The 121478-nt window shown below is 34.0% G+C and overlaps 9 protein-coding genes and 1 pseudogene across 9 annotated transcripts; 3 read left to right on the top strand and 7 right to left on the bottom strand.

Annotated features, from left to right (window-relative positions):
- Window positions 1–15030: 15030 nt before the first annotated feature.
- LOC123658889 lies at window positions 15031–21087 on the bottom strand. Its single transcript, XM_045594180.1, has 3 exons — window positions 19043–21087; window positions 18658–18805; window positions 15031–15123 (listed from the first exon to the last, which is right to left on the bottom strand). Exons 1-3 carry the CDS (start codon window positions 21085–21087, stop codon window positions 15031–15033), a joined length of 2286 nt encoding a protein of 761 aa, XP_045450136.1.
- Window positions 21088–21331: 244 nt separating this feature from the next.
- LOC123658890 lies at window positions 21332–22852 on the bottom strand. Its single transcript, XM_045594181.1, has one exon. It carries the CDS (start codon window positions 22850–22852, stop codon window positions 21332–21334), a length of 1521 nt encoding a protein of 506 aa, XP_045450137.1.
- Window positions 22853–22869: 17 nt separating this feature from the next.
- LOC123658891 lies at window positions 22870–25225 on the bottom strand (annotated as a pseudogene).
- Window positions 25226–36796: 11571 nt separating this feature from the next.
- LOC123659043 (geranylgeranyl transferase type-1 subunit beta) lies at window positions 36797–55441 on the bottom strand. The gene is made up of 5 exons (XM_045594316.1): window positions 55085–55441; window positions 52470–52597; window positions 45417–45590; window positions 44434–44597; window positions 36797–37869 (listed from the first exon to the last, which is right to left on the bottom strand). The coding sequence occupies exons 1-5, from the start codon at window positions 55189–55191 to the stop codon at window positions 37387–37389; spliced, it is 1056 nt and encodes a 351-aa protein (XP_045450272.1). The 5' UTR covers window positions 55192–55441; the 3' UTR covers window positions 36797–37386.
- Window positions 55442–58733: 3292 nt separating this feature from the next.
- Window positions 58734–62523, top strand: LOC123659302 (40S ribosomal protein S6). The gene is made up of 6 exons (XM_045594549.1): window positions 58734–58826; window positions 59184–59388; window positions 59559–59704; window positions 60770–60940; window positions 61649–61795; window positions 62406–62523. Exons 1-6 carry the CDS (start codon window positions 58821–58823, stop codon window positions 62490–62492), a joined length of 762 nt encoding a protein of 253 aa, XP_045450505.1. The 5' UTR covers window positions 58734–58820; the 3' UTR covers window positions 62493–62523.
- A 2945-nt stretch (window positions 62524–65468) lies between these two features.
- On the bottom strand, window positions 65469–74068 carry LOC123658892. The gene is made up of 6 exons (XM_045594182.1): window positions 73256–74068; window positions 71762–73176; window positions 70205–71613; window positions 69127–69327; window positions 68682–68765; window positions 65469–65714 (listed from the first exon to the last, which is right to left on the bottom strand). The coding sequence occupies exons 1-6, from the start codon at window positions 74062–74064 to the stop codon at window positions 65571–65573; spliced, it is 4062 nt and encodes a 1353-aa protein (XP_045450138.1). The 5' UTR covers window positions 74065–74068; the 3' UTR covers window positions 65469–65570.
- Window positions 74069–78492: 4424 nt separating this feature from the next.
- LOC123658844 (ubiquitin-like modifier-activating enzyme ATG7) lies at window positions 78493–90831 on the top strand. Its single transcript, XM_045594139.1, has 11 exons — window positions 78493–78695; window positions 79919–80114; window positions 82571–83023; window positions 83537–83643; window positions 84218–84362; window positions 85031–85189; window positions 85763–85951; window positions 87861–88013; window positions 88744–88859; window positions 90003–90288; window positions 90526–90831. The coding sequence occupies exons 1-11, from the start codon at window positions 78493–78495 to the stop codon at window positions 90565–90567; spliced, it is 2049 nt and encodes a 682-aa protein (XP_045450095.1). The 3' UTR covers window positions 90568–90831.
- Window positions 90832–91653: 822 nt separating this feature from the next.
- Window positions 91654–105323, bottom strand: LOC123658853 (39S ribosomal protein L2, mitochondrial). The gene is made up of 6 exons (XM_045594146.1): window positions 105005–105323; window positions 104809–104921; window positions 93865–94000; window positions 93622–93702; window positions 92365–92496; window positions 91654–91901 (listed from the first exon to the last, which is right to left on the bottom strand). Exons 1-6 carry the CDS (start codon window positions 105228–105230, stop codon window positions 91696–91698), a joined length of 894 nt encoding a protein of 297 aa, XP_045450102.1. The 5' UTR covers window positions 105231–105323; the 3' UTR covers window positions 91654–91695.
- Window positions 105324–105571: 248 nt separating this feature from the next.
- LOC123658971 (protein pygopus) lies at window positions 105572–110141 on the top strand. The gene is made up of 3 exons (XM_045594260.1): window positions 105572–105829; window positions 106067–107561; window positions 109272–110141. The coding sequence occupies exons 2-3, from the start codon at window positions 106213–106215 to the stop codon at window positions 109390–109392; spliced, it is 1470 nt and encodes a 489-aa protein (XP_045450216.1). The 5' UTR covers window positions 105572–105829; window positions 106067–106212; the 3' UTR covers window positions 109393–110141.
- Window positions 110142–116952: 6811 nt separating this feature from the next.
- Window positions 116953–119009, bottom strand: LOC123658807 (putative uncharacterized protein DDB_G0289263). Its single transcript, XM_045594107.1, has 2 exons — window positions 118503–119009; window positions 116953–117567 (listed from the first exon to the last, which is right to left on the bottom strand). The coding sequence occupies exons 1-2, from the start codon at window positions 119007–119009 to the stop codon at window positions 116953–116955; spliced, it is 1122 nt and encodes a 373-aa protein (XP_045450063.1).
- Window positions 119010–121478: the final 2469 nt, after the last annotated feature.

Here is a 121478-nt window from a genome sequence, read left to right on the forward strand (position 1 = left end):
CCTCGTAAGCAGAGGTCATTAAGAAAGCCTTTAAAGTGCCCGTAAAATCTTGACGTGAACTAAGATGGCCTAATGATATAACCAAAGATCGTTAAAAGGGAAAATCTTAACCTTAAAAATGAAAAATATTTTTTATATTTCTCGCGAATACAGTCCAATTATAATAAAATAAATTTTATACCGTAAAATTAATTGTATATTGCTTACCAGTTTAATTTTTTACCGCCTCTATTAAGGCTCTAATCAAATAAAATTAATATCGCAAAAACGGTTGCGTAAAAACGAAAATGAATGGATCTGAGTTCTAATAAAAAAATAACAATAGCTCACTTATTAAGCGTTTTTATATAACAATATTTTTAATTTTCATAATTATAAATATTTGTCTACATAAAAAAAAAAGTTTAAATAACAACAGAACATTTGCATAAAAATGTATTAAAATGTTAATATTCTTGCCCTCGATAAACAGACAAGCGTGTAAGTCTCCAAAATTTATTTTCGAAAAAGACCAGAATAAAATGTTGGCAACAGCAATATTTTACGTCTGGAACCTTTTAAATCGTAAACATCGGCGGCAGCCTCGTTGCGAGTTGCAAGAAAAACCAACTTGCGGTTAGGGTAAGTAATGAAGTTTTAAGATTTATGTTTTTAGAAAGTGCTTCCCGCGGATTCGAGCCATTTTCGCAGAAACTCTGCCTTTTTGAGCTCTGCTAGACATTTTGTGGTTACCTTTTTGCTCATTTGTACCTTGTTTCGCTCATATACGGCAGCGATACGGCTTCATTAATTTCGTTGACTTTAATAAAGGTTGTGATTAAGGGAGCTTATTTAACTGACTAAGTTTTTATGAGTATCCTAATAATTACTACATAGGTAGCCTTGCTAAAGTTAACTATATACAGGGTACATTTGTAAATAATAATATCATTTAAATAGACTAGCTGTAATAGAAAAATTATAAACAAATTTATAAACATTCAGGATACTACTAAGTTTGGCATAAAATATTCTTTGATGCATCTATTTATATGATTAATACGCTAAGGTTAAGATGTTTACCTCCCTTTTTAGAAAAGAAGTCACAATCACACCACATAAACTATATCATTTTATAGATAATTGCTTGCTCTACCGGCATCCACAACTAAAAAAATTAAACTATTTAGGAAGGTTAGGTATACTTTAAGAAGAAGGGGGGCTATTTTTTCCTTAAATCAACGTGGGTGAAACCGCGGGGACCAGCTAGTTTCATCATCGTCATCATTATTTCAGCCTATCACAGTCATAGGCCTATCATATATATCACATATATATATATATATATATATCATAGACATAGGCCGCCACAAGTTCACGCCAAAAGTGGCGTGAACTCATGTGTTTTGCTATGCTATACTGTCTTAGTCATCAGTTTTTCGGCTGCCGGAGGCCATTTTGCTTGCTGCATAGAGAACTATAGGCTCTATATAAACGCCACTATATATAATATTGCTATGCTTTGCGTATAGTGATCCTTTAGTTTATAGTTATATAATATGCGTGTACACTCATATATTTATTTGGTTTAAATACAATAAAATTACAGCGGATTAAGTTCCTATCTTTCTCCATAATGAGACAAATGGCCTTTGTCCATCAGATGTGTTTAGTAACTTTTTGACGTAAATAAATATATATAATATAATATAATAATATACATTTTTTTATTTCAATACAAGTACGAAACCCAAACAATTTTTTTGTTAACAATGAAAAAATTTGTGAATGAAAAAGACGTATAAATTGTTGTTTTTATTTATAATGTATGTCGAACTCAATGCATTATATTAATCGAATTAGGTTGTTTTGACGAAACTAAGGCAGAAGTATTAACTAGATTTACTCTATTCCGCAATAATCAGCATTAAACTAGGGTTGTGTTAGTAAAATAAAAGTAAATACTGATATGATCGGAGTAAAATAGAATAAACAATTACTCTGTAACCTAGTCAATATTTATATTTTATATTTCCTTCAAGGTATTAAGTAAACATAATCCGACAAACTTTAAAATAGGAAGGAAATGACAAAAAAAAATTTTCTCTATGCGTTAGAGCAGGGATGCACAGACCGCGGCCCGCGGGCCGCATGCGGCCCGCCGGTCGAATACTGGTGGCCCGCCGACAGTAAAAATAAAACTCTCGTACATTCGATAAAAGTAATTTGAATCTCGCGCGCGCGCTCTTAAGTGTGCTTATCGGTGCGCCGTGCATTGTTAGAGCAAGCGAGATAGCAATAGTCCCGAATTTCGCTGATTGCTCGCGTAGGTAGATACACGAAGCTTCCAGAGTCGGTTTCGAGATTTCTCCAGACAGTTTTCGACTCTATACGCGCGGTATAAAAGCCACGCTAACCGCAGCGACCGACAGTTCTGTTTTAATTTGAGTGAAGTGTCAATAGTTCTAGTGTAGATTTTAATTTTTAACTCGACTAGCCGGTGTACAATTGTGTTGTGAAATCGTAAGTAAAACTCTGTTATTAATAAGTGTTTCCCTACCTATTTAATCAATTATTTTTGGTAATTTAAAAAAGGATGGGTAATTTAAGTAGATACTGTAATTGTTTTTAGGTGCTGTGTTAATCCTAGCCAGGATTAGAACGCAACATGGACAAGCCAGCACCTAGTAAAAAACGTAAGGTTAAAGATGAAAATCGGCAGTTTCAAGAAATTTGGACTGAGAAATACTTTTTTGTATGGTCGCATAACAAAGTCGTTTGTTTAATTTGCAAAAATTCTGTTGCGATTGCAAAGGAATATAATGTAAAAAGGCACTATGAAACGCAGCATCCTACTTTTACCAAGTTTACAGGCGAATTAAGAAAGCAAAAAATGTTATCTTTAAAACGGGAGCTTATTGGTCAGCAAGCTAGGTTTACAAAACCCATTCAAGATTCAGAAACAGCTACAGAAGTTAGTTATGAAATTTCTCGAATGATAGCAAAGCGAAGTCGCCCCTTCAATGATGGGGATTTTGTAAAAGAATGCATAGAAATTGCCGCTAAGAAAATGTGCCCAGAAGCAGCAAAAAAGTTTGAGAAAATTCAACTGAATCGTATGACTATCCAAAGACGAATTATGTCTTTGTCAGATAATATTGCGGAACAATTAAATGAAAAAACTAAGATCATTGAATTTTTTTCATTAGCAGTCGACGAATCCACTGATATTAGTTCCTGTGGAACTAACTCTAAACTCAACTTCTCCTATTCATACGAGGTGTTACTCAAGATTTTGAAGTCTTAGAAGAGTTATTAGGAATGTGTTCATTGAAAGGTCAAACCAGAGGAGTTGATATACTCAATGTACTTTTGGATGAGTGTTCAAAAACTAATTTGGAATTATCAAAATTATCGGGAGTTGCGACTGACAGTGCTCCTTCGATGATTGGTGTCAATTCTGGGCTAGTTACTTTGCTGAAAAAGCATCTGCAAGAAAAAAACATAAACGCTGAAGATCTCATGCAGTTTCACTGCATTATACACCAAGAATCTGTTCTAAAAAAATTGAATTTCAAAATGTCATGAAAGTGGTAGTTTCGACTGTAAATTTCATAAAATCACGAGGACTCAATCACAGGCAATTCAAACAATTCCTTGATGATATCGAAAACGAATATGGAGATTTACTGTATTATACAGAAGTAAGGTGGCTAAGTCGTGGATTGACACTGGAACGATTTCTAAATTTAATAGAAGAAATTGGAATATTTCTGGCGGAAAAGCAAAGGGATGTCCCGGAACTTAAAAATCCTGATTGGTTGTGTGATTTGGCTTTTTTAGTTGACATTACAAATCATTTGAATGTCTTGAACACACGGCTTCAAGGCAAAAATCAACTGATATCCCAGCTCTACGCTCATGTATCATCCTTTCAATGCAAGCTGACACTTTTCAGATCGCAATTGAATTCTGGAAATTACAATCATTTTCCGAATTATAAGAAAATGGCTGAAAAATTCAACAAAACTGCGATTAATTTCAGTTATGTAGAAAAGCTAGATATTTTGATTCAATCTTTACAAGACAGATTTTCGGAGTTTAAAAAAGTGAAACCTCTGTTGGACATATTCAGCAATCCTTTCACGATTTCAGTTGAAAATGCGCCAGAGTCAATGCAGTTAGAAATTATCGACATTCAAAACGACCAAGATTTACGCAACAAATTCAACGAAGGAGACTTGCTGAACTTTTACCGCTGCATTGATAAAAATACGTACAAAGAGTTGCGCATAAACGCTCTGAAATGTGCCAGCTTATTTGGTTCTACCTATATATGTGAACAAACCTTTTCAATACTAAATAATAATAAAACAAAAAATCGAAACCGCCTTGCAAATGAAAGTTTGGAAGCAGTTTTACGTGTTGCTACAAGTAAATTTGAGCCAAATATAAAAAAAAAATTGTAAGCACTATGCAGTGCCACGCTTCAAATTAATAAATTCTTTTTCAATTTTAATACATATTTATCAATTCTTTATTGTCTTTAATTACCTATACTTCTGGCGGCCCGCCATCAGTTCATAATTTGCCCGAGTGGCCCTTAGTCTTAATAAGTCTGTGCATCCCTGCATTAAAGGTTGCCATTGCCCACCCCACCCACGGAGTCGTAGCTGACATTCGCGAATATTCATTATATAAATCCCATTTTACGAAATTCGATTGGGAGGAAATAATTGACTAAATTTGTACTTGGCTCCCGAACCATTGTAAGCCAGTATTTTTATTAGAATTCTCACAATCGATGGTCGATGTACGGGAGTAGAAACGGGGCGTAAAATGTCTCAATGGACTCCAGACTTTCTACTGTTATAAATTGAAACGTGTTGCCGCATCTCGACGAGGTATTTCCTTTTGGAGGTATGAGATCTACTCCGGTATTTCTACTGTAAACACAAAAACGCGCAGACTTGTATTTATGCACGCTTTATATAATATTAAAAAAACGATACGTTTTCTACATTCTTACGTCACATCTTGAACTACACGAGAGTGACAACCGATAAGATCTCACTCACTGATACGACTAGGGCAAATGCCGGCACGTTGGTAAAACTACTTACAAAGTCATTACTAATGTGTGCGCTAAAGGAAACGAAATTAAGCAATCTCAGGGTAGCGCGTAGTACGTGAATAGCAAGGTATTTCTCTTTAATTTTTTTATAGTGCACCGTTAATTATCGCGTATAGTAGGTACATACGATGGTACGAGTGACTTATTGGACAATCTGTTCATAGCCGCCGTTTTAGCAAAATAAGATAGTTAAGACTCATATCTGATGTATCCCCCATTTTTTATGATGATTTTGATTGCGATGAAAACTCAAAACTCAATAGCTGGGGTAGCTGTATCTTATTTATGTATAATACTTTAGGCACACTTTAAAATTCAAAATCAAAATCAAAATCAAAAACAGCTTTATTCAAATAAGCTCCAAGAGCACTTTCGAGTCGTCATTTTACTAATTAAAACTTTAAAAATCAATTATTATATTTGTAGAAGTAAAGCTACCGCCGATTCGGAATGTAGATTCTGCTGATGATAAAGTAAATATAGATAACATAACACTGCTTGAAAAACGTTGCGAAAAGACTTAAGAACTTAAGCCTATTAAATATATAATTCCTATTTGACTACTATTGTCTTGAGGCACAGATAACAGCGGTTTTTTTCCGTAATTTTCGTTGCCATTATAATTATTTTTGGAATCATCATAACGAAAAGTAAAAAATATCTACTTAATATGAATTTTGATGTCACTTTGAAAAAGTTTTAACAACCCTTGCATTTTTTTACAATTGGCGCAACGGTCACAGCCATGGATTGTACCTACCAGTTGCGCTGGCGGTTGCAGGTTCGATCCTCGCACCTGACAAACATTTTATTTGCCATACAGGTGTTTGCCGTGGTCTGGGTGTTTGTGCAGTCTTTGTGGGTCTCCCCACTGTGCTTCGGAGAGCACGTTAAGCCGTCGGTCCCGGTTGTTATCATGTACGCCTGATAACGATCGTTACTCATAGTAGGGAATATATCCGCCAATCCGCATTGGAGCAGCGTGGTGGATTAAGCTCTGATCCTTCTCCTACATGGGGAAAGAGGCCTATGCCCAGTAGTGGGATATTACAGGCTGAAGCGTTGCAATTTTTTGACACAAGTTCCCAATTAGTCTGACGGGATTGTACGCTTAATATTTTTTATAAAATAAAATATAATAATATAAAAAGATCACGAAAGTAACCTAACCAGATAAACAAATATATAAAATCTTTTATCTTTGTGAATATAATGTGGTCTGTCGATGTCCGAAAATAAAATATAATTTGCATTCTTGTATATTATTAACCGCTTTGGGACTATAAAACAGGCCCTATATCTTACATTTTTGTCATCAAAAAAATCTTCGGTAGGGGTTCTTCGTTTTAACTCGTAAAAATATTTTGTATCCTTCAAGTGCTTTTTTTAGGATAATTAGTAACTAATACAATTGATAGATTTATAATTAGTTGCCTTCGTTTTAGGCACCTCTTCAAAGTTTATTTTAACCTAGCGACTATTTGTACGTTTTATTGTAGGTACTTGTTGATGTATTTGAAGCAGGTTTTCTTTTTTTGTTCACGAAAAAACACAGTATTCTTCAAAAATAAAACTATTGTTTATTTAATATATTGAAAAGTCATAACCCTAACAAAGTGATGGAGACACGTCAGATACGTTATCTCCGAACTGATTTATAGTTCGTTGATTGTAATCGCGACATATGAATGGGACCTAATCAAGCCATTGTGTAAATCGTATCCCCTTGATAATAAGCTTTGTTATGGTACAAATTACCGTTATTAATTCCATTACACGCGATCCCGTTGTAATTACTACAAGCTATTGTTCTTGGAAGAATAATGTACTATGGTTCAAATTGACGTCTGAAATAAATTATGATTAGGCATCCGTAATTAGCGACTTCCCATCTACATACAAAGCTGGATCGCTTTGTTTTATTTATACGTACTAAACCAGTATACCTCAGGACCTGAAGTCAAAAGTGTTTGAGCAATGTGTGTTGCCAGTGATGATATACGACGCTGTGGCGTGATCTTTTACCGTTAACCTTTCCCATAGGCTTAAGGTCGGTCAGCGAGCGATGGAGAGAGCTATCGTTGGTATATCTGTTATGTGTTTATTAAATTAAACATCCTTAGTGTCTTCAAGAGATTTATTAGTTTTAATTAAACTTACATTAGGTACGAGCTTAATCCTACAGTCAGTGCTCACTCTGTAGTTCTCCCGAAGTCTCTAGATTAATGTCATACCACAAACTATAAACTGTAGACAATATTTAACCATCGACTAACATGTATATAACATCCTTCCCTTTTACATTATTTACTTGAGATTAATTTATAATGAACTACACTGACTTTTGTACTTACTATAGGAACATTAAAGTTTACAATTCAAGTTACTTTGCAAGCCAAGTAATTACTTACAAACATATTCACATTATCACATATGAACCAAACTATAACTATATATAATATAATATAACAAAAGTTATTATAAAAACAATTATTTATTAATGTTAGCTTTATATAAACAAGGTATGAAGACTTATTTTATTTTGTTTTTAGTTACAATTAGTTATATGAAGATACAAACTTATTAAATTATCAGTATTCATGTACTTATGAATTAAACAAAATCTTTAAGATAACTTGGTCTTTTAATCAATCTACCTGATCTTGATGTTTTACTACCATATGTATCATTATTATAATTTACTTGTCCTGAAGAACCATTATAGTTCTCTCTAGGTATTACATTATTTTGTATGTTCCGTTCTTGAATCATATGTCTTTCTACTTCTTGTCTTTCACTCTCTTCACAGTTTCCTTGATCTTCTACCCTGCTCTTGTCATAATACTTTCCTCCTTTAATTAACATTCTCCTATTCCTAGTTAAAATATTTCCTGATTCATTCCTTACTTGATATGATCTAGGACCACTTCCTTTACCTAACAATATACCACTCTCATGAGGTTTCTTGCAATTCTCGTCCTGTATTTTAACAATTTCTCCTTCTCTTAATTCTGGTAAATTTCTACTTCCTCTATTATAGTACTTTTTCTGAATTTCCTGTTTATTTAAAAGTTCTTGTCTATATTTATCCTTTCTATCCTGATTTAAATCTAATTTTGGCAAAATTGTTTTAATATTTCTATTGAATAACAATTCTGAGGGTGATTTTCCATCTGTGTTTACAGGAGTGTTTCTATACATTAACAAACCTAAGTAAATATCTTTCTTATCATAAATTAGCTTTTTTAACAATTTTTTAACAGTCTGTATATATCTTTCAGCTAATCCATTCCCTTGGTGATGTTTTGGACTTATTACCTTATGTTTAAAATTCCATTCTTTAGAAAAAAATTTAAATTCAAAGCTAAAAAAAAAAAATTGTGTTCCCGCATCTGCGTAAACTATATCTGGAATACCATGTCTTGCTAGGATTTCTTTAATATTGTCAATAGTACTTGTTGCATATAAATTATTTAATGGTTGTATTTCCACGTACTTGCTATATGCATCGACAAGCAATATGTATGGTTTAGAATATAGAAAAAATATGTCTATAGATAAAATTTCCCATGGTCTTTGTGGAATTTCCTTCTCAATCATAGATTCTTTCTTATTAGCATTCTGAAAACTTTTACAAGTGTCACAATTTTGTATCAAATCTTCTATTTCTTTATTCATATTTGGCCAAAATACAGTATTTCTTGCTAACATCTTGCTCTTTTCTATGCCTAAGTGTGCATAATGTATGTTTTCTAATACTTCCTTTCTTTTTGACTGTGGTATTACTATATTCCTACCTTTTACAATTAATCCTCTAATATTACTCAACTCATCTCGGTAACTATAAAAAATTTTAGCTTTACTATCTATAAGTGACTTATTTTCTGGCCATCCTTCCATTATATATTTATTTACTGCCATTAATTCCTCATCTTTTGCTGTTTCTAACATTAATTCTTCAAGTTTTTTATCTGATATTCTATAACTTTCCATAATCATGGCTACATGTGTTTCTACTTTTAAATCTGAATTTTCTTCTGTTTCTAATAAATGTGATCTACTCAAATGATCTGCTACCAAAAGTTCTTTACCTGGTTTATAATTTAACTCAAATGAATATGGTTGTAAAGCCATTCTCATCTTTTGCAATCTAGCTGGACATCTATTTAATGGTTTAGAAAAAATTGATACTAGTGGCCTATGATCTGTCTCTACTTTAAATTGATTTCCATACAAATACTGATGAAACTTGGTTATTCCATATAAAATTGCTAAACATTCTTTCTCAATCTGACTGTATTGTATTTCTGTTTCTGTCATTGCTCTCGAACCATAAGCTATAGGCTTTCCTTCTTGTGAAATAACTGCACCTAATCCTGCTTTAGAAGCATCTACACTTAGTACTATCTGTTTATTCATATCAAAATAACTCAAAACTGGTGGCTCAATTAATAATTTTTTCAAAGTCTTATAAGCTTTATCTTGTTCTTTTGACCACAAAAAAGGTACATCTTTTTTAATCAATTGCCTCAATGGTGCTGTTATCTCAGACACATTGGGAATAAATCTTGCCACATAATTAATCATTCCTAAAAATCTTAATATTTCTTTCTGAGTCTTCGGTTCTTTCATCTCTACTATAGCTTTTATTCTGTTCTGATCTATCTTAATTCCTTCTGTTGTTAAGACATGTCCTAGGTATCTAACTTCTTTCTTTTTAAAATTACACTTCTTCCTATTAAATTTTATATTATATTCCTGTGCTTTCTTAAGTACCTGTTCTAATATTCTGTCATGATCTGCTTCTGTTTTCGCGTGAATTAAAATATCATCCATATATAACTCTACTCCATCAATATCTTTAAATATTTCACTAAATATTCTGTGAAAAACTTCTGGACTTGAAGCTAAACCAAAAGGTAATCTATTAAAATAAAATCTTCTAAATGGGGTATTAAATGTTGTTAAATTTTTACTATTATTTGTTAATTTTATCATCCAAAATCCTTTATTCGCATCTAAGGTACTAAAATAATTACTTCCCTTTAACTTGGCTATTATTTCATCAACATTAGGTATCATCATTTGTTCTCTTTTAATCTGAGTATTTAAATATTGTGGATCTAAACAAATTCTCATTGTCCCACCTGGTTTAGTTGTCATAATTAATGAACTTACAAAATCTGTAGGACCTTCTGCCTTACTTATTATTCCTATTTTTTCTAATTTATTTAATTCTTCCTTTAATTTATCTTTCAATTTAAATGGTATATGCCTGTTTCTTTCAATTTTTCCTTGCCAACCTTCTTTTAACTGAATATCATATTCATAATCTTTTATTTCACCTATCCCCTTGAAAACATCTTTATATTTCTCTAATAGTTCTAACTTTTCTGTCTGAACACTGCTAATATTCTTATTATTTGTTCTCTGAATTAATTTAAATTTTATTAAAGTAGGCAAACCTAAAATAGGTATATAATTACCTTTACAAACCTGGAATTCTATTTTCTGAATCTGATCATTTATTTTTACTGATAATTTAATCTTTCCCAAAGTTTCTATTTTCTCATTACTATAACTAGTCAATTTACAATTAGATTTTTCAAATTTACTTATACCTAACCAGTAACAATCATTTGCGGATATTACATTGCATTGAGCACCTGAATCTAATTTAAATTTTAAATTTCTATTCAATTCGGTGAAATATACATACTCATACCAGTTTCTTTCTAAATTTACATTACTAATATTAATTATATACATATGACTCGACTCACTATCGCTGGACTCGCTTTCTTGAATAGCTTTTACAGCGTCTCTTGCTCTGCATTTTCTCGCAAAGTGGTTCATCTTCCCGCATTTCATACACTTCTTTCCATATGCTGGGCATCTTCTTTCACTGTGATGAAATCCGCATCTCGAACAGTCAAACTTCTTCTCAGCTCGCTGTCCTTCTTGTTTCTTATTCTTCTCTGAATATCTATTTTCTGTATTTCTCTGTTCTAGTCTGTGTCTTGAATCTCGGTCTGTTCTGGTATGTCTTCTCTTATCTGTTGGGTTTCTTGTTTCCCTTTCCGACACTGTTCCTTTTTCATTCTTCTTTCTTATACTCTGTACTGCACTCGTCCCTGGTTCGTTTGAAATTTTCTTAATTTGTTCCTCTGCTAGTTCTGCTGCTTTACATATCTGGATTGCTTTACTCAATGTCAGGTCACTTTCTCTTAGTAGTCTATCTTTCAATCTTTTATCTAAAATTCCTGTTACTATTCTGTCTTTTAACATTCTATCCAAAAGATTTCCAAATTCACATTCTGTGCTTAACTTTTTTATGTCAGTAAAAAAACTATCAAAAGTTTCACCTTCTTTCTGGTTTCTTGTGAAAAACAAATGTGAATTAACGCTTTCGTTTTTTCTCGGGATAAAATACTCGTTGAATTTAGTTATCACTTTTTCATAATTATTGGCCTCATCTTTAGCAAAGTCGAAAGTAGCATGAATGTCTTGAGCTTCCTCACCCATGCAGTGTAATAATAGTGCCGTCTGGACCTCACTGGATTCACTATTAGCACCTGACGCTAATCTGTATATTTCAAATCTCTGGATAAATTTTTTGTATTCTTCCATCGACAGGTTTTTTAAGCCCGTAGGGGGTTTTAATCCCTTTATTCCATTAGATTTTATTATTTCTTTTTGTGCAGACTCCGCCATTTTGTTCTTATCATGTACGTCGTAGAACTCAATATAGTATTCAATTATAATTTTATTTCACGAACCTGTTTCTGTTTTTTAATTTCGCAGCGCCATGTTATGTGTTTATTAAATTAAACATCCTTAGTGTCTTCAAGAGATTTATTAGTTTTAATTAAACTTACATTAGGTACGAGCTTAATCCTACAGTCAGTGCTCACTCTGTAGTTCTCCCGAAGTCTGTAGATTAATGTCATACCACAAACTATAAACTGTAGACAATATTTAACCATCGACTAACATGTATATAACAATATCTCTACGTGACAGAATCCGAAATTATGAAATCCGTAGACGAATGAAAGTCACCGACATAGCCCTCAAAATATACAAGCTAAAGTGCCAATTGACAAGACCTCTAACAGCAGCAAGCACACAGTTTAGTTAGTTAGGTAAACGATATTAAAAAAATTTAAAAGAGACTGAATAGGTACGAAAGCCGCGTTATCTTTGTTGTCGTAATAAAATAATTCGTATACCATTTTGTCCTTAACAAAAATGAATGTACATTAACCTATACCACGATTGTATTGGATTCCAATGTAATTTCAGATGTTGTTCGAAACAATATGTTCTTGTTTTCCTAATTTATTGCCACCATTTCAAACTCGCTAACAAGGGATAATCGTATTCTGTGTACCAAATACAGTCAGAAAAAAACAAATTGACTTTAAATGTCTAAAGATTGATAAAAAAATGTTTTTTTCATTTTTTTTGTCCTATGAATATCTATCGCTACAAAAATACCATCGTAGCGATGGAGTGCTTTAAAAATTAAATTAATTTTCGTTTATTTCAAATTACTCAGACTCATAATGGCGAATAGATCACAACTAAAAGGTCACCATTATGCATTAGGTACGACTCTCTCTTATTGAGTTCGTGCCCTAGTAAAAGTGTGTGCGCTAAGACATACAAATACATATACATATAAATGGTCGCAGTCAGTGTATGCACCGCCAAAGCGACGCCGCGTTGGCGCAACGGTTACAGCTATGGATTGTACCTGTTGCGTCGGCGGTTGTGGGTTCGATCCCCACACATGACAAACATTTGTATTGGCCATACAGGCATTTGCCGTAGTCTGGGTGTTTGTGCAGTCCTTGTGGGTCTCCCCACCATGCCTCGGAGAGCACGTTAAGCCGTCGGTCCCGGTTGTTATCATGTACACCTGATAGCGATCGTTACTCATAGTAGGGAATATATCTGCCTATCCGTATTGTAGCAGCGTGGTGGATTAAGCTCTGATCCTTATCCTACATGGAGAAAGAGGCCTATGCCCAATGGATATTGACAGGCTGAGGCTGAAGCGAGTCAGCTTATATACGTGCTGTTGGAGTAAGAGCTTCTATCAGAGCAAAGGAGTTAAACTAAAGTATATATTTTCAAGTATCTGTATATTATCTACATTACTTCACTCACTAAGCCTGTTTTTTGACATTAGATCTCACTATCACATCCAGCTAACCGGGAAAAGATCTCGGCTAGAGATAAGTCCACCTTTAGTAATAAAATTTGAATACTGTTTAAAAATTTTACGTGCAATAAAGAATATACTACCTAAACTTGTAATCAAACATATATTTGTGCCCCCTTACTGTTAATAGGAATTCAACCAAAGTGCCAAAGAAATATAAAAAAACAACCACTTGAAAGAAGAATTTAGTTGCAAAGAAAACAAAGCTCAAATATTAAAAAAAAAATTCCTCTTCTGCAGCAACGACATTAAATATAATTGAAACTAGAAACGATATTCATACCTAGTCATTATAATTTCGAACGCTGAAATGCTTAAAGATGGGTTTGGTTATACTAATAAGGAAGGCTAATTATGATAAGTAGCCTTTTAAATAAAGACAACTTACCTAATGAACATAAAAAACAAACAAAAACTTCTTTTCAAAATTTAAGAGAGGATCCTATTTAAAATGACTATCGAATTTTACTCGCAATTTTTTTTTGCCGTTCTCAAATCTAAGTATATTGTATTATTTCTTAAAAATTTGTTAATTGCATTCTAAATTCAAATAAAGTTTAAACCCAAATCCAAAATCTCTGAATGCTAGTTCAAGTATCTTAAAATTAACATATTAAGGTACACTTTGAACTTCACAAGAGGATAGTACGAATAAATTGGTCTTGTTGATGTTAACTATTACAAACGCACATTCTAAGATTACAGGTAGGTAACTAAGTAAACACACTAATGATAATATTTTGAAAATGTCTTCATATGGTCGTATTGTTAATATCTTTAACAATTTTGAAATTTTCATTCACATGAGACTTCAGCGATGGGAAATTCTACCTAACAGACAGCGCATATAAATATAAATAATATAAAAAATAAAAAATTATAAGGCTTTAATTTATTTTAACTTTGTAATTACATCAGGAATAATCTGATACTCACATATACTTACTTCGTGTGTATTGACACGTTGCTCTAATCACTATCCTGTATTTATATATATATAAAACACCGTCTTTCTACCGCTCGTATCACGCGCTAAAGAAAAATATGTAGCTCAGAGTAAAACAACAGAATACTTGTAGTAATTTATTTTAAAGTTAAAGCTAACCGCACCGTCTTTTCTACCGCTCGTATCACTCGCTCAAGTCAGTATGGCCACTTCCTTTTACCATACCTCACTCGCTCATACTTACACTCTCTCTCTCTTTCACTCACGCTTACTTTCCGTTTCCCACATTTGGGGGCTCGTCCGGGATATATATATATATATATATATATAATCATATATAGATATATAGATATATATATATATATATATATATATATATATATATATATAATTCTCGTGTCACAATGTTAGTTACCATACTCCTCCGAAACGGCTTTTTTGAAATTTTGTGTGCATATCAGGTGGATGGTGGCCTATTCTCAAATTAGCTAACATCTATTTTTCAAACCCTTAAGTTACAAGGGGGGGAGGATTAAGGGGGTAATAATATTTATGGCAAAACAACGTTTACTAGCTAGTTTTTTTATAAAACTTGTTAACTAATAAAATTCTATAAAGTGTGCAAATACCGTCAATATCTTTCTGAAGATCTTGTCTATAAAAACAATCTCTATCTTTACACAACTAAGCAGCATTTAAAATCTTACAGGTACCTCATACCGTGTAAACAGATCTACATAATTATGTCTCAAATCTATCAATAGAACTGTTCATAAATTCCGTTTCTGCTACCCCATCTATTAATTTTATAGTTTCAATCTTGAATTCAAAGAACTGCAAGTAAAATGGGAGTAGAAATATAACTATGACTATTTATGAACTTATCGAAATATTTTACAAGCCGCAAGCGTAAATTTAAGAACTTTCAGCTAAGTTCGTAAATGAATGGTTCAATTAGTTTATAACTTAAGCTAAGTTCCATAACTGTACCCAAGACATAGTCAGTAAGTTAATAGATGTTAAAATTTATACTATGTTACGAGTGAAAATCCGCAGAGCGGACAAAATGAGCACTACTCGGGCGGAATCTGTTTTACATAATGTTAGGGTTAAATCCTCAGAGATCGTTTTTCTTGCTCTCAACATTTCCCATGGTTAATTTATCTATGTTATGTTTTTACATTACAGTTTGAGCATATATGTTAACATACATTCTCGTATAACATGTAGAATTAGAAGGAATATTCCTGCTTTATTATTTATTTATTTTTAAATCCTCACAAGCACCTACATAGTGAAGTAAATTGTTGGACACGAATTGTTGGACGTTAGACACTTTGAGAATGTTAAATGCTTACATATTTGCACTCTTGTAAAAAGGATCTCTAACCTCTCCTCATAATCTCTACCTGTTTGTCTGTGTTAAGATAACATCAAACGGAAAAATAACGTGTCACTACCGTCCATTACTAATAGTATAAAACTATTTCATTCCCAATTCCCGCGCTTTTACGTTAATATTAGGTAAAGAAAGGTTACGAAATAATCAATTTTTAATATTCTAATATAGCTAAACATTTTGCTCCATTTAACGTAATAATACATAGCTACTTGTTGCAATTTTTATACCTCAACTTTCTTGTTTTAAGTTGTTAAATGACATTCTAACTCAATATATTCGATTATTTTTATTTTTTTATAATTAAAATCTACCTACACCAGGAATTCTATTTACGGAATTCCCTTACACATCCTTAAGCGTCATTAGATTAACTACAGTGTTTTTATATGTTCTAGGGTTACCAGCGTTAAAATTGTATCCCAGATTAATAATTAGTACAAAGAAAAACTAGCAAAGTCCTATTACTTTTTAACCGACTTCCAAAAAAGGAGGAGGTTCTCAATTCGACTGTATTTTTTTTTTTTTTTTTTTATGTATGTTACATCAGAACTTTTGACTGGGTGGAGCGATTTCGACAAATTTTCTTTTAATCGAAAGGTGGTGTGTGCCAATTGGTCCCATTTAAATTTATTTGAGATCTAACAACTACTTTTCGAGCTATATCTAATAATGCGTTTTTACTTGACGCTTTTTTCGTCGACCTACGTTGTATTATACCACATAACTTTCTACTGGATGTACCGATTTTGATAATTCTTTTTTGTTGGAAAGAAGATATCCCAAGTTTAGTACCATGATAAGGAAACCAGGATCTGATGATGGGATCCCAGAGAAATTGATGGAAATTCTTGAAAATCCGCAATAACTTTTTACTGGGTGTACCGATTTTAATAATTTTTAATTTAATCGAAAGCTGATGTTTGTCATGTGGTCACATATAAATTTTATTGAAAACTGATAATTACTTTTTGAGTAATCTTTGATAACGCGCAGTTACTTGACTATTTTTTCGTCGATCTACGTTGTATTACTCGTCGATGTAATTGAAGTCGGTTTTTTTTTCGTTTGCGAGCAAACACAATTATTATTGATACAAAAGATAAAGGGACTTGTGAAATAAAATATCCTACATTATTTTTTTTTATTTTTTTTTTATCACGCTTTTTATTACTCGAAATCACATTATATAACATTAATTTTGTGTCAAATAATTGTACACTCTAAGTTGTAGACTAAAGTTAAACTCATATCTTAATACTCAAAGCTTAAGTAATTATCTGTCCCGTTTGGTATATAAAAAGTCTTTATCTATAATTAACAATCGAATGTGGACGAATCCCAAGTTGTCAGCCAGTATAATGGACGGATTTTATCAGTGCTACCAAACTGTCGTAAATGAATAGGTATATAGGAAAACTTCCGTATTTGTGTATTTACATTTACAATTATAATTACTTTTATGTTTCATTTGAGTCTCATAGATATAATCTAAGAATTAATTCTTACTTGTCTACAATCAACAGTATGTATGATTAAATTTTACAAATATTAAATTTTATTACCTAGTAGTATACACTATTTTCAATATTACTATTTTACCTGCATAATGTGTTATTTATATGCCTCGCGAACGCAGACATGTGTCCTCGTAGTTTTAGCTGTGTAAGTAAAATACTTTTTATTATTATTTCTTTTATTCAATATAATTTCTTATGATTACATTTTTAAATATATTTATAAAAAAGACAAATAAAAATATTTAAAAATATAAAAATAGTAGTCCTCCGGTGGCAGGTTGAGGCCCAGGCCACCGGTAGTTAGGGTTCCAGGCTGAGGAACCTCCTCACAATGCGGGCCGTTTCAAGCAACACTGCCCTTTGAATCCGACCCTTGATCCAACAGTCAAGTGAGAGTTTCTTAAGGTGTTGGTCGAAACTCTTTGCTAATAGACCATTAACCGATACAACAATAGGAACAATTATTGTTGAGTCTACATTCCACATGCCGGTAATCTCGTGGGCAAGGTCTAAATATTTACTTAATTTTTCTTTTTCGGCCTTTACGAGATTATCGTCATGTGGAACTGTAATGTCAACAATAATTGCTCGGCGCGCTGATCGGTCTACTAGCACTATATCAGGTTTATTGGCTGCAATAAACCTGTCAGTGACAATAGATCGATCCCAGTAGAGCAATGCACGACCATTCTCAAGAAATGGCATTGGGCTATACCTATAATAAGGCAACTCATTTTCAACGAGGCCGTATCGAATAGCAAGTTGTTGGTGTATAATCCTGGCTACTTGGTTATGTCTGTGCAAGTACTCACCGTTAGCAAGATGACTACAACCGGAAACAACATGTCTAATGGATTCTCCAGGCTTATGGCAAGCCCGGCATATGTCTGGAGTTCCGTCTTTCATGATATGTTTCCGGTAGTTATTCGTCTTAATAACTTCGTCCATAATTGCACAGACAAAACCTTCGGTTTCTCCGAAGAGGTTCCCGTGTTGTAACCAGGATATAGAGCTGGGCTGGTCTACATCTGGGTCTGTCAGAACTTTGTAGAACCGGCCATGTAATTCCTTACTCTTCCATACGGCCACGCGGTCAACGGTACGCATTACTATAGGCTTACGCCATTTCTCTTTGCTTAAGGACAGCGGAGTAAAGCCCCTATCAACTGCAACAACGTCCATGTGCATATCGCTCTTCATATTTAAAAAGTAATTTCTGAGATTATACACCTCACGATTGTGGAGATTTTTAGCGTTTAAAAAGCCACGACCCCCACATTTTCGTGGGATGTATAATCTCATCACAGACGATCGAGGATGGTGTATTCGGTACGTTGTTAACAGTTTACGGACTTGGCGGTCAAGGGTATCTAATTCCGTTTGAGTCCATCTCAAAATGCCAAAGGTATAGACGATTAAGGGCATAACCCAACTGTTAAAGGCACGCACCTTGTTACCGCCCGAAAGAAAGCTATTGAGAACTTTCTTCAGCCGGCCAAAGAATCGTTCCTTTACCAGTTGTTTCATGGCTCCGTCATCAATGCCCAATGCCTCTGACATTCCGAGATATTTATAGGTTTCACCTTCGTTGAGAGATCTAAAAGACAAAGAGTTGTTAAGTTTTAAATTTTGTGATGATACAGTTCTACCTCTTTCTACATGGATGACAGCGCATTTATCCACACCAAACTCCATTCTTATACAAGTGCTAAAGGTTTCTGTTATTTTTAACAACTTGTATAAGTCTGGTAGTTTGGATGCGAAAAGCTTCAAATCATCCATATAAAGTAGGTGAGAGATTGCTTTGCTTCCTCTACGAAGGTGAAAGCCCAACCTTGAATCCTCTAATAAAGTGCTTAAAGGGTTCAAGGCTAGACAAAACCACAATGGACTCAAACTATCACCTTGAAAAATACCCCGCATAATCCTTATCGGTTCAGTCGATCCTGAAACATCAACCGCACCCGGATGACGTAAAAAAGTGTTCCACTGTCTCATACACGTACTCAGAAAAGAGCACAAAGCAGCATCAATTTTGTATAGCTCCATTACTTTCATAAGCCATGTATGAGGCACTGAATCATACGCTTTCTTGTAGTCAATCCAAGCGGCAGCCAGATTTTTCCGGTTTCGACGTACCTGTTGGCATATGGTCATGTCTATGAGGAGAAGTTCCTTGGTACCGCGACTACCAGACTTACATCCGTTCTGAGTCGTAGCCAAAATATTATTTGTAGTAATATGTTTTGTAATTTTTGTGACGAGAACAGATGTAAGTAGCTTATAGATGGTTGGTAAGCAAGTTATAGGGCGGTAGTTTTTAGGATCAGCGGTACATCCCGATTTGTATAACAGGAATGTGGTACCAGTCGTCATAAATTTTGGTAAAGTATTAGTTGAAATTGCATTTTGAAATTGTGATGCCAGGATGGGGTGCGAACTATGAAACCATTTAAGCCAAAAGTTATGCAATCCGTCCAGTCCAGGACATTTCCAATTCGACGTTGAACGGATTGCATAACTTATATCTTCTGGATTTATTTTAATTTGTTCCATTTGTGGAAGTGAGCTGCACCTCCTCCTGACAACATCCATCCAATCACTCTCAATGTGGTCAATGGGGTTCGACCAAATATTTCGCCAAAAATTATTTATCGATTCTCGGGTCGGTAAATTACCATTGACCACATTAGTAGTGCACTGTTCCCAATTCCTGTATACCTTTCGTTGGTCGCTTTGAAATATGCTATTTTGATGATATCGATCCCTGCGTTTTTTATACCTCTTAATGCGTTTTGCCCATGCACAGAGTTTTTGCTTCAGAAAATCTATGCGGTCTGAGACTGATGTTATGTACTCGTTGGATCTTATATTTGTACCCGCAAAAGCCTGGTGTACAAACCGCATGATTTTTGGACGCCTATTACCTGCCCTGAAACATGTTAATTTGGCTATTAGTGTTCTGGTTAAATTTATTCGTTTTTCAATTCTGGCCTGCCAAGCTGGAGCTGTATGGGATGGTAAAGTAATTTTATTTGATTTAAACTTCACATTAGCTACATTACAAACAGCTGCAGCTCCACAGTACAGAAGTGAGTGAGTATCGGATAAATTTTGAGTGCTGTCTAAATATTGTTGTAAAATTTTATCCATAACACCTACTAAAGCCAAATTACGTCTATGAATAGGCAAACGAGGTAGCTGTGGCCTAATATTTGGTGGCAAGGATCTATATTTCAAAATAGCATCCTCCAAAGCTCTCCTCATAGGCTCATTATCCTGTTCGTTTACCGACAAATCAACACTGTTAGGAGATATATGATTTATATTAAAATTTATTACCTCTCTTTGCTCTTTTTGTGATGTTTGTATATCACGAATGTGACTAACAGTATTAAGTTGTGGTAAATTTGTACGCAGCCGCTCAAGTACTGATTCATCCAGGAGGTGACAACGCTGAATGGCTCGTACTTGATCCGATAGTCGTTGTGCGGTTACGGTGACGGTTGGTTCAAGCGCCTGAAACAGAGACAACATCGTTGAACGATACGCAGTGAGGTTAATTCCCCCACCTGTCGCCTCATAGTACGCTCGCATGACACTCTCATTCATTTTTTGAGTCCATCTCATGCGGCGCACAACACCACCGGCAGCGGGATTTCTTGTGGGAGCGCATTGTCCCTGAACCTCCAAGCAAGCTGGTGGCGGGCGTATGACTCGTCGACGGTTAGATGGTCTCGTAGATGAGTCAGCATCGTTAGCATCCGATTCCGCGGTGGACGGCGGTGTTTGATATTCGTCATCTGTCGTTGACTGTGTTTCGGAGCTCGATGGAACCTTTGGTCTTTTTTGTTCGCGTCGTCCTCTGGCTTTATTCATTTTATCTTCTTGGTATTAGTCATTTTTGTGATATTTTAATTGTATTATCATATTTAAATACATTTTAAAATAATAAATTTAATGACAAGATAAAAAAGCGTCATTTCAGTTGACAGCTGCCAGGTTTTTTATTATTATTATTATTATTATTATTATTATAGGTATTTTTTTTTCTCAGCCTTTGGCTGGTTTTTCTGCATTTACGGGTCAAAACCAAGTAAATGCAGCGTGTGGTGTGTTAAAATTATGTGTTGTGTGGGATTTCGTGTTCGTCAATTTGCAAGAACTTTCTTACGATTCGGCATGTATTTAAAATGGCGGCTTTTTGTAAGGTGATATAAAGAGTTTCGTTTAATTCTAGTAGTTTAAGACTATGTAACAGATGGTTTGGGATAACACCTGTCGTGGAAAGAGCTATTGGGATTATGTATACTTTATTTTGGTTCCAAATTCTAGCTACTTCCTCCTTTAGTTCAGTATATTTGTTGATTTTTCCAGAAATTGTTTTTTGTAGGTTATGAGTGTTGGGAACAGCAATATCTATCAGATAGGTTATTTTATTTAATTTATCTTGGAGCGTTATATCCGGTCTATTGTAGTGGATGGTTCTGTCTGTAAGTATTGCGCGATCAAAATAGAGCTTATGTGTGTCGTTTTCTAAGACTGTTTGTGGCTTATATTTGTAATAAGGTGTGTTTGTGTTCTGTATGAGTTTGTGTTTTAGTGCTAACTTTTGGTGAATAATGTTGACTACTTGGTTATGTCTATGTGTGTAATCTGTTTGTGTAAGTGTTGTACATGCCCCGGTAATGTGTTGGATGGTCTCTGGTTGAACGTGGCATTTGCGGCATTTATCGTTTGGTATTGAGGAGTCTTTGATTATGAATTTTCTGTAGTTTTTAGTGTTGACTATTTGATCCTGTATCGCTATTATAAATCCTTCGGTCTCTGGAAATAGGTTTCCTATTTTAAGCCATTTGTTTGAGGCTGCGGTGTTTATGTGGGGTTGTTCTAGATCGTGAGGATGGCGGCCGTGTAATACTTTTCGTTTCCAGCTATCTAGTTTTTGTGTTTGAAGATCGTTACTTTCGGTATTTAGAGAGCTTATGTCTTCGTGTAAGTTTAGTGGAGTATAGTTAAAATCATTTTGAACTATGGCTTTATGTATTTCGCTAGTCTGTGATTTTAAGAGAAAAAAAGCTTTTAAATTGCCGACTTGTTTTTGACAGAGATGATTCAAATCAATAAGGCCCCTTCCTCCATATTCTCTTTTGATAGTAAGTCTTTCTATTGCAGATTTTGGGTGTAGATTATTGTGTTTAGTGAGTGTGGTGCGTATCGTGCGCTCTATTTGTTCTATGTCTGTTTTTGTCCATTTTATTATACCAAATGAGTATGTAAGAATTGGGATAGCGTATGTATTTATAGACTTAATGAGATGTTTGCCTGTTAGTTTAGTTTTACAAAGAGCATTAATTCGTTTTTTAAATTCTATTGTTAAAGTGTTTTTGATTTCTGTGTGATCTAATCCTTTAAGTTGTTTATATCCTAAGTATTTATACAAATCGGTGGGTTCCATGGCTGTAATTATATCGGTATCATTAACTACATAATGGCCTGGCCGTATCTTGCCTCGTTTAATGTGAAGTGTTCTACATTTATCCAAACCAAATTCCATATTAATATCTTTGCTAAATTGTGCTGTAGTATCTATTAATTTTTGCATTTCCATTTCTGTTTTTCCATATAACTTAATATCATCCATATATATGAGATGAGAGACTATTGTATCTTGTTTATCGTATTTGAGGCAATATCCGGCCCGACAACCACGCAGCAAATATGACAGGGGGTTTAAGGCAAGGCAAAACCACAAAGGACTCAAGGAATCGCCTTGATAGATCCCCTTTCTAATGATTATTTCTCTAGTTGTGATGTTAGTTCGATTCGCGGTCAGGTAAAGTGTGGTTTTCCATCTGGACATAATATCACGTAAAAAGTTTATTATTTTCGGGTTTATTTTGTATATTTGTAATATTTTAATCAGCCAAGAATGTGGGATACTGTCGAAAGCTTTTTTATAATCTATATATGTGCAATGTAGGTTTCTATTTTTTGAAGTCGCATGTTTGTGAATAGTAGAATCAATTATTAGCTGTTCCTTACATCCCATGTGGCCTCGCCTGCATCCTTTTTGTTCTTCCGCTATTATATTATATTGTTCAACATGTTTATTGATTTTTGTTGTTATTGCTGATGTTAAGATTTTGTATATAGTTGGTAGGCATGTAATAGGTCGGTATTGTGAAGGTTGTGGAGAAATCTGTGATTTAGGGAGCATATAGGTTATTCCAGTGGCAATGAAATCTGGAATTTTTTGTTTACCAATAATGATATCTGTAAAATTTTTAGCAATGATCTTATGTAAAGAAAATAATTTTTTGAACCAAAAGTTATGAATTTTATCTATTCCTGGTGATTTCCAGTTATGCAATCTAGCTGTAATGTTATTTATTTCTGTCTCAGTTATTTCTGTGAATTCCATTTCTTCAATTGAATTCCATTTATTTTCTTCTTCGGTTATCCAATCGGCTTTATCATTGTGATGTACTTGTTGTTCCCAGATGTCTGACCAAAAAGTTTCCAGTTGTTTTTGTGTGGGCATAATAGGACTGTTTACTGTATCTGTGTCTATTTTTGGTTTGTGTAAGTTTCTGTAGAAAGTTTTTTCATTTGTGCTAAACATTGTGTTATCGTTTTTCCTTTGCTGTGCCTTTTTGTATCTTTTAAGTCTATGAACTTTTAGTGCTAACTTTTGTTTTAAAGTGTCTAAGAACTCTTCCGGTTTTGTATTCCTATTTTCGTGTTTAGTGTGTGTGTTTCTTGTTTCAAATATTCTTTTGACATGCTTAATGATTTTACGAGATCTATTGTTATTTATGTACTGTGTGACTCGCCCACAGTCTGCTCTGAGTTTTTCTATGTCCTTTTCTAATCTTATTTGCCATGGTGGTTTATTACAGTCTTTGGGCCTTGTGCTTCTAATATTTTCTGTGACCTTATAGTTAAGTTCTTCGGAGATAACTAAGGCTACGCAATACACTATTGTATGTATGTCGGTTAGTTTTGTGTCGTCGGAAATAAATTGGAACAGAATATCTTGATTAAACATATTGACTAGCTGAAATAGGTGAGAACTGTATCTAAGTTTAGGTAATTTTGGTCGGACTCGTGGGTCCATTCCTGAATATTGTGTTAGTGCTGTCCTGAATTTGTCACAGATTTCTTCTATTTGAGTGTTCGTTCCTAGGTTATGGTCTAATACCGTATCAATGTCGTTATCCATCATTATAGTAACAAATTCAGTCTGTGTTGACATGTGTGATGTCTGAGTGTTATTAGAAAATGTGCATGTTGACTGAGTATTATATGTGAATATGTTTGATGGCGAAGTGTGCCTTGTGTTGGGTTTTGGGTGAGTAGAAGAACATTGAATATCATCGTTTGTTGATACATTACTATTAATATAGATTTGATTTTCATTTTCCGTTTCTAGTTGTGACTTTATTTCTTCTTTAATTATATTTAAAGTTTCCTGATTTAAAAGGTTGTTTTTTACTATTGCTCTTCTTTGATCTGCGATTCTCTGTTCTGTGACGTTTAATTCCGGATATTTTCGTAAAAAAAGTTCGTGCAATTGTTTTCTGTAGGTGGTTAGGTCAGTCTCTAATCTAGTGATGTAGTAGTAGGTGCGCATGATAAATAGGTTTACTTCTTTACTCCATTTCATGCGCACTCTCGGTTTACCGGCTTTGGTGGACGTGGGTAAAAAGGCACTTGCCTCCCGCGCAACATCCAAGGTCGGTGTGGGTGAATCTCTATTTGAAAGGGGTGAGGAGGGAATTGATGGTGTATATGAGATGGTACTTGGACTATAGGGTTCTGTTGAAGTTGTCCTTTCAGTCAGTCTGTCAGCATCGGCTGTAGCATTTTCGGATGACCCGGTGGGAGCCCGCCTGTTCAGCTCCTCACCGCTGGCGGTTCGCATGCTGAAACACCCAGCGCCAGCTCCAGGTGTGCCCCGGCGATTGCCCCCGGGAAGCGGCCCTTTACGTTTCTTCATTGATCGTGTCTCCATATTGAACGGGTTGTCGGGACCGTTGGTTGGAAAGGTGTGTCTAGGTGTTGGTGTCTTTGTAAGGTATTTGTGCCTGCTACTTCAACGAGGTAGGGTATGGTCAAGATGTTAATGACAATTTGTTCAAGCCTTCCTTAAGCCCCCCCACCACGGCAAGGTGGTCCCTTGGGGGGGTTATTATTATTATTATTATTATTATTATTATTATTATTATTATTATTATTATTACTTTGAACATTTTAAGAATAACTTATAATGGCCTATGAGTATGAGTAAGGTGGCTAGAGCTCTTGCAAAATGTCGTGTCAGGTTCTGGTTGTAAGCCTACAGGCTACGGTAATCGCTTACCATTAGGTAGGCCATACGCTTGTTTGCTGCCCTGGTCGTATAAAAAAATTAAAAAATTATCAATTCTGTACCTAATTTTTAAGAGAAAGAGTAACTAATTTCTATTTAAGAGGCTCCCCCTTCTCAATGACCTTGAGCATTTAGACTTTGCCACACCCCACCCACCCGCACTTCACCTGATCAGTATTACGCAAAGGTTATTAAACTCGGCCATCTACCGGCTCTAGCTTGTACTACTTAGGACATGCGATTGATCCGTTTCCTAGAGCAAGAGCTTGCGTACAAGTTGTGATCATCCATAATTATTATTTAATTTTCTTCTTGTCGTGTCGATCATTTAGGCTATAAAATTATATTAAATAGTAGTTGTTACTTGTTGTTCAGTTCGCAGTTATAAAATAAATAAATTTCTAAAATAAAAGTAGCCTAAGTTACTCCTTACTATATCAGCTATCTGCCAGTGAAAGTTCCGTCAGAGTCGGTCTAGCCGTTTCAGAGATTAGGCGGAACAAACAGACATACAGACAGACAAAAATTGTCAAAATGCTATTTTTGTGTATGTATCGTCTATACATCCATATGAATTTAGTAAAAAGCGGTTATTTTAATATTAAAAGCAGCCGCTCTAATTTTATTTGTATAGATATACTAAATTTATATTTTATTCTATTATCGGCTCGGTGAAGATCGACTTTAGGTTCGGATCTTAGACCACAAGCTAAGCAGCTTTACATTTACACAGCTCAAAATTAATAATTTAAATTACTTTTTTATTTGAAGTAAATACAGTTGCAAAATTCAACAGTAAGTCTGTCTACCTGTTACATTTTGATGCCTATCTTGGATTAAAAAAAGTAAATAGATTTGCGCGTAAGCAAGAGCAGCGTGCGATGACGAGCGACACAAGTTCCCCGTACAAAGGCCTCTGGCCGTCTGCCGCGGGCCGCCTGTCGCCCGGCAAATAACCAAAAATTATATTTTTACGATTTTCTAATAAAATACTGCACTTAATAAAAAACCCTTCTGTAGAAATATTAAGTACAGGATTCTTAATTAATAAAAAAAATATTCACTATTGTAAGTAGTAAAATTAGAAAGCCTATACGATTTTTGTACGCGAAAGGAGGTCCAGGTAAACAATTATTTCTCTTTATTTAGAGAATTTTATACAATTATCTTACAGTCACATTAATAAACTGAATCCGAGTTACAACATATATTTATTTGATATTTTTAACGTAACTTTAACGTATACTTTATAGCACATGAAAACGGCCGAATTTGTCTGGGATCCCCTTAAGTCTTTCCATTCATTTTCCCAAACTTTTTCACTAATGTTATTACTTTATTTATTTTAGAATATTCAATATAATAAACATTTATTTTACAAAAAGTTGGTGCGTACATGCTTTCATACTGTAGTTATATAACGATTGAAACTGTACGTATAGATTTTTGAGTTAAATAAGCAGGCGTAAGTAGGTGCCTACTATTGTGTTAGGATGGGTGGAAAGAGACAAAAAATAATATCTTGTTTTTTACACCTTGGAAACATCAGATTGAGATACCTATATCGGCACATAATGAAACTTATTAAAATTTAAAAAAACGAGTGTGCTTTAGACCACACGACTGAAGTAAAACTTACGAAACGTAACTCTCTCTCTCTCTTTCTATATTCACTAACTTACATCTCTCTCTCTACTTCCTTTCACCTCGCCCGATCACACTGTTCGTAACGCTCTCGTCACGCATTCACCAGCTTACTCCCCAAGTCAAGCGTATGTAAAGCAGTTTTACTTCCAAAACTATTTCAAGCTTTCAATAACCGTTCTTTTTTTTGTAATAAAAGTCATCAAAATACGTCAGCTTACGATCTAAAAGCCATTATTAATATTTTAAATTAGAAAACCATGAATTCGCAAACATTTGCGTAACCGGTTCGATAGCTGAAGCTTGCTCGAACCTGACAGCTTGCAAAATACATTTTATCAGTAAGCCCATGCTATCAGCTGCCACCGCAAATACGCACAAATAAGTAATTTACAATTCTGATCCGCGAAACGAGCTCACCTATTCATCATTAAGATTTATAGTCCTTTTATCTAGCCGATCTGTTTTCTTGTTTAATTAATGAAAAGAAGATCTAACCATGAAATTCTGAATGGCCCATTGTTTACATCAGATTCCTTGTTCTACTTAGTTTTAATCGAACATTAGCTACTTAATGAAAAACTGACGTACACTTTGTTGATACAGTTATTTTATTTTTATAGTTCAAAAAAGGACTATGCCAATTGTTTTTAAGAAATATTTTTAAATTGTCAAGCAGTGACGTAGCGAAAGTTATCATGCACCGGGCGCTACTCACAAAGGAGCGCCGAATGGTCCGCAAAATAAAAAAAAGTCGTGGACATATTGTATGGTTTTCGAATTAAGCTCGCCACGTCACTGTTGCTAAGAATATTCATTTCTCCTTATTTTTGAAAAAAATCGCAGGTAAGTGTTGGCCGAAACAAGTTTCTCTATAAAATTGGGAGTATCTTATTTTTCTTAATACAAAATACTAAGTTTTCTATAATACCAAATAAATCAACAAAAAATATATAAAACAAAAATAAGTTAATAAAATTATTGCGGAAAAGAACCATTATTTAAAATTCACAAGTTTGACAGTTCTCTTAATGACCAAATATGATATTTCTTTTTCTTTGTGTTCGTTATTGTCAAGCATTGATTTTTTTAACCGACTTCAAAAAAAGGAGGAGGTTCTCAATTTGACTGTATTTTTTTTTTTTTATGTATGTTACATCAGAACTTTTGATCGTGTGGACCGATTTCGACAAATTTTATTTTAATCGAAAGATGGTGTGTGCCAATTGGTCCCATTTAAATTTATTTGAGATCTAACAACTACTTTTCGAGCTATATCTAATAATGCATTTTTACTTGACGCTTTTTTCGTCGACCTACGTTGTATTATACCGCATAACTTTCTGCTGGATGTACCGATTTTGATAATTCTTTTTTTGTTGGAAAGGAGATATCCCAAATTTAGTACCATGATAAGGAAACCAGGATCTGATGATGGAATCCTAGAGAAATCGAGGGAAACTCTTGAAAATCCGCAATAACTTTTTACTGGGTGTACCGATTTTGATAATTCTTTTTTTGTTGGAAAGAAGATATCCCTAGTTTAGTACCGTGATAAGGAAACCAGGATTTGATGATGAGATCCCAGAGAAATCGAGGGAACTTCTTGGAAATCCGCAATAACTTTTTACTGGGTGTACCGATTTTGATAATTTTTAATTTAATCGATAGCTGATGTTTGTCATGTGGTCACGTATAAATTTTTTTGAGATCTGATAACTACTTTTTGAGTAATCTTTGATAACGCGTAGTTACTTGACTATTTTTGCGTCGATCTACGTTGTATTACTCGTCGATGTAATCGAAGTCGGTTTTTTTTTTTGTTTGCGAGCAAACACAATTATTATAAATCAACTAGCTGACTCGGCAAACGTTGTCTTGCCGTTAAACGTTATTTAAAAATAGAGGTTGGTGGTAGAAGGGTAAAAATTTAGGGTTTCATATATTCTTCAACGCTAAATTATAATAAAATAAAAAATAAATAATTTATCTAAAAATTAAAAAAAAATTAGGGGTGAACTACCCTTAACATTTAGGGGGATGAAAAATAGATTTTGTTCGATATACACACAAAATTTCATGAGAATCGGTCAAGCCGTTTCGGAGGTGTTTAACTACAAACACCGCGACACGAGAATTTTATATATAAGATGATATCAGGGCAAGGTTTTGTAAACCAGACAATTAAAAAATAACATTATTAAACGTATTATGGTATGAATTTCGCCGGGTCAACTAGTTATGAATAAAAACAACATTTTCATTGATATTTTGTTCGTCAAATCATTACTTTATTTATGTACGAGTAAAACGATTATTCCAAACGACACGTTTACCTTATGTCACCTGATGCACTAACGATTGCGGTTTCGATCCTAGGTTCGATCGCTGTTCGCCGCACGTTACAAAATATGTTTAGGCCATGCATATGTTTATCATAGTCTGGCTGTTTGTGACTGTGTTATGTTTCTCGACTCTACTCATGCAGGATTTATACTCCATTGAAGACCACTGAGTGTAAAGCGTTTATCAAAGTATTTTATGAAAATAATAATTTATTTATGAAATTTTCATTTTCAAAAACCTATAATACGAATTACCTACGATAGCAAGACACTAAGTGAAAAATAAATCAAATTAAAACGCTGTTTTATCTTGCGAACTGTAAAACACGTAAATTTTAAACAAGAAAAAAAACCGGATACCACGGAAACGGGATATCCTATTTACCTATACCTGTAGCAATATGAAATATACCTATAGTTTACAACCTCTTCTTGTATGTACTTAACAAATATATAGAAATATTGTTTATTTGTCATGGAAAAATTTCGTAATTTAGTCTAATTCGACGTTCGTATATCGAGCATATTTCGAAAGTTAACAAAACCGAATTTAAGATTCAATAACTTAAAATAGTCTTCTGAAGACTCGACGAATTCCAACCACCAGAGCAGGCTGGGTTTCGAAATGGCTACAGCACCGTGGACCACATCCATACTGTTCGGCAGATTATCCAAAAGACGGAAGAATATAATCAACCGCTGTGTATGGCATTTGTGGACTACGAGAAAGCCTTCGACTCCGTCGAGACCTGGGCTGTCCTGGACTCTCTGCAGAGATGTCATGTCGACTGGCGATATATCGAGGTACTAAAATCTATGTACGACGCGGCGACGATGACCGTTCATGTCAATGACCAAAGAACAAGACCTATTTCCCTCCGGCGCGGGGTAAGACAGGGGGATGTAATATCACCGAAACTGTTTACCACTGCGCTAGAGGATGTTTTTAAGACCTTGGATTGGGGGGAACGGGGCATCAACGTCAACGGTGAATTCATCTCTCACCTTCGTTTCGCCGACGATATTGTCATCTTTGCGGAGACGCTGGATGAGTTAGGCCAAATGCTGGCCGGCCTAAACGAGTCCTCCCGACGTGTCGGTCTCTGTATGAACTTGGATAAGACGAAAGTTATGTTTAACAACCAAGTCATACCGATACCGGTATCGGTCGATGGTACCCTTCTCGAAGTTGTTCAGGATTATATTTACCTAGGCCATACTATCCAACTAGGCCGCAACAACTTCGAGAAGGAGGCCGATAGGAGGATTCGGTTGGGCTGGGCGGCGTTTGGCAGACTCCGTCGAGTCTTCACTTCGAAGATTCCGCAATGCTTGAAGACAAAAGTTTTCGAGCAATGCGTCCTGCCTGTGTTAACATACGGAGCCGAGACGTGGACACTGACCAAAGGACTGGTCCACAAGTTTAAAGTCGCTCAACGTGCAATGGAACGGGCTATGCTTGGGGTCTCTCTCAAAGACAGGATTAGAAATGAGACTATCCGCGGGAGAACGAAAGTAACCGACATAGCCCACAGAATTAGCAAGTTGAAGTGGCAGTGGGCTGGTCATCTGTGTCGCAGGACCGATGGCCGTTGGAGTAGACGGGTCCTAGAGTGGAGACCGCGTCTTGGCAAACGCAGTGTGGGACGTCCTCCGGCCCGTTGGACCGACGATCTACGTAAGATTGCCGGTGTAGGCTGGATGAGGATTGCGGAAGACCGGGATGTGTGGCGCGAACTTGGGGAGGCATATGTCCAGCAGTGGACTGCGATAGGCTGAAGTGAGTGAGTGAGTGAACTTAAAATAATTATACAAATAAAATTTCAGAATAATATATTTCACATACCTTGCTCTTGAACAAGTCTCAACCCTAGCTCCGATTTTCAGTACATGTGTAAAATAGAATGAAATATCTAAAAATGTACGTGATGAAATCCCTTAGCTGGCTATAAAAAGAATCAAGAAAGAAAGAAAGAAATTGGTGAGTTTTCCCTTTAAGTATAGTAGTAGGTAGTACTGTGTAGTAATTATAATTTTATTGATTTCGATAGATTTTATTTACATGTTTTTATGACTGTTGTGTACACTTATTACTGATATGTATATATATTGCTAGTAAATTCTTGATCCGTACGGCCAAAGAATGGAACTCTCTACCATCGTCAGACCTGTGTCTCTGGAAAACTATAACCTGGGGATCTTTAAATTGCGAGTGAATAGGTTACTTCTAGGTAAGCGTGCTCCATCTTAAACCGCATTTTCACTTATCATCAGGTGAAATAATGGTCAAACGCAAGCCTATCATTGTATAAAAAAAAATCATTCAGTGTGATATTTTATGCTTCCCGTGTAATATAAAATAACTTTGTGTATTGTAAGTGTACCTATCACGATGGCGATTCAGCCTGTAACATCCCACTGCTGGGCATAGGCCTCTTTCTCCATCTAGGAGAAGGATTGAAGCTTAATCTATCATGCTGCTCCCCTGACCGCCAACCCGACAAGGGTACCTATAAAATATAATAAATTGTAACAATCATTTTGACGATTCTCCACGTTTTTGGCTGAACTTCTTTTCATTTATGTCCGGATACTTTGCGCTCTTGCATGAGATTTTCAGCGCCCCTAAAACCACGACGCTCGGTAAAAGAGGAACAAGTAGCAACTAGGATACCTACGTCTGCTTAGAAGCAAAACAGACCACATGTTATTTATATAAAAATCTTGTGTCACGTTGTATGTTGCCAATAATCTCCAAAACTACTGAAGCAATTTCAATCAAATTTCACATGTACCCGTATTTTGGTCTCACGTACTGGATAGGATACATAGTTATAATCTCAATTATTCGCTTATGTCGTGAATGTAAACGAATAAAATGTATCAATTAATTGTTTCCTAAGCATGTGTTTATTTACTGTTTAGTTTTATGAAGTTCTCATAGATTGAGGTGTACGTTGATTCATCGATAAAATTCTTCAATAGTTTTGAGGTTGCAAATACACCCAATAGATGGCGCTGTGTTCTGTTTCTTACAATATAAATTCTATTACTATAATTCACGTAATATTTATTTACGTTCACGATATAACCGTATTATTTTAATGATTTGTGACTGATATTTTTATAATTATACTGCGTATTATGTTACAATATCATTACCATTAATAACAAAAAAAAAATGTACTATTTTTGTTAGAGAATTAAAGAAAGTCTTGGCGCCAAATTTTAATCAAAGTTTCAAGATCTGGCCATCAAATTCTATCGAGTCGCCATTTCTGGTTTGAATGTCCAAAGCTTTGGTATCTCATTCGTTCTCGAGACAATACCATTCAAAAGGCTTCAATTCAATTTTTTTTTAATGGAAACAATTGGTCAAAATCGATGTTATCTAGCTCGTTTATAAATTTGAGTTTTTAAATATTATCAATTAGTTTTTTGTATATATTTTGTAAAGAAGTCATTGTTTATAAAGAATAGTTAAAGATACAAAAAATAAAATCTATATTTAATAAATTATAGTTTGAAAAAAACTAAAAAACACGCTTTTGAAACTAATTGAACTAAAAATTTAAAAATAAAAACTGGAGTACTCTATTGAAAATTTTATATTGTTGTACAAAAAGCGTGGGGGGCTTGATTTTCATTGCTGTAAATATTATAACGATAGTTTAATATACCTGTAGTAATTATAATAAGGACCCCACGCATTTTGTACAACAATATGAATTTTTCAATTGAGTACTCCAGTTTTATTTTCAATTTAGCTAATTCGATTTTACCGGAAGGGTTTTATTTCCTCAGTTGCAATTAGAGAAATAAAATATGGCGGTACGAAGTTCGCCGGGTCAGCTAGTATATTATGTTTTAAAAAACATGGGAATTTTTTTTTATGTTACCTTACCTGAATTTTTTTTATATTACATCGAGGTGACGCAGTTCAAGATTTTGGGTACGATTCCACTAAGTCTGGGTGTTACTTTTATATATTGTTACTATTGTATTTTATACATTAACGAGCTGTTACCTAAAATACACGTATTACAAAACTTGCCTTAGAAAGAAATGACTGTGTCGTGCCGTGTTTGTATGTTATGTGCAGGTACATTTTTTTTTAAATACGCTAATGGACGTGTAAGCAACACAACCTAAGAACCTCTGAAAAGTATGGTTGATTAAAATATAGTAAATTTTATTACAAATGCTAATAACAAGGTTCCGATAAACTTATACAAATATGATTTACGAAAAATACAGAACACTTTTTAATAATTTATTAATAATTTATTTTGCGCTCTTTTTTATTTGCCAAAAAATAATTTGCAACTGTCATACACCATTTTATAAATTGTTTAATTAAAATTACAAACACTACATTCAAAACCTGTAAATTATTTTATTAAAAAAAAAATATTGGAATAAATACAGATTACTAAATGCATTTGACAAGAACATATGGGTACTCGAACTACTTCTTAGAATATAGGTATTTCAGAAAAAATAATAATACAATAATTACATAAACAGGTTAAAGTTATTCATAATAACAAAAACCTTTTTTAAAGTACCCAAAAATTGTATAAGTAAACCATGACAAGAAGTTTTTTAACTCAATACATTAAATACAATTTGAGACATTTTATAAAAAATTTAATAAGGGGCGTCCATAAAATACGTCACGCTGAATTTAATTTTACCGTTTTTTACCCCTTCCTTTGTCACGCTAAATCACAATTTCAGCGAAACAAAAGCTAGAAAACCTCCCTCCACATCCCTTACACATACACAAATGATTTCGTGATCTAAATAGCATAAGCATGGATAATTTAAGAGATCATTTCATTCATCAGATTTCAAAGGTATAATAATTATTATACGCGTTTAGGTACTTGAAAGATTTACACTCTATGATCATATAAAAAATTTGAGAACTGTCCAGAATTGAAAATCTTTATATTTTCAGCGACACAAAAGCTAGAAAACCCCACATACACAAATGATTTCGTGATCTAAATAGCATAAGCATGGATAATTTAAGAGATTTTTCATTTCAAAGGTATTTATTATACGCGTTTAAGTACTTGAAAGATATGGTCATATAAAAAATTTAAGAACTGTCCAGAATTTAAAATCTTTATATATAATAAAAAATAATGACAATTGAATTTCGATGTCCCAAGTTTCTGACACCATAACTTTAAAACAACTTTTCACCAATTTTCTCATCAATCGAACCGAAAAACACTCTCGATTAAAGTCATTTATATTCTTTTTCAGTGCTCTTTCATTTGTTACAACATTAGGATATATTTACAGGCATTCTGTTTTCAATCCCCACTTTTAGCCCCATTAACTTTAAACGACTCAACCGATTTTTTTTTTTAATATTTTTATTTTTTTTTATTATTAATTTTGTAAAGTGCATAATTATGATGCTGTTTAATTTGGTACTTGGGTAAATTTACTGACATTCGGATTTCCATCCTCATTTTCTCCCCACCACATATATTTGCAGATATTGGGTATTTTCCCCACTTTTACCACCAGAGTTTTTTCAGGCTCGACCGATTTTCATTGAACACATTATTTTGTAATGTGCACGTGATGCGCTTTTATTTGAGACCACACTAGATTATATTTGCAGACATTTTGAGATTCAACCCCTGAAGGGGTAAAATGGTGAGTCAAAATTTCTATGGCGAAACAATATTAAATAGACATTTCGATTCGAAACTTCGTAGTATTACTTCCAAAAAAATAAAAGCAAATACGTCTTTCATAATGTTCCAATAATCAAACCCTTAGGGGGGGTAAATAAACCTAATAATCGACATGGGTATCGTTATTTATGTTTTTTGGGACGTTGATTGCGAAAATGGCAGTTATTTCTAAGTCTAAGACGGTGGACATGACATAAAATAAATTAAATTGTTTCCCAATACAAAGTCTGAACTCTCGTTTCACCACTATAGGGTGACTATTCAATTCGAACCTTCGTAGGTGTACTCCAATAAAAAAATAAGTAATTATAAGTTTTCAAACTTCAAATACATCATTATAGCATTTATTTGAACTGGTCTACCGTCTCACACACTTATGTCAAAGTGGGAGTGCCAGTAATGCTACTGAGAAATCTCAATCCACCTAAGTTGTGCAATAGGACCAGATTGCGTGTGAAAGCCTTACATAAAAACGTAGTAGAGGCCACTATATTTAATGGCTGCGCTCGAGGTGAATCGGTGTATATACCTACAGCGGATACCACTTATACCGACGGAGTAGATTTCGAGTTTAAAAGATTGCAATTCCCTCTTAAGGTCTGTTTCGCATTGACGATCAATAAGGCTCAGGATCAGTCAACAAGGATAAGTGAAAACAGCAGGAATTGATCTTAGGGGGGATTGCTTCTCGCACGGCCAGTTTTACGTGGCCTGCTCAAGAGTGAGCTCATCTAACAACTTGGTCGTGTTAGCATCTGAAGGCAGAACCTCTAATGTAGTATACAAAGAAGTACTTTTAGCATAGACTGAAAAAATAAATAGTCTTAACCCTTAGGTATTTCCTTAGGTAGGTTTCCTGCGCGAGCGAAGCCGCGGGCAAAAACTAGTAAAATTATATAAGTGCAAATGTCAGATTTCTTTATACCCCCTTACCCTTTGTTATTATTTCATCTCTCTAAGCAAAGCCCCTTCTTATTTCTGAACGTATTTTACAGGTGACACCTTAGAATAATATTAGTTCATTAAAATTAAAATTTATAATTTTGATAGTTATGTAATCTATGCTATAAATAAAATATTATAACCAAAACAATAAGGCATACATTTAAAAAAAAAACAGGTAAACCATTACAATAAACAAAAATAGGTAATTTCTTTTATGCTTAGTACTAATAAATACTTTTAAAACTTTTTTCATGAGAGTTATTTTTTATTTTATTTTAGTAAGTTGTAATAATAAAAAAGATATGCACGAGTTATTTTACACAAAGAAAACACATTACAATTAATAAAAAGAAGAATAAAACTTTCACAACAAAAATATGTATTAGTCGATATAGTTAATATTTAAAATATCAAATTTTTCGTCAAAAATTTTAATTGTACTACAAGATTAACTTTATATGGAAACTATTAATTAATAATTTAGTAATTAATTACTTATGATATTTAAGCAGTATCAAAATTCACGCTAAACACCAGTGATATGAAAAAAAATATTATTGTATTATGAACAAATGTCTTAAAATTTATTAGGGCTTAAACTGAGTTCAGAACATCAAGTGTGATTGTGCATAGAAACTTTGGAAATAATAGCATGAATATATAACACCAAAATATACCCCTTTATTCATTATGTGCTTGTCTATATTCAGTAAAAGGCCATTACTATTAAATATAAAGCCCATTGTGTCCCTGTTACTTAATGCTTTACGATTTTTAATTATCAACAAAACTTAAAATTTACATTTGTGCAAAAATTTCATAAACGCCTAACTACTCAGCTGTAAACGCCAATATTTACAATAACATGGCACCATAAGAGATTTTGTATTGTACTATTTGCTAATTTTTAATCGTTGTTCAACATTTGACTCGCGTTCAATTGCTATTAGCACCTGTTGGTCATAAAATTATTACAAATACTAACATTTATAAAGATGTTGCAATTTAGAATAAAATGACAGCAATTTTACGCTACATATGTAGAATATTATTTAATTTGAAATTCGAATGTCATTGATGCCGTCAGTCTAATTTTTAATTATATGATGGCAACAAAATCCTTAAATAAAATTTTGTATCTATGGTACAGCTATGATTCACTGGCCCACTTCTCGTGTAACGTTTTGAGGTGATCATGCGCCCGTTTTGTGATATTTAATGTAGGGACTATTTCAAGCAAACCGTTTTCACCTATTAAACTGAGGCCTGCAAGTCCTAGATATGTATGCATAGGGTCGGTACAAGTGTCCGGCCATTTTGAAAATCCACCAACCACATAATCTTGAGTTTCATACACGTAATTTCTATTATTCGAATAATTTGATAAGTGTAACGCGTCTAGAATTTTTAGTGATGCACCGACCCAGAAACTGTAACATGTGTCCACGGGTTTGTTGGGTCTGCCTTGAAAACCGTCTATCTGTCTGAAAAGTAGCCAACGCTTTAAACGTTCTATTTGATATTCGGTTAATTTGTCCAACTGATTTGTTAGACTTAGTGTTGCCAAAGCACAGAAAGTGGTACCGCCGTGTGACTCAAGTTCAGGACATTGAGCAATTCCATAGTCGTAACCCTGAAAACAAAACAAATTATGAAATACTCAAAAAAGAACTTCTAAAAAATAAAGTTAAATGTTTTTCTTTCTTTATTTTATTTTTTTATTATAATGAAATCAATTTAGTACTACGATTTAAAAATAATTGTGTTTGCTCGCAAACGAAAAAAAACCGACTTCAATTACATCGACAAGTAATACAACGTAGATCGACGAAAAAATAGTCAAGCAACTACGCGTTATCAAAGATTACTCAAAAAGTAGTTATCAGATCTCGATAAAATTTATATGTGACCACATGATAAACATCAGCTTTCGATTAAATTAAAAATTATCAAAATCGGTATACCCAGTAAAAAGTTATTACGGATTTTCGAGAGTTTCCCTCGATTTCTCTGGGATCCCATCATCAGATCCTGGTTTCCTTATCACGGTACCAAATTAGGGATATCCCCTTTCCAACAAAAAAATAATTATCAAAATCGGTACATCCAGTAGAAAGTTATGCGGTATAATACAAAGTAGGTCGACGAAAAAAGCGTCAAGTAAAAACGCATTATTAGATATAACTCGAAAAGTAGTTGTTAGATCTCAAATAAATTTAAATGGGACCAATTGGCACACACAACCTTTCGATTAAAACAAAATTTGTCGAAATCGGTCTACCCAGTCAAAAGTTCTGATGTAACATACATAAAAAAAAAAAAAAAAAAAAAAAATACAGTCGAATTGAGAACCTCCTCCTTTTTTGGAAGTCGGTTAAAAATGGATTTAACCAGTGGCGTAGCGTGCTTTTGAAGGGCCCTGTATCAAATTTAATTAGGGGGCCCAAAAGAAGGGTGCTTGCGTTAAATTAAAATAAATATTTATTGACTATAAGTTATCACTTCCTCCTAGAAATTGAGCTAGTCAAACAATTCAAATTAAATATGCACTTTTCTTGCCTTATTTTCGGCAAATTGATTTATTAAATCATCTAATAGTTGAAGACGATTTCGACGTTTTTGTAAAATTTCTGTGTCTATAGACAATTATAGTAACAAGTGTGATAGCCGTTCCTGTCTCATTGAAGTCCTTAGGTAATTTTTTATTCGTTTTAATTTCAAAAAAACTTCTTTCAGCTGTTGTAGTTGTAAGTGGAAGGGACAAGAATAGATAGCATACTGTTTTGTGCCGGAAAACTGGATGCAAGGCTATTGAATTTAATCAGCAGTAGATGGTATTTCCTTGTAACCAATTATTATAAGATAGGGATGCATTAATATGCTGCTGTAAGTTTTCATGGCCAAATAAACATTGCGTAAAATTGCTTCTAACGGAAACACCATTAACGCATGCAGAAGTGTACGAGATTACAAGATTGTATTGTATATAATTGTGTTTGCTCGCAAACGAAAAAAAAAACCGACTTCAATTACATCGACGAGTAATACAACGTAGATTGACGAAAAAATAGTCAAGTAACTACGCGTTATCAAAGATTACTCAAAAAGTAGTTATCAGATCTCGATAAAATTTATATGTGACCACATGATAAATATCAGCTTTCGATTAAATTAAAAATTATCAAAATCGGTACACCCAGTAAAAAGTTATTGCGGATGTTCGAGAGTTTCCCTCGATTTCTCTGGGATCCCATTATTACATCCTGGTTTCCTTATCATGGTACTAAGCTAGGGATATCCCCTTTCCAACAAAAAAAAACCTCCCGTTCCTCCGTTTAGGCTTATTTGAACATCTTATTGACAATATAATAATAATAATACTCTTTATTGTACACCATTAAGAGAAACAACAAAATAATAACATAAAATGAAAGATATACAAAGGCGATGTTATCGCTGAAAGAGCTATCTCTTCCAGGTGATAATCTTTGGGTATAAGAGACGAAACAGAAACTGCAGTTAGGAAGTAAGGTGTGCGACTTAGAATATTTTAATAAAGTACATATAGATAATATAGAGAAATATAAAGAGAGAAAAAAATTATGACAGACGTGTGTCAAATTTTTAAATTTTATTTTAATAAAATTATACACAATTTAGTTAAAATTCCACTAAATTACAGTGTTTTTGCAAAAGAAAAAAATATAAAATATAATACAATAATAATATATGTCCACGCTACGTGAAATAATACGTGTGCAATACAGCTCATAGTATTTCAATAATAAAAATAGTTAAAACATCGGTAAACTGCCACAATGGGCACTAAATGTAATGGTTGTATCGCAGGGATATTATGATATATCGTATATAGTGTTCACCAGCGAAATGTAAAAGACTGTTTCATATGAAGTATCTGGCATTGACAAAGGAAACGTTTGAAGGCTTCTCTCAAGAATGCAAAGATAACTGGATATGCCCTGAGTGTATGCGAAATGTTTCGAAACGAAGTAATACGGAAACACCGGTTCTTGGGGCTGTTATGAACAAAACATCAACGCCAAGTAGCTGCAATATTACCATCGAGCGCGCGCAGTCAAAAATTAATACATATAGTCGAAAATGAACGGAATGTTTTGGATGAAATTAGAGAGTTTCAGTCAGAGATGAGGACCAAGATGAACAAACAAATCCGGGAGTATAAACAACTTCAAGATAGATTTATTTGTAATGAAACAGAATTAAAACATTTAAGGAAAATTTTGAAGGTAGTAAAGAAAATACTAAGAAAGTGGAAATATTAGAAACTATGTTAAAAGTACTGATCGGAAAAAATAAAAGAAGAAAATCATATTTTGGAATGTGACAACAAAGAAAAAAGTGATAAAGTCGTAAAATCAATAGTAGAAAAGCCGCAGTCTTCCGCAAATTTAGTAAAACAAACACAAAATTTGCCAATCTCATTAGCAGATAAAAATTATGGGGCCACGAAACCGCTAAAACAGTTACTATATAAAAAGAAACGACTATGATGGACAATACTGCGATTACTACTAACGAAGCGAAAACGGAAATTAATTAGGTACAGAATGATAAGCAAGAGTGGACCACAGTCAATAGGAAAAAAATAGACACCCTAATAAGGCAGTGAAAAGAGGAGGTAGCTTAGGAAGTAAAATTGAAGGTACAGAGCGCAAGAAGTTTTTACATGTGTGGCGGTTAGAATAAGATACTACTAAAGAATGTTTATAGAAGCATGTTAAAAAAGTATGTGGTCAGGAGACAGTAGCTAAGATAGATAAAATAAAGCATAAAACTGAACGAGATTATGCCTCATTTATAATTGGAGTAACGGAAAGTAAATATGATCGACTTTGCCAACCCGAAAACTGGGCCTTAAATATAGAATATTGTGAGTGGATATGGTTTCGCAGCAAATAAAATAAAATTTAATTTTATTGAAATTTTTTACCAAAATGTGAGAGGCCTGCGGTCAAAATTGAACATGTTTTACGAAGGGGTGTCTATTTCAGAAGCCAATTTGTTCGCGATAACGGAAACTGGTTGCAATGATTCGATTCACGACTCTGAATTGATGCTCTGGACTCGTCGTTCCCGTCACCCAATGAGGTACTCCCGATATATGATTGCGATGTTAAGCCGTTCAGACAAGCACAATGGAATTTTAAAAAGGCAAATTTATTCGTGTTGTATTCGTCAATAGCAGCTACAGATTGGTCTAAGTTACGAAATTTGGACTTAAATAAAAGTTTATTATTTTTCTATTATACACTTAATGCTATTTTAGATGACTGCGTTCCTAAGAAAAAGCTGAGACACGGTAGTCCGAAGTACATTTACCCGAGTGGTACACAGCAGAAATAATAAGTGAAATAAAGCGGAAAGCATTTCTACATAAGCGTTTTAAACTACGGAATCACCTAGCGATTATAGTAAGTACTCGGAATGCAGGGCTCGACTTAAAAAAGTATAGCACATGAACAATGTATAGACAGAGTTCAAGATAACCTGTCAAGAGAACCGAAAGCATTCTGGAACTATATTAAATCTAATAGAGGTGATAGGCATCGACGAACAATTTTAAATAACGGGGTTTTGATGGAAGATGAGTGCGCTAGAGAATTTGCAAGGTTCTTTCAATCAGTATATAAAATAGAACAACCGCTTCTAAACGTAGACGCCAGTGTGGCGGGCGCGACGACAGGCTACGAGGGGGCACGGATACACCCGGACTGTTTGCATGTGGATGACGTGAGGAAATCAACCTAACTCAACTAAGACTGACGGGGCTCAAACCTAAGACTTCAGTGGGACCTGACGGTATCCCTCCTTTTCTTTTTCGTGATTGTCGGGAAGTTTTAGCTCAACCGCTTCTACACATATATAATCTATGCTTAAAGTCAGCAGTGTTCCCATAGATGTGCAAAATCACGAGGGTTATACCGGTACCGAAGGGGAGGATGTCGTCCAGTGTTGAGGACTATAGACCCGTAGCAGTCATTTCAACACCAGCAAAAGTTGGAGTCAGCAGTCCACAAAACATTGTCCGCGCTCAGTTAACAGATGCACAGAATGGCTTTCGTCCGGCACGAAGCACAACAAGCAACCTACTAAATATATGTCAGACGTTATGAGAGCTGTGGATTCAGGGGTTCAAATTGACGCTGCATACTTTGATTTTAAAAAAGCCTTTCATGATGTGTTGCTCAGAAAGTTCGCAAATTTCGGTTTTACTGCACACCTTTTACAGTTTTTTGCGAGCTATATGAGAGAAAAGCAGCAGTTTGTTGAGTATGCTGGTTACGTATCAGAACCATATTACACTAGAACAACTTTTAAACTTTCGCGTTGCATTATTATATTTTAATGTTCACACGGGGATTAACGCGAACAAAATTTTTTAAGGTAAAATATATTACCTTGAGGCCTGACGTTTCGGCCAGGTTACACCAGCCGTGGTCGCAGGCAGACTGATCCAGCGATGTACATATTACACTAGGTCGGATGTAAGTCAAGGCAGTAATCTTGGACCTTTCGAATTCATTTTGATGGTAAACGATCTACCAGAGGAAGTGAAAGAAGCAAAATGTCTGTTGTTCGCGGATGACCTTAAGCTGTATTTGGAAGTCAGAAATCAAGAGGATTGTAAAAAATTGCAGGGAGATATAGAGTAGTAACTTGGAGTTATGGCAATGGCTTACAGTTTAATACCTCTAAGTGTGCAACGATAACATTCTCGCGAACACACTATCCCATAATTAACGATTTCAAGGTTATAGAAGTTCCAATGATCAGAGTAAATGAACATAGAAATTTGGGGGTTCAACTCACTTCAAGGCTATCTTTTAAGAAACATATCGAAAAAATATGCAAGAAGGCGTATCGTAATTTGAGTTTCATCTTGCGCAAAGTACACGGCTTTAAAAACGTAGGGGCAATTATAGCATATTATAATACATTAATGAGGAGCCACCTAGAATGCAACACAGGCGTATGGGCACCGCATGAGATCAAGTACAAGCTCATGCTGGAACGGATACAAAATAAATTTACTAGATATTTGTACCTTAAGCAGTATGGAGTGTACCCGGTCTACCCGTTAAAGTATCCCACATTATTCATCCTGACAATTTTCATCCTGGGTATGGTGGGATATAACGAACTCAGGGTTAAAATACAATTGGCCCTAGCTGTTTATATGTTGAACCTTATTAGAGGCAAGTTAAATAACCCAGAGTTGCTCGAAAGGATATCCTTCAATGTGCGGGACCGTGTACGTGGAGAGGAGGCGGCGGCGGTAATGGTAGTATATTTATGGAAATAAATAAATAAAATATAATAATCAACATACATAATACTTACATATATAAAATACATACATATATAAAATACATACATATATAAAATACATACATATATACATAGATATATCATACAAAGACGATATAGGCGATCATGCCGTTTTTAGTGACAAATAGTGTAGTTTAAGATATTTTTTGAAGGAGAAGAGAGATTGAGCTTCAAAAGGGAGAGAGTTCAAAAGATGGACAGCTTTAACGGAGAAGGAATTAGAATAAAATAGGAAAAAGTATGAGTTGAAGTTTATTTAATTGCTCCTCTTTACTCTCTTACTCCAATATATTACATTTAGTCTATATCTAAACTAATATTATAAAGAGTAAAGATTTGATTTTTTTGTTTGCTTTTTTAAGAACAAACTCCAAAACGACTAGACCGATTTTAAAAATTATTGCACCAAGAGAATGCTACTAGAATGCTGCTTGTGTCATCACAAGAAACACAAGAAAGTTTGGAACGTCAGGTTGAAGACGACGCGTTGGCGCAACGGTCACAGCACTGGTTTGTGGCTGTTGCACTGACGGTTGCGGGTTCGATCCCAGCTCATGGAAAACGTTTTTATTGGCCATACAGATGTTTACCGTGATCTGGGCGTTTGTGCTTGCGTATTGTGTGTGTTTCCGGACACCTCATACAGGAGATAATCCTACTGGGGGCCGTTGAGTGTGAGCGTTTATTTATTTATTATTATAAACTAAGTATATTTTAACGCGACTCGCTCAAAATCATATAATCATCGCGAGTAAAACCGCAGGCGAAAAGCTAATATAAAATATAGAATCAATTTAATCGAAAGAATCGATATAAAGATACTTACTATAGAGTTGATAATATAATCTGTAGCTCGCTTTACATTAAAACCAGACCAGTCGTTAAGTATGTAGCTTATACAAGCAGCACAATAAACAAAACGCATATCTGATTCACATCCGGACAGAGTCGCGGCGAAATTACCTTCCTCTGTTTGAAGAGCCTTTACTCCTGAAAAAATATACAATATACAGAATTAAAATTTCCACAGAAATACTTTTAATTTTAATTGTGAAGAATTAAGTAAAAAACATTGTTTGATTAAAGAAAATTCGTGATAACGTTTTGGACACTGCTGTTTTACTCACATTTAAGGTATGATAAGCAAATAAATCATACAATAAATTACACGATCTAATAACAACATCATGCTAAAAAATACGTATCGCATTTGATTACAACTTTAAAAACCTTTTCAAAAATCAGCCTGTAGAAGGTCGATCTTGGACGGATATAAGACAATTGTGGTGAGGATATATTTATTGAGGACAGATATGAGCTTTTGCAAGTGACTTAATTTAAACGTGCCGATCGCAGCGACGATTACTGGACGACTACAATAACGATTTACAATATACCTTACACTATTATTTATAATATTACCAACATACAGATTTACATTTATATAAAAACATTACAGATTATTTATACACGTTTCACAGATAATATTGCGTCGCTTACACAGTCATAATATAACAGAAATAAAAATAGTTCTTTGTTTTTTCTATATCAATTAATTCAAACATAATACAAATTTAGATTACAAACCTCTAATTAAAAATCGTACCTTCAATTAAAGCTTTTCGATTAACCCTCGAAAGGTCATCGCCTAACGCCAGCAGGATACAAAGACCCACGGGTCTTTGTATCCTGCTGGATAATATTGCGTCGCTTACACAGTCATAATATAACAGAAATAAAAATAGTTCTTTGTTTTTTCTATATCAATTAATTCAAACATAGAATACAAATTTAGATTAAAAATCGTACCTTCAATTAAAGCTTTTCGATTAACCCTCGAAAGGTCATCGCCTAACGCCAGCAAGATACAAAGACCCGTGTACGTCATAGCAAGGTGACCACAACGATAGTGACTATTACCAGAATCGAAGTCTATATTTATAGTTGACGATCCCTGGAATCCGCAGGCTGACATATCTCCATCTTTAAAAAAAGGAAACCATGAGTTTGAATGGCAATCATGAGAACAAGAAGTAGGTAGGTACTTACTGAAATATATTGTTATATAAAATAATTTTTAACAAAAAAAAACCGACTTCAAAAAGGAAACTAAAAAGTGAAAAATAAATTTACCTAGTACAAAGTAATTCGTATTTTGATTTAGTTAATCAGAAATGATTGAATAAATATTTTATAATTTTGAAGTCGGTGCCAAGTAAAACAATAACTACTCTAGTATCTAGGTACTCATAAGTTGTATTCAGTTTTCTTTCATAATTTGTTTCATTGACTATTAGGTTGAATACTGTTATTATTCTGTTATTGTTTTGTCATATCTAATAATATTTTTTGTACTTGTTTGTTGTGTGTGTGTTGTTTGTATTTGTTATTGTAGCCAGGTTGTTGTAGTATTTACTTGGCACCAACTTCAAAATTATAAAATATTTATTCAATCATTTCTGATTAACTAAATCAAAATACGAATTACTTTGTACTAGGTAAATTTATTTTTCACTTTTTAGTTTCCTTTTTGAAGTCGGTTTTTTTTTTGTTAAAAATTATTTTATTTTACAATTTTTAGTGATGGGTAGACCTAACAAGGATGCTTTTTCTCTTATGTCAGGGGTTCGGAAACATACACAATACACAAGCACAAACACCCAGATCATGACAAACATCTATGTGGCCAATACAAAAGTCTGTCGTGCGCGGGGATTGAACCCACTAACGCCAGCGTAACAGCCGGTGCTGTGACCGCTGCGCTAACGCGTCGACATACTATGAGTAAAGTTCGCTATCAGGTGTACGTAATAACAACCGGGACTGACAGCCTAGCGTGTTCTCCGAGGCTAGGTTGGGAGAACCACAAGAATTAACAACTAGACCGAAAATAAATATTTGTATAAACATAAATATCAACTCCGAGCTGGAATAGAACCCGCGACCGTCGGTGTTTAGGCGCCGCCGACACGGCACATGCACCATTATATCAAAGCGGTCGTCAAACAGCAAAAGGTAACTGCTGTAAATTGTTGAGAAATTCCCTCGAGTGTTTATGGGCTCCATCATCAAACCAGGTCCTGCAACACAGATGATCACACTGCTGTGTGATCATCTGGTAATTGCTATAAATCGTTGAAAAATTCCCTCGACTATCTTTCGTCTCCATCATCAGACTTTAATGGCACTTGTAACTCATATAGGTGCAAAGTTCTCATCAATAGAAACGAATTAAGTTCAAACAGCAGGTAATTGCTATAAGTCGTTGAAGAATACCCTCGACTATCTTTCGTCTCCATCATCAGACTGAAATGGCAGTTATAACTCATATATATGCAAAGTTCTCATCAATAGAAACGAATTAAGTTCAAACACCAGGTAATTGCTATAAATCGTTAAAGAGTTCCCTCGACTATCTTTTGTCTCCATCATCAGACTGTAATGACACTTATAACTCATACAGGTGCAAAGTTCTCATCAATAAAAACGAATTAAGTTCAAAAAGAAGGTAATTGCTATAAATTGTTGAAGAGTTCCCTCGACTATCTTTCTTCTCCATCATCAGATCGACTCCAGACCTTTATTAAATAGTAGTGCTTTATAGTACTTAATGAAAACATGATTAAATTTACTAGTCACCCTTACGATTTTTGAAAGTTCTCCTCGATTTCTCTGGGATCCTATCATCAGATCCTGGTTTCCTTATCATGGTACCAAACTATGAATATCTCCTTCCCAACAAAAAAAGAATTATCAAAATCGGTTCATAAACGAAGAAGTTATCTCCGAACATACATAAAAAAAAAATATATATATACGGTCGAATTGAGTAACCTCCTTCTTTTTTTGAAGTCGGTTAATAAAAAACGAAATAAAAACGAATAATTGCTTTTGCTTGCAAACAAAAAAACCGACTTTAATAACATCGACAAGTAATACGCCGTAAGTAGTCGATAAAAACACTCCAATTAAATACAAATTATTAGAGATTATTTAAAAAGTACTCGTCAGATCTCGATCAAATTTAAATGCGACCACGTGATAAGCAACAGCTTATGATTAAAAAAAGAATTATCAATATCGATTCTCCCAGTGAAAATTTACGAGGTAACCATAACACATAAAAAGTCGAATTAAGAAACTCCTCCATTTTTAGAAGTCGGTTAAAACTAAATAACTACAAAAAAGGAACCACAAAACTCAACTAAAATATTAAGTAAAGTAAATATGTACTGTACATTTTTTTAATAATTTATTTTCAAATATGTTCTCGAATAATTTATTTTAACACAGCAGGATAAACTTGAGTTAACGGCCTTGGATACAAAGATTGAATATTGTATAAATTAAACTTAGTCATTATATAATCTAGGCATCCTTTTTCCTTATTCCTTAACCTCTTTGAAACAGGTATTTTACTTGTATACTAAAAATATAATTAATTCAATCATTCATTTCAATTAAAGATATATATATATATATATATATATATATATATATATATATATATATATATATATATATATATATATATATATCTTTTATCTTTAGTAAAATTATTTATTCATGCTTCGTTTTAATTAGCAATAAAACTAAAATAAACTGTACCCTTTTATACAATTATATTTCTATAATTAATGTTACATTGGTATAAATGAAAATATTAAATAACTGTTTTGTTTTAATTTTTCTTTTTACTAATAGTAATAAAATAATAATAATGTTTTAAAAAAAAACTTATGCCATACAACGTCAACCGATGTACCATGACCCGAATGTACCTTGGATAGACACAGTGTTATTGAACAGAAAAGACGTTGTCACTGCTTTACGGTTGCAGTCTGGACATATTCCATTCAATAAATTTGGCCATTTGATGGGTATAACTCCACACCCTAATTGTTCAGTTAGTGGAGTAGTAGAGGATGCCTATCATATATAAATGGAATGTGTTAAGAACGAAACCAGAAGACGCCAATTTTTTCCTAATAAACTGTTTTATACTAATGTTGGGGAATGCAATAGTATTTTGACAAAACCGGAATCTATTTCGCAAAGAAATTGTATAATTTAGTCGATGAAGTTCAATCAATAGTGTCTTAAGGTGTTATCATGTAATAAAATTGTATTAACATAAATGCATAATAACAGAGCGACATAGTCGCAATGGCGGCAAAGCTCTTGAATAAAGAAATAAGAAAAAAAACTTACAGTTGTTTTTCTAATGTCGTCGTTTATAAAAAAAATGAAATGATTATCTTTATACATTAGAATATCATCAGTTTTTTTTTTTTTTTTTTTTACAAACACTATAAATTCTGCTAATTAGGTTTTATAACTAGGATATTTAAACGATTATGATTTTAATGTATTCTCAATACAAAAAAAAATGCAAGAACACCAGTAATTATCTGAAAAATACTAAACTCAAAGTCTACTTTAATTTAAATAACATACAAAATAATTTAATTTTAATTGTAATTTTTTTTGATGACACAATATTGTTTACAGATTTTTATTATATGTATTTGATAATTTTAATTTTATGATCATTATATGAGCCTTATACATATAACCTTCGCACGTAATTAATTCATACAAAGATAGTCGGTAGCTTTAAAATATTTAAAGATATCTTAAAGTGGTTCAACTGCTGGCTTTGAAATACACAGGCCGAAGACGGGCAGCAGCGTCTTCGGTGCGACAAGGCCAGGACTGCGGTCACCAACCCGCCTGCCCAGCGTGGTGACTATGGGCAAAACACATGAGTTTACGTTATTTTTGGCGTAAACTTGTGGAGGCCTATGTCCAGCAGTGGACTGTATAGGCTGTAATGATGATAATGATGATCTTAAAGTGGATCATAATTAAGCTTTTTTATAGTCTGCATTCAAAAAGGTTAAATTTAATTTTATTTTATCATGTTTGTACTTATACTATAAATATTATAGTGATTATTTTACTGACGTGTTACATTTTAACGACTTTCTAAACATTCAATTAAAACATAAATCTTTTAAACAAATAAGTGTTAACTTTTTTTATTTCTGTTTTCTTAAAGTTTATTTTCATTATTTAATTAGTATTTTAAACAAGTTACAGAATACATTATGTTTTTAAAAAACTCAAATTACAATTTAAAGTTAATTTTATATAAATTTACACTAACCACAATATAGGTAGGTACCTACACATTCATATTAAATTGTTTCTAATCGTAAGAAATAAATTCAACTACTACTCATTAAGTGTTGATAACAATACATTATGCTTAATGTCTCCAAGCTGATAACTATTTTCAATAATTATAATTGTTAAAAATACCTATGTTGAGCAATTAAGTAACCATATATTTATATTTTATATTTATGTATATTAGGCTTATATATCAAACTAGCTTTTACTAGTGACTTTATACCTTAGGTAGGACACAATAGGTTAAAGAGTAAGGTTAGGTATGCTGTAATAACAAGGAAGGATATTTTTCTCCTCAATTTAACGCGGGCAAAACCATGGGGCACACCTAATTCTAAATAAAAGTTGACTCGTGGAGTTCTCTGTTTCATGTTTAGTTATGTTACAAGCATTATAATTAGATAACAATGTCTAGTATTAATTATCATTACATTTAAATGATATGGGTCTTTGCAGTTAAGTAATGTGATCAACATAAATATTTTAATTATAAACAACATATTGTCGTAATTAGATGCGATATTTTATTATTATTACGTTGATACAATATTTTAAAATCGATATAATATATACCGCAATAATATATCATAGCGACATATTGTATCAATATTTCGATATATCGTATCGTATCCCCAGCCGAGAGTAGAGTCGGCGACGCGATTGTCATGCTTCTTTAGTTACAGGCGTCTATAGGCTATGATAAACATTTATGCAATCAAAATGTAGACCGTATGGTTGTTTGCCCACTTGATCATATATATATAAAGAAAACTCTGTTGATGTCTACCGATAAGGACAAATAGATGGGTAAATTTTTAATGTTCAAATCATTAAAGTACATGAATAAAACACTCTCCATTGCTATTTTGTTTTAACTAAATATGTATATCTCATAGGTACATTGACTTACGACCAATAATAACTACTAGTGGTCGCCCAGAGGTCGAAATTCGACAATAACTAAAATTTTTAAGAATCTTTAAAAATTTTCAATTTGACTACAGACTTTGACAATCAACAAATGAATATAATCTATTAATATTAGTAATATTATAAATCTGAAGAGTTTGTTTGTTTGTTTGAACGCGTTAATCTCAGAAACTACTGGTCCGATTTGAAAAATTCTTTTATTGATAGATAGCCTATTTATCACGCTAAGACCAAAAGGAGCGGAGCACCAATGAAGTATTGTGCGCGCATCTGTTCCACGCGGACGAAGTCGTGCGCAGAAGCTAGTACAATATACGTGTGTTTATGTCAAATACATGGTAGTGTATGTAATGTTTTTTTTTTATTGATTTTATATATTTTATGCATAATTTTAAAAAAATATTAGCAATCTGCACTCCTTCTCCATATAAACTATAAGTGTATGGAATTTCATACTCCTCCGTTCGCGCAATTTTCGTAAAAAGGGGTACAAAGTTTTTGTTTCACGTATTTATATATAGATACCCCGCACAATCTTTTATTTTCTTTTTGACTCTCTCACGCCTTTAAATTACAGTTTTTTTTTCGGAATAATGTACGATAAAATTCTACTCTTTTTCTCATACTTTATTGACCGGTACTAATTAGTTGTGAAGTGCCCTGTTCATAACAAACAACCATACACTATCAAACAGTTCTTGAAATACAATAAATCGATCATACGATAAAAATAATTTTACGTCATGTAATTATTGTTTTCATAAATTTAATGAAAAAATGAAATTAAAATAGTATCTATGACTCCAAGATTGATTATTTGCTAGGAATAAAGTCTAAATCTTGGAATTTAATTTCAAACCAATAGAAAATAACAATATCTCTATTCATTTATTTATTTATTTTTTTGATGGCTGCCTTAAAATGTAACCATGCACGCGTTAGTGAAATTTAACTTTAAAACGCGTTGTTAATAAAGTCTAAATCAACTTTATATCAAGAGTTATGAGCAAATATACTTGGAAAATCACACACCTACCTACTCATTTATTTAACAAACTAGGTACGTACTTGGGTAAAATGAAACAAGTAAGATTATTAAATAAACTAACAAAACACCTAATAAACGAATAAATAATTAATATTGCTAAACTTTTTTTTTAATTATATTATGGGCTTACTCTTGACCCCAGTCTCGCTCTAGAACAGAGACGAGGTCGAAGATGGAGCGAGCTCGCCCTGAAGAAGCCTGTTCACTCGCGCTTTAAACATGTTTGGGTTGTATGAACTCGGAAATATAGACGCCGGCAGGAAATACCACTCCTTGGCCGTGCGCATTAAAAAGATGATTCGAAGCGCTTTGCACGTATGAAAGGTATATCAATCAGGTAGGGATGAAAGCCTGCAGTACATCTGTAAGTCCGATGGAAGAAAGAAGATGGGGGTATGAGCTCGTGCAGCTTCAGGGCACACTACAAAGTACAATCTGTATATACTAAAAATATTTCATTTAATCGATTGAAAATTCTACTTAAATAAATACGATTATTATTTCAAATCGCATAGGTAACGTGTGAGGGAGTCACTAATTTCAAATTTTTTTGAACTGTCAAATGAAAATAAACGAATGGACGGAGAATATGTTCCATAATATAATCACTATTATTGTTTAAAAAATGATTGTTTTATAACTAGATAGTATTATAAATACTTGTACTTTCTTATTATACATTTACTTACTTTCTTTATTAGGATGAACTTGCAATTGATAAAGCCATTCAATTATTCTTGATTGCAAATCTAGCGATATTGATGTTATTGATCCCAATACATCTAAGCCTGACACTGAGAAATATGCTATTGTGACCCTGTAACACACAAAAAAAAAATTCTATTACAATATTAAAAAACTATATACAAATAACTTCATCGCATCAGCCTATTGCAGACCGTTGCTGGACATAGGCCTTTCCAATTTCGCACCAATCTTTCCGGTTCTCCGCAGTCCTCATTCAGCCCTCACCAGCCTACTGCCACTTCAACTTGTTTATTCTACAGGTTACGTCGGTAACTTTTGTTTTCTTCGTACCTTTGTTCTATCGCGGATAGTCTTATTTCTGATTCTACCTTTGAGAGAGAGCCCAAGCTTAGCACATTGAGCGACCTTAAACCTGTGGTATAGTCCGTATATCAAAATAGGCAGAACGCATTGCTCGAAGAAGTGATGAGTCGGCGAAACCTGCCCAATTGAATCCTCCTGTCGACTTCCTTCTCGAAGTTGTTTCGACCTAGTTGAATTGTATCGACCGTTATCGGTCTCGGTATGACGTTTTTTGTTAAACATAACTTTCGTTATATCCAAGTTCATACCGAGACCGACTCGTCAGGAGGACTCTTTTTTTTAGTCCTCTCAGAATTCGGCTCCACTCCTCAAACGTCTTCGCAAAGGTGACGATACCGTCGGCGAAAAGAACGTAAGAAATGTATTCGCCGTTCAAGTTGATGCCTCATCCTCCCATTCCAAGGTCTTGGAGACATCCGCCAGCGCAATGGTAAGCAGTTTCAGTAATATTACATCCCCCTGTTTTACCCTGCGACGAAGGAAAATGAGTCTCGTTCGCCGGTGTTGGATATGAACGATAATCGTCGCCTTATTGTACATACATCTCATTATCTCGATATATCACTAGTCGATATGACATCTCTGCAGAGAATCCAGGACAGGCCAGGCCTTGACAAAGTCGCAAGCTTTCTCTACGCTTCACCTGTAATGTCCGACAGCTGGGAATAGGACTCATTCCCCATATAAGAAAAGGATCAGAGCTTAATCCACCACGCTGCTCCAATGCGGGTTAACGGAGAAAGCTTTCTCGTTATCCATAAATGTAATCATTTCGAAACCTAGCCTGCTCCGGTGGTGAAATTCGTGGAGTCTTGTGGCGAAACGATTCGTAACGACCCTCGAAAACAGCTTATAGACGTGGCTTAGAAGTGAGATCGGTTTATAATAAAAAAATTCACCACCTCTCTTGAAGAACAGCACCATTACACTCCTGGACCACGCCTCCCGCGTTTTTTCTCAGTGGATGATGGCGTTAAAGAGTCTCGCCAAAGCTTTTAGGACAGGACGCCTGCAGCCTTAAGGAGCTCAGTCGTAACTCCCAGAGCTCTTCCGATTTTAAGCTGTTCGAGCGTCGCACTAAGCTCAGCTATTTCGATTTACGTCGAACACAGACAGACATCACATCGACAGAAGGCTAATGTACTACTATGTATGGCTTTTGCGATATCTTCATACATGGCCCCGACTTCCCCATCACAGTTTGACGAGGTTAGCGCATATACCTGTATCACTTTAAGGGACCTATGAAGGTACCTGTCAATGACACTTATTAGAATTTCTACCCGGGTCGAGACACTGCTGACTTTCACAAATTTGCTAGTGAGAGACTTGTGAACCAGGAAACCAACACTACCTTAGAAAAGCCCATCACCTTCGTAGATGTAGAATATGTGCCCAGAGTCCAAAATCATCGTTTTCGCCGTCTCATCAGATTTTTTTTTCTCTTTGGACATCAGACAACCTAAGTATTCTCCAGTTAATACAACTTATTTCCAACCATAGAGTGATTTCATTATACATTGCCAAGAGTACTGTTGGGTGGCAGCCTCCCGTAACCCGGTAATTCCTAGCACCCTCTGCCCACTGTTACCGCAACTGTTGCCGTAGCTGGGAATATTGGGACTGCCAGGAACTAAGTGCCTAAGTACCTGTTTTGTACTTATTTAACCTGCCATCCACCAGCTTTCACTTTTCCAAGTTTGTAGTGGAACTTGGTTATCTCTTAATTGCCTCTTATGGGCAATAATTACCTATGGGAAGAAGATAGTGGCTAGAATGTATTCTGCCGTAGTCATAAAGCAAATATACATAACATATCTACACAAAATAAAATGATCCATTTAGATATCCTACAAATAATAAGAAGCTTTTTAATTACTTCCAATAATTAACAGTCAAAATATATTTTTAACAACAGAAATAATAGATCAAAATATATTTTTCAGTAACAGGAATACATTTTATAAATATAAATAGTGTCTTAGACTTTTATATTTTATATCTAATTCTAATATTTTAACAATATAGTTTTTCTATTCTTTAGTATAAAATTATCAATAGATTTAACTATACATACTGTAATTTTAGAACGATTGCAATTAAACAGAGAAATAGTCTTACTTTGTTATTCTTTTAAGGTTAAACTTTAATTTCCTTACCTTAAGGAATTCCAAACCTTAAGCAATGTATGAGTATTTAAGGTAAATTCACCTTTAAAAAATATTACTGTTACCTGGTTGTATCATGAGATGACAGAGATGATGGTAAAACATTCAGGAATCTCGTAAAGTATTTAACGTGCTGTCGGTGAGCCAAAGTTTTGTTTTCCTCGTTATTCATGATTAAATATATTTTTCTAAACACTTCTATTTTCGTACAAAACTGTACAAGATCAATTAACAATTTATCACTGATGATTGTTTATTGAAAAAAATTAACCTAGACTTTTAATATTACTATATTTTTTTTTGATACCATTCACATAAAACACTATATTCAAAGCGACTTCAATATTACGAATTTCAGGTGAATGTACATTTCCTAATTTTTGTTACTGACTGAATAATATACAAGTATGATAAGGATGTCATGTGGATGTCATAAGTCATGATAAAGTTGTCGTCACTGTCAATTTGCTGTCAATAAATGGTCAATCATGTGGTCAATAGTAACGAACTGTCAAATTTAACAAACCATGGCTATATCTCCATAGACAATTTTAAAATATTAATTATCTTTCTCTACGTGACATTGGCGGAATCAACCGTGCCCAAGCAAGTTATATCCAACTTATAAGTTCCTTAACGGTGCCCCACTGGCAGAACTGAGAGTCATAAAAGTAATCAATTAGTAAATATTATTATTGTATCATGGTATTGAAATAATAGTAAAGTGTATCTATAATAATAAAAATGGTAAAATGGTAACAATGTGTGTGTGTGTGTGTGTATGTATATATGTGTGTGTATGTATGTGTATCTAAACACTATCTATTTAGGTATGTATGTCTATCTATAGAGTTGTTTTACATTATTTTTTTATAAAATTAAACAGTACACCTACACCGTCAATATATCATCTCCTTTGCAATAAAGTTGCCTGGAAAAGATTACTTTTAAGCAAAGAGACCACCTTTTGTACATTTTTTTTCTACTAATTATTGTTAATGTTGCTAGTTTATTTTATGTATTATTTGGTGTACAATAAAGTATAAAATAAATAATTATAGGCCTATTTCACTGTTTATGGATAAAGTTTGTCCTACACATAAATTAAGAATATAATTTTACTACAGAAGGTAAAAAGGCCACTAGGACCTATTTCATCTCGATAATTAAAATACTAAATTTAAATTTACGGTTACTAAAATATCATTATTAATTTACAGTTGTTACAAGACCTATGTAGAAGACCCTAGTTAGAGGCAACTTGTGAAACAGCTCCTAAATTCAGTAACATAATTTCAGTATGTAATGCTGTCAATGGAGAATTAGCAGCATTATCCGTTATATTGCAATTCCAATCTTTTTCTAAAAATACATCAATTCTTTTAGTTTTTTCATTACTGTGTGATATATGGCGAATGTTTCAACAGTTTAGTCATTTTAGCTTTTTCTTTAATGAATTCTAATTTTAAGGCCGTCTCCCTGACATAAGATGGAGCCAGTTTGTCAATCTACCCAGTATACAAAACCCAGGTGTATTCCACAAAAGTGCGTATTTTTACCTAGTGAAGCAGTATCAAACCATTATCATTTACAAGACACAATATTAAGTTATTCACACTATGTAGTTTATTATACACGAACTGGCTACTGTAATAGCATTTTATAATTTCAACTAGCTGTACCCCGCGATTTCAACCGCATTAGTTTGAGGAAAAACCGTATTAAAATATTATATATATTGTATAGCTATTAGTCTTCCTCGGTGAATGGACTACATAAAGCAAAAATATTTTTTCGATACAAACATGTAGTTTCGGAGGTTAACGCGTTCAAGAAAACAAACTCTTCAGCTTTATAATATTAACATAGATATGTTGTATACTTAGTTGGTGTTCCATAAATAAATAAAGTCAGTGAAAACCAAAATCAGAACGAGAAATTTCATTTTATGCTCGAGTTAAATGATGCTTGCTCTCTTCAATACCAAAACAAATGTTAGTTCTTTTTTTATAAATCAGCCAAATATTTAAAATAAACGCGTAATATTATTATAATTTACGCAAAAAAAAAGCTCTTTCTCACATAGCATTGCAGTAATATAAGGTTGACAATATTATTCATCGTATAGCAAAATAGACAATACAAATCTCCCCCATGTCTAATTAAAAGTTATAATAAATTTACTGGCCTTCCTTCCCCTGTCCATCAGTGTAGAATTTTACCTATTTACGAGATTCCATTCGATACTTTAGTTCTGCTTCCCTTTATTTCTTTCAATCTTGGTATAGATAAAGGCTCGTATTCAGCAAATCAGCAATGTAGCTACGCCATAAACATACATTACAAAGATTGCTATAATTTATTCACAGACTCTTCTAAACTTTCTGAACATGGATGTATAGGATCAGCTGTCTGGATTCGGAGAGTTAATGTAGTTCTGAACTGCAAAATGCCCCCTGCCTCCTCAGTTTTTACTGGGAAAGCTGTGGCTATCTTGGAGGCTCTTTCGTTTATTGAGTCACATCAATTAAACAACTCCGTTATATTCTCGGACTCCAGAAGCTGCCTGCAGAGTATTTTACATAATCTATTTAAGTCTAAATTTAAGTTTCCTTTTATCCTCAAAATTAGACATCTCCTCCTTAAGTGTCTGGCACAAAACATCCGTGTCGAGATAGCTTGGATTCCGGCTCACAGTGGCATTATAGGGAATGAGAAAGCAGATTTTTTCACAAAAGAAGCGACAACATCAGGTGGCCTCAGCCACTACAAAGTCTATAGCCATGACTTGATCTCACTAGCAAAGACACGAATGATGCGTGATTGGTCGGAAGTCTGGTCTCACTCAAGTATAACTAAAGGAAAGTTTTATGCTAGTGTACAGGGATCCATTCTTGTCAAACCGTGGTTTTTCAAGTGTAGAAAGGCTAGTAAGTGGGTAACCTAAACTGTCTGCCGCATAAGGTTAGGTCATTCTTGCTCCCCTGTCTTCCTGAGGAAGGCACTCTTGATCACATATTTTTTAACTGTCCAAAACTCCAGTTTTCCCTCTGTGATGTTCTTCCCCCTCAGATACCTCGCCCAACTAACCTGAGGTCTCTTTTATCATTAGTTCACTCTCAGTTTATTGACATTTTATGTACATATATTAATCAAAATAACATTAGGTTGTAGCACTGTTTGTCTTGTTTAACCCTACTAACCAATGTTTATATATTTTGTTTGTCTTTTGTTTCAGATACTAACTTGGCACTTAAAATTGTGAAAAACTGGCAACAAATCCGACGTTTTTTCTGATTCACTTCTTAGTCTTTATTTTTGCTCTTACGACTTGCACTCCCACAAAGCCTTACACAAAGCAAAGTTTTCTGCCCTAACTTAACAATTCTCATAACAAAAGCTAAGCTCCACTCAGATATTGGCAAATCCTTCAGGGAGCCAAAGTAAAAGAAGAAGAAGAAATAGACAATAATAAATAATATTGTACTATAAATATTCCTTTATAATTATAAGGTTTTTAATTTACACTACTTATTATAATTGGAAAAGTGTATTCCATATTTCATTCGTGAACTCTAGTTATTATTAGTATTCGTAATTCTACTTAATTCCAAGAAAAATAATAAGAAAAATTCTTGTTAAATCTTATACGTTATAAACTGTGTGGTATGGTAGCTTTGGGTTACTAGTTTGAACGCAGCTGAGCTTGCTTGATCGCAGCCTTTACAATTGACGGTTGTCTGTTCTATAAACTCTATGGTTCTTTCTCATGGCTGACGTTCGAAGAAGCTAACTGCAGTCATGAAGGTGCTTAAAAAGTTTTCAATTTACTCTTAAATATAGTGTATTTAATTAAAATAATCAATCGTATACTATTCTAACGTCTTTAAGTATTTATATCAAATGAGTTAAAGTTATTAAGTGGTGTGATTATTTAGAAAAACTTGGATAAAACATCCGTGTTAAACTACGAGTGAAAATCGTGCCCAAATAAATACCATTTTTTTTTTTATAACTAAAATAATTATGTGCCCAATATTAATACTAGTGTTTAATATTTACCGTCATACACACATCAACACACACAACAGTCACAGTTATAGTCAAATTAATGTGTTGTGTGCCGACAGTATTTATAACCTTTTATTTAATTATCTTTTTTAGCTAAACGTTTCGTACCCGGCAACGGGATGTCAAAAGCTATTCGAAGTTGTGGACGAGCACAAGCTTCGTATCTTCTACGAGAAGCGCATGGGCGCCGAAGTGGAGGCGGATCAACTAGGAGATGAATGGAAGGGCTACATCCTCCGTGTTGCGGGTGGTAACGACAAGCAAGGTTTTCCCATGAAACAGGGTGTCCTCACCAACAGTAAGTTAATTACATTATACAAATAATTACTGCCATTTTTACAATCCTATATAACATGAAATTACTAGCTTAATTTTTTTGAGGTTGTTTATTTAGTCAGCACTGATAAGAAATCAAGTAATAAAATAGTTTTACTGTCCAGTTGAACAACTTTTATGTTTAATTTTTAGGTCGTGTCCGCTTGTTGATGTCAAAGGGCCACTCTTGCTACAGACCCCGCCGTGATGGTGAAAGGAAACGCAAGTCTGTTCGTGGCTGCATTGTTGATGCCAACCTTTCCGTGCTCGCTTTAGTTATTGTTCGCAAAGGACCCCAGGTGATTATCTAACTTTGACTAACCTTTATTATAACTTCTTTCTTTAAAATATCTTATCTAAGACTGACTTAAAGTGCTTAGAAAAATTATTAATTTTATTATTTATTTACTTGCCCACATAGTTCATTGTAAATCAAAGATAGCGATGAGGTTTTTTTAATTCTTGTTGATAGAAATTATCATTGGTATGATTAATGAATAACTATAAACTAAGTTTTCAAGCAATTTAAAAAAGTTTTACTCAAGTACTACTCATATTTCTTTAAAAAAAAGATTAATTTTGTATAATGTCCCTGGTCTTACTGTTTCTCAGTTCCTCAAATCTGTGTAATTATATGCGACAGGGTAGAAAAATTGGTGTATAAGTATGCCACTTCATGTTGATTGTGATGTGGATTATAAACATCATACATAAATGCATTTTTTAATTCTGAAAATATAATTTGTTGGGATAAACAATATTACAATGTAAATTAAAACTATAGATCTCGTGATAATTTATCATTTACAGCTCTATTAATAGTTACTGTAACTGTCTCAATTAAGTAGAATGCAAACAACTTTTAAAATAGATAAATCTTCATCTTTACAAACAATTAGTAACCGAGTACATACCACAATATAGTTTTTTGAAGATTTTTGCTGATATTTCGGACCAGTTACATGGCCCGTGGTCACGACGAGACTGCTGTGGAGCGATGTGTCAACTGTCATCCATCATGGGCAGTATCTTTCACCCTCCCTCTCGTTCTTTTTAAACCCACCCCATCACTCTAGACGCAGACCATGTAACTGGTCCGAAATATCGACAAAAATCGTCAAAAAACTATATCGTGGTATGTACTCATTTATACTTAAAAATAGACTGTTTGAAAACCACGAGTGTCTAAGTCTAAAAACGTTAATTAGTAACTGACCAAACATCCTGTCAAACATGTAAAGTTTAGTTTTCTTAATTTTTACATTTATTGTCATTCAAAAATACAAAATTTCATTCTTAAGTTAGGCATATATTTTTATGTATATAGTATATACTTTATTATAGATAAATATATTTTGTACTAGGAAATCCCCGGGCTCACAGATGGCAATGTACCCCGTCGTCTAGGACCCAAACGTGCGTCCAAGATCCGCAAGTTGTTCAACTTGAGCAAACAAGATGATGTTCGTCGCTATGTTGTCAAACGTCTCCTGCCAGCTAAGGAGGGCAAGGAAAATGCTAAACCCAGATATAAGGTAACTTGATGTAATTTGCATGTCAATAAACATACATAAAATTTTGTCCTGTTAGATTTGTGATATTGTTGTTTTGACAGAATTATAATTATGTTTTTAAGTAAGGGGTTTTTCATTAATCATGTGAAGCTTGAAAGGGGTAGTTGGGAAAAATATCACGAAAATTAGGAAAAGGGCTATAGTGAGATATCACATGTATTTATTTTTCTTTGAATGCATGGTATCTGAACAAAACAAACAATAAAAAAAAAACACTGCAACCTTAATGTCTAATTGAACACTTTAGTCACCGAGCTTAATGTTCTGAAATGCTATAAGTAATCTAACTTACATGTATTTCAAGATTTTAAAATTTCAATGTACCGTGTCCCAAAAAAACAAGACTACCTAAGTTAATAATTATCTCCCTCTTAACTTTAAAAATAATTTCTAAAATTCATACAAATAAATAAATATAGTGACTAAAGAAGGTCATTAACACCCTGATGTAAATATATAAATTGTTACTGGGTATTGAAACCATTAACATAACCAACAGGGTAGATCAAAGTAGCTCCGAGCAGAAGATTCAGACATGTTGTCTGTCTACTTTTACAGTGAGCTATACAAATAACTTAAACTTAACTAACTACGTAATTTAACTGTAATCTATGTAGTCTTACGTTATTTTAGTAAAACCTTTATTAATTTTATGTTTTTTTAATACAGGCACCTAAGATTCAGAGATTAGTTACCCCAGTGGTACTCCAGCGTAGACGCCACCGACTGGCTCTCAAGAAGAAGCGCCTCGCAAAACGTAAGGCTTCCGAAGCTGAATATGCAAAATTACTCGCTCAGAGAAAGAAGGAATCCAAGGTATGAAACAAAAATTGTCATACTTGAAAATCTTGGCAATTTTGAATTATTAAAAACAACATTTAAGATAATTTGTAACAGTTGGTATCATATGACTATAAAATTATTTATAGGAATCTTACCGAGCTGTAAGATTAAAGGGCTGTCTCTTACCCCTTAGTATATTTTTAATATAAACTAAGGTATTAGATCAGCGACAAAGCTATTCAAAGCTGTATATATATTATATTTCTATTTGTTATAAAACATTTGTGTAGAAAAATAAAATCTAATATATAAAATTCTCATGTCGCGCAGTGTTTGTAGTTAACTCCTCCGAAACGGCTTGACCAATTCTCATGAAATTTTGTGTGCATATCGTAGGTCTGAAATCGAACATCTATTGTTCATACCGCTAAGTTATAAGGGGGGGGAGGGATTGAGAAGGTTAATAAAATATATGGCAAAACAACGTTTGCAGGGTCAGCTAGTTGTTTTATAAAAGATTGCTGCTAAGCTCATGGTCTACAATCATATTTTTGGTCTTGGGTACTCAACAATAATTATAAAATATCTATTCTAAGTGTTCTTTTGCCTATCACTAAATACTAATGAATATTTTTGGTTACAGGTGCGTCGCCAGGAAGAAATTAAACGCAGGCGTTCAGCTTCAATGCGCGATTCTAAGAGCTCTAATCAGAGTGCACCTCAAAAGTGAAAGACTTTTATCAATAAAAATTAAAATCTAACACTTCTTTTTTTATTAAGACTCCTTGAATCCAAATAATTTTTAACAATTTAGTTAATTTAGTTATTAAGTTTTTTAGTATGTAATTTCACAAAATTGTTTTTGAATATCATCCCTTAGCTTACAACACCGCTCAAATCGAAATTGACGGTTTTCACATTGTAATGCCTTTAGATGGAGCTGCTCATTTCACGTCTTATCATTGGTCACATGATATCGATTTCAGCCAATAAGAAGTTGTAATTCAAAAAGTAGCGCGCAAGTCGATTGGCCTCTTAACACTGCATAAGTCGTTAGGGCTCGTGAAACTACTTCGCGCTCCGTGATTATTATATTTTTTAATATGAGTTTTATCGCTGAAAGGTGTATGCAAAAAGTTTCAATAGAAGATTAAGAGGTAAACTATATAATAAAGTAATGTTTATTGATTTTCGTATATAACCTTTTGACTTTTTGATTTGAGGCGTGCCTCAAATACATTCCCGTGCCCTGTGCGCCAAGGCATAAAATAAAAATACCTACGAAAAAAATAGTGTTGCCAAGAGTCGTTATCTTCGTTATTTATGCAATAAATGCCTACTTATATAATCTAGGAAGGTTCATTTTTTCAATATTTTTCTTGTGTTATCTTGCACATGTTATATATACTTACAATAACATAAATAAAAAACAAACATTACAAAAATAATCGTAGTAAAGCACAACACTCTTTTCTATCGCCATGACGTCACTGTCACGACCGCGTCATGTGCCGCACGCATGTATATATAGGTATATATATACTAGCTGTGCTCGCGGGTTCGCCCGCATTGAAATCAGTTTGTCACAAAGTTTTCCCGGCAAACTTCCAGTGAAACTGTCATCAAAATCGGCTTAGCCGTTCTGTAAACCTTTCTCTTGAAGCCCTCTCTCCATTAGTGAAACCGCATGAAAATCCGTTCAGTAGATTTTGAGGGAATCGATCACATACGCTTTTGGTGACTTTGTTTTATAATACACTAACTGTTGCCCGCGACTATATCCGCGTGGTTATGAAGATATGTACCTATTACTATTAAGATACTTAACGCAAATTATTTTTTATTTCAGTCACTTGAAATGCTTATCACTCTGAGTGAGTTTTTGAAGGCATAATTTAGTATAATTTAAAAGGTATTTTTATAAAACCTCTATAAACACCACATTTTTAGTTTTATTTTCAGGCTGCAATATAAATAACCTTGCAGGCGAACTTATAGCTGCTGTATATGTTTCATACAAACTATCAACCCCAATTAAACCCCCTTAGTAGTGGAATATCGCAAAATCCGTTCTTAGCAGACGTCTACTAACTATAATCTACCTCTTTGCCAAATTTCATCTTTGTTCAACCTGGATGGATGGACCATCCGGCGGTTTTTGAATTCTCGTGATGATTACTTCAGTGACCTTTCTCTTTTATATATATAGATTACGATGCATTATTTGGACACTTCCTCACCATCTATAGAGCATACATTTTAAATTTCAAGTCTCTGACCTTAATAACATAGGACTTTTATACAAACATACAAACTTCCAACCCCCGTTTTACCCCCTAAGGGGCCAAATTTCGTTAAACCCGTTTTTAGCGAATGTCTACGCTCTATAAGAAGCCTTCCTGCCAAATTTCAAGTTTTTAGGTGTTATACTTTCGGAGATTTTGTGATGAGTTAGTCAACCTACCATCCCCCGTCTTAACCCCAAAAGGGAGTTGATTTCTAAAGATACATTATTTGGACACCTTCTCACTATTTATAGAGCATACATTTTAAATTTCAAGTCTCTTACTTCTAAAACATAGGACTTTCATACAAACTCCCAACCCCCGTTTTACCCCCTTAGGGGTCGAGTTTTGTAAAATCCATTCTTAGCGGTAGTTTACGCCCTATGAGGAGCGTACCTGCTAAATTTCAAGTTTGTAGCTGTTATAGTTTCGGAGATTTCGTGATGAGCGATTCAACCCACCATCCCCCGTTTTAACCCCAAAAGGGAGTTGATTTATAAAGATAAATTAAGACACCTTCTCACCATCTATAGAGCATAGTACTTCGCCTCTGTGTCTCACCTTATTACTTATAGTCCCTATGAATTTTTATTTCTTCCTAATGAATTTCTGCGCAGGTAGGTCATCTCAAGATTCGTGCTAACAACTATAAATGTTTGTAAAATGACCATTCAGAAGTGCATCTGAAACCTACTTGAAGAAGTAATTGTTGTGTATTCGAAAGGAGTTACTTGTTTAGTACGCACTTGTGTTTTATGCCTCTTTCTAAGAAGTAAGTCGGGTTTGTTTCAGTTATCCTTATAATTTCGAAGGAAAGAGCATTCAAGTTTTGCCTGAAATCCGACCTAAGAACGACGTTGTCGCCACTCCAGGACACGACTGCTCCAGAAGCAATGATCCTGCGTATGTAGCAAGCGGTCTGTGGTGACAAGCCTACTTCCCTTCCCGTTCAACTTGCTGAATCTACAAGTGTATATTGGTTGCCTATGACTCGATTATTTTAGTTCCGGCGCGTCTGTTTGCAATTTGACTCAAAATCTATCTCATGGATTTTAATTTTTTTTCATATGACAAGCGGCCCACATGATAGTAAGCGATCATCGTAGCCTGTAGACCCCCCCCGGCGGGCCCCCCCCCCCCCCCAGAAGCACTGGCCATTTTACTGTGATATTCGGTGAGGTTGAATTACTTCCAACGTAAGACACACGTGCTGTTCCGGATTTTGAGCAGGATGTTCTGCAGTGCCCGTCGTCAATGAATTTCATGCCGCTTTTACTAACCAACAGAGTTAGTTCTGATGAAGGTTTAGATGTAAAACTTGTAAAAAATATTTGTGAATAAATAAATAAAAAATAGGAACACAATTTGTTAAAAATACAATATTTTCTAAACTAACCATAATTAATAATTAAAATATTTCGTTTCAGGTATAAATAAATAATATAATTTACAAAATACAAAGACAAAAGTGCAACTTTTAAGATTGCATCACAATTTTATATCATGTTTATTAGTGAATAAAATTATTTTGACGTTTTCAGAAGACCAAGACCGACATAGCGTGCCATTACTCGGAGATAAGAAGGGTTTAATTTTTTTCTTTTTGCCAATAGAGACTTTAAGAGTCGTTCAGAAGACTCGTCAAATGGTTTTTGGTAATCCGAAGCCTGGAAATAAATAAAAATGGGTATTTATTTTTTGAATTTACGTGAACGACGATATAAGACGCGCGCCTATGGAAAAAATATTTGAATTAGATAAGTACTTCACGTAATCGTGTGAAACAACGCTGAGCAGTCACGGTGGGAGTGATGCTTCACAACGCTTTTAGCTGCTTATGGAAGACTAGCTCTATCACGCAGTCTTATCCGCGTTAATTTGAGGAATAAACGTACTAAAATATTTTTAAACCATTACTGTGCAACTCGGCGACTTAAATAGGCGCACCGCACGACGCGGTGCGTCGTTTCGTTTGATTTTACACTATCTCATAAGTTATGGGTCCATTTTAAATCTTATAATAGACAAATGTTATTTTCATAAAATTGTAACAAAATCACCTTTTCATTTTTTATGATCATTAATTCGATTCAAAGTCAATTAAGTTTTTAGATTTAAATAGCCTTCCTCGATAAATGGACTAACCAACATAAGAATTTTTAGTTCGAACCAGTAGTTCCTGAGATTAGTGCTGTTAAACAAATAAATAAACTAACAAACTCTTCAGCTTTATAATATTAGTATAGATTTATTTATAATATCTTATATATAAAATTCTCGTGTTACAGTTAGTTAACCGATTTTTATGAAATTTTGTGTGCATTTCGGGTAGATCTGAGAATCGGCCATCTTACCCCTAAGTTATAAGGAAGGGGGTCAATAATATTTATGGCAAAACAACGTTTGCGGGGTCAGGTATAAATATAATAGTATACCAGCATTTACTGTACCGATATGAATTGCAAGCTTCAATTGATATTTTGATTTTATAATTTTATTGTAATGTAATTAATTATAATTTCATTCAAAAGAACATTTTATTATTAAATATCACGGTAATTGTTCTTAAGGAGAAAACTCGAATCGCGTGTACGAACTGACATTGGTAAGTAGGTAAATAGTTTTTAAATAAAAGTAAAGTTCTTCATTTAGTTGGGCTTGAGACAAAATGTAAACAATAGAGAACAATATATTTCAAACTTTTATTTAATGTTTTTTATTTCTATTTAACTTGATATAGGGTTTCCAGTTTGTGTATCTAGCATATAATTATGTACAAGTTTTTGTTAGAAGGTAGTTATAATTACGACTCGTCCATCCACCTCATATATTATACATAGACTAAGATACATAGAATAAGGTACATAGAATAAGATATATAAAATAATTGTTTTTCATTTTATTTAATTTAAATTTAGTTAGTTTTTTTTCTTTTTTTTTTTTATGTCACTAGGTCGGCAAACAAGCGTACGGCTCGCCTGATGGTAAGCGATTACCGTAGCTTATAGACACCTGCAACACCAGAAGCAACGCAAGCGCGTTGCCGACCCAATCCCCAATCCCCCCAGGAGCTCTGGTCACCTTACTCACCAACAGGAACACAATACTGCTTGAAAACATTATTATTTAGCTGTGGTCTTCTGTAAGGTCGAGGTACTACCCCAGTCGGGCTGCTCCATATTTTGAGCAGGAAATTCCTGCTGTGCCCTACCTCAGTTAAAAGTTAGTTAGTAGTAAATTAATATAAATTGTTTCAAAACGCTCCGAAACCAAAAGTAGGTACTTAACTATGAGAATAATACTATAATAAATAAACATAAAATTAATATCTATACATATAATAAAATGGTAGGAAAATACTTGGGGTGTGATCTACAATCGTTACCGAAGCCAAAAATATAGTTTTTAGAATTTTTGTCGGTTTGTCTGTTTGTCTGTATGTATGTCCGGGATAAACTCAAAACGTACCGCATGGATTTACTTCAAATTTGGCACGAATATTATTAAGAAGTCGGGTCAACATATAGGCTACATATTATCATGCTATCACCTACCGGGAACGAACAATTTTTTTTAATGTAAAGCTAGAACGTCAAGTTTGAATTTACCATCTAATGACCAGGAAATACAGGCACCACGCGTACCCGAAGAAATTTGTTCTTATACTGGAGCTAGTAAAAACCTGTATTCTTTAAGCAATTCCAAACACCTGTGTCTAATTTTTTTATTAGCGCGCTTTTACGCGCGACTTCTTCCGCGTGGAACAGAGGCGCGCGCAATACTTGATCATTATTTTGCTGCGATGTTATTTTAAAACTGCGATATCTCCTGAGATTGATCTGATCTCATTGAAATCGAATTATGTAAAAGGCTATAATGTTTTAAATTAAATACTTGTGATGAATAACGTATTTATTTAGATAAGGATATAATATCATGTTTATAAAAACATCTTCGAAAATGATGCATTATTTTAGAACTAACTTGGTTAGCATAAAAAAGGTTCAAATCGGACCAGTAGTTTCTGAGATTAGCGCGTTCAAACAAACAAACTCTTCAGCTTTATAATATTAGTATAGATTGCGAGCACTGACGACACGCGAGAACAGATTTAAATGTGTCACAAGCCAATGCTTGGGCCGATCGTGCCTCTCTATCGCTTATTCCGCGCTCTCGCTTGCACGCTCAAGCTCAGACGGAACATAACACTTTTTCGTGTATACGGTTGGTTTTCATCTAGTTTTCATCAATTTATAAGACGTTAAGACGTCAAAACTCGAATTCGAAAATTTGTATATTTTTTTGTAAAATTTTGATCTATTTATTAAAGTAAATAAAATTTACTCTTTAATTACCTACCTACTCGAAAAATGTTAGTTTTCATGTTACATTAATAAACTATGAAATTGTAATAAAATTAAGTATTAAAAAGTAATTAATGTACAATACAATTATAAAATATATTTTCAGTTCATCTATCGTGATCTGTAAATAACCTTTTTTATGATTTGTTTACATTTATCTCACGGATCCCTGAATAGGGGTACCTATTTAAAAATGGTCAAGAATTTTTTAAAAATAAACGAATGTTTCTGATTTCTGTACTGTCATTACGTTGTTACTTATTTACTTACTGTAGTTTTAGCTATCCAACAAAGTTCCTCTAAAAGTGTGTCCTGATTTTCCTCCGACGCAGGTAAATAAGTTATTCCTTCGTACTGTTAAAAAAAATAATGCAATGGACTATACATATTACATTTTCATAATTATGTCATATGTATGTCAGGTATCAATTGGATTTTGTATAACTGAAGCTCAAAATCTTGAGCAGTCCGACTGGGGACTAGACCTTACAAAAGATCAAAGCTAAATAATACTTCTTAAAAACAGTGTTGTATTCCTGTGGTGAGTAAGGTTTCAGAGTTCCTGGGGAGGGTCGGGGGTAGACGGATAGAGTCGGCAAAGCACTTGCCTTTATAGACTACCGTAATCACTTACCATCAGGCGAGCTGTAAGTTTGTTTGCCGACCTAGTTGTATTTTATAATAATAATAACAATTATATTAAAATTAAAGGTACCTTAGATAATATGTTTAAATTCTCCCGCTCTATTACTTCGATTTCCATATCCAATTCAGAAGATCGCGTGATTCTATTTACCGCTATGCCTTGTAATATAAGAGAGCGGTACTGAACCAAATTTGTTGTATTCTTTTTATTCGCTAACAATAAAACTAACAAAGCCTGTCTGGGTGTTATGTCAGTCATCCAATTTTTCATCTAAAATGAAATAACCAATGCTTAAAATTTATACCACCAGGAAGCGGTTATTAAATTATATTGTTGATATTTTTATACTACAATGGTTATAAACGCTTCACGCTTATCATTGCTGGGCATAGGACTCTTTCCCCATGTAGGAGAAGGATCAGAGCTTAATTCACCACGCTGCTCCAATGCGGATTCACGGATATATTCCCCAATTTTACGAGATAACGTCATAAAGAAACATTCATGAAAAATTGCATACTTTTATCAATTGAATTATTATTACTGACTTGTTTCGAATTGCGAGCACTGATAAATGTGTAACAAGCTAACGCTTGGGCCGATCGTGCCTATCTATCGCTTGTTTGGCGCGGGAACGTGACACTTTTTCGTGTGTGCAGCCTGTATTCATCGATTTATAAGACGTTATCACGTCAAAACCTCAGTCTTACTCTCTCTATCTTCACTAACTTATATAGCCTGCTCAACTTACGTTCGCCTTGCCCAATCACACTTTTCGAAACGCTCTCGTCACGCATTCACCAGCTTACTTCCCAAGTCAGCGTGCGTAAAGAACTTGTACTTCAACAAGTACAAGTAACAGAATTAAATTAAGTTCATGTTACATACCCACCAGTGTACAATTAACATTACCCACCCTATACAAAATCTTGCATACGCCCATGTCTAGCTACTTTACTCACTACAGGAATAACATTACTTGACAGTAATATAACTGCTATGTTATCTCTTGTGATCTTTTGTTGTGTCTGATTTTGATTAGTTGTGATACATCCCCAGCAGGTTTACTTTAAATTTTGTACAAGATATTTCCTGCTGCGTCCGGCTGTCCGGCCTCAACAAAAAATAAATGAAGACACACATATACCTCTTTTATAGATGACAATATCTTTCTTGCCACATTTCCATCTAAAACTCCAGACAGCATTTTTCCAGAACCCATAGCAAGGTAAAATTCTTCCAAATTAGTGATTTTCGTTAAATTCATGCTAGACTTATTTGTTGATATGTTTGACATTGATTTACATTTTTTATACAGTTTAACATAACTTTTCTGTTTTGTTCTAACAGTTTTGACACATAATTCAACTGTACTTTTACGTTTATCCAACTTAGATGTGCACGGAGGCTTCGTCATTACTTTTGGAGCATAGTATGTATCTAAGTTAGAAGTAACTGATAGTTTATTGTTAACACCATCGTCATTAATATCTCTTAGGTCATTATGAAGATCAGTTATCTTTATATTTGGTATAGTCAGATTGAATCGACTATTATCAGGCCTCACAACATTAATATTGAAACTATATTTAAATAACATAACTTTAAAATGAGAATCGTGGGAAGCAGTTATATTCAATTTTTGTGACCTCAATATATTTTTAACTATGTGCGTAAAAGTATAATTCTCACGTATAGATAAAATCTTTTTTTCAGAAAACTGGTACGGTTGTAAAGTTTTACAAGGTGCAGTCCTTACTATTCTTGACATAACATCACCAACTGGGGAAGGCTTAGGCGTCGTTTTATTACAGTAAGTAAGAGAGTTAATTAGTCTAATTATAAGAGCATTTAATGGTAATAAATTTATAATATTTTGTACAATCAACAGCTCTTTCATATTTGTCCAATCAAGTAATTGTAAGCATTTTGATTGAATGTTCTGTCTTTTTCCAGTTTTAATAATATACGGTGATGAAAAATTTCCTTCAATAACATTATTCATCTTTAACTTGGGATCACTATGGACTGGTATTGAATATTTATTTGAATCACTCTCACAACGGGTTATTTCAGCAATTGTTGATAAATTAGAATTATTATTAATAGTTGAACTTGACAAGGCCAGCTTAGAATTTAAATGCATTATCTTTTCCATTATTTGGGGTAGAATACTACAAAGTTCTGCAGGAAGTATTGCATTGATGATAGTCGTTTTACATTTAAAAATAGTTGGCTGATTTTCGTCTAACGATACTGGCACACAAGGATGTGTGCCATGTGATGATTGCTTAATTTGAAGGACACGATCGCTTTCAAATGATAACGCTACATCAAACTGAATAATAATGTTTGCGACACAGTGTTTAACTTCTACTCTATTAAAGTTATTTAAGGTCTCAATTTCTAAATCTGAAAATCTATTGTCAAAACCTGGAATCAACACAATCTTATCAATATCACTATAAATTTCCTTTTTTACTTCGTTGACGAAATCACAACTAGGACCAATTTTTATGTTTTCAATATCTGGTTGCACCCCATCTTCTTTTATATCTAAAAATACGTTGTTTTTATCAACTTTTTTATTAGGTTCTTATTATATATATTTTATCCTATATTTTTAGGGTTTCAATTTCATATCTAATACAATAATCGAATAGTAAATAATATCTAATGTTTAAATTTATAAAAAAAAACTTACTACTACAAAGATCTCTTTTTTCCGTTTTATCGTCGTGGGAGTAATAAATCCCATTTTTGATTTTCTGAATAACATTTTCAATAAAGTCGCTCGCCCATTTTCCTTTACTCTTTGCATAACTGATATTAGTTGAATTTTTTGTGGTTATTTTTGTATCTTTTCTTAATTCTGTACTGTATCGTTTTAATGAACTGAAATTATTTACTGTATTTACACCAATATCTACCGTCTTCACACTATTAATATTGTAACAAACTTCACTATCAAGACAGGTTTTTTTGTGCATAAATTGTTTCATTCTGTTTTTAATCGTATGTATTGGTTTAATCTTTATTAAAGATTTTTCTTTTTTCTTGATCGGTAAAGTAATATTCTGCTCCTTTAAATCACAAATTTCGTTAGTGTAATGGTCATTCGTGTTCCAAGCTTCACAATTCAAATTTGAATAGTAATTTCTTTTATTATTACTACTGTTTAGTAAATTTTCATCACTATTTCCGCACCACAAACGCATAAAAGGCCAAATATGTTCATCTAAACCTGCGAATTGTGGTGGATCATAGTTTTCTACCCTCATTGCAGAACTAAGTTGATCTTTCGCCAAAATTACTAAAGGAAATCTTATGCTTCTTATCTTTCGTTTTATTTCAGATAATGTTAAAGAAATTTTAGGTTTTTCAGAATTGACCGGCGTTGTTGTACGAGATTTTCTTTGCAAAGCTGCAATTTGTTTTGTTAACAGAATTTTTTGGCCTTTACTCAATACTACTTTTGTAATACCACTAATATCTTGCTGTGACTCATTGGGAGTTAGATTTTCCAATACAATTCTGCTTGAAATCGTTTTACTTTTACATTTAATAATACCTTCTTTACTTGAATCGGATTTTACTGAGAATTCAGAACGGTTACTAAAGTCATAAATTTTGTTTTGTTTTTGGTTTGGTTTAGTCATTAAGTTGTTATTAATATTAACATTATTACTAAGTCTCGTTTCCATTAAATTGTTCTCATTACTTTTAAAACTCTTTTGCTGAACTATTTCACTGTTTTGGTACTTTTTATTTTTGTTTTGACAAAGCACATTGCTACTTTGGATTTCAGGTAATAATTTTCTGTCAATAATAATTTTGTCAGTGCTTTTAACTAAATGTATTCTTCCTTTTAAGTTACTATGTTTTGATTTCGATTTTTTTGATCTATCAATATTTCGCATGGTCCCGCTATGATACCTATACGAATTTTTTGGACACTCAATTTGATTTTTCACTCCATTACAATTGATATGTTCAATTTCATTTTGTTTTTCAATAACAGTAATGCGATCAAAACTAGATTGTGAACAGCTATTAGGAGAATTGTCAACGAAACTAGAAATATAAGCAAATTCCTCCGTTCTACAAGTTTCAATGAATCTGGAATGAAATTAATGTTTTATATTAGTGTGAATTTGTAAAAAACAATATTATGATATTAACTGTCTCTTTGGAATACCTCGTATCTTTTCGATTAGTACGCTGTTTATTATTTTTTCTTTTTTTAACTTTTATTACTGATATCACGCTACTTTCTTGTGAGACAGGTGGTGACGGTACAAATTTGAAATGATTGATGTTACGTAGAAGTGTCCAAACATCATGAGCATTACGATTTGACTTAAGAGTTGTATTGTTGTTTGCTGATCTTTTCAATTTTTCTACATCTCCACCAGTAAAATTAACCACATCTTTAGAACTTTTATATAAGTTATTTCCTATTTGTGAATAGTTCTTTGCGTTGGATTCATATAGATCGATTTGACTGTTACGTACACGTGATTTCTTTCTTGATTGAACTACCCTTTTCTTTTTTTGTTTTGGTTTTATAGAAACTTTATCGTCATTAAAATATTCTGAATCATTCATGTCACTAACAGTACACTCTTGAGGTAATGGTGTAGGCTCATTAGGAAGAGTTAAGACAGATTTTTTTACGTTCTTACTGAATCGCTTTGACGATCTTAAATCGTCGGAGTTAGCTTTATATATGTTTATAGCTAAAGGAAAAGAGGACATAAATTCGTGATTTTTATGTAAAAACCTCTTTTCGGTCACGCGTGATAGTAGTTGAATCCTGTCGTCAGAGAAATAGGGCGATATGTATTTATTGATTTTAGTTTTATTACATTTATTATTGCTGGTTAAACTTGAATTCGTAGTGCAGCTGATTTTCCTTGAACTTAAGAGATTTATATTTGAATATTTTGAGCACGACGACTTCGGTCCATTTCTATCAGAAACATAATCGTACGAAGTTATTGCCATCTCCGAAAAGACTTAAGTCAATATAATAACTATACTATATCTGAAATAAAATTTTATTAAAATAAAATAAATGTTTTGCTTCTGTACATAATTTATACATCTACAATAATTTTACAAGGTGACAGGTATTTTTGTTAAAGAATACGATTTGGAAAAATCCTATTTTTTTCAAATTAAAAAGCGTGTTTGAACTTTTGAAGAAGTTGGCACAAATAACAATCTTGGAGAGATTATTATATAGCTTTTTTAGGTTTATATTTATCTATATCTATAAAATCGTTGAGCCATTGACTCATCACGAAACCTCAAAAAGCGCTGGACTACAGAAATTGACCATGTCTTTTGGCAGGGAAGTAGTTTATAGTTAGTAGACGTCCGCTAAGAACAGACTTTTCAATAGTCCTATATTAAAGGGGTCTAAGGGCATTTTCGAGTTTCTACGAAAGCCCTTAATTTTTTTTTGCTCCAAGCTTGAAATTGGGAAGAGATAGTTAATAGTTTCGCTGAAAACAAATTTCGAGACAGGACTGGATTATAAGATGCTCAAAGGTCCTCTAAGACTTGAACGACTTTTTATGATGGACTACAAATTTATTGTAATCAACGTCCAATAAGAACAGATTATTTTGAATACTTATAATAATTATACCTCTAAGGGTATCAAATAGGGGTTAAAAGTTTGTATTTGTTATATAATCTGTCCGTCCGTCCTTTTTTTATAAATTATTAACACTTAATTTTGCACTATTGATTAAATATGAATAAAGACGAATTACATCGATACAAATGTTTGTCGTGAGCGGGATTCGAACTCGCGACCGCCAGCGCAACTTCCAATGCTATTACCGCTGCGCTAATGAGGAGTAACTTAGGCTACTTTTTTTGTAGAAATTTTATTTATTTTATTACTCCGCGAACTGAAAAATAACTATTTTGTTAAATTCCACGTGGATGAAGTCGCAGGCACAGCTAATATAACATAAATACCGAAGTATCCCGGGCGTTTACGGAAATTCCGTATTGTAAAATCGGAGATTAGTTCGTATTACTGCAATTACCTAAAAATGGCTGGAGAAACCAAAGTGAAGACTGTTTATCGTATGGCTGTTCCATGAAACGTAATTGAAAGCGAGGTTTGCGAGCAGTTTAGTTCTGGTAGTTCTAACAAAGGTGAACCATATACATGGTACAAGGATGTCATAAATTGTTGTAATATAATGATTATACACTACTTCAGCTTCAAAATGGGCTAGGGATTTTATTCCTACGGAACGGGATCTATTACACCTACAGAACCCCCCATGAAAAAAAGCAGGAGTTAAACGCCTTTTATGTGTATAATTATGTGCAGTATGTGTTGTATTTTTTTTACGTTTAAGTCAGCCTATTGCAGTCCACTGCTGGACATAGGCCCCCCAAGTTCGCGCCAGACATCTCAGTTTTCCGCAACCTCATCCAGACTACACCGGCAATCTTAGGCAGATCGTCGGTCCAATGGGCCGGACGACGTCCCACACTGCATTTGCCAAGACGCGGTCTCCACTCGAGGACCCGTCTACTCCAACGGCCCTCGGTCCTGCGACACATGTGACTAGCCCACTGCCACTTCAACTTACTAATTCCGTATGCTTGAAGACAAAAGTTTTCGAGCAATGCGTCCTGCCTGTGTTAACATACGGAGCCAAGACGTGGACACTGACGAAGGGACTGGTCCACAAGTTTAAAGTCACTCAACGTGCAATGGAACGGGCTATGCTTGGGGTTACTCTCAAAGATAGGATTAGAAATGAGAATATCCGCGAGAGAACAAAAGTTACGTTTTAGTATCTATGACAAATCTTAAGTAGGTTCAAATTTGAATTGAAAGTCAGCCTCACCATTGCACCAACTATTGTAGATAGAAACTTTTGCGGCTAGGCTTTAAATTAAGAACTGTCATTTTGAAGTTAGATAGGCTAGGGTTATTTTTTTTAACTATATTATGCCGATAAACGGTCTAATTTGGAAGTTAGATAGGTTAGGGTTATTTCAAAATTTGAGCTTAGATAATTCGACGGTTCTTAATCTAAAGCTTTACCACTTTTGCTTTTAATTTAATTTGGTTTTTGATAAATGCATCCAACTACCCGTTGTAGGCCAGAACGAGTCACTACTAACATTACAATTTTCAAATCATTACTTACCACTACGTATGTTTAAAAATCACTATAATTTTGACGATCTATAAAAAACTACAGCATTCCTGCATTGGATAACATTGTAACCGTAGAAAAATAATTTATCTAGAAATTTAATTTAGTTAATATTAAATTAAGTTTGCCATTGACAATAAAGAGATATGTTTTATAATTTTATTATATAAGTGACATTTTCAATTTATTTTAATCCCTTCAAAAAGTTCTTATATCATGGTCAAATGAAAATTTAGAAGATTATTGAAAGCGGGCTCTGTTGCAAGACCTATATATAAGTCCATGGTCCGTATCATTTATATGATAGGAACCCAAAGATAAAATATGACACTTTTTTCCTTAATCATTGGCGGCGTTTAAGCATGCAGCGCCCAGGAAAGCCCAGTCCATCGTCCCACCTAAGGAACGTAGTTATCGCGAGCGATCGCTCGAGGTCATAGATGACATTACTGATCGCAACCACATCGCCCACAAAATGTAGGTAGTTCAAAGTTGGCTTTCATCAAAACGTGGCGGGAATTTTAAGAAAACAGATGTCAATGTCAAATTGTGAATGTTATCTTTCATTCAATTCTGCAAAAACGCAACGGTTGATTCTTGGGAATCCATGTTGAATTAAGTTTTACTCCAATCCTTGCGAAATATTCATTCATAACCCCCAGAGCTGCAGATTTTCACCATGCCACCATATTGCGAATACACCGCTGACACCTGACAGCACTCAAATATGCGTTCCCCATATAAAGTTCGCCTACAAGTACAAGCACAACGCCCGCGGCGTTTTTTAACATAGTATAGGAACGGCAATTTCATTTTCAGGGGTCGTGATCAACGGCGTTGTGGGCCTTAAGTCATAAGTGGAACGCGCCCTTGTAGGAACCTGATAGGCAGTGTGACCGTTTGTGGCAGAATTCTCCCATTTTGACAGATTTCGTTCCTAAATTTTGTCTGTAGCAGATCATGCTGACGATTTACAAAAGTGGCAGATTTTGGCAGATTTAAAAGATTTCGGGAAAATGCACATGACTTTGTTAAAATTTTCATAGACATATTTTTTAAAAATAATTACATTTGGTTTATTAATTAATTAGATCAAAATTTATTTCACCATACTGGCAACATCTATATCATGGCCTGATAATACGGGGTTTCCCTCGTATTCCGTTTTTAAACAAGTACGTCATATGATAATGAACTGTAATTAAAAGAGGAGTGTTCATATTTATATGATAAGAATATGAGCACTATTCTCCTTTATTGATTTAATTTTATTTTACGTCTTTCTCGTGTAGTGAGTAATGTGTGTGGTTCTGTATAACGAATCATAAATTATGAAGAGAAAATACGAGCATGCTTATTAAACTGAGTGGAACAAAATTTCTTGCTTTCTTCCTAAAATAACAATCAAAAAGTTGCTGACGAACTTCGATAAATTAAATTTGACATAAGTGTAAGATATTTGTTAGAATCAGGTGGAAGTAGCACCATAAGCACAATTTTGAGTGTAGATAAATTTTTGGGAACGATTGGAAAAATGCTGGACGCGAATAGGGCTACAAAATATCCAAATATTTAAAATTTCGCTAAAGCTTTATTGCCTATGTCAAACGCTTCGTGCGAGAGAATATTCTCGTAGGTAAACCTGAACAAAACCAAAATAAGGAATAGGTTCTTAAACAAACATGTTTCAGCTATAATTATTACAAAAGAGGGGATAAAGGAACACGAAGATTGTGTCTCCATTAAACCAAGTAAAAATATGTATAAAAAAACATTTCGTTTACATCTATGCATACGGAGAATGAAGATAAAAATTTGGAGGCAAATCTTTAATACATACTAAAAGTAGTATGTAGTAGATGTAATACCGCTTATTGAAATTGTAAAATTATTTTTTTTTAATGCTGATTAAAGAAATTACGTTTTAGTCGTTGTTTTTTTTTTAATTTTCATGATGGCATATTTTTGGCATTTTTGTCGTCAAGTGTGGCAGATTCTGGCTGATTTTTTACCCAGTCTATGGTAGATTCGCCACTATTGAAATGGTCACACTACTGATAGGTGACAGTAACTATCAAAATAAGCAAAATAATCAAAGTGATTTTATCGTTCTCTGACATTGGCAAATCCTCACGGAAGCCATTATACAAGAAGAAGAAGAAGAAGATTTTATCGTTTCTAGTTTCGGTCTATATATTATAATAATTATAAAATTATTAAAGAAAGCAAAATAAAGATGTCAAAAACAGACGAGAAGAAAGATATTATTCAATATGTTCCTTTTATGTCTTTCGTTCATCCATCTTTTTGGCATAGTTTAACAGAAATGAAATTAAATGTTGATAAGTTAAATGAAACCACCAAACAAGTTTATGGTAGATATTCTTATAGGGATGATATTGTTAGTGTGTTCGAGGTAGACGGAACCTCTTTTAATACGTGAGTTACATTAATTACTTACTAGCTGCTACCCGCGACGTCGTCTGCGTGATCGCTATACTGCACCAAAAATACCTACGATTATCCCTTTTAAATAACATTCATTTACCCGTTTTTTCTTTACATTTCATATCTACAGGAAAATCTCATAGATGGCGCTGCTTTAAAATTGTCTTGTCTACTTATATTCATTTAATTATGTTTATCGGCTTAGGTATATTACTTATATTGCGTGATTTTTATAGTGTGAAGCTAGCTTATATAGCATTATATATTATATAGCATGGTTATTAACATAATAACAACAACATTCAAATATACGTCGTTAGATTACACATTGTTACAGAATGCGTTGAGGAAATAAAGGTTCACTGCTCGTTCCCGGTAGATGATAGCATGATAATATGTAGCCTATATGTTGACCCGACTTCTTAATAATATTTGTGCCAAATTTGAAGTAAATCCATGCGGTACTTTTTGAGTTTGTCCCGGACATACATACAGAAAAACAGACAAAAATTCTAAAAACTATATTTTTGGCTTCGGTATAGATTGTAGATCACACCCAAGTATTCTTTTAAAAAAATATTCAATGTACAGTTTTGACTTCTCTACCATTTTATTATATGTATAGATTATTTTTATATTGTACTAGCCCATTGGGGCAATTTGTAGTAGGCCCTGCTTTCTGCTTTGCATGTTGTGGGTTCGAGTCCCACCCGAGTATGAGTGTAACATTTGTATTTATATAACACTAGCAACCCACCCCGGCTTCGCACGGGTGCAAAAAGTATCAGTGTTCCTCTATTATATTGTGAATGTATTATACATTTAAACCTTCCTCTGGAATCACTCTATTTACTAAAAAAACCGCATCAAAATCTGTTGCGTAGTTTTAAAGATCTTAGCATACAGACAGTGGGAAGCGACTTTGTCTTATACTATGTATGTATTATTTCCATGTATATTTATAAAAAATGATAATTAGCTATATCAGCCGGCTGTAACCAATAACAAGACTTAAGTTGCTTACGTTAGGAACAGATGACTATGATGACTATGTGTGAATGTTATAGGATAATTATTTATTTATTATTACAAGTTTTTATTTTTTATATATATCACAAAAAGTGACTGACTCCTATAATTTTTATACAATTTCTATATATTCAACACTAATTACTATTTGTAATATAGATAAAAATATACAATATATTTTAAAGGAACCCAGAGATAGAACACCATTATATAAATGTTACTGGTACTTTGATGAATAAAAATACAATTGAAGACTTTAAGAACATTGACAAAGCATCTTTGATAAATAGTGTTGGTGAGATCATCAGAGCGAATATGCAGACAAAATCTTGGATAGACAATCCCTCTAACTTGCTAAACTTTTTTATTCTTTCTTTTGCCGTAAGTATTGCCTTAATTATTATAAGAAATCTAAGGGCTTGTTTATCAGTTTTGGATAACGCTATTTGATGGATGACGATGCATATAGGTTTTGAAACCGCGAGCTACAATAGGCCAGTAGGACCTATTTCTCCTCAATGAAAAAACTGTAACTTTAAAAATTTATATATCGCTTTAGCCTGTAATATCCCACTACTGGACATATGCCTCTTTCCCTATGTAGGAGAAGGATCAGAGCCTAATCCATCACGCTGCTCCAATGCAGGTTGGCGGATAAAATTTATATATGCCAATAGAAATATCTCATACATCATCTCATATCTCAAATATCTTTACTCCTTAACGGAAAAAAAACCAACTTCAATTACATCAACAAGTAATACAACATAGGTAGATGAGAAAATAGTCAAGTAAGTACTCATTATCAAAGATTACTCATAAAGTAGTAGTAATCCTAGTAGTAAATTTTGAATTGGACCGCAAGACAAGCATCAGCTTTCAATTAAAACAAGAATCATCAAAATTATTTGTAAAGAATAAACTCCTACTGCCCTCTATTGGATAATATAGCTTACTACGTTATAATAGATAGATAGTCCGAAACTAAGTAATTTTGCTAAATTTCGATAGATGACCATACCCCCAGTAAAAAGTTATGCGGTATATAATACAATGCAGGTCATCAAAAAATTGGTCACCCAGTCAACAGGTTCACCCAGTCATCAGTTCTGAGGTAACATACATAAAAAAATAATCGCTCTTCCTTTTTTGGAAGTCGGTTAAAAATAATAATGAAACAAAAAAATTTTTGTCTGATTCTGTTATCCGTCAAATAGCAATATCCCCAACGGGTGGAACAGGCCCTAAATATCAATTATTATAAATGATATTGTAGGTATAACTACTAGACTTATCAGCATTACAGCCTCTACAGTCCACTGCTGGACATAGGCCTCCACAAGTTTACGCCAAAAATAACGAGAACCAACACCACGCTGGGCAGGCGGGTTGGTGACCGCAGGGCTGGCTTTGTCGCACCGAAGACGCTGCTGTCCGTCTTCGGCCTGTGTATTTCAAAGCCAGCAGTTGGATGGTTATCCCGCCACCGGTCGGCTTTTTAAGTTCCAAGGTGGTAGCGGAACTGTGTTATCCCTTAGTCGCCTCTTACGACACTCACGGGAAGAGAGGGGGTGGCTATATTCTTTAGTATAGTTCGCGTCATGTAAAAAGAACGCTGGCCTTGAAGCTGCGCAGAAGCGATTTATCGGTCTATTTGGTGGTATGGGGTAGGGGACGGGAGTGTTTATCACGTGTCGCATGCTTGGCGGTGTGCTATTGGTTGGACAGTTCGACGTCGACTCAAAATATCATCGCGCACAAAAGCTTTAAATTACAAAATAGTTTCACATAGAGAAGTGAGAAAAATTATTTATAATATATAATTCGCGTCATGTAAAAATAACGCTGGTTGTCAAAATGCACAAAGGCGATTTACAGTGTTGCCAACTCTTGAAAAAACTTTTTCGTACTGTCCATTTTTTGGAACACTCTTATTTGGTAAACAAACCACTGTCAATCGTAATTCACGTTTTTTCCGCATTTATCACTCACTCTCATAACACATTAGCATATAGACACTTGTAAAACTCCATTTACTATTTATTTCACTAAAAAACAAATATCAATTTATCATTTTAAACACATAAAAACTATTAAGATACTAATATCGAGAGTTCAAATAATTAATTTTTTTGAATACGACATTTCAATAGCTAAAAAATTTGTTATTGCTTTTGTTTGAAAAAAAATTGTAATTTTGTAAAGTGATAATTATTATACATATTTAGTCCGAATTATTCGCACTGGTATTTCTAGTATTTTTTAATGTACCTACCAATAACCATTATACGAAGCAGCGAGTGAAAGCCTAATTAAAAAATAAAACAGTAATACTTTTGTGCGCGAGTATACCCATGCGCAAACGCACTCCCTCCAGTTTCTTTCAGCGTTCTTTTTACATGACGCGAACTATACTGTAGCCACACGGTAACTAGACTTATGTATCTATAATATCGCAGAAGACTTAAATTTTTACTAATTACTATCATAATTTACTAAACTATTGATGTTATTGTGGATTACATTAAAAATCACTGTAAAAATTTGTAAACCAGATTTTAACACTGACATGCTAAACTCATATCTGCCCTTTAATCTTTTAACTATGTTTTTTTATGTCGCTACTACAAGTATACCAAAATTTTTTGGCAAAAATTATTACCAATATTTTAGACTATTTGGTAGGTTTTCGATTTTAATTCAAAACTGATATGTGCTTCTTTAATTGAAGGATAATTTATAATACTGGAGTATAAACAAACCCAGCTATGCTCTGGTATTAATAATTTAATAGTTACATAATTATACAATGCATTTTAATGTTTTTGATTTTTCAGGATCTTAAAAAATTTCACTATTACTACTGGTTTGCATTTCCTGCACCAAGTCAACCAATTGTATGTTTAAAAGAAAAATGTAAAAATATAAGTACATGTTTCAACGAGAAACAGATAAAAGATATATCTAAGAGCTATCAAAATTTAGAAACATCACAGAAAAGTTTCTTTGTAATTGTCAAAGATAATGAAACTGCCAATGCCGTTGAACTATCAAAAATTCTAGATAAGAATAAGGGTAAAGAGCTAAATATTAATATGTCTAAAATATTCTTTGCATTTGCTGATCATAGTAATGGACCAAATCCTGGATGGCCACTGAGAATATTTTTAGCAGCATTGCTTGATTTTTGTCCAAATTTAAGCAAAACAAGTATTGAAGTTATTGGAATAAGATGCAGTAAAAACGGTTCACTTGCAAGTAGTCAAATTTACAGCATAACAGTTCCTGAGGTTAGTATTGTTTTACAAAACAAGATAGCTGTATACCTATGCAAAATAGTCATCACATAATTATTTGAAAGAATAAATGAAAAAATGTTTAGAATTTCTAATGTGTGGGTAACACAAAAATAAAATCGTAGATATTAAAAATAGCATGGTGTCGTCTCCTGTCAAAGATTTTCATTGTAATATGAAACTTTGAATAGTTACGGGTTTCTGTAAAGAGCTCACTATAGACGGCGCCACGGTTCGCTTAAACCGAATATAAAAATTATCATATCAAAAATTTCGATCTAGCGGGTACATCGTTCCATAGCTTAATTGGCTAAAGCGCCGACACGGTCAGTCGGAGACGCGGGTTCGAACCCCGCCGGAGCGGTCAATTTTTGATATGACATTCAAAAATTTTTAAAAGAATTTGAACGAAAAAAGATAGTCTAACTTATTGATAGCTTAAAGATCTTTAAAATATTGTAGATTTTTCAATCCAAATATATAGAAAATTATTACTCATTATTTTAGGGCGTCCAAACACCTGAAAATGTTGGATGGGTGGGTTGGGAAAGAAATGATAGAGGCAACTTTGGACCAAAACTCGCAAATATGTCTGCTTCGATGGATCCTGTGAAGTTAGTACAGCCATAAAAATATTATTCGAATAATATTTTAAAAAGTCTACATACAATATTTAAAAAAAAAACCCACAAACGATTTTGCAATTACTTGAAAATAAATTTAAAATGTGTATTATAAAGAAATTAGTAGCTGAATCTTATTATTTGGTGCAAGATTATATTAATGGCAAAGGTGTGTGGGCTCAGCAACGCTGTATTACATGCAAGAAATATCTTGGTAATAAGTAATAACCAATTTTATATAAAAACACTTTTTTTTTTAACGAGTAAGCATGGGGTTTATTTCTAATTCTTTGCAGAATCTACATTCCGAATTGATGGTTCACTTTTGAAAATAATTAAAATATTAATTTTTAAAATGATTCAATGAATTTAACGGTGTTTTTGTATTGTATTTGAATAATTTTTTTTTTTGATTTTAGTTTGACTGACCTTTATCACGCTAGGCTTTACTTCAAAAAACTCGATTAATCCAATGACTAATTAAATAATTATACTCTGATATAAATAATTCAAAATTCTGCATTTACCCCATTTAGTGAATTAAAGATGTAAAAACTAATTTCAGATTAGCAGACGCGTCTTCTGATCTCAATATAAAGTTAATGAAATGGCGTCTAGTACCTGATCTTAATGTGGATGTAATGAAAGATACCAAGTGTCTGTTGCTTGGAGCTGGTACCTTAGGTTGTCATGTGGCAAGGGACCTACTGGTAGGTGACCTTGCATAGTTGAAATTAAGTGCTCGATGACCTGTATATTAATAATACAAGTCCAACATATGCAGTCACTATTACCAAAGTTCAGTAGGTACTTTTTAAAAGTAGTACCTATATTTTTAAAATTAAAATTTTTATAAACATGTTTTAAATTCTGTACTGAGAATTGGAACTAATTTAATAAATGTAAATTAGTTTCATAAACATAAACAACTTTACTTTAAAACAATTTTGCGGGTAAAGTTTTGGCAAAAAATACTTCACTAGATTTGAAAATTATCTCTTGAGTTTTGCCAAAAATATTGTCACTAAATTAAATAAATAAATAAATAAACAAATAAACGCGTCACACTCAACGGCCCCCAGTAGGATTTTCTCCTGTGTCAGGGTCCGGAAACAAACACAATACACAAGCACAAACGCCCAGACCACGACAAACATCTTTATGGCCAATACAAATGTCTGTCGTGAGCGGGGATCGAACCCTCGACCGCCAGCGCAGCAGTCAGTACTGTGACCGCTGCGACAACGCGTCGTCAAATTAATTCGAAACTGTTGTGTAACATTTACATACTGAATACACGAGTATTGCAGCTATTTACAAATACAATTACCCATTTCAAAATTAATATCTTAGAATTTAATGGAATTTTTATTTTCAGGCATGGGGATTTCGCCACATAACATTCATAGATAATGGCAAAGTATCGTATTCTAATCCAACGCGACAAGTGCTTTACACTCATCGAGATTGTCTCGATGGTGGTAAGAGAAAAGCGCAAGCGGCTGCTGACAATATCAAACTTATCCTGCCTACTGTGGTAACTATTGATATATTTTATAGAATACTAGCTTTGATTCAATACATCATTTTAACCGACTTCAAAACAAGGGGGATGTTTTCAATTCGATTTTTTTTTTGTGTTATCCAATATGCTGGGATCTATATATAAGAAAGTGGTGTACCACCCTAAGGTTAAATGCCGCTTGCAGATTCATAGGTGATAAAGATTAGTTTCGCTTGCAGATCGATCTGAGAACTTCTATTGCCGTCTTTATCTGATTATTGATAACGATATTATTTATACCTAATAGAGTTTAAATTGTCATGTATAATAATGACGTATGATTACTTATCAATTAGGTTTACGTCATTATTATATGTCTCTTTCCGTAATATCTTTTAATAACGAACCTTGTTGTAATTTTCGATGACCAGGAAACTAAATCCAAACTGGTACACCACTTTCTTGGCCGACGGTACATTACAGTAAAAATACTACTTCTATTATAACACTTTCTGTCGATCTAAACATGTAAAAAAAGAAAGCTGACAGAAATTATTTCATTTTCTATTATTTTTTTTAGCACTTTTTAAAATTCTATTATTACAGAAAAGTGAAGGTTTGAGTCTCCACATTCCAATGCCTGGTCACCCAATTGGAGAATCTCTTAAACAAGAAACCGTAAGCAACATCAAGCTATTAACAGAAGCCATTGAAAACCATGATGTAATATTCCTACTACTGGATACGAGAGAAGCCAGGTGGTTACCGACGCTTATTTCCGCGTATTATGGAAAGGTAATGAAATTTCGTTGAAGCTATTCTCAGTACCTTTTTATACTCTAATTCTACCTATATCTAAGAAATGTTTGGGGATGCGGAGGAACAAGGTGTTGAGTCCCTCGTCCGTCATCGCAAAGGGAGGATCCTCCGACCAGACGGATGTTGTGTCTGGTAGGCTACCACAACGCTTGTTGTCGGGTTCTTGTATATATACTTAATCACTCTGATAACTTGAAAACGCGATGTAGGATACGTCAGTTTTCTCTAGTTTCTTATATGTCGTGAGATAGATGTCGCTACATCACTCCCCTCCGAGACCAGAGGTCGATAGCAGGTTGAGTCGTCCATAGATTCTCTGATGCTTCCGGGCCAGTGGAATGTTCCAGTGAGTCGGAACCAGATGCCGCATAGTTCACGGTGAGTCGGATCTGTCTGCAGTGATTGTTGCGTATAGTCCAGTGAGTTGGAGTTGTGCAGTGCTGCGTAGTGGCTGGCTGCTGCGTCGACCAGGAGAGAAGTGCAGTGTGCTGTGCCAAAGTCGCTGAGAAGGCTGTGGGTGATGACCAGGAATGCGCGTCCGCTGCATGCTGGTGGTCAGGATACCCGTAATAGCCATAGATGCTTGCTGGCCGAAGCCGTAGATACTAGATGCTACTCGCTGCTCTAAAGAGCTATATCTAATCAACTCAACTAGTAATTAGTTAAGTTGATTATAATCAGCTCTAATTCAGAGTAAAGTTAAGATTTTCATATATAAAGTTTAACATGCACCAGAGTATGAATAACATTATAATTTAAATTATATGCGATTATACCAAGATTAATGTCTCCGTGGTATTTCAGTAATGATTTATTTAAGAATATTATAAATTTTTAGTAAATATCGAATTCAAGAGGTGTTCCCGAATATGACTCAGTGTTCCCGGATCGATTCAGATGTTCACTGAATGATGCAGTAAGGATTTAGCGACAGTTGAGGACGATATTTTCATTAATATATAAAAGAACGTAAAAGATGTTGATTTTTTAGGTCGTACTTTAATTAAGAGGAATGCTCCAGGAAAAATTAGGTTAGGATGCAGGTTTTCTTAGTCGGTCCCGTAAGACGTGCCAGGTCAAGCATTATTGAGATTTTGTTCTTCCTGCTGACATATGGAGACCGTTTTTAAATCTTCATCATCTGACGACTCTTCGTCGATGTAATTTGTTTATATTATATTTATATATTATGTTGTTAAATTGTTTTATAGATGCTTTGTCTATTATTGATAGTGATCAGGTCATTTTTCGCAATATCTCAGCTTTATTTTTAAATTGCGTCGATAATACCTCACCAAATAAGAGACGTTTGTGCACTTCATGAAGTACATTCATGTTTTTGACTAAATCGGTCACTTTGCTATTAGGAGACATGGCTGACGGTGATTTCTTTTTCTCTTTCTCTGCCCTTTGTACGATGCTCTTTCGTAATTTTTTCCTCAGGGATTCAATTTTGCGTCTCATTTGGGTGATCAAATTCTCTTCTTTTTCTATTTTACGATAAGCTCAATTCGACCGTATATAATATTATAAGGATCTGATTAATGTTCTTATTATACACGAAAAAAGAGTTAAAAGTTATTTTTTTTTTCAAAGTTACAGCTATTTGTTGGTACGATACAGCACTTAGGGACGCGTTCTCGATATGATTTTTTACACAATAATTTTGTTATATTAATGAAATTTATTTATGTTCTAAGCGTGTAATTAGATGTGTACGTAAATTAAATAATTTTGAATGGTGTCAAATGTACATTAAATAGATATAATTACGGTTGTATTTTTTAGTCATTTCCAAATAGGATTCTTCACTTTGGTGATTTTGAGCCTTATGTACTTTTATATCAATTTCAATATTACCGTGATTTATTAATAATATTTTCAGATAGTAATAAATGCAGCGCTTGGTTTCGATAGTTATCTCGTAATGCGGCATGGAATTAGTTCGGTTACAAAGGAAACGCCAATGAACAGTTCATACGTGTCTGGAGAACAACTCGGCTGTTACTTCTGCAATGACGTCACGGCACCGGGAAACGTAAGACATAGTTATAACTAGCTGCATATCGCGTTGTTACCCGTGCTATTTCCAATCCCGTAAAAATCTGAGGATACAAAGTATCCTATGATATATAGTATACCAATACTAGATATCTAACCTATGTAGATAACATACCAAGTTTTATTACAGTCAGTTAGTGGTTTACTGCCTGAGAGTAACAAGCATCCATCCATCCTCACAAACTTTTGCATATTCTACAGTATTTATCATATCAAATATGTCTGTACCAGTTTAGAACAAATATATTTTACAAACTTCAAAAATATATATAAAATAGTAATATGTTAAATAGTTGTATATTGAAATATTAGTAAATATTCGTTACTTCAGAACATCAATTTCTTTAAAAATTACTAAAATTATTTAAAAAGGGATATTTGCCATGTTTTTTATTTTTATTTTGCAGAGGTCGATATTTCGACATTATCTACGAATGTCTTGTTCACGAGACTGAGGTTTGCGGGTAGACGTTGACCGCATTAGAAGTGTCCAATGTCCATACCGGACTACCTTTCTCGTACGTTTGCTGCGTAAACCCTGATCACCATTACTATTGTCCCTTTCACCCCTACTATTGTCCCTTGTTTTACGTACACTTGATACCGTGTTCTACTGACGAAACTCACCGCGTCGGTTCGTAAATTTAATTTAAAACCGTTAATAATTAATATACAAAATAATAAATAAAATTGTTTTCTATTGACAGTCGGTAAAGGATCGTACGTTAGACCAGCAGTGTACCGTGAGCCGGCCCGGGACGGCGGCCGTGGCGGGCGCCCTCGCCGTCGAACTACTTGTGGCTCTACTGCAGCACCACTCCAGGTCTACTTTATTTATTTATTCACAATTTCGTACACCAATACAAAGTTTTAACAATATATCAAATGACAATATAACAATATTAGAAAATAAAAATTACAACAAGCGGCCTTATCGCTAATACAGCGATCTCTTCCAAGCAACCTTTGAGCAGAGAACTAACATAGGGATGAAGTGCAAAAAATTTCATGTAACAGGAATATATACATACAAACAAATAAAACATACACATATATATACTAGCTGACCCAGCAAACATTGTCCTGCCACTAAACGCTATTAAAAAATAGTGGATGGTGGTAGAAGGGTGAAAATTTAGGGTTGTGTGTATTTTTCAATGCCAAATTATAATAAAATAAAAATATAAAATTTGGTCCAAAAATATAAACATATTTAGGGGTGGACTACCCTTAACATTTAGGGGGATGAAAAATAGATGTTGTTCGATTCTCAGACCTACCAAAAATGCACACAAAATTTCATGAGAATCGGTCAAGCCGTTTCGGAGGAGTTTAACTACAAACTATTATATTATATTACTAATTTACTACACAATTAAACAATATACAATATTTCGACAATGCCTTAGCGCAATGGCTGTAGCTTGTATTTATTTGTTCCACTGCCAGTCGCGAGTCTGATCCCCACACATAGCATACATTTAAATTGGCCATGCAGGTGTTTGTCGTGGTCTGGGCTTTTGTGCTTGTTACTGTGTGTGTTCCTGGACCCCAGACTCAGGAGTGTAAATCCTAGTGGGGTCGTTTATTGTGAGGGTTTTTTTAATTTATATTAATACTAAACTACATCTACGGTACACCATAAACATTTACTAATAAATTCATTTCACCTATGCTTGTCTAAGAAACAGCGTATAGTAATTAGACCGCTTTTGCATGCTGCCTTTCTTTATGATTTATATGATGTTGATTTGTATGCAATTATATAATCATTTAATTTTTTATTTTTTTTTATTAAATAATTATTTTATATGAAGTTTATGAAGTTTATATGAAGTTCTGACTCATGTTAAAAAATGTTACATATTGTGTTTAAGTAAATTTATCATTAATAATTAAAAAGGACATAGATGATTAATATTTTGGTTTTTAATCCTTACCTTTATTTATAACAGTTATTTTACAGGGTAAAAACTCCAGCTTTATACAACATAACTGATGAAGACATCGACTCTGAACTTCAAGGCGTTCTTGGTCCAATACCCCATACAATACGAGGATTCTTACACTCTTACCAGACTGTATTGCCAACTTGTCCTAAATTTAAACAGTGTATAGCTTGTTCTCAAGTTGTCATAGATAAATATAGAGAAGAAGGCATAGAGTTCTTAATGAAAGTCTTTAACAGTGGAACCTATTTAGAGGAAGTAACGGGCTTATCTGAACTGCAATTAACTGCGGAAATGACCGAGGTAAGTAGGTTACAAAGTGTAATTGCTTTTTTTAAGGTAAAGAGATAAATAATATGAACTAAAGATACTATGTTAAAAGAAGGTACTTTTGCTTCGTAACTCGTGTCTTATCTTACAACCTCATTGATTTTGTATTCATTCAGTTAGTTTTATACTTGAGATTTTTTTTTCTGAAAATGTAATGTAACTAATTTGATACTTTTGCCAGGTAAAATTAATAATAAACTTTTTTTACAGATTTTAACATTTTCTGATGAAGATCAAGAAAGTACAGACTAAATATCCAAATAAAAATAATACATAATAAATATAATATAGCAGAATCCTCATTTAAGATATAAAATGCACAATTAAATGTCTCTGATCTTGCTTACTTATTGAATGTACTTTACTAGTGAAATGTGTGATCTATGTGTAATCAATGGCTGCTGTTACCTGATAGCTATATTCTTGATTGCTTTTGATAGCTATATTCCTGTAGTTGTATTCTTTTATTAATTTATGCGTAGTTGTAAGTATTAAATAAATTTTATTCCAATTTTCTATAATTTTGTTGTTTAACCCCATCTCATTATTATTTTTAATACACCCTGGTGGAAATATTTGTTTGGAAAAAGTATTAAAAAATCTTAAAAGTCTTCATAACTACAAAAAATCAAGTTACATGCAAACTAATGTAATAAAAAACACTAAGTTAAAACTGTAAGTAATTAAAAACATTAAATTTTTATTACATTAGTTAGTAATGCTCAGTTCTGTTCAACGTTTGTGGTAGGGATATTAAGATCATAATTTTTTTCATATTTTTGACTGATGAACCATTTCATGATGATGAACCATTTGATATCATGGCGATAAGCAAAAAATTTGTCCATCATTTTAGAGATTCTACCACATTGAATTAAATAAAAGTAACACTATTTAAAATATCTGTATCATGTTTGTGTGTGCATCATTACATATACAAAATGATGTCATTTTAACTAATTATACGTTGTTCTTCAAACCAATGTATGCAAAGATAAGCTCAATTGATTAGGGATACCACTCAGATTTAAAATACAGGTTTCTTTTTATACATTGAGGGTAGCAAACAAGGTTATGGCCTACTTGATGGTAACCGCAGCCTATAGACGCCAGCGACACCTGAAGTATCAGGCGCGTTGGTAACCTTACTTATTTAAGAGTATAGTTTAGTTATGATCATCTGTAAGGGTATTTCTGTTAAGGTATTTCCCCCGAAAGGCGGCTCAAGTTTCGTGCAGGATATTTCCTGCAGCGTATTTATCAAATAAGCGCATATATCAATAATTAGCGATTTCATCAACACAAACTGTAAAAGTGAAATTAAATAAAATCTTGCAATGATAAATACTAATAAATATACATTTATTTTACAAAACACGTTCAAGGATGCATATTCATCTTAATTTCTGGCAATGGGAATTTTGTTGCCTGACGGATCTCCTTCACTGGCTTCGGAGGTTTAATCTTACGTCCATGTCTACCATCCTTCCGTTTCCAGAGACCTGACCGTGGCCGGTTGCCGAGCCATCTGTTCCTTTGAGGTGAACCTATTGGTGTTGAACCGTGTTCTATGTTTGACAAACGTCCTGAAAATATAGATATTTCAACTTAATTTTAATTCGAAATGTTACTTTATTTGGTAAGAGAACTAGGTCCAGATTGTTGAAAAGGGTATATGTTCTGAAATGTTGATAAGATTTCTCATCATTAAAATTTAAATATTATTCACGTTATTATGTAAGATGGAAATATCCTGCTCAAAATCTGGAGCAGCCCGACTGGGGTAGTACCTCGACCTTACAGAAAATCACAGCTAAACTGCACTCAAGCAGGGTTATGTTTCTGTGGTAAGTAAGGTGACCAGAACTCCTAATGGAAATAGGGAGTAGGGTCGGCAACACGCTTGCGACGCCTCTGGTGTTGCAGACGTCTATAAGCTACGGTAATAGCTTATCATTGGGCGAGCCGTACGCTTTTTTGCCGACCTAGTTGTATATAAAAAAGATATAGTAATAAAATAAATTAAAAGAAAAAAGGTAACATACATACCAACGACAGCCATGCAGTACTGACTGAAACTAAATAATCTCTTTGATGGCATCTGTACGATAATACGGTCGTCTTGTCTTCGCAGAATAGTACCAAACGTACCAGCTGCATGGATATAAAGGCCACCTTGTCCTTGAATGTAAATAAGAAAAATATATTACTTACTTATTATGAATGTTATTTATTTATTAATTTACACTTTTGCACACCAACACAAAAGTTACATAAATTTAATTAATTAAACAAAAATAATAAAGTTGCATTAGGTGCAACAGACGGCCTTATTGCTAAAGCAGCGATTTCTTCCAGGCGACCTTTGGGCAGAGGACTAGACTTGATTGTTAGTGGGGATAGGGGCGCAAAATATGTACTATCAGACATAAACATAAGTATATATTATATATATTCATACATATACATACAAATACGCCAGATAAAGATTTTTTACTTGATCGCTTATCCGTATACATATTTCGTCAACAATCACTGACGGGAGCTGTGACCAGATAATGCGTGTATTAATTTCTGGCTACCGATGAAAATAATTTGCGTCTTTAAAGGATTGATTTTCAAACCGAATGATTTACTCCAATTTTGTATACTCATAACATCCTTATTCAGTACATTGATACATTTAGGCAGATCACTAACAGAGAATGTTATTTATTTTAAATATTTTTATAAATAGATTTTTGTAACTTTTTATAGTATTGCTATTTTTCAAATGGGGATGCACCTTTATCCAAACTAGTAAAGGTTAAGAATAACATACATATAAATACATTGTGTAAATAACAATGGTTTGCTTCTCAGGAAAGCTTCTTGGTCAACATAGAGAATATATCCACTGATCCGCATTGGAGCAGCGTGGTGGATTAAGCCCTGATCCTTCTCCTAGATAGGGAAAGAGGCCTATAGCCAGCAGTGAGATGTTACAGAATGAATCGTGTTATCTGGTACAGCGGTGTTTCGAAATGCGCCTGCCGCTATGTTTTGATAAGTAATACCTGAATATCTGACAACAATCCAAAATGTACAGTTGTTTCTGTCAAACTCCTCCAAATACCAAAGATAATCGTTACACACGTCAGTGAAAGGGTTATTCTTTACATCATACACACGAACCGCAAGCAGTGCAACGGGCTTATATGGGCCTGCGCTGCAGCAACGGTGTTATATTGAATTTCTATTTTCTATTAAACTAAAAATCAACTGTATAAACATTAAATAATAAATACAAAGAGATGCCTCACTTACCGGGCTCTTTTTCAATGCAGTGCACAATAGTGCCTGTTGGAAGTGCTCCTAATAAATACGCATCTCCTTCATTTGCCCTCACTGTAAGGAAAGAAAAAAATACAATAATTATCTATATAGTATTCTACAATATAACAATTTTCTATTTTTCATATTTTTATTTAAGAAAAATACAGTTGAATTGAGAACCTCCTCCTTTTTTGAATTCGGTTAAAAATATAAATTAATATTAATTTTTCAAACCTGGTATCCTGGGTAGATGACGAGATGTTTTAATGATGTCACCAGCTTTCATGTTCTCAGTTGCAAGTATATATTTCAGCTTATCACCTACTGCTACTAAAGCTACATTTGCAGTTCTGCAACCACATTCTAATATCTAAAACAATAAGATGTATGAAAAAATATCATAATTATACAGTACCATCATTATATCGACACCAACATTTTATACTACACCAACAAGAATTTTCGATAACTTGGTCTTTTTAATGCGAACTTGATAAAATGTGCCTTTATCATTACATACGAGGGGAGGTCCAAAAGTTCGTGGAAAGGAAGGATTTTTAAATAAAATGAAACAGTAAATCTATTTTTTCTTATCAATATTATCACCCTTAAGCTGAATACATTTATTAGATCTATGAATTAATTTTTCTAAAGCATCGTAAAAATATTTTTTATTTTTTGCCTTAAAATGAGCTAAAATTGCCTCATTTACCCCATTGTTGTCGGAAAATTTCCTTTTCATTAAGAATGTTTTAATTTGTCTGATTCAAAGCCATGCGTGTGCAGAGCAGCCATTGCAACTATGCTCTTGTGAACCGGCGCGTTGTCTTGCAAGAGCAACACACCCTTTAGTCAATTTTCCTCGACGTTTTTCTCGATTTCCTCCTTGAAGCGGCGTGAGTATTCTCGTTACCCATATGTTGGCAACAACATAAAAAATAAATAAATTATATTTTATACTCGAGCCTAACCTAACCTCGAGCTGTCTAGTCCCTTTTTGAATTACCGTAGTCAACTGTAGTGTGTGATTTTTGTACCAATTTTTCCTTATGATTAAAACCCAGTGAAATAGTGCGTTAAAATTTCTTTTATTTTATATTCTTCTCTTCTTCCCGCCTATCGCAATAATACAGTACATTGAACACCTCTCCTATATCGTTTTTACGGTTCCACCACCATGGTCATGTAGGATTCGCAAAATAGTGGAATCTGTTTCTCTAGCTAATGCAAATAATTGTTTTTTCTTTAAACGGGTGTCCTCCGGTACAATTTTTTTTTTCACTTTTTTTGACGATATCTGATGTGGTGGCCTCAACTGGCCTTCTCGAGCGGGGGTCGTCTTTAATTAACTCCCGACCATTTTTAAAAAGACCATGCCACTTGTTAATCATTGATTTACTAGGGCACTATTTCCCATAAACGGGTTCCATTTCATTAAAAATGGCCTGAGCATTTTTTCCTTAAATTTTATCACAGCCATAGATCAAGTAAAAAAAGGTAGATAACGCACCTAGAACAGAAAAGTGAAGCCACTTTTTTAAAGATGTATGAGTGAGTGAAGTGTTGACACCTTTTAAAAAAAGTCCCTAAAATTTTTATTAAACAATTAATTTAATATAGGTAAAATGGGTATGTGAAAATAAAAACCTGTTTATAGTTTTAAATAAATTTACTAAAAATAAAACAAAAAATCGGTAGAATAATAAAAAAATATATTCGTAAGATAATCGTATGAATGGACACTTCCTATCCCCTCTGTTTATCTCTTTTCAGTTTGCAGTCGGTTGTTTTTTAACTATTTTTCTTAAACCTAGAATCCTTTATGTTGTATAAGTTTTTTAAATTTTTGTCGCTTAGAACTCAGAGTCATCGTCATTGTTTGCATTTTACTAATATGATGTAGTCTTATGTTCAAATATTTTTCAATCACTAATCGTATTAAATTGACTTTATGCGCATGGCCAGCATAATCGTGGTCATTTTCTCAGTCTTACAGCCGCTACCCATTCACCTCTTATTAAAATATTCGTTGGAAACCTAAAACCATGAAATTTGATAGTAAAATATGGGTATAGTTCGCGTCATGTAAAAAGAACGCTGGCCTTGAAGCTGCGCAAAAGCGATTTATCGGTCTATTTGGTGGTACGGGGTAGGGGGACAGGAGTGTTTATCACGTGTCGCATGCTTGCCGGTGTGCTATTGGTTGACAGCGGTTGACAGTTCGACGTCGACTCAAAATATTATCGCGCACAAAAGTTTTAAATTACAAAATTCTCCATTTACTATTTATTTCACTAAAAAACAAATATCAATTTATCATTTTAAACACATAAAAACTATTAAGATACGAATATCGAGAGTACAGATAATTATTATTTTTGAATACGATATTTCAATAACTAAAAAATTTGTTATTGCTTTTGTTTAAAAAAAAATTGTGATTTTGTAAAGTGATAATTATTATACTTATTTAGTCCGAATTATTCACACTTGTATTTCTAGTATTTTTTAATGTACCTACCAATAACCACTATACGAAGCCGCGAGTGAAAGCCTAATTAAAAAATAAAACAGTAGTACTTGTGCGCGAGTATACCCATGCGCAAACGCACCCCCTCCAGTTTCTTTCAGCGTTCTTTTTACATGACGCGAACTATACCTAGTTTACTCAAAAATTGTAAAAAGTTAAAACATAAAACAAACGAGTTAATAATTCATAAATATATTTTGATTTTTTTATTTTTAATTTATGTAACATAAAATAACTTTTCTTTCGTCTACTTTTTACTTAATTATTTTTCTGATTGCGTACAATTTACTTACCCACATTTTGGGGTATTGAAAAAAAGAACTACTGGCAACACTCCCGTGGTACGTCATTTCGTGACATTGAAATTATAAGTTCCGAATAACCTCAATATTATTTTGAAATAACAATAAATTTAAAGTTTTATATGTACTTACGTGTGAAACAATATTCCTTCAGATTTTTTGTTACCTTTGGTATTGTTTTTGCACCATTTAATCACACAAGACGGCATTTTATAAGCAAAGTTACTGTATGAAGCCTCGTGACATACTAACGAAAATGAGCGTAGTTTGATGCATATGTGTGCGTGAGCGCGTGTATTTACTTGAAGGAGCCGAGTTTTGTGGCTTCACTAACAACAAAGGCCGCGCATTATCTACTTTTTTTTACTATATCTATGATCACAGCACGGTGTTCAATTTACTCCATAGTTTCAGTTTTCTTCTGGATTCACTTGTTTAGCAGGCGAGTGTTCGTAAGCGAATAACGCAATAAAGCTGAAACTCAATCTATACACTAATGATAGTCCCTAATTAATATGACACTAAGCGAGCGGCCCTATCCTCACTCCATCCCCTCCATTCCACGAACTTTTGGACCTCCCTCGTAGTATAAAAAAAGTTGCTTCCGTTGTCTGTCTGTCCCTATTATGCTTAGATCTTTAAAACTACGCAACTAATTTTGATGCCGTTTTTTTTAATAGATAGAGTGATTCAAGAGGAAGGTTTATATGCATAATACATGCATAATATGACTGAAAATTTTCGAGGTTTCTAATGTGAAGTAAATAAACACATTTTTTGCGCTTACATTGCATACGCTGGATGAACCCTACGAGATAGATCAAAATAATGTACTACAGTATTGTACGCCTTAAAAAGGTCTACAAAAAAGTTTCGATGGTATATGTCTATCTCTTAGGGATAGCCCACCATTACCATTTTTAGCCTTTACTTTTTACGAAAAATAATGGCTTATTAACGAAGCGATTTTAAGCTATACAGAATTAATTCTTATCCAATTAAGTATCTTAAATACATTGTGCATTTAATATAGATCAATATGACCCTTTACATTGTGTAATTTAAATGAACATTTTCAAATATATTACAGATTTAAAATGGAGGGACAGAGCGATTGCGGCGGTATCGGCCGAGGGGCCGGCGGCGCGTGCCTTAATAAATAATAATAAAAATAAAAGTGCCTCGAAGGCCGCACTTCGCCCACCACACCGACTTTGTCCTAAGACGACGTGCGATCTCGCAAGGAGACACCCTTAGGACGAACGGACATCCAGAGCCCTCCTATAGGGCTCCACTTTTTCCTTCACGGCTGGGTCTCAGTACGCGGCCACCACACCCGGTGACATAGTCAAGGGGTAAAGGCAACAGCACTAGACATAGCGATCGCTCGCTCTCAAGCGAGGAAAATAACATTAAAACGTCCTTTTCAGCGCGACAACATTACCCTTACTTATAAAGTACTATGTAGTACTATGTATGTACTATGTAGTACTATGTATGTACTATGTAGTACTATGTATGTACTATGTAGTACTACGTATGTACTATGTAGTACTATGTAGTACGTTACGATAAATTAAAAAAAAAATCGAAATTGTATGATAGTATTTAAATACTAAAATGAATTATTTTTTAGGACAAAGCGTGTTTTTCAGTGCGACAATTTTTTCGTAATTGTGTGCTCGTACTTTAGTCGGTATTAAGGTTAATTTTTAAACCGCACTTATAGTAAGTACATTATAGGTTGGATAGAATTGGATTAAAACCATAATTTATCAATTTTATTTCCTCTGTTAAGATCTTGGTTTTAATTTAGAGTTAAGGCAATTTAGTATTAGAGCAACTATTATCTATAATTAATTATGGAAAATCCTACGACGTTAGGTACTACATTAGGTATTTAAGTTCAAAAAAGAACTTAATAGAATAGGTACCTACATACCTTTTGTAGTTGTTTTGTAGTTGACAATAAATTGTTGATAATCTTTTATTTTTAGTCGAACGAATAGGTAGTAAGTAAAATATTTTTACTGCAGCATACACTAACTAATAATATGGCAATTCGTTCATAATCATACGTATAGTTTAAAGGTGTGAGTTCAAACAAAAACTAAGTAAATTCTATAAACCTTTAACCATTATTAAATCGCAGGGTTAAACTTTCAATGTTGCAAGCTTAGATTTGAGCGTTGTGTTTTTCACATAGCCAATTATATGTCGCTCTTTCAAGAATAACCTCTAAAAAACATGTTTGTATTGTCTAATGACAAAAAAGCTGTGAACGTTATATATAAAGACATTCTTAGTATATTTAGCATCGCCCGTGCGAAGCCGGAGCGAGTCGCTAGTAGCAGTGGCGTAGCTAGGTAACCAAAGGCCCTGGGGCAAAATATAAACAAAGGCCCCAACTAAACTATTTAAAATCGTTTGTTCCGTATTCGTCGTACTCCAAATTCAACATACTCCAGAGTTGTAGTAATACGAGTCGACTCCGTAATAAACTTTAAAACCAAATACAAATTGGAACTTATTTTAGTGAACAAATTAAAACTATTTTATGAAAATAAAAGAAAAATATCTATCTGTTACCGTTCAAACAGTACAATCCTGTAACAGACACACAAACAGACAACGATGGTACGTTAATGTGCTCCCGTCGAGCACCCTTTGGGTCAGTCAGTCAGTCAGTTCAGCCTATTGCAATCCAGTGCTGGATATAGGCCTCCCCAAGTTCGCGCCAGACATCCCGATTTTCCGCAATCCTCGTCCAGCCTACATCGGTAATTACAAATTACGTAGATTGTCGGTCCAACGAGCGGGAGAACGTCCCACGCTGCATTTGCCAAGACGCGGTCTTCACTCCAAGACACGTCTGCTCCAAAGGCCATCGGTCCGGTGACACAGATGACCAGCCTACTGCCACTTCAACTTGCTAATTCCGTGGGCTATGTTGGTTAATTCTCTTGCGGATAGTCTCATTTATCCTATCTTTGAGAGAAACCCCAATTCCATTGCACGTTGAGTGACTTTAAGCTTGTGAACCAGTCTCTTCGTCAGAGTCCACGTCTCGGCTCCGTATGTTAACACAGGCAGGACGCATTACTCGAAGACTTATACTTTAAGACTTAGACTTATACTTGTCTTCAAGTATTGCGGAATCTTCAAAGTAAAGACTCGACGAAGCCTTTTTTTAGCGTGGGGAAAATCCTCATGGACACCCTCCGGCGCGGGGGCCCCGGAGGGGTTTCAGACTCCTGCTAAATAAAAACCGCCACGTGTGTCCGCCTAGGCGCCTATGTGGCGGGGTCACGGGGACGCTGTAGCATGCTTCCGCAAACCCCACCGGCGCTTGCCCTTGCGGGCCCACCGCGGTGCAAAGCACCTCGGAAGGCGTGCTCAAACACGAAGCGCGCCCTCCCTGACTTGGGACCGTGCAATGCGGACGACGAATCCTCCAACCCATCGCCCGCTGGCTCCCGTGGAGTCCAGGACAGCCTAGGTCGACAGAGTCGAAGGCTTTCTCGTAGTTCGCAAATGCCATACACAGCAGCTGATTATATTCTTCTGTCATTTGAATAATGTGCCAAACTGTATGGATATGGTCTACGGTGCTGTAGCCATTTCGAAACTCAGCCTGCTCCGGTGATTGGAATTCGTCGAGTTTTCTGGCAAGACCATTCATAACAACCCGCGAAAACAGCTTGTAGACGTGGCTCAGAAGTGAGATTAATCTGTAATTTTTCAATAGAGACTTATCGCCTCTCTTAAAAAAGAGCACCACCACACTTCTCGACCATGCCTCCGGCGTACCTCAGTGGATAACGACGTTAAAGAGTCTTGCCACGGCTTTTAAGAGCCATTTCACAATTTTACGCTCTGCAAGTTTAGGTAAATTTGGTCGCATCGCGCGAGTCGTACGAGCCGCGCGATCTTTGTGCTAGTACGTATAGTGTGACAACCAAAAGACCATCGTGATCATTTTCTGATGTATAATAAAAATTATAACTATGGTATAAAATGTTTTTTACATAATTAATTTGTTAAAAATTTCAAGTATGTTATATAAGAACAGTCAATAAATTTAAAATAAAATAAAAAAAATCAATTTTATGAAACAATTTTTTTAAATTGATTTAGTTTTTTCAGTTTACGAATGAATCTAATATTTACGATATGAATAAAAAAGCATTTAATGACATCGACACCGACAAACATATTAATTAACAAATAACAAGACAAACAGATAGAAATGCCTGTTTGTATTGATAGTGTGAGAAAAGAAAATTAAATTATACATTTGTTTACAGAAATTATCATTATATTTGTCAACACTAGTACTCTCATACGCAATTAGAAAAGAAATTATAAACAACAGATGCAACGATCGCGCCACCTAGCACATCGTTCGATAGTCATCTACCCTCATTTATTATATTACTCGAGTTATTCTGACGTGTACGAAACGAACGGTGCAACCGCCGCTAAGGCAGTCTTGGCTCTGGCTTGGCACGATACACTTGTCGTATCCTGCTAGTAGCTTAACCTAGACTCGTTCAATAATTAATTTGTGCAAACGAATTAATTGTTATCTATTACGATTAATGTGGCTAGGCGGGACGTATAACTCGAGCAGTGAAGGTGAGCGTTGATGCGCATCCCAAAGGAGGCCTCCTTAAACCTACACCTGGGTCGCAAGTCCTAGGCACTGCTCTGAGTTACTCCCTCCGCCACACGATAGACACGTGTTCGGTGGACGTTACAATTTCGTTATAATCTTTTTAAGTACTACCTACATAATATTGTAAAGAGTGCGAGTATAACCTACGCCCGTGCCTTGCAAATATAGATAAGGAGCCTTCCAACAGTCGAAAGACTACATCAGAAGCGGGATTGGATCCACCCCCACTTTCAAAATTGAACTAATTTAGTTACATTGAACGAAGAAATGTCTCTCTTCGCTTTCGGTATGGAAGCTATTTCAGAAAATAGCTGAAGTTATAGGCCCATCTCCTGACGATACATCTGTTTTTAGCGAGTGTGCAAGTTAGTTGCATTATTTTGTGGTGATTAGTGGGTACATCGATCATCGTTTTATTTTCTTTTATTAGTGGGTATATCGGTATTTTAGTTCTTTTCGGTCGTTCTGTAATATTCTTATCGGTTAGTTAGCTGGTTGAAGGGGCCTTGTACGCCCGGGCCACGCTACAGAGTGAGGGTGAAGGGGCCTAGCACGCCCGACCCACGGTTGTTAGCTGGTTGAAGGGGCCTTGTACGCCCGGGCCACGCTACAGAGTGAGGGTGAAGGGGCCTAGCACGCCCGACCCACGGTTGTTAGCTGGTTGAAGGGGCCTTGTACGCCCGGGCCACGCTACAGAGTGAGGGTGAAGGGGCCTAGCACGCCCGACCCACGGTTGTTAGCTGGTTGAAGGGGCCTTGTACGCCCGGGCCACGCTACAGAGTGAGGGTGAAGGGGCCTAGCACGCCCGACCCACGGTTGGTAAGCTGGTTGAAGGGGCCTTGTACGCCCGGGCCACGCTATAGAGTGGGGGCGATGGGGCCTAGCACGCCCGACCCACGGTTGGTAAGCAGGTTGAAGGGGCCACGTACGCCCGGGCCACGCTATGTTACGAAGGGATGAAGGGGCCTAGTACGCCCGACCCGCTAGTGCATTACGGTCTCAGCGTTTTGGTCAGGTATAGCCGAACAGTTATTAAAGTCACTCGTTACTGTTGTATAGGTCGAGAGGAGTAACGCCGAGTTGGCGGATGCACGACATGGACGCACGAGGTCATGCGATTGTCAGGGTTTAGCTAGCTATTTTAGACGTTACATAGTTGATGTTGCCCGAAAACCGCTTGTATTGTCGACCGCTTGTATCAACAGTGAAGCCGGCGCAGCACGCAGCGAGCGGCGCGTGGACGTGTGCAGCGTTCAACCTCCGAAGGGCACCTTGAAAATAACTTGTCAGACTTAGGTCCGTGGGTGAGCGATGTGAGTTTAACTCTGGCGGAGGTCGTGGTCTATGGAGACCGTTGTTGTGATAGAGTAATGTGATTGCTCTTCGGCTAGAAAGCCGTGGTGTTAGAGGTATTTACTCGGGGATTTCTGTAAGTTTGGTTGTAACTTGTTGTCGAAGTCTATAGTATTGGTTGAGATGACGTTGATGGTACATGGCTATGGTGTTTATCTGTAGTGATTAGTTATGATTGAGATTATTGTAAAGTTCTTTCTTTTACGTTGAGTTTGACTGAGTGGTACAAGGCACTGTTGTAGCTTTTTCTTCTACTCCAGGCTGGCCATCACACGAGGGCGTGTGCTAGCAGGATGGCCGTGTCAACACTAGTACTCTCATACGCAATTAGAAAAGAAATTATAAACAACAGATGCAACGATCGCGCCACCTAGCACATCGTTCGATAGTCATCTACCCTCATTTATTATATTACTCGAGTTATTCTGACGTGTACGAAACGAACGGTGCAACCGCCGCTAAGGCAGTCTTGGCTCTGGCTTGGCACGATACACTTGTCGTATCCTGCTAGTAGCTTAACCTAGACTCGTTCAATAATTAATTTGTGCAAACGAATTAATTGTTATCTATTACGATTAATGTGGCTAGGCGGGACGTATAACTCGAGCAGTGAAGGTGAGCGTTGATGCGCATCCCAAAGGAGGCCTCCTTAAACCTACACCTGGGTCGCAAGTCCTAGGCACTGCTCTGAGTTACTCCCTCCGCCACACGATAGACACGTGTTCGGTGGACGTTACAATTTCGTTATAATCTTTTTAAGTACTACCTACATAATATTGTAAAGAGTGCGAGTATAACCTACGCCCGCGCCCTGCGAATATAGAAAAGGAGCATCCAATATCAGTCGAAAGACTACATATTATTTTACAGTCATTTTCGTAATATGTTTATTTTATTTATATTTTATTATGAAAGTATCAAATGCGTTTTATCCGCTATAACAACAGGCGCTTGGCGCGTGTGAGCGAAAGAGACGGCTGCGCAGAATTTGGCGTGGACCTTACTTCTAAGAGCGCTAGCGCTCGACTGATTTACCGGGCTTGATGCGTGGCAATATATACTATCTTTTTATTATTTAATATAAAATGTATTAAAAATAATTACATCTTTTAATTATTTTTTTTGTATTCCTTAATGATGTAAGTTTACTTTGATGAAGATAGTTCGTTAAAATTTCTTAGTTTTCTAAGAGAAATATCGCTTTTAAAATTGTACTTATTTGGAAAATATTCGTAACTTTAAATTTTTTTTATCGTTTAATAGAGATACAAATGGAATAAAAATCTATGATAGTGGACAACAAAATTATATTCCACATATTATGATATTTTTTTAAAATGGTTTCAACGTAGAGGTTATTGAAAAGTAGGCCTTCAAAGTATACATTGCGACCGTTTACCCAGGGAGGAGGCTGATGAAAAGGTTAATAATTTTATACACATAATATAAATCAAAATTCTGACCTGACTATGGACTACAACAAAGGTTGCTCTATTATATTTCAAGAATATAAATTACATTATTGCATCCAACACTGAGATTAACGACGTCAAAATATTACAATTTCGCGGATTGTTACCGATTTTTGTGAAATGGCTCTTAAGGCAGGTCGCTTTGCAACTTTAAGGAGCTCAGTCGTAACTCCGTCATCTCTCGGGGCCCTTCCTTTTTTAAGCTGCCCGAGCGCTGCACTAATCTCATCTACTTCAAAGTCCAAGATACACTCCGAATAATGGCACAACAATGATGCCCATAGATCTTCGGTGTTCCAAGTCTCAGGCTTAGAGAAAGATACCAAATTTCAAATAAGTTTCTTAGTTAATATAAAAAAAGGTATCACGTTTTTCCCTTTTATAATCCCCTATTGTAAGTTTCACTTTTGTGAGTTTAGAGCTTTAGGGTAATTATGTACAATCGAGGAGTTTAATTTAACCCTAACCTATCTAACTTAAGAAGTACAACGTTTAACGATAGTTTTGTTTAACAAAAAAAAAATAACCCTAACCTATTTAACTTAAAAAGTACAACGTTTAATGACAGTTTCGTTATACACAAAAAATAAAAAATAAATAACCCTAACCTATCCATAAATTACACTCCTCGATTGTATATAATATCCGAGCTTAGTATAAATTGCTGGTGTCGATATATCTGATTTGTAAATATAATTTTACATCGTCACTGATTTAAGTGATTACTATGATAAAAAAGAGACTCAGCATATAAAAAATTACCTTAGTATTTATATACTATTTAAAAGTCTAAATGGAATTAATCTTTAATGTTTTAAAAATTTTCTGTCTAAAACAACTTACCTGAATAACTTTTTCTTCCTGAGGTGGGCCTTCAGTTGGTCCATCTCTAATCCAATTTATCCAGTGATATTTATGCTTTATTCCTCCACCGATTCCTTTTGCTACAACTCTGCCTTTAAATGTAACAAATATTTCAAATCAGTTCACATTCTTTATTTTGTAAAATAATATTTTTAATTTATATCAATTATATTACCTGACACAGGATCACGACCAGCTAGATTTGTTACTTCTAAAGGCTTTACAGTATATTCCTCTGGAAAATGTACTATTCTTCTATAACTTTTCCCAAATCCAGGTTTTGGTTTGACGAGACTTGGTTTACTAGCATAATTAATTGCTGCCACCTGAATGGCCCTTCTACCAACAACGGTTGGTTTTATGGCTATAGTCAATCCTGCGAATAAACGATTTAAAGCCATCGCAGGCAATTATATCTTTGTATTTTATAATGTTTTATATAGTGTAATTTCTAACCTAAAACAATAACTTTACAATTAGTCCAATTTGACAGATATCTTGCTGGAGATGTGTAATCTGTAATGTGTTCATATTCAAAAGCAAGTAGATATAAAAAACCATTTCAAAACAAATATTTTATATGTATAACAACTTTTTTAATTTTTATATAAAAGTAATGTAAATTTAAAATATATAGTTTAATTTTTTTTATAGCTAAAACTAGGCTGAATTATGTAAACCTTTGCCTAAGCATATAAAAAACAAAGGACGACCCCTAGCGGCAATTTTCTGATAAAAATACATCGTGAATGTGGCGTGTGTTGTTTGGAATATCGTGAGTCGTAAATAAAAATGCATTAAATGAAATGTTACATCTAATTAAAAGTGTGCTTAGTGTGTGTTAAAACAATAATCAATCTAAAGTCCTACTGTGAATTGCGAGAACTGGAGTTAAAAAGTGGTTTTCTTTTGGTATTTTGTCATATGTTGCACGCCTGCCTTGGGGTCTTGATGAGGACAAAAAAATAATCAGTAATTCCGATGCTAAATTGATAATGCAGTAAGTTTTCGATTTTTATATATCTTTTATCTAACGAATAGTGAGTATATGTTAAGAATATATTAGGGACTGAATATTTTTATGCATATATAATGAGAAGGTTACTAATGTTTCTTATACTTCGTAACGTAATCTTTGGCGCCCGTGGTCTTTACTAGCAAACACAACTTATTAATTTATTGTCATAATACGAATTTACATTGTAAGATTTGCTCATTTATCATATTATTGTTACAGAAATAGACTCGACCAGTCTTCCGGCACGTTATTGCGCTTTCTCGTGACAATGCGGTGCCTTATGTATGAATATATTTTCTAAAGTAGTTCTTTTAGACTAAAATTCCTCAGAATGGTTGTTAGAGCTGGAAAAGCATAATATCAACATGAGTCATAATCTGGCAGGTATGCCCTCATATAGGCTACCAGGGCCAGGTTTAGGCCCACCAGACTTTAAACCACCAATGGATACTCCCACACCCCCGGCACCAGCACCGAGTAATCCTAAAAAACGCAGAAAAACCTCAAATGCAAATAATGCCTTAACACCGCCTCAACCTCCGCCTACAGCACAAGACTTACTGCCACCACCATTAACGGGCTATGGAGATACAATTGTGGCCTCAAATCCTTTTGATGACTCACCATCTACTATTTCGCACAATGGTCCCATGATGAGTCAGAATGGTCCAATGATGAGTCAAAATGGTCCAATGGGAATGATGGGCCCAATGGGACACAGTATGGGTGGGCCACCAATGAGGCATATGAGCCCTTTACCTCATGCTATGAGCCCTATGAACCAACAGATGCCACCAAGAGGTGGAATAAGTCCTATGGGCAATATGAGTCCAATGGGTCATATGGGTGGTATGTCCCCTATGGGTGGGCCTAATATGGGAATGAGCAATCATAATATGGGTCCAGGTATGGGACCAACATCAAGATCAATGGGTAGTCCGATGAGTCCTATGAATTCAATGCCCATGGGTTCACCAATGTCATCTGGACCAATGGGTAGTCCCATGAATATGGGCTCCATGGCTGGAAGCCATATGAGTAATAGTCCAATGGGGCCACCAATGCATAGCCCTCTTGGTGGAGGATCAATGAATGGGCCTATTAATGGACCTATGGGAGGTGGTGGACCTGGTATGAATGTTCCTCGTATGAACGGGCCAATGGGTCCCAGTTGTTCAAATGGATCTATGGGTCCCAATAGTTCAATAATGTCACCCAGTCCAATGCAAAGTGGAGGTATGGGCCCTGGTCATTGTGGTCCTATGAGACATGGAAGTCCAATGGGTTCAGGTATGGGAAGTGGTCCTATGGGAGGAAATGGACCAATGACATCAATGGGTCCAGGGCCTCCATATTCTGGTAATCATATGGGTCACGGAGGGCCAATGGGAATGGGAGGAAGTGGATCAATGGGCATGGGCCCAGGGCCAGGCAATATGGGAAGTTGTGGGCCTCTGGCAGGTATGAGTGGAATGGCCATGGGTGGTCCAGGTGGACAAGGAGTTGGGCCTATGAGTCAAAGTATGGGGATGTTTGGACCTAAGCCAATGCCTGTGAGTGCAGGAAAAGTATACCCGCCTGATCAACCTATGGTGTTCAATCCTCAAAATCCGAATGCTCCTCCAATATATCCTTGTGGAGTATGTCACAAGGAAGTTCACGATAATGATCAAGCTATATTATGCGAGTCTGGATGTAACTTTTGGTTCCACAGGTAAGAATTATATAAATAAATACTTTATGATTAACATTTAAATATTTTGGGTATTTATATTTTGATAAATAGATGTTTTTTCTATATAATTATATAAAAATTAAAATGCAGTCCTTGATATACAACAAAACATACTTATGTAAAAATACACACCTACAATTGCATCTAGTATGTTTGTAATAATATTATGTATATTAAGAAATATTATTATTATTATTAATTATAATATATTTAATTTAACAAAAATAGTTCCACGTGATATTAATATATTATAAAATATATAATTATATTATAATTCACTAGTCAGAAAATCACAATAGCCATCAAGTTAATGTTTCTTTTCCGAGCCATAGTAAAGGTGATTGAATCTTTAAATCAAATTATCCTTTATCAAAAAATTTAAAGTTTAAAATATAAAGCCCCTAATTAGCTTAAATATATAACTAAATACTTATTTTAATAATAACTGAATAAGTTAAACATTATATAAATGCAAACAGTGGGATAAAAAGTTGGGTTTACTAGTACTTCCTTTCCTACAAGATAATATTGTTTTTACACACAATTTTAGTAATGAACCTATCTTTAACTTTAACTTTCTTGCCTTTTATAAATAATTGCATACTAAGAACAGAATCTATGTTCTAAATCAGGGGTAGTTTTACAACAACAGTAATTAAAGAATATTTAACTTTGTACAGTGATGATGCTAAAATTAAAGTGACTGAAACCCCCTTTGAGTATTAATTGGTTATTTGAACTTTGATATTATAATACCTGTAATTTAATAAATTAATGCAATAGAATTATTAATGTTAAAAAAATTAACAGCCTTTTAATATGAAATGTTTATCATTCAGTGTATTAAGTATCTGAAAGAGTTATGAATATTCATAATAACAATTACTGACTATCATTATTAAATGTTCACTAAAGTTAGAAATAATCTTTAGTCTTAAGTGTGTAACAATAAACAAGCTTTAATAATAATAATGATGACACTTTATTATACACCAAGCAAAAAAATAAAATAAATAAGCAACAGCTTTATTGTTTATACCATAACATAAAGGTACTTTACTTATATAAATGATTTAAATATTGTTCTATTGCATGATTTAAATATATCTATACATAAAATAAAATGGTAGGAAAGTCGAAACTGTACATTGAAATTTTTTTTAAAAGAATACTTGGGGTATGATCTATAATCGATACCGAAGCCAAAAATATAGTTTCTAGAATGTTTGTCCGTTTGTCTGTATGTATGTCCGGGATAAACTCAAAAAGTTCTGCAAGGATTTACTTCAAATTTGGCAAAAATATTATTAAGAAGTCGGGTCAACATATAGGCTACATATTATCACGCTATCACCCACGGGGAACGAGCAGTGAACCCTTATTTCTTCAATGCACTCTGTAGCAACATGTAATCTAACGATGCATATTTGAATGTTGTTGTTATTATGTTAATAACCATGCTATAAGCTAGCTTCACACTATAAATAAAGACATTCTGTAGTATATTTAGTAAAAGCATTGCACCCGTGTGAAGCCGGGGCGGGTCGCTAGTTTATGAATAAAATAGCATATAATATAATATAAATATATACAATTTTATTTTAATCCAGTTATATTACAGAACAGTTATGAAATAAAATTAAGAAACACTAATAAATTAATTAAATCATATTTTTATTACTTTTTCAGAGGGTGCACAGGTCTAACGGAGCCAGCCTTTCAATTGTTAACAGCAGAAGTATATGCAGAGTGGGTTTGCGACAAGTGCCTACATTCTAAAAATATACCCCTCGTAAAGTTTAAGCCATAGCGTAGTGCTACACTCCTCTCGCCTCATATATGAGCCACAGCTCAAATACACATCACAAGTATTTATTTCACGTCATCATATAATTATGGACTAGTAATTTATTGGATTGTTTCGGTTAGAATCACTATGAAGGATCTCATGGGTAGAGTTTTAGAATTGTGTTATTGAATGGATTACTTCAAATACAAACTTAAATTTGAATTGCAATTGATGCAAAAGATTAAAATTGCAGATAAATGACTAACCTGTTTTATTTAATATTGTGTTTGTAATTGTATCTGTAAGGTATAGATTAATTTATTTTGATCTATGTTTTAGTAAAACAATACACATACTTATCTGTCTTAAAAAATGATTTGATTTTTAAAATGTGTAAATTATTAAAAAATTTCTTATAAAATTAAGCATGTTCATGCTTACGCATAACTGTTGAAGCAATGTAATGTGATTTCTTATAAGAAAATTATACCAGAATACTAATAAATAACGTATCACACGTAGCATTTTATCGACATAAAAATATGCCTATATAAAAATAAAAAATATATATATATAAATAATAAAGATGTGAGCTAGGTGTGATATGTTGTTCAATTGTATTAAGCAATATAAATTTTAGCGGCTCGTCGTGTGTGTCGCTTTATTCTTTGTGCATATTGTAAATAGAATAAACTTAAGTCTAAACTTCCGCCTTATAATAATTGTGAAATAAAAAATATCATTATATGCAAAAGAAAATAAAAAAACGATCCTTGTCTATATTATTACACAAATGTCTCACATCATCAGCTGCATTGTTCTCGAATATAATTTAATTGTTAAGCAGTCTTCAAGTACACACAATCTATCAGTCAAAGTGAAATAAGTTTATCAATTTTTGTAATATTAAAAAGAGCCTCCTTTTGCTTTAAAAATAAATTTGTTAGTAAACAGATGCAAAATGTTCATTATTAAACAGATGTAAAATATTGTCTTAAAAAAAAAAAACAGAAATATTTTATTTTCACACCTCATTTATATGTCCAACCTCCTTTAAATGTTATATAAAATTTAAAATGTTTAACTAAACCTACAATAAGCTTTTTTTAAAGGCTCCTAATATTGTGGTATATTTGTAAAAACAGTGCTTATGTGGTATTCATTAAAATTACGTACTTATTATTTGGTGCCCTATATTGCATGTAACAATAAGCATTAATTTTACATAATTAACTGTAAATACGATGAATCCATACGCTTTGTTAAGTATAAGAGTGTTAAAATGTGTTTGTCAATTTTTTAACTTTTGAAGATTTTTAAATGTAAGTAAGTGTGTAATATAAGATATGTAAATAGCTCTGTAGCTCTGTAGTTATTTAGAATCATGTACTGAGATTATATAAAACTGAAGAGTGCTCCAGTAAAGTTTGCGCGGTTGTGACTTAATAGAGTGAAACATGCAGCTATGTATTTTATCTTTCACTCACCGCAATGTTTTTTATCTGGAGTCAATCAGCAATGAATCTTGGTTTAACGGTATTGGTATTGGAATTTAATTTGTACACAGATTTAACTCTACGACCATGGAACATATATCTGATTTTTGTGAAGTACCCTCATATCCCCAATATCTTGTGCCATTTGGTAATAGATTTTTATTATTTATTTTAGAGCAGCTTTTACACTAACTTACCCTTTTTTTGTGGTATCAAGTGTTTGATATGCTATCCCTCGGTTGTGATGTTTTATTTTAACTGTGACTTAAAACTTTGTTAGTCTTACAATTATATTTTAAAACTGATTCTTTGTAAATTAAAAAAAAAATCTAAGAACCGTAGAGATTACAATTAGACAGTAATTATATAAAACTAGTGAAACAATGTCTTTATTTTTTTTATACAATATGTTTATACAACAATAATACATAAAACAAAAACGTTTTTTGTATTTACAATCCGTAAAAACGCAAATACGCAGCAAAATAGTGCCTAAGTTATATATATACACAAGATTTTTGATAACATTTACTTTAATTTTTAAATGTTTGATGAGATTGAGAAAATAATCTATTTATTTATTTTATCCTAAATACCATGACATATTTAAGTAATCTTTTATGTATATTTATAATATTAAAGCACAATATTATGTATTTCAGGTAAAGATACCTGGTCACTTGGCTGACCGGGTGTTGCTCTTGTCAATTTTTTTTTTTTTACCAGTTTATAGTACTCAATTAATTAATACAAAGTTAAGGTATGATCCAATCTGTCAATCTTTTCATTTTGTAAATCTAATATATAAAATTCTCGTGTCGCGGTGTTTGTAGTTAAACTCCTTCGAAACGACTTGACCGATTCTCATGAAATTTTGTGTGCATATCGGGTAGGTCTGAGAATCGGCCAACATTATTTTTCATTCCTCTAAGCTATAGGGGGGAAATGAGAAGGTTAATAAAATATATAGTAAAACAACGTTTGCGGGGTCAGCTAGTATTTAAATAAAATCTGATGATTGATTTATATATATAACATTGATGAAATCTTTAAATTTACTTTGTATATTATTATTATTATTACGCCATATTCTGTTGCTGTTTATCTAGCGACACATCCACCGAATTTACTGTTTGCTTTCCCTACGTGATCTGTTGTAAACTATTTGTTTTCCCATAAACAGTACAGATTCGACCATATCTTAAAAACGAAAATGTTTTGGTAGTTTATTTCTTGAGTATGAATCATTTAAGTGATTTAGCGGAAGATTTTTTTTTATTGATTTTGTACATATATTTAATAAATCGACGAATAGTAAACAATTGTACAGCTACTGATAAATAGGAATTTTATCGATTAGGATACGCGGCCATGATTGTAATGTAATATTAACTGTCGTGAGAGCATCACAATTATTTACGGGAGACTGCTGGTATATGTTACACATGTTAAGTGTTGCGTACTATAGGCCTTATGACGTATATATTCCTCGTAGTTCTTATAAAGTTTTAAATCATAATAGAGCAGAATATATACACTTGTTCGGCCCATCGTACAAAAAACAATACTGTTGTGAATGATGACAAGTTGTATTTCAGAATATTTTATAAAGTCAAATAGAATTACATCAATGGTCTTAAACTTGTGCATAGTTTATTTTGTATTATATGAATAATTACAAGCAATAATAAAGTTGTTATTGAGGATTTTTTATTTTATGTTAAGTAAACTTATATATCCCTCTCTTTCATATGATTGATCAATTCTGTCTGTAACATCGGACTGTTGGGGCTTAGACCTCTTTCTCCATGTAAAAGGATTGGAGGTTTATATGAATTGATCTAAAATGTGTAATCAAGTATCAATGCTCTTTCATATGATTGATCAATTCTGTCTGTAACATCGGACTGTTGGGGCTTAGACCTCTTTCTCCATGTAAAAGGATTGGAGGTTTATATGAATCGATCTAAAATGTGTAATCAAGTATCAATGCTCTTTCATATGATTGATCAATTCTGTCTGTAACATCGGACTGTTGGGGCTTAGACCTCTTTCTCCATGTAAAAGGATTGGAGGTTTATATGAATTGATCTAAAATGTGTAATCAAGTATCAATGATACCCGACCCAACAGCAGCAGGGTGGGAAACGCCACAACAACATACACAAATATCTGTTCTAGGCGAGAATCTGCTTTGCTACATAGAGTTCTCTTAGTAATTTTTTAAACTTCAGTAAAGTCTGTTGCAACTAATGCAGCTATATTATTTTTGTTTACTTAATTAATAATTATGTTACTTTTTGTGTTGGTGCGCAAAAAAGTGTAAATAAATAAATTAAGACAGAGATTGAGCAGCCGGAATCTCATTACATATTAAAATAGACATGCCTATAAAGAAACGACTTTCCTCAGCCGGTATTTAGGATATGTTAATTTGTCGTCGTTCCTGGGTGTTACCTACATCATTTTTGAGTTATGTCGATCACTACGACTGATAAATACAATATTTTTTCATATATGTATACATTATATTTTCATAGATATACTATGAAGCAAAGGTTAGGATGTTGATCTTTAAACTTCTTTCGGAGATTTTTTACGTCAAATTATATATGAGATAATGAGCTTGTGCGCTTCCGCAACGGCTGGACCGATGTTTATGGAATTTTGTGTACATATCGGCTAAGTCTGAGAATCGGCATCGAATTTAAAAAGCCGATCGATGGCGGGAAAAACATCCAACTGCTGCTTTGAAATACACAGGCCGAAGACGGGCAGCAGCGTCTATGGTGCGACAAAGCCAGCCCTGCGGTCAGCAACCCGCCTACCCAGCGTGGTAACTATGGGCTAAACACATGAGTTCACTCCATTTTTGGCGTGAACTTGTGGAGGCCTATGTCCAGCAGTGGACTGTATTAGGCTGAAAGAAGTGATGAGTGACTAGTCGACACTACGATTTTCGAGGGTTTCCCTCGATTTCTCTGGGATCCCATTATCAGATCCTGGTTTCCTTCTATATCTCCTTTCCAACAAAAAAAGAATTTTTAAAATCGGTTCATAAAGGACGAAGTTATCCCCGAACATACATTAAATTAAAAAAAAAAAAAAATATATATATATATATAATACTAAACTAATTTAATCACAAGAATTTCATACAATTTTGCGATTAAATTAGTTTAATCATTACTTAAATTTTAAGTACTTTTCGTGCAACGGCGTATGACATTAAAAATATTGCGCTAAAACTTCTGAGATCTTTTCTTAGTCATAGAACTTAGAGGATTGAAATAAACGGTAGGTATTCATTACATCGTCTGGGTCTCTTGTAAAGATGGGGGTTTCACAAGGCTCGATGGTGGATCCATTTTTATTATGCGACTTCAAAAAAAAAAAAATATATATATATATATATATATATATATTATATCGCAAGAATTGTATGAAATTCTTGTGATTAAATTAGTTTAATCTCTACTTAAATTTTAATTTTGTTTCGTGCAACTCGGCGATAGTGACTGAGTTTCCTGATTAATGTGTCATGATGAACACAGTTAAATGCCTTGGATATTTTTTTTTTAATGTCACTAGGTCGGCAAACAAGCGTACGGCTCACCTGATGGTAAGCGATTACCGTAGTTTATAGACGCCTACAACACCAGAAGCATCGCAAGCGCGCTGCCGACCCAATCCCCCCCCCCCTCCAGGAGCTCTGGTCACCTTACTCACCAACAGGAACACAATACTGCTTGAAAACCGTATTATTTTGCTGTGATCTTCTGTAAGGTCGAGGTACTACCCCAGTCGGGCTGCTCCATATTTTGAGCAGGAAATTCCTGCTGTGCCCTACCTCAGTTAAGGATATATCACAGAATACACCTAAAGCATCACACAACTCCTCCCACGCGTTGCCTGTCGAAGTAAAAAGCTCTACACCAGCTTTAGTTGTTGAGCATCCTCTAGTGAAGTCGAATTGCATGTTATGTAAAAGTTTATTTTATATGAAATTAATTAAAAGCTGACCGATAACCACTTTTTTAAATAGTTTCTTTATAAATACCTATGAGGCCTTTAAAGCAATCAATCAATCAATAAATACCCATGAGATTATTTATTTATTTATTTAAATACAAAAAATTATACATCATTTTATCTATTTAATTTTAAATTTAAAATATCTAAAATTGTAATTGTATTAATGGTTTATTAGAATGTTTCTTTTGTCATTGTTTTTAAATTATCATTTTAATGTATTCTAGATTCAATTGTATTTTACTGTGTGGAATGTATGTTCTTGAATAAAGAGTTATCACTATTATAAAACAAAATTTTCTGTTGGATACCATTATACGTCGGATAAAAACTTTATCGGCAACTGAAAGAGATCAATAGTATCGTTCCTAGTGAACCTCACTAACAATAGGTACAAGAAATGATTAAATTTCTTACAAGTATTAACATATGTACAATTTTATTTTTATGTTACCCACACATAAGCTGCCCGCTGGGGCGGTCAATTTTTGATATGATATTCAAAAAGTATTAACATATACGAGCCTAAATGTAAGGAACCCTAAATGTGCCCAGTTATATTATCTTTGTGTATAACAATAATATTAATACTAGTTCTTTATATAGGAGTGTGATTGAAAATTCAGATATGAATACATAAGTTGTTTATTGACAAAATTTGTCATTATGCCATACAATCTTAAATCTATCAGAATAAGCCAATTTTATGTTACATCAGTACATATTACACCATTTCCATCACATTACAGCAAAATAACTATTACATAAAATAAAATATAAGTAAAAAACTTAATTATGAATCTGTATAACAATATAATAAATCATAATTTGTGATTAAATTAAATATGTCTTTATTAGGGCTAATCTTTCACTGATTGCTGATTATAACTGTTATAACAGTGTTGTGTTGTTGCTGAGTATAACTGATAATTGTTGAATTCTACAAAAAGTTGTGTGGCTACGGCTTTAAAGAATATAGCAACCCCCTCTCTTCCCGTGGGTGTCGTAAGAGGCGACTAAGAGATAACACAGCCAGCAGATGTCGGGATAATCATCCAACTGCTGGTTTTGAAAGACACAGGCCGAAGACGGGCAGCACCGTCGTTGGTGCGACAAATCCAATCCTGCGGCCACCAACCCGCCTGCCCAGCGTGGTGACTATGGGCAAAACACATTAGTTAACGCCATTTTTAGTGTGAACTTGCTGAAATGATGATGATGAATACTGTTATATAGTTTTACCAGCAATCAGTGAAACAAGCCCTAAACCTAATAAATTTTTATTTTGATATGAGTTATATTAATATTTTGTACTTTCTAATAAAATTTGATTGCAACTTTAGAAGTGTAGTTTAAAATAATATCACAAATATTTTGTAATGATCCCTTAGCTGACATCATACTATTATTACTAAAAAATACGAAACCTATGCATTATTCAAGTGTTGTAGTTTCTCAATTAGTTTTCTTTTGTTAAGTAAAGTAAGACATCACAATAAAAAACAAACAAAACTCGTTTATAGCTACTATGTCTTCCTGACTTTTAAATTTTTAAATATACATAAACCATTTTTACTGCCAGTCCTTAGTCATTAGAATAATCATAAAACATTAATTATATTCTACTTATACTAATAATAAAAGTTCTTATAAATAATAAAAATTCTTGACTCCAAAAATGATACAAAAGACCAGTTAAAATAAATGGTACATTTTAAGAATAATTAATTATATGCAGACTTTTAAAAAATTAATTAATAAAACGAATTGTACAAAAGTCAGATCTAACATTTCAATAAAAAAAACTACAGAAATAATTAATTCAAAAACAACTGTATGCAATCAGGGTTTACATCTCATTGTAAGAGAGAGGGTGGATAAAAATTCACTAAAAACACTTGGTAACAGAGTATACGAATGGTACTATAAAATTATATACACATATTTTTAGCCTACTTTGCACCACTTACAACCAAAAATTCTCCATGGTTAAACTACATATAACGAATTTAAGTCAGCAATTAAGGGATATTCATGTTAACATTCTGAAATATTATCCGTAATCTGTGCCATAAGAAGTTAGACCTTTATATTGAATAGCGAAAGAAACAGCGGCATCAAGGAAATCATAATGATTGTTCATTAATTCACTGTCATTCGCGCTCACATTTTCCTCTCCATCATATTCATTATTATTACTATTTACATTATCAGTTTCATTAAAATATGGGTACGAAGAGCTTGATGTTTCAGGATAAAAAGACAAAGGTAAACTACTGTTGACATTTTGTTTATTATTGTTGAAATTCCACGAAGTAGAAGTTTCATCATTATTTATTTGTTTATCTACCGTTTTAGGTTGTGTGCTGCTCTCATCATCTGACAAAAGTGGACTTCCAGGAGGTGACATAAATAAATCTTTACTTGAATTTTGTGATAGTTCATTTGTATTGCTACTACTTGCGCTTGAGTTGTTTTGTAAGCCATGCGCTGATATTGCCATAAGAATGGCCTCATTTTCTATGCTATTATCTCCTGGCAAGTTGTTAATAAACTCAGCAGCATCAAGAGCAAGAACTCTGTTATTGTCCATATCAGCAGGCAAGGGCGCTATCATCCAGTTGTCTAAGACACGGTTTATTGTATTGTCAACAAAACATTTTGCCATCTGAAACATAGATAAAAGAAGATGATGGTTATGGTAAAGAAGATGGGTAAGAATATATTTTCTTTTATGTTGTAAATATATAATTGTGTTTGCTTGCAAACGAAAAAAAAAACCGACTTCAATTACAATCGACGAGAAATACAACGTAGATCGGCGAATAAATAGTCAAGTAACTACGCGTTATCAAAGATTACTCAAAAAGTAGTTATGAGATCTCAATAAAATTTATATGTGACCATATGATAAACATCAGCTTTCGATTAAATTAAAAATTATTAAAATCAGTACACCCGATAAAAAGTTATTGCAGATTTTCAAGAGTTTCCCTCGATTTCTCTGGGATACCATCATCAGATCCTGGTTTCCTTATCATGGTAATAAACTAGGGATATCTACTTTCCAACAAAAAAAGAATTATCAAAATCGGTACATCCAGTAGAAAGTTATGCGGTATAATACCATGTAGGTCGACGAAAAAAGCGTCAAGTAAAAACGCATTATTAGATATAACTCGAAAAGTAGTTGTTAGATCTCAAATAAATTTAAATGGGACCAATTGACACACACTACCTTTCGATAAAAAAAAAATTTGTCGAAATCGGTCCACACGTTCAAAAGTTCTGATGTAACATACATAAAAAAAAATACAGTCTAATTGAGAACCTCCTCCTTTTTAGAAGTCGGTTAAAAAGAAAAAGTAATATTATCTCACCCATTTATTCTCACAACCTTTTGCATTTCTAGCGTAATAGAAACCATGTAACAGTTTATCTAAATTAGTTTTTTAACAGTTTATTTTTTAATTTTTAACAGTATAGTTTTTTATTTTTTTTTTTTAATTTTTAACAGTTTATTTAATTTTTACCCGACTGCCAAGGAAGGGTTATTTACTTTTTTTAACAGTTTATGTAAATTTAGATGTGTTTAAACATTACCTGTCTTGCTTGCCACCGTGCAATACACTGATCTTCAATGTCTTTATTTGAATAAACCATGGATTTAGGTATTGGAGTCCGGTCACCAGTACTGCTGCCACTTTCACTAACATCTCGGCTATTATTTTCAAAAGAACTAATATATCTCGGATATGAAAGTTTGTCTGTTGAAATGCTTGAACTAGGTAATATTGGCGTATTGGTATCAGTGATAGAATCCAATGAATTGAAATCTTGTTTAAATAGATAGTCACCTAATATTTCAAGGTTTTGCTCAGTATTTCCCACTAATTTAGCCCCACATTTGTGTTCAGTTGAGGAGCCGGCTCTATTAGTTTCGTTTATTGTGTTAGATTTCACCTCAGCAATTTCATTTTTTAAATGATATTTGCCTTTAACTTCCCAAGCAAAGCGTGCTTTCTTAAGTGGGCGTTCAGGCTCTGTTGTAGCGTCGCCATTTTCTTGTCGTTTACTTGACGACTCCCCAGAATTTCCAGGAAGATTCATCGTATTGTGATTATCAAAAGCAAAACTGTCATTAGTAAACAAACACTGACATAATTAATTACTAACATATGATTGACTGACAAGTCGTTAATTAGGCAGCAAAAAGTTATTTTTTCAAGTTTATATTCTCAAATTACTCACAACAACTAAAAACCAGGATACTTTTTCAAATGTGTGATTCAAATAAGCCTTATTTTGTAAATGATGTAGGTATTGAATGTTATTAATTGTTATTCATTGTATGAAATAGTATAAACTTGCACAACTCTGGGTTGCTATATAATCTGTGACATATCAACATTGACATTTCTGTTAAGGCCATTTCACATGATAGACATTACAATACAAATTACATATTACAATGAACGTAATTAGGTATGTTTTATTGCTTCGTTCTCGCCATTGAACTGAAATTTCTACAAACTTTTTTCATTAGAGATATAAAAGATGAAAATAACCTTATTTCCAAAGATCATTCAGAATGGCTAAACGTAGTTGCCGGCGTTCCACAAGGTGGCGTGTTGTCTCCACTTCTATTTTCTATCTTCATAAACTCTCTCGGTCCTCATATATCTTCTCACTACCTGTATGCAGACGAACTCCAAATTTATGCCCATGGAAAATTAGTTGACTTACCGACCTCCATAAATAAGTTAAATAGCGACTTAAAAAGCATTTATAGTTGGAGTAATTCTTATGGTCTAAACGTTAATCCTTCTAAGTGTCAAGTTATTATCATCGGTAGTTCAAAACTAGTAGCTCGAATTGACTGGTCACTTATACCACCCGTCATTTTTAATAACACTGTGATTAATTACAGCGAAAAAGTAAAAAACCTTGGTGTAATATTTGATAGTCACCTCTCGTGGACACATCAACTAAGTGAGTTAAGTCGCAAGTTATTCGCAGCTATCGGATCCCTCCGCCGGCTTCAATACTTCCTTCCTATGTCTACCAAAATTGCGTTAGCACAGTCACTCCTATACTCGTATATCGATATTTGTTACCTAGATCTTAAGGAGGAGCAGCTAAATAAGCTTGAGCGTCTCCAGAATATCTGGATACGGTTCATATTTGGTCTTCGCAAATATGACCATGTATCCGATTTTCGTAATCAACTCAAGTGGCTGCGTATCCGCTCTCGCAGGGATACTCACATCCTCTCTTTGCTTTATTGTGTGTTTTTTCATCCAGATACTCCTCTTTACCTAAAAAATAACTTCGAGTTTCTCTGTGACACTCATGAGCGTTCACTCAGGTCATCTTCAACCTTAATACTCAAAACTCCTTCCCATACTACTTCCTTTTATTCAAACTCCTTCTCTGTTAAAGCTGTACAGCTTTGGAACAATCTTCCTCTTTCTATTAGGCAAGCTCAATCTCTATTCTGTTTTAAAAAATATCTAAAGGCTCATTTTTTGTCCCTAAATAACTGTTAAATATCATCTTCGCAATATATCATATAGTATTTGCGTATGTAGTATATATGGTGTATGTATGAAGTAATGTATATGTAGTGTTTATATAAATGTATAATTATGTGTATATATATATATATATATATATATATGTATATGTATTATATGTGTATATATATGTATTATATGTAGTATATTTACTTATTTTTATATCATATAGCTTGTAAACTCCATGCCAATTCTTTATCAACTATTTGTACACTTCCCTACCGCTTCTCATTTTATATGCCCTGTCCTATACCCTAATGTTGTCTGGAAGAAATCGCTCTTAGCGATAAAACCGCCTTTGTACATCTTTCTTCGTATGTATCCCTTTTTGTAACATTTCTTTGTAGTGTACAATAAAGAGTATTTATTATTATTATTATTACCATTTTGATATATTTTCTTACAGACCCGGGTGTAACCCTACAGGCAAAACGATTGAGAAAGTTTTTCATTTTACTACGGTATTTTACGGTTTAGTTGGTGTTGATATTGGTGGTTGGTACCTATATCAAGAATATTTTGCTGTTTAGCAATGGCCAGTGTTTTTTTTATCAAGCAATACATATTTATTACTTAATAATAGATGTAACCCTTTTTCTACGTGGAGAAAGAGGCCTATTCCCGGCAGTGGGATGATACAGCCTGAATTTATGCATATAATACTTTGCTAACGTTTAAATGCAATATAAACTTAGGAATAGAAGTTTAGTCGTTGTTAAATATTCGATATAAATATGTTTTTAAGTAAACAAATATGTTTAATTTAGTTATTTTATTTATAGCAATATTACAACTATATTGTTATTTGTTGCAGGTATTACTTCCATAATGTAATTTTAAAACGCAATTAGTAATACCTTGCAATCTGTGGGACCCGTACCTAATACAACAAGAAGCTATACTAAACTACTATAACTTCCTTCTATTTTTTTTTAGAAATATTTATCTAGTATGATTAAATTTATATAGTATGTGTATACTATATTATCTTCTCACTATTATA

Source organism: Melitaea cinxia, chromosome 13, assembly GCF_905220565.1.
Source record: "Melitaea cinxia chromosome 13, ilMelCinx1.1, whole genome shotgun sequence".
NCBI classification, from domain to species: Eukaryota; Metazoa; Arthropoda; class Insecta; order Lepidoptera; family Nymphalidae; genus Melitaea; species Melitaea cinxia.

Bases quoted from the DNA above. Each gene is read 5' to 3' on its own strand.
- LOC123658807 (XM_045594107.1), bottom strand. From the start codon at position 119,009: ATGAATCTTCCTGGAAATTCTGGGGAGTCGTCAAGTAAACGACAAGAA. The intron at 117,568-118,502 runs GTAATGTTTAAA...TCTATGTTTCAG, and splicing joins CACGGTGGCAAGCAAGACAG to ATGGCAAAATGTTTTGTTGA.
- LOC123658890 (XM_045594181.1), bottom strand. From the start codon at position 22,852: ATGGATGATATTAAGTTATATGGAAAAACAGAAATGGAAATGCAAAAA.
- LOC123658844 (XM_045594139.1), top strand. From the start codon at position 78,493: ATGTCAAAAACAGACGAGAAGAAAGATATTATTCAATATGTTCCTTTT. The intron at 88,860-90,002 runs GTCTACTTTATT...GTTATTTTACAG, and splicing joins CTACTGCAGCACCACTCCAG to GGTAAAAACTCCAGCTTTAT. The intron at 90,289-90,525 runs GTAAGTAGGTTA...CTTTTTTTACAG, and splicing joins TAACTGCGGAAATGACCGAG to ATTTTAACATTTTCTGATGA.
- LOC123659043 (XM_045594316.1), bottom strand. From the start codon at position 55,191: ATGAATAACGAGGAAAACAAAACTTTGGCTCACCGACAGCACGTTAAA. The intron at 45,591-52,469 runs GTAAGTAAATGT...CTTTTTTTAAAG, and splicing joins AGTTCATCCTAATAAAGAAA to ATGGAGATATGTCAGCCTGC. The intron at 44,598-45,416 runs GTACGATTTTTA...ATATTTTTTCAG, and splicing joins TCGAAAAGCTTTAATTGAAG to GAGTAAAGGCTCTTCAAACA.
- LOC123658853 (XM_045594146.1), bottom strand. From the start codon at position 105,230: ATGGCTTTAAATCGTTTATTCGCAGGATTGACTATAGCCATAAAACCA. The intron at 94,001-104,808 runs GTAAGTTGTTTT...TTATTGTTTTAG, and splicing joins AGGAAGAAAAAGTTATTCAG to ATATTAGAATGTGGTTGCAG. The intron at 91,902-92,364 runs GTATGTATGTTA...CTATATTTTCAG, and splicing joins GTACTGCATGGCTGTCGTTG to GACGTTTGTCAAACATAGAA.
- LOC123658892 (XM_045594182.1), bottom strand. From the start codon at position 74,064: ATGGCAATAACTTCGTACGATTATGTTTCTGATAGAAATGGACCGAAG. The intron at 69,328-70,204 runs GTATATGTGTGT...ATTTCATTTTAG, and splicing joins TATTGTCATCTATAAAAGAG to ATGAAAAATTGGATGACTGA. The intron at 65,715-68,681 runs GTAAGTAAATAA...ATTTATTTCCAG, and splicing joins GTTGGATAGCTAAAACTACA to GCTTCGGATTACCAAAAACC.
- LOC123658889 (XM_045594180.1), bottom strand. From the start codon at position 21,087: ATGAATAAAGCCAGAGGACGACGCGAACAAAAAAGACCAAAGGTTCCA. The intron at 18,806-19,042 runs GTTGGGCTTTCA...TTTGTCTTTTAG, and splicing joins ACTTTATTAGAGGATTCAAG to ATCTCTCAACGAAGGTGAAA. The intron at 15,124-18,657 runs GTGCGTGCCTTT...TTTTACTTGCAG, and splicing joins TTCTTTCGGGCGGTAACAAG to TTCTTTGAATTCAAGATTGA.
- LOC123659302 (XM_045594549.1), top strand. The intron at 59,389-59,558 runs GTAAGTTAATTA...TTTAATTTTTAG, and splicing joins ACAGGGTGTCCTCACCAACA to GTCGTGTCCGCTTGTTGATG. The intron at 61,796-62,405 runs GTATGAAACAAA...TTTTGGTTACAG, and splicing joins AGAGAAAGAAGGAATCCAAG to GTGCGTCGCCAGGAAGAAAT.
- LOC123658971 (XM_045594260.1), top strand. From the start codon at position 106,213: ATGAGTCATAATCTGGCAGGTATGCCCTCATATAGGCTACCAGGGCCA. The intron at 107,562-109,271 runs GTAAGAATTATA...TTACTTTTTCAG, and splicing joins TGTAACTTTTGGTTCCACAG to AGGGTGCACAGGTCTAACGG.